This window comes from Esox lucius, chromosome 18 (assembly GCF_011004845.1).
Source record: "Esox lucius isolate fEsoLuc1 chromosome 18, fEsoLuc1.pri, whole genome shotgun sequence".
Taxonomy (NCBI): domain Eukaryota; kingdom Metazoa; phylum Chordata; class Actinopteri; order Esociformes; family Esocidae; genus Esox; species Esox lucius.
Window position 1 is genome coordinate 25,556,164 of NC_047586.1, and position 121,896 is coordinate 25,678,059.

Consider the following 121,896-nt stretch of genomic DNA (forward strand, 5'->3'; position numbering starts at 1 on the left):
CTTGAAAAAGCAGGTGCAAATAACTGTCATCTAACTCACCTAAGGTGCCTGCCCCATCATGCAGAATAATGGTTGTTTTCAGTCCAGATAAAGAAAGAAGGAATTAGCTGAAGAAATAAAGAGAGGTGACAAGGCAGAGAATGGAAAGAGAACCCCCTCAGTGAGCACGTCTCCTCTCATCCGTCTGATATCCAGCAACTAAGCCCCAAATTTTGGGGGTATTGTGAACTTGGCATAAAAGCACCTAATTTCACCAACAGACAGGACCGTAGAAGTGTTTTTGGCTATAGGTCCATTGTTGATAATTTTTTAATATTACCACCCCAGTAGGCCTTTCCATTCATAAAACATAATATTGCAATCAGTAGCCTACAGGGAACACCATCATATAAATTGTTTACATGGAAAGTTAAATGCTCATGGTTTTAATTGACTTATTATTGAGTTAGAGCCAGCATAAACACCTAGTACTTTGAATATGTAGTTTTGAAGGGTTTATCTCTTTTGTTGAAATTTTGAGCATTTGTGCTGTCTCTAAATTAATTATTTAAAATGTTTTAAATACTAAGCATACAACGTAACTTTAATTCCCTGCACTATATTTTTCATGTGGATATTTTCTGTACTCTGTGAAATTAGCACTGCAAACCTAGCATATTTCTAACAACTTATTATGTTTGCAGTCAGGATTTTTGTCTAAAACTAACAATACATAATTTGGCAAAATTTTTCTGTGCTTTTCTTTTAATGTAAAAAATACATAGCTTTTCTGTTCTTGTTTTCTCCTGACCTCCTACAAAATGTGAAACCAACAGAGGGATTTACTGTATGGACCTATTATTTATTGATATATGGTTATATGACTGTCCAATGTGGCTCCACCCAGCAGGTTGAAAATCAATGCCAGGAGGGTAATGGATGAAATTTGCAATGGCACTATAGCCAAAAGTACTTACTTAGAAATTCCCTAGCTGTGTGTGAAATGGAGTTCTGACTTAGCGGCTAAAACAAGAACAAACGCAATATCAGCAGAATACATTTATTTCACAGGGGTTGAAGAATTAAATGGCCAGGGAGATGGCTAGGAGGTCCAGTCTGAGTGATTTTCAAATGGTGGATATTATGCGCTGTTCGAAGACTGTTTAGGGTTTGATTCCCCAGTCATCTTACACATCAGTACGTCACTAATTATCAATCAATCACATTTATTTATAAAGCCCTTTTTAGATCAGCAGTTGTCACAAAGTGCTTTTACCCCAAGGAGCAAACAACAGTAGTGTTGAATTTCAGTGGCTAGGAAAAACTCGCTAAGAAGGCCGAAATTTAGGAAGAAACCTAGAGAGGAACCAGGCTCAGAGAGGTGACCAGTCCTCTTCTGGTTGTGCTGGGTGAACATATTAAGAGTATAAATTGGACTCAGCCCACATGCATTTATTAATTATTACAGAGTCTCCAGAAGAAAGTAAAAAAATTGAAAATGCATTCCTTAGATCTACAAGGACTTATAGTGGAGAAGGAGAACTGACCCTACTCCCCCAGCACAATAATATAGCAGCGTAAGACCATGGGGCTGAGGCAGGGGGGTCCAGTGACGCTGTGGCCCTATCCGGGGGAGGCCCCAGATAGGGCCCAAACGGCAGGAAGTCAATCCACCCACATTGCCAAGCATCAACCAAATGGACACCCACCAACCACAACCACCCCGAATAAGGGCCGAGTATTGCCAGCAGATTACAGCACAAGTGCGCAACAGAGAGACAACAACAAGCCAGTGACTCTGCCCCTGAATGGCATTGGAGGGAGGGCATCCCAGTGGCGAAAAGAGCCCACCGGGCAAGACAACAAGGGTGGACAATATCAACCCTTTCTGGTCACATTCACGCCCCTGGGCCAGACTACACTTAATCATAGACCATGCTGTAGAGATGAGTCTTTAGTAGACACAGTTTGCACTGAGTTTGCATTTCGAGAGAAAGCCCTGCCTCCGACTGTTTGTTTAGAAATTCTAGGTACAATTAAAAGGCCTGCATCTTGCAATCATAGGTTACGTGTAGGTATGTATGGCTGGATCATTTCAGCTTTTGATAGAAAAAGTTTCAGATTTTTGCAATGTTTTAAAGATGAAAATAAGTAACTCTTGAGACATATTTTATATGTTCACCAAAGGAGAGGTCAGGGTCAAGGGTAACGCCAAGGTTTCTTACAGTCTTTTGGGATACGAATATTCAGCCGTCGAGGTTCACAGTTGAGATCTGCTATCAAAGCTCTTTGTTTATTGGGTCCTAAAATGAGCATTTCTGTTTTTCTTGAATTTAAAAGCAAGACGTTCTCTGTCATCCAGTTCCTAATATCTGAAACGCATGCTTCCAATGTAGCTAATTTTGGGGCTTCTCCATGCTTCATTGAAATATATAACTGTGTGTCATCAGCATAACTGTCAAAATTGACATTGTGATTCCGGATTACATCACCCAGAGAGAGGCAGCCTATATAGTGAGAACAATAATGGACCCAGAACCGAGCCTTGAGGAACACCAAAACATACCTTTGATCTGTCAGATGATATGTCATCCACAAATATGGACTGATTTCTTTCAGATAAGTAAGATTTAAACCAGTCTAGAACATGTCCACGTAACCCAATATGGGTTTCAAGTCTCTAAGAGAAGGGAGTGATCAATAGTGTCAAAAGCAGCACTAAGATCAAGAAGCAACAGGACGGATGCAGAACCCTTGTCTGAGGCCATTAGAAGGTAATTTATTACCTTGACGAGTGCAGTCTCAGTTCTATGATGGGGTCTGAAATCGGACTGGAGCATTTCATAAATGTTATTTGTCTTCAGGAATGCATTCAGTTGTTGTGAAATAAATGTTTCTAAGATTTTTGAGAGGAACGGGAAGTTCGATACTGGCCTATAATTGTTTAATATGTCTGGATCCAGATAAGATTTTATTTTAGAAGAGGCTTAATTTTTGCTATTTTTATTGAGTTTGGTACACATCCAGAGAAAACGGAGCAATTTATTATGTTCAGCATTAGCTGACCTAACACCGGAAATAGCTCCTTAAGTATTTTGTTGGAATCGAGTCTAGCTGACGATTTGTGGATTTAGAACTCATTATAAAATTAGTGCATGTGGCGAGTGATAAGGGATCAAAAAATTCAAGTGTCCCCTTCCATCTTTGTGGTCACCAAGGAAACCCTGAGGGAACATATGATGGGATGTGTCACTCTAAACTCTTGACTGTCAAGACAGTGTAAGTATTTTAATAACGTCACTGATTACATTGCCAAAATATCATCAAGCATCATAACAGTAATTACACATTTGGAGGATTAGGATGTGTATTTTTTCCCAAAATACAATGAACTTGTCAAATGTATAAAACCCTGACTAAAACGTTATTGGAGGACTATTTATCTATGAAGCTAATAATATTAATTCAAAAAATAAGTGTGTCAAGACTCATGCAAGTAGCATGACCCCCCCACACCGCTCAGCCCAAAGGATTTGACAGTTTGCGTACCTGTGAACTGGGAAGGCGGTCCATCAAAACTGTCAGTCATGCATCCTGTGTTCTTTCATCATTCTTGAGCAGCAGGGTTGGGTGGGTTACTTTCTAAATGTAATCCATTACTGTTACAAGTTACCTGTCTACATTTGTAATCAGTAATGTAACTTTTTGATTACTCAAATTCCATAATGTAATCTGAATACTTTGCCAGGTCAATCACGGTGTGGATGGAAGACCACCAGATCAAGACCCTGTCATGGCCAGCCCAATCTCCAGACCGGAACCCCATTGAAAACCTCTGGAATTTGATCAAGAGGAAGATGGATGGTCACAAGTCATCAAACAAAGCCGAACTACATGAATTTTAGTGCCAGGAGTGGCATAAAGTCAGCCAACAGCAATGTGACAGACTGGTGGAGAGCATGCCAAGACGCATGAAAGCTGTAATTAAAAATCAGGTTTATTCCACTAAATTTTGATTTCTGAACTCTTCCTAAGTTAAAACATTTGTATATTGTTGTTGAAAAATGAATATGAATTTGTTTTCTTTGCATTATTTGAGGTCTGAAAACAATGCATATTTTTTTTTGGTTATTTTGACCAGTTGTTCTTTTCTACAAATAAATACTCTAAATTACAATATTTTTATTTGGAATTTGGGAGGAATGTTGTCAATAGCTTATAGAATAAAACAAAACTGTTAATTTTACTCAAACCCATAAGAAAACAAGAGAAACTGATAATTTTGCAGTGGTCTCTTAATTTTTTCCAGATCTGTATATCACGATACACATGTTACAAATACGTTTTATCCGCACGATCGTAACCTGTGATTATTAGGGCCATCAGCGATGGATTTTCACAACGCAAATGAAAGAAATAAACTGTGATCATACACCTGCACTATTAGCTTAAAGTCAATCTCGTCAGCAGCCAATGATCACCAATGGATACAATATTCTGAGATGCAAACAAAGCAAGCAGAATCACATGGCCTACCTGTATGGACGGAGATGAGGTAGTTGCGTCAAATACACATCATCATCCTTTGACTTCTCAACACACGTTTTCTCCTTAAATATTGTGATGAATTCCATTTAATGTTTTATCTTGAAGGTAGCCACATGTTACAGCTTTCTAACAAATCTTCAAAAATATTTCCGAGCAACTCTTCCTGGCTGTGTTGTTCGGTGCATTTGACAAATAAACCTTGAAACTTGAAATATATATAACGCGAGGTAGGCCTATCACCTATCATTGTTCTGAGAAATATGCATTGAGTAGATATAGCTAAATCACATTTAAATGGGTCAATTAATATTATCCTAGATACACTGTTTTTACCAATTAAACTAGCGCTTCATCAGTCAAAATGCACACAACAACTGAGGCACTTAATTGTTATTTTGGTTCAAATAACAATGTTTTTAAAACATTAAATAAAAAAAATCAAGCATGCAACATTATTTTGCCTACCAATTTTTCAATTGCAGTAATCCAAAAGTAATCATAATTTTTTTCAAAAGCATCTGTAATCCGATTACAATATTTTAGTTGGTAATGTAACAGATTACATTTACTGTTTTTTTGTGTTACTCCCCAACTCTGTTGAGCGGTCAGAAGAATTTCACTTGAGTCCATCTGTGGCAAATTCAGTTGACTGGACATGATTTAAAGGCACACACAAGTGTGGGACACAGGTCCCACACTTCACAGTGCATGTCAGAGCAAAAACTAAACAATGAAGTCTAAAAAGCTCTCTGTATAAATCTGAATTGTGAGGCATAGAAAGTTATAAAAAGAATGATATAGCATTGAACTTCAGCTTCAGATTCTCAACTAGTCTAAAGAAGGCCAGCTTTATTGCTTCTATCAGCTGGCCTTCAAAAATAATTATATTTTAGTGGACAAAAAATTTGCTTTTCTTTCAAAAACAAGGAAATTCATAAGAGGAAAAACCTAAGAGATTCCAGTTCATTTTCAATAAACAGTCACACATCTAAAAACGTTTTGGTCATTACAGGTTATTTTGAATAAAGTGATGGAAATTTTTCTTCAATAATAAATTAAATCCATAACACAACAAAATGTGATGAAAGTGAAGGGGTCTGAATATTTTCTGAAGGCACTGTATGCTTTTCTGTGCTGGAATAAAACATTGGCGGACCTAAACATTCTAAGAAATGTCTTCCACGACTGAGTAGAAAAGTATTTTGTGACCTCAAAATGTCTTGTGGCCAAGTCTCGTGCGACTCTCATTCACCTGATCTCCTGATCCCAATGAATACACCCAAAACACCACAACATCACATACCAAACACATGAATGCTTGTTTTCAAAGTAAAAATGTGTAAACTTTTTTCACTGAACAAGAACAGTCTGTTGAGATTGTATGATCAGTTATTTAATTATAGACCTACAGTATGGGAGATTTTGGACCAAAGTGTTAGACAGCGCCCTCCACCACCAAACATCAAATGGAAGAAAATATTTTGGAAGAATGGTGTTCCATCCTTCCAGTGAAGTTCCAGATAGTCCATGTAAAATCTATGCCAAACCACACTGAAGCTGTTCTGGTGGCTTGTAGTAGCCCAACACTTTACTAAGACACTGGCTTTTCTTAATTTTTCACACATCTGTATCTACTATTATCATTTTCCATATTACCTCTTGTTTGTGGTTTCTAACTTGATCGGGTTCATATTGTTCAATGGGCCAGTGTATTATTGAAAATGTATGGGCCAGTGTATTATTGAAATAGAGAACAGTTATGTATTTTACGGAACAACCCTTTAGATATAACCTTGAAGAAGCACTCGCATAAACCCTTCATTATAGTCCCATTCATAATTAACAGTGTATTTAACCTCCATGTATTTAATGCATCCATTCACAGGCATTGAACCAGTCCATAGGTATGGAGGTTTATCATGTCAGGAGAGCACATGGTTTGTTTGATTGTTTCAAGAATTGAGGACCAAAGTAGCAACTGAAGTATTGACTTTTCATCATTACTGACATTTTGTCGTAAACACTACCATTTGAAGTGATTTACAATAAAGTGGGGCTATTTTAACTTCTACTGAGTTGTTTCCTTCAAACTGGAATACTTATCTTAAACGACGTATACAGACATTACAGATGAATGGATTTTGAAATCAGATTCACTGCATGCTTATTTTTCACCTGAAATTTGAAAGGTATGGTGGGTTACTGAAATAAAGGCTTTTTTCCTTGTACTTTCAGATACAGTGAATTTCTAAAGTATTCAACCCCTTGACATTTTCCACATTTGTTACGTTACAGCTTTATTCTATAATTGGCTTAAGTAAATTTTTTCACACGTCAGTGTACACAATACTCCATAATGACCAGAAGATAACATTGTTTCAGAATGTTTTGTAAATGTATGTTAATTCCCATGTAATATCACATTCAGGGATGGAATTTCATGATTTTAAAGGCAAGGCCACTTGGCCTTTTTGAGGTACCTAATTTGCCAGGGAACTAAGCTAGGGTACTAAGGCCAATCTCTAACATCCAGCCATGGCTTATGCTGTGCCGGTCATTACGTTTCTATGTTCTGTGAGTTTTAGTTCTAGTTTGCCAGTTTCTATGTTCAGATTATTTCTCGTTAGTGTATTGCTTTCACCTGTGTCTCATTAACCCCTTGTTTGGTCACTATGTAAGTTCCTCCTACCCCAGTCTTTCTTGTTGGTTGTTGTTGCTGTCGCTGTTGATGTTCCTGTAGACAGTCCATGTTTGTGAGTGTGCTTATTAAAGTCAGTTTGTTTGAGACCTCAGCGCCTGTTTTATTTAAACTTGTTGCTGGCATCAAATTGAAAGTGGGCATGTATTTTTCAAGAAACATTTGATATGTTGTCTTTGTACTACTTTGTATTGAATATAGGGTTTAAATGATTTGCACATCATTGCATTCTGTTTTTATTAACATTTTACGCAGCGTCCCAACTAATTTGGAAATGGGGTTGTATGTAAAGAAAAACAGTCTGATTACTATTCTGATATTAAATACATTTTTTATTAATATTAAAATGAAAACTGTGGTTATTTCTATATGCAAATGCATTGTATAGATTTTTTTATAGTTATCCATTTAAGGACATTGGCTTCCTTCGTAAATCTATACTTCAAGGACAGATTAACAACTCTATTTGAAGCAAGTGTGGCTAATATTACATTTCTTGTGAACCCCGCAGCACCGGCCGTCTCTCCGCCTGCCCCAGCCTCGCCGCCAAACACGGGGCCGTTGCATCTTCCCTTGCCCAGGGATTTCAACGGGGCGGCGGACCGCTGCCAGGGATTCCTCTTGCAACAGGACATCGCGCTCCAGGCGATGCACCCTGCGCCGACCGAGGCCCAGAAGATCACCTCGCTCGTCTCCTGCCTGTCCGGAAAAGCCCTGGAGTGGGCCACCGCTGTCTGGAACACCGAGCAGCCCACCCAGGGCAGCTACGCCGATTTCACCCGCCGCTTCCGAGCCGTGTTTGACCATCCGCACGAAGGAAGAGAGGCGGGTGAACAGCTGTTCCACCTACGGCAGGGGACGAGATCGGCGCAGGAGTTCGCACTGGAGTTCCGGACCCTGGCAGCGGGATCGGGGTGGAACGAACGGGCTCTGATCGACCACTACAGTTGTAGCCTTCGCGAGGACATCCAGAAGGAGCTAGCTTGTCGAGACGTGTCCCTCTCCCTCGACCAGCTGGTTGACATGTCCATCCGTCTCGACAACCTGCTGGCTGCCCGAGGACGTCCCGGAAGAGGCCCGTCCGTTCCACCCTACCAACCCGACACCGCAGTCCCCATGGCATTGGGGGCGGCTGCACTGCCGGGCAGGTGTCGGGGAGGAGAGGTGCGGAGTGCCTCCAAGAGGAGACGAGGCCGTACAACCGCACCGCACCGCAGCTCCCTCCCCGAGTCGAGAGGCGACAGGCAGGGCCCTTCCACATCACCCCAGGTAGCACATGCCCATTCACCACTCACTTCTTCCCTCTCAATGTGCACTGTCCCAGTTACGTTCCCCGGCTTTCCGTTGCTTTCCCAGTGTAAGGCGCTGGTAGATTCAGGCGGAGCTGGGAATTTCATGGATATGTCCTTTGCTCTGCGTTCACGCATACCCCTTCAGGTCCTCACTACCCCCCTACCCGTGAGAGCTTTGGACAGCCGGCCACTAGGGTCGGGTTTGGTCACAAGTTGCACTGTTCCCCTCCTCATGATTACCGACAACCGACACAGCGAAACTATTTCGTTTCACGTAATCGACTCACCCACGTTCCCTGTCGTTTTGGGTTTCCCCTGGTTGTCCCTACATGACCCCGTCATCTCCTGGTCTAGTTGACGTCTGTCGGGGTGGTCGCGGAAGTGCCAGGGTAGGTGTTTGGGTGTTTCCGTTGGCTCGACCTCGGTGGAAAGTCCAGACAGTGCTCCCGCCGTGCCCATTCCCCCCGAATACAGGGACTTAGCTGCGGTCTTTTCCAAGGCTAGGGCCGCTGTGTTGCCACCACACCGGCCGGGGGATTGTGCGATAGACCTCGTTGACGGAGCCGCACTCCCGAAGGGTCACGTGTATCCACTGTCCCGCACCGAAACGGAAACCATGGGCGCGTACGTTACGGAAGCGTTGGAACAGGGCTACATTAGGCCCTCCAAGTCACAGGTCTCCTCGAGTTTCTTTTTTGTGAAAAAGAAGGACGGTGGTTTGTGCCCGTGCATCGATTACCGGGCGCTGAACAAGATCACCATTCCGTTCCGCTACCCTCTCCCTTTGATCTCTGCGGAGGTGGAGAGAATGCACAGGGCCCGCTTTTTCACTAAATTAGACCTCAGGAGTGCCTATAACCTGGTGCGTATCCGGGAAGGAGACGAGTGGAAAACAGCCTTTAGTACCACGTCCGGCCATTACGAGTATTTAGTGATGCCGTACGGGTTGATGAATGCTCCTTCAGTCTTTCAGTCCTTCGTCAACGACGTATTCTGGGACTTGTTTTGCGAAGGCGTGGTAGTGTATATTGATGACATCTTGATATTCACTGCCACCCGCGCCAAACATGTCTCGTTAGTGCGCAGAGTGCTGGCTCGACTGCTGGAGCATGACCTGTACGTTAAAGCAGAGAAGTGTCTGTTTTTCCAGTCGTCCGTGTCCTTCCTGGGTTATCGCTTTTCCAGCACAGGTGTGGCTATGGAGGAGCCTCACATTGACGCCGTGCGTAATTGGCCGACCCCAACCACAGTTAAGGACGTGCAACGTTTCTTAGGCTTCTGTAATTACTACAGGAGGTTGATCCGGGGCTTTAGCCAGGTCGCGGCTCCGATCACCTCCCTTCTGAAGGGGGGGGCGACCCGGTTGCGGTGGACCGTGGAGGCGGAGCGGGCGTTTGTGGAACTGAAACACCGTTTCACCACCGCTCCGGTCCTGGCCCATCCCGACCCGTCGCTCCAGTTCATCGTGGAGGTGGACGCGTCCGATTGTGGGCTCGGTGCCATCCTCTCCCAACGGACGGGGTGTCATAACACGCTCCGTCCCTGTGCCTTCTTCTCCCAGAAGCTCAGTGCGGCGGAGCGGAACTACGACATAGGTGATCGTGAGCTGCTGGCCGTGGTTCGAGCTCTGTCGGCGTGGAGGCACTGGTTAGAGGGGGCTAAACACCCTTTCCTCGTCTGGACTGACCACCGGAACCTGGAGTACATGCGGGCAGCGAGGAGGCTGACCCCTCGCCAGGCAAGGTGGGCTATGTTCTTCACCCGGTTTGTGTTTACTCTTACCTACAGGCCGGGGAGTAAGAACGTCGGGGCTGACGCGCTGTCCCGCCACCATGACACGGAGGAGAGGCCGGTGGATGATGCTCCCGTGCTCCCGGAGTCATGCATCGTGGCACCGGTGGTATGGGAACTGGACGCGGACATCGCTAGAGTGCAGCGCGACGAGCCCTCTCCGCCCACATGCCCTGAGGGCTGTACGTATGTGCCGGCGTCTGTCCGCGACCGCCTTATCTACTGGGCACATCTCCCTCCTCCGGTCATCCTGGCATCGGGCCAACGGTGCGCGCCCTGGCCGGTAAGTACTGGTGGCCCACTTTAGCCAAGGACGTGAGGGTATACGTCTCTTCCTGCTCGGTGTGCGCCCAGAGTAAGGCACCCCGGCACCTACCTGTGGGCAAGTTGCACCCCTTGCCCATTCCACAACGACCATGGTCCCACCTATCTGTTGATTTTTTGACTGATCTCCCCCCTTCCCATGGCCATACCACCATCCTGGTCGTTGTGGATCGGTTCTCAAAGTCCTGCCGCCTCTTGCCTCTGCCCGGCCTTCCTACTGCCCTGCAGACCGCGGAGGCCCTGTTTACACACGTCTTCTGGCACTATGGGGTGCCCGAGGACATCGTGTCTGACCGGGGTCCCCAGTTCACGTCCAGGGTGTGGAAAGCCTTCATGCAGCACCTGGGGTTCTCGGTCAGCCTGACCTCGGGCTACCATCCCCAGTCTAACGGGCAGGTGGGGCGGGTGAACCAGGAAGTGGGTAGGTTCCTCCGGTCCTACTGCCAGGACCGGCCGGGGGAGTGGGCAGAGTTTCTGCCGTGGGCGGAATATGCACTGAATTCTCTGCACCACTCCTCCACGGGCGTGTCGCCTTTCCAGTGCGTACTGGGTTACCAGCCGGTCCTGGCGCCCTGGACGCCGAGCCAGACCGATACCCCTGCGGTGGACGACTGGTTCCGGCAGGCAGCGGGCACATGGGAGGCAGTACAAGCCCGCCTCCGGCTCGCTGTCCGCCGTCAAAAAGTCTCTGCGGACCGCCACCGCGGGGAGGCCCCGATGTATCTACCGGGCGACCGGGTCTGGCTCTCGTCCAGGGACCTGCCCCTTCGCCTGCCCTGCCGGAAGCTGGCCCCGCGGTTTGTGGGGCCCTTTAAAGTCCTGAGGAGAGTCAACGAGGTAACATATCGGTTACGCCTTCCCCCCGACTACCGTATTAACCCCTCGTTCCATGTGTCTCTCCTCAGGCCGGTGGTGGCTGGTCCCCTTCAGGGGTGTGAGGTGCGGGAGGTTCCCCCCCCCCCTCTGGATATCGAGGAGGCCCCGGCGTACTCCGTCCGCTCCATCATCGACTCGAGGCGCCAGGCGGGGGGCCTCCAGTACCTCGTGGAGTGGGAGGGGTACGGCCCGGAGGAGCGGAGCTGGGTTCCGGTGAAGGACGTCCTGGCTCCCGTCCTTGTCCGCGACTTCCATCAGCGTCGGCCGGATCGCCCTGCTCCGCGTCCCCCGGGCCGGCCCCGAGGCTGGTGTCGTCGCGCGGCTAATGCCGCGCGTCAGAGGGGGGGTACTGTGACAACTGCGACCTCTGCTGGTTCACCTCCCCCTGCAGCGGGCGGGCCCCAGCGGTCGACGTCACCGGCCTTCTGACACCACCGTCTCATCATACATTTCACCTGTGTCCCGTTTAGTGCACGTGTTCCTCATCATCGCTGTTTCCCCCGGTATATATGTTCCCTCTGCTCCCCCTGTCTTTGTGTGTGATTGTCTCTACCGTCAAAGAGCTGTGCGACGCTTCGTTAAAACATATATTGTATATTTCTTGTGGATACCATTAAATATCCTTCCTCCACACCTTCTCCTGCTCCTCCTTGTTCATCTAAACCCCGAAGCCGTGACAGCTGATTAGTGACAACACACATTTAAGGTTGTTTATTATGTATTAGCATTATTTCCGAAAAATAAGGTTTATTGTCCTGAAATATTGAACAATTATGTATTTTACAGAACAACCCTTTAGATATAACCTTGAAGAAGCATTCGCATAAACCCTTCATTAGAGTCCCGTTCATTGATAACATTTCCAGTGGAACCATGCATCTGCTTACCCTTATCCAGTAGAGAAATAATCTCCTACATTGCCCACTGACTGCCTCCTTCAGGGAATGTATAGCACTCAATCACCCCATGGACAACATTTTATTGTATTTAAACATTAAATCAAAATGTATTTTATTATGAGTTCTTGTCACTGATCAACACAAGAAATGAATGTCAGTGAACAATAAAATTAGCAAATTGTTTGAAATTAACAAATATAAAACTATATATAAAAATAATAGATTTTATAAGTATGTGCTGTAATTGTGTTTAGAGGTTCCATAATTGGTGTGAGTCCACCTATGTAAAATAAAGGTGTTTCTCATGATTTCAGGTATAACATACCTGTTTCTGGGAAATCCCCAGACACTTGGGGTGGAGGGAGTAATAAACCTTCAAAGGCTTGTGTTTTTACCCCATCGTCCAATGATGACAAAAATATTATTAGACAACATTCACTGATGTAAACAATGGCTGAGATAGATTTTTCTTCAAAAAAGTTGCTATATAACACTACCATAGCTAGTAATGTTATGTACTAGTCTGTAGCCAACTACATATGCATTTATCAAACTTTTCCTTTCAAACATAAAGTGCGGTAATGTAAGAAAACAGCTTGAATTTGCCAGACATTCCAGGTCTATTAACGATCAGTAGTTGTCTATAAATATATGATATATATAACCATTTATTCTGGAACAATAAGATATGGTGAGGTGGCTGTGGATTATATTTACCTTTGTTCAGAATTTGCATAACAGTTTCAATTAGGGGACATGTGTTCTTGTCACAAATGTCAACAAAATCAATGAGCCTACTCCTGAAGATTATCAATAGCTACGCTAATTACTATCAAAACCTTACTAATTACTTTTTTAACAGAGAGTTATTTCTTCATCAATTAAACAGGTAAAATGTCTGGAGTTGATTCCAGGTGTGGCATTTGCATTTGAAAGCTGTTGCTGTGAACCCACAACATGCGGTCAAAGGAGCTCTCAGTGCAAGTGAAACAGGCCATCCTTAGGCTGCAAAAAGAAAATTCCGATATGGGGTTTTAGCAGGAACATTAGGAGAGTCCATGCGTTCCAGACTTCAAGCTGTCATTGCCTGCAAAGGATTCTCGACAAAGTACTAAAACTTATTTTATTTATGATTGTGTTAATTTGTGCAATTACTTTTGAGCCCCTGAAATAAGGGGACTGTGTATGAAAATGGTTGCAATTCCTAAACGTTTCATTTGTCCGCACTTCAATTGCATCTCGGTTTTTTCATTTAAAATCTACTGTGGGTTTGGCGTACAGAGCAAACATTATGAAAATTGTATCAATGTCCAAATATTTCCAGACCTAACTGTATCTCTGTAGATGAGGGCGGTGTTATGAAAGGTTTGAGAATAGATTTTTGGAATGTTCTTGTTCTATTTCATCATGCATTGATTATTTTGGGTTGTGTGTTTTACTTTGAGGAAATCTCTGAATATAGAGTATTTGGGTGTTTATTCCAATTTGTAAATGACTGACTAGTTTGGTAAGTGGACCCCAGACCGTTGAACAATAGAGATCAATAGGTTTATAAGTAAATAGAGTATTTCAAGTTAGACCCTCAATAGAATTTCAAGTTTTGTGTTATTTTTGATGGCACAGAAGACAGATTTAGTCTTGTCTTTTGGTTCATTCACAGCATTGTTGAAGTTAGTGGTGTTCATGTCTAAAGTAGGTTCGTAGGCTAAGTGTAATTATTTATATACTCTGCAATGCTGTGCAAGTAGAATTTATGTTTATGGTCTAGGCATCTGTCTGTTTTTTGGAAAACCATTGTTTTGGTCTTACTGAGATTCATAGCCAGGGCCCAAGCCTAACACAATTTGCACAAGTTAACGGTGCTGCGGTAGGTCCACCAGGAATCGGGGCCAAAGCATTAGATCACTCATTTTCTTGTGCCTTGGCCAATCCATTTATGTACAGTCTACTCCAGAATTATTTGCACCCTTAAGGAAAATAAGCTAAAATTAATTTATAAAAATCACACATGAAATGAGTGATATTTTGGGCTTAAACAAATGGGCATTATACTTTTATATTCAAACAGATTTCTGGAACAAAATGTTTTCCTTTAGTAACAGAAACATTTTAGTGAAAATACAGATTCCAAATATATTAGCACCCCAATTGTCAGCATTTGGTGGATCTGCCCCTGCCGAGAATGACACCACCTCTTTCTGTAGTGTGTAACGAATACGACTCAGAACCAGATGGAGTGAAGCCAGAGTCGTAACTTTAATCCACATGGCAATAGAACAGAGTACAGGTAGGCAGAGGACGGTAAACAGGCCCCAGAAGGCAGCAGAACAATCCAGAATCTGAGAGGGGTAAGCGGGAGGCAGGCGGGGATAGTTCAGGCGTCAGGTAATCCGATGGGCTACGGTACAGAATCAGAAGGCAGGCAACAAAGTCTGGATAGGCAGAACAGGTCAATGTAGTAATCAATCAAGAACAGGAAAAACAGGCCCAGTATGTCGCAGTGTCACAAACAATACCTCACAGGGAGAGAAGGAAACAGGCAGGCTTAAGTGATAATGGAAACAGGTGTCTAGAATTTGTGTGATTGGGACCGGGACGATGTGATGCGTTCGGGGTAAATGGGAAGTGGTGGTTGTACCGGTGACTGAGATCGGGTGGCAGGAGGAGAGACAAGAAGCAGGCTCACATAGTGTCTAACAAGGTTGGAGAACATTTGTGGAGGGTTTTTGGAACACTCTTCCATGCAGAACACTTCCAAATCATTGAGATTCTCTGGTTTTCGCTTCTGAACTGCCCTCTTTCTTTGAGACCACTGATTTTCTGTTGGGTCAATTCTGGAGACTGAGACTGGAGGCCATTGCAAAACCTTGATTTTGTGTTACTGCAACCATTTCTTTGTCGATTTTGATGTGTGCTTAGGGTCATTCTCTTCTTGGAAGGCCCAACCGCGGCCCTGTTTCAGCCTAAAGGGATTTTACCTGTGTGTTACCTCATTTATACCTCAATTTATTTGTTGTCTATGACCAGAAATGGAGTTCTTAGATACTAAAAGCAATATTAAGATTTTTTTCCCCCCTAAATACACATTCCTTTGGTTTTATTTTTTCTGTAGTATTTTTCAAGGGTGCCAATAATTTTGCCACATATTTTGTTTTCTATATCAATGCTTGAACCACTTTAACCTAGTGTTATATCTTGACAAGAGATATTGAATGAAATCACAGACTCTGAGATAAAGCTGTAACGTTTGTTAACTCTTCTTCCTCCATTAGCACACTCAATGTAATGACGTCATACCTGTAAATAACACCTAGCGTCAAACCGTGTGTCAGACCAAGATGTCCCCAAACTGACCAATGGCGAACATCCGGGGCGTAACTTAATATTCAGGAACCCCCATTTAAACTGACCAATGGCGAACATCAGTGGGCCTAACTTAATATTCAGTGGGCGTAACTTAATATTCAGGAACTCCCATATTAAGTAACGCCCCTGACTTGCGGTCTGCAGATTTACCTTTTTGGAAATGAGTCCTAGAGGAAAATTGCTTCACCACTCCGGTCAACTCTGTGGTATTCATTTCCACGCCATTTGGTTATTGTTTCCTAATAGTAGTCAACCATGACTTGTCGCCAGTTTGACACTTCAATAATGGAGTCAAAAATGTTTTAAACATCCAAATTAATTGTGTGGTTGTCTGAAACTCATCTCATCTCGTACATCAAGGATAGGTGCTGACCATATTCCTCATCCGGTGCGCAGTTCAATGCATTAAGGGCAAAGCCGTGTAAGAAGTCTGACCTGTCAATAGCTAAGGCTTGGTCCTTTTGGACTACATACATATCCATAAACTCCAAATTATGTTTGAAATTAATAGATTTTTTATGTAAATTCTTGTAAAACTGTCATTGTCCACCAATCCAATCTAATCCAAACAAACCAGCTGAAAATTGTGTCTTTAATGTATCACATCCATAATTCAGAATGCTCTATATAATAGCTCTGTAGTGGTATGTGTTGCTACTTTGGCTAATTAAACAGTCACCCAAGTAGACATTCACTTGTGAAAATAGGGTGGCTATCGGGTAGTTGATAACCCCAACACATGCCCCGTCATACATTTTTGTTCCATATGGTTTAGTGACTTTTACGCGTTGGTACAACAAAGTATTGCTTATGTCAACGCATTCTTCAACATTTCCTGCAACTCCGGAAGGGCTGCGTCTTATATTGCTAATAGGGTTGGTATTTCAATGCATACATTTTTCTCAATAGATGTCTGTGTGAAGGGGACTGTGAATAAATCCAACTCTGTTTTCATACATTTACCAGACATACGGTGTAGGAGAGCCATCTTAAAATATGTTCTTAATCAACCTTGCTGGCCCTGCGTAACTCAAAACCTGCATTTTTCAGATGTGTTTTTGCTATTGAGAACCCACGCTTCAACAAAGGTATTGAGTTACGCAGGGCCATACAGCAACATTTATCGGGATTGATCAACAAGAATATCAACAATACCACACTCTTTTTGCCATGGTCGATACGCTTACAAGCACCCTAAAGGAGATAGCATCAGTACTCATGTCCACTGTGAAATGTAATGAATTTGCGTGTTTCTTTACTGAACATTTTTTAAGTATTAGAAGGAGAGAAGAGATTTGAGGTTTCACTTGTTGATATATCTGTAATGTCTGTTCACAGTTCCATCTCTCAAACACATCACCAGGACCTCCAGATCCCAAGATCCCTATCACAATGAAACGCAGCACATCTCCCAGCTCCTAATCACTGAAATATTAAGCCCATTCAAGTTTGTGATAGCTTTCTAACATTCTTTGATCCTAGCATGCCTTCCATGTTTATGATTTAGCTTATCCTAGTCTGTACCTTTGCCTGAGACTTTTTGACATACGCACATGTATTTTGGATTTTGCCTGAGAGTTTAGATATAGCAAGTATAGTAATAACATGCATAACTATGTGGTGTATTGGAATTAGCACTCGGTGCTCTATTGAGTTGAACAAAACAAACCAAAAATTGAGAAGCGAAACATAGGACACAAATAGAGTTGTTATTGATAAATGTGGTTTGTCAGATGTTTTACAAAACAAATTGTTAGGAGTTAATATTATTGAATGTATGGACCATGTCCTAGTCTAGAAAAAGGGGGATGTGGTGTATTGGAATGAGCACTCGGTGCTCTGTTGAGTTAGACTGTTCATGACGCTTATGGGTAGATTGCGCATGCCTGTGGGTTGTTCTGGGTTTAGGTGGAGTAAACATAAACATAATAAAGAGTAGACGCCGCATCGACCGCTACTACCTACTGGCACTGACGAGCCGTGGGGCCGCCCTCTTGGACCGGTCAGCTGCTCCACTCAGTGTAATCTGGTTTGGCAGGTGAAATGAGCTGTCAGCGCATTTAATCAATCATACCTCAGTGACTACCTTACTGATTTTCATGTGTTTTTTTTTTGCCGCTAAGGTCATACATGTAGCTATGGTATACGACACATGGTTCGGCGTATTTTAACATTCATAGTGGGCTTAAGAGTAATAGAACATTGTGATATATGATATAAAGTGACCAGACATCCAAGACCAAAACTGGGAACATAATCCCCAAAATGGGAGAAAATCAGGGACATTTCCAGTTTGACTATCATTCTGATTGAAACACCTAATGTGTAAATAGTGGCAGTGAAGTCAGATATATTATTTACTCTCTCATTTCGCAGCCCCCCTCCCAACATACACACACACACACACACAGGTCCCAGTACTCTGTCTAAAATAGCAGGATGAAATGAAAAGTGACAGTTTTTATTTAAACTGCACATTTACTTTGTTGAAACTCCCTTGAAAAGTCTGCAAACTTAATTAATGTAGCAATTTTCAAAACACAGTTACAAAGTGCTTTACAGAAACCAGAGGGAAAGAGATAAGGGTTAAGACAATCACATAATGTAAAGATAACTACACTATACACTCGCAAACCCAGTGTAAGGCAAAGGAGACCAACATGTTGATTCCTGGAGACACACCATGAGGCTAGAGTTCATGAAACACAAACAAACAGAGGTATTTACAGACCCACCAACACTTACAGCAGTATTCATAATGTGACAGACAACTACTTCCAGGCAGTTTTAAGCCATTGCTTTCAGTTTGTGTTAATCTTGTCAGAATGATGACATATGACAAATATACTATGTGTCATGAGTAAGGTTAAAGTACAGATATAAAGTTTAGAATCAATTTTGGGAAGCCGGAATTTAGGATTAAAGTTTTGAATTGTCGTAGAACCACACACACAAACACGCTCTAAAACCCCTGAGAGAGGACAGTTTTGCAGAGCTTCTTCCTCGTGCTCCCTTTCTGCAGTTCAAGAGAGGTGAGTTTGGCAATGTGGTGCAGCCTTATTTTGAGAAACACAGACACAACCAGTGACAAGTAAGAATGATGGTTATCAATGCCAAACTGTCTCCTCAATGTGTTCCCCATGCAGAAAAACGTCTTCCGTTCCAATCTCCTCCCGGACAGTGTGTGACTGTCGACACCTTAGGAGCTTGCATTGGTGAAGCTTGGCGGATCACCCTCTCTGCAGCTCTCAGCACCTTATTAAAATAATTTTAAAAAATACATTATATTTCTATAGCGCTTGACAGTGCTCAAAGACACTTTATAAAACAGAGAAAATAAAAACAAAGCAACCTTAATATACAAATATAAAAATAATTTTAAAAAAACTAGATAAAAGCAAACCTTCACTGTGCCTTGTGATGGAATCACTAGGCCGCCGTTGTTTTTCAGGATTAGAAGGTGGTAGCTCTTGTCAAATGAAGATGGTACAGCATCTCTGACCAAGCTTGCACGGCACACATCACAGGACAGTTTTTTTTTTTTAGAATCTGCCAGACTACAAACCCTGCTATGTAGACCAGAGCATTTTCTACCAGTCCACCAAACCGAGTGGGGAAATAACTGTGGTCACACACAAGGGCCGAAATGTCGGCGAATGGAGATGGGTGCTTTTCAGCAGTGGACATCTCCACAGCAGACAGGGACACAGTGTTATCCTGGGCTGCAAACATTGCCTGTCTCACCAGGTGAGACACCACACCGAACCATCAGGCGGCGGAAGATGGCACGCCATTTCCAGGCTGATTAATTGTTATTCCAGCCGCCTTGTATGGAAAACAGGCACACAATACATACATTACTCACAAGACAAAGACATATTAGGTATATTTTCCAAATTAATTGTAATTAAAAGAACACCAACCCTACCTGACACTCTGATTGAATTAAATAGGCTCTGTGCACAAGCGTATGGACGAAGTTCCGCTTTAGCCAGATGTCGGCATATCAGTTTCCGGTTTACTTAAGGCGATCACTTGCGTCTGCCAAAATTTCAGTTTTTAGTAGATGTCTCCAAGACCTGCCTAAAATAAGCATTAGTGATGTCCTTTGAATTGTTGATGCCTGGTCCCCTGCTCCATCAAGCAAGTGGAACAAGGGATTCAAACTCTACATATGGAGTTATCGGCACAACTACGAGGGTAAGTAGTTTACTGTGGTGTAAGCTAATTAGCGATGGGTTCTTTTTTAGTGTAGTATTAGGCAGGACAATGGAATGCATAAAAATTCACCCTAGCCCCAAAAACGGCAAAAGAACGCTGGCTGAGCTGGAACACTAGCACGTCCCCATAGCAAGTGAATTGAAACGAACCTTCATTTAGCCTCTTCTAACCTAAATTAAGCTTAAAATTCCATAGTCTCAAAAAAAGCACCAAAACAGGTCTCCTCTTATTTTACTACTGTAACCTCATTTCACAACAAAACTGAAAAATAACAACAGGCATAGGAAGTAAACATCTTGTCCTATATGATATTAATTGTGCATGAACCTGCGTTACGTGGAAGTAAATAAGAAAAAAATAAAATAAATGTATTGCCTTTTCTGACTGTTTCTAGTCTAGTGTTTAAAGTCATTGAATGTCGCAAGCCATTTTAATCAAAGAGGACATTCTCCTGATTAAAATTATGCCCCACTTGTAGCTTGAAACTTAAGAGTCACGTACATTATATTTCATTTTTTTCCATACAACAGCATCACTCATCTTGTTGTGAGTTTAGGGGTTTACTAATGCGGATGAGTATTAGTAAGTAAACCGGAAACTGCAATGCAGACTTCTAGACAAAAGCGGAAGTTCATTACTACGCTGGTGCACAGAGCCTATAGGAGCTCCAAGTGATCTTGGCTGAACCTATAGGTGAGCACATACCGATGAACTTTGAGCAGTTCAGGAATCCTCAGCATTGTGTCGATAATGATAACAAATCCGCTGACCGACAAGTACCTGCAAAAGAAAAAAGTTGTATTACTCTGATCATGGCAAAAAAAGTCACCCCAAGAAAGCCCCATGTGATTTTGTTAATTCAAAGCAGTAAAGTGAATTTTCCATCACATCCATCAGTAATGTGTAATCACCCAGTTTTGAGTGTCTATCACAGGGGTGCAAACTCAGAGAATGAAAATGGTAAACAGCTACCAGGGCAGATAGATAATTAGTTTGCATCCATGTTTTTAGGAATGGGATAAGTTTCTTGTTTAACTTATACAGTATACTTGTAGACAAAGGAACATTAACTTGGAACAATGTAAATGCAGAATTGGGATAACTTGAAAACAAAATACCTACCATTTTGACACCTACATGTACATGAACCAAAGTTGATGAAATTGTGAATAAGCTTGTTTGCAAACCATTCTACTATCAGATGTTCTGTTTAAGTGGGGTGGGTATGAGACATGAGAGGTATCTTACTTTTGTTAGGGTGAATTACATGTAAATAATACGCAGTGTTGGGCAAGCTACTTGGAAATTGTAGTGAGCTAAGCAATTAGTTACTCTGCCATGAATAAAGCTTCACTACACAAAAGCTACTACCCAGTCAAATGTAGCAAGCTAAGTAAGACAAACACAGCAGTAGGGTAGTTCACTACATAGGAAGCTACTTTAAGTTGTGCTAATTTCACGTGACAAGAAGTGTAGCTTGTGTGGCCAAGCTACTTGGTAAATAAAGGGGTTACTACTACTGAAAGGTTTCTTGATTCTGGAAATAGTGAAGCTACTACTAAAATACTAAGTTACTAGCTAAGCTAGTACTGCCCAACAATGATATTTATTATAGTCTGTGCCACTTGTGTAAAATTAGTTGGCCAATGTTATACCAGTAATATTTGTTTTATTTCTACAATAGCATTCTTGTGTCAGTTGTAATCTAAGTCAGTGTTATGGAATATGGCTTATCAAGTCTCAGTTCATAGCTGGGTGAACACCCGCTGGTGCAGTAAATATAGCCTTGCTAGCTGGCTACAATTTCAGTACAGTAATATCAAACTTGCTCCTTCTCAACTCTGGTAATATTCTAGTCACAAAATACAATAATGTTAAATCTTACTTGTGAAAAGTAATCCCGAGTCCTGCTTTCAATGGTCTGCCGATTTGAGCAGGAATATGCTCTGGCATCGTTGCTTCTGCTGCTACGCAACTAGGAGTTTGACCGGTCCAAGATGGCGGCTGTATTTCTCGCGCCCAGCAGCCAATGCAGCGTCTACTCTTTATTATGTCTATGTGAGTAAAGAGCAAGACGTTATTCCATCAGCTTCGACTCTGTACCGTTATTAGTAGTCAATGTTATAACATGTTTTAAATGCACATCCACCCTCCACTCGGGTAACATTTCACTATAATAAGTAAAACACAACATGGTTTCAGAAAACAGAGTTACAGCATGAGCCAGGTGACCTAAAGTGTTCGATGAGGCAAGCTAGCTAACTAGTAGCAACATCACGCGCTGGCGGCCAGTAGCAGGAAGATGGAGCAGTTCAAGCCACCGTCGCCGCTGATACTCACCGGTAGCCTAGCAGAAAACAGCCGCAGATGGGAACCGCGTTTTTCGGCTGTACATGATCGCTGTGGGTGCCTGCATCAAAGATGATGATGTTAAACTCGCCATTCTGCTTCACAACATCGGCGAGGAGGCGTTGGAAGTGTACAACACACTCACCATTGGTCGGACTGATGAAGAGAATGAGACAATAGAAGACTTTCTCACTGCGTTCCGAGACTACTGTAGGCCACGTAAAATGTTTTTTGAGCAGCACCGTTTGTCACATTCAATGACGGAATGGACTTCGGTGGACAGATTCATCACTGAATTGCGACAGAAGAGCAAAGACTGAGTTTGGCCCATGTGAAAATGCTCAGAGACAAACAAGTATTTAACGTAACAAATTCTCATCTGAAAGAGAGAGACGTGAAAATGACCTATCGCTACACAGAGCCATGGAAATATGCAGAGCAACAGAGCTAGCCAATACACAGATACAGGCAATGCAGAACGTACCTGTGGTTCGTGACACTCCAGTGGAAGCTATAGGGAGAGCAGCAGGGCAGAGAAGAGCGGAACCTGGAACAAGAGTGGCCAGAAACCAACAATGGGACACTACCTAAGGTGTGGTAGGAGCCACGTCAGTGTCCAGCCTATGGAGCAGTGTGTCACAAATGTGGGAAAAGCAATAATTTTTCCAAGGTATGTCAGGCAGCCAGCGCCAGCAACAGCACTTATAGTACAAAGGCTGTGACCAACATATAGAGTGAAGTGGATTCCCTATACGTCGGCAATGTAGAGAGTGCTGAAGTGCGTGCAGTAGGGCAAAAGGAGGACCGTGCGTGGTATACAACAGCCAGCATCAGAGGTGTAGCAATAGAATTCAAGCTCAACAAGGGCACTGAAGCAAACGTGCCACTTCTGTCCATTGTCCAGCATATGCCAGGTCCCATTCAGCTACAGCCTACGTCAACAGTGTAAGTTACGTTTGGTGGTGCTCGTCTGATCCCTAACTGCTACACTGCAGTTTTGTGTATCGACTCAGTCAGACACGCCGATCTTGGGCAGAGCAGCATTTGAAACTCTGCAGCTGGTGAAGAGAATGGAGGCGCTCATCACAAAGCCTCCAGCCACCAGAGAAGAGTTGGTTGAGATGCATCCAGCAGTCTTCACAGGTCTGGGTCAGTTCCCAGTTGTCCATCACAAATGTTGATCCGACTGTTAAGCCCGTGGTCTATGGCTGCAGGACCATTCCGCTCTTGGTCATCAACAGATTAAGAGACACTCTACAAGACCTTGAGAAAAGAGACGCTGTGACAGCTGTCAGAGAACCAACAGAGTGGGTGAACTGTCTGGTCGTCACGGAGAAGAATGGTACACTGAGGGTGTGCTTGGATCCTCGTGACCTGAACAAGGCTGTAAAGCATCAACACTACTCCATTCCTACCCCAGAAGATGTGCGCACCAAATTGGCAGGCAAATCCATTTTCACCATCCTCAACGAGAAAGATGGATACTGGCAGATCAAGCTGGATGAGCCATCTTCAAAACTGTGCACATTCAGCACACCATGGGGCCAATTTTGTTTCCTTAGACTCCCATTTGGCATCAAGTCGGCAAGTGAGGTGTTCCAGCAGAAAAACTGAGACCTTCGGTGACATACACATCATCGCTGATGACATGATCATTGCTGCAGTGAACTACATGGGGCACATCACCCCAGAGGGACAGAGACCTGATGATGCAAAGGTGAGAGCAATCGACGACATACTACCCCCAGAGGACAAACAAGGCCTGCAACGACTGCTGGGAATGACAAAATATTTAGCACAGTACATCCTGAACAAAGCCTCTTTGACAGCACCTCTCAGACAGCTACTCAGTAAGGATGTTATATGGCAATGGAGCCCACATCAGAGTGTGACACTGAAGAGCCTGAAGGCCACCCTCACACAAGCACCTGTACTGAGGTTCTACAATCATAGAAGGCCACTTCACATCACATACACACCTGGCAAGCACATGCACATTGCCGACACACTGTCCCGTGCGACAGTGAGCGGAGAGGCATCAACCCCTGTGACGAAAAGGTTGTGTATGCCATGGAAGCCAAAGATGCGCTGAGCGTGGAGACAGTCAGCCGGCTGAAAGAGGCAACTGCAGCAGATAGTGTGCTCCACGGCGGGCTCGGGCGCCCAGTCCCCGCCGGGCCCTGGCGGCTGCGGCCCCTGGGCAGCGGGAGGAGCTGGCGGCTGCGGCCCCTGGGCAGCGGGAGGAGCTGGCGGCTGCGGCCCCTGGGCAGCGGGAGGAGCTGGCGGCTGCGGCCCCTGGGCAGCGGGAGGAGCTGGAAACACCCGGAGCCTTGGGGCTGGCACCGGATGTAAGCCAGGCGTTGGCCGCACCAAGTTGGCTGGGGACTCTTCCTCTGGCAGGTGAGAAACGGTACAGCAGTTCCCTAAAGTCCCACCAGTCATCACTCCGCCCAACCTCCGGGAAGGCCTCCGGGGATGGCAGCCGCGCCTCAGGTTCCTCCGACCGTCCACACAGCACCCCCAAAAAAATTATTGGGGCTGACTCATGGAAGGTTGAGTATATCGCCTCTGTCGACGTCTCCTCCGGGGTCGGCACTGAGCTGGCCAGGTTTGCAGCGGGGGACGGTAGGGGTTCTCCTCCTACTCTGTGTCGCTGTCAGGCCAACAAAGGAGTTCCCATACCGTCCATCTCTGCCGTGTCACTTGGAGGTGGTTCATTCTGTCACGGATCAGGTTGCAGTAGGACACAGGCGCAGATAAGAATAATCCATGTTCAAAAAGAAGACAAGACAAGACAAGACAAGACAAGACAAGACAAGACAAGACAAGACAAGACAAGACAAAAGCAGCAACCAGTGACATGGGCATCCAGTGAAAACACAAAACCAAAATGAACCACACAGGTGTGGCTGAACAGGGAACTTAAATAGGGTCCCCAATTGGAGGCAATGATCAACACCTGTCTCCAATTGGGGAGACCAAAAGGATCGGAGGTGGCTAGAGGTGCCACCTCCTGTCCTGACTATGCCCCCAGCCCAGCGCAGAGATGGCAAGGGGCATAGCCAGGACGTGACAAAGTTATTAATTTTAAAACATTTAATTGCACTATTAACGATATCAGAGCCATGCTTGTTTTTTCAAATATTCAAAATGTCATGGTTAACAAAAAACACTTTTCAGAAAGTTTATGTGGTTCACAAGTTAATTGACAATTGAGTGGCCAATTTGGGGGATTTTATTTCCACTAAAATGCTGTTCATTTACCGTTACATTTTTGTACTATTGATTGAGCCTTATGTGAGTCTTTTATTACTGCTGCCAGTTAGGTATATTAAATATAATGGATGATTCTCTTGAAATGATAACACATATTTTCTAATGTTTTGTTATGGCAAATGAAAGCCATCTTTTGTCTTTCAAAACATAAATAAAATCATAGCCCATTTCTAAATGTTTTATTTTATTTGAACTTTAACTAGGAGAAAGCCCATGGAGTTGGGTCTCAAAGCAAAACCAGTTGAGTCTACAGTACTGCTGCCAGGGGATTTACTATACAGCTCTGGAAAAAATTAAGAGACCACTGCAAAATTATCAGTTTCTCTGGTTTTACTCTTCATAGGTATGTAACTACTGACAACATTACTCCCAAATTCCAAATAAAAATATTGTAATTTAGAGTATTTATTTGTAGAAAAGAACAACTGGTCAAAATAACCAAAAAAAGATGCATTGTTTTCAGACCTCAATTTCATATTCATTTTTTCAACATTCAATATTTTAACTTAGGAAGAGTTCAGAAATCAGTATTTGGTGGAATAACCCTGATTTGTAATCACAGCTTTCATGCGTCTTGGCATGCTCTCCACCAGTCCGTCACATTGCTGTTGGGTGACTTTATGCCACTCCTGGCACAAAAACTCAAGTAGCTCGGCTTTGTTTGATGGCTTGTGACCATCCATCTTCCTCTTGATCAAATTCCAGAAGTTTTCAATGGGGTTCAGGTCTGGAGATTGGGCTGACCATGACAGGGTCTTGATCTGATGGTCCTCCATCCACACCTTGGTTGACCTGGCTGTGTGGCATGGAGCACTGTCCTGCTGGAAAAAGTCATTTTCACAGTTGAGGTACAGAGCAGAAGGAAAGAGGTGTTCTTCCAGGATAACCTTGTACTTGGCTTGATTCATGCGTCCTTCACAAAGACAAATCTGCCTGATTCCAGCCTTGCTGAAGCATCCCCAGATCATCACCGATCCTCCACCTAATTTCACAGTGGGTGCGAGACACTATGGCTTGTAGGCCCCTCCAGGTCTCCGTCTAACCATTAGACGACCAGGTGTTGGGCAAAGCTGAAAATTTGACTCGTCAAAGAAGATTACCTTTTCCTCTATGGTCCAATCCTTGAAGGGCTTTTTTTTTTAGCTTTGCACGACTTCATCCTTGCCCCTAGGAGCCTGTTTCATTTTTGCCCTCTGCCAGTCTGTAGCTTTGTTGTCCCCAATGTCTGTTGCTTGACCTTTTTCTTATGAACCGCTGGCTTTGAAATTTTCAGGATGGAAGCAACCTGATGCTCACTGTATCCCTCTGCCATTAAAGCCAGAATTGAACCCTCACCCTTTTCCTCACTCAAAGCTTTCCTTTTCAACTCTTTTGTCATGCTGAATAATTCAAATTACCTTTGAGGTACTACTAGTTTTTGCCATGTCCTATTTTATTGCAAGAAAATAGTGATGACCACAGCATCATCCTCGTTAAATTAGATTTGGTTCAGGTAATCACCTAATCAGTACCTCATTAAGTAGAATTAGGTGTGCCTGTGTTGGAATTTAACAGACACTGGAATGGAATGGCTGCCATACATGTAGAGATGATGATTTAAGAAATATTAGGAGTGGTCTCTTAATTTTTTCCAGAGCATGTATACCTATTGTAGGGACCTCTTTGAACCCTACCATTCACTATGTACAGGCCCAGAGTGCAACAAAACTGATCGTGTTGTGACCCATTTAAGTTGGTCATGTTATTATAGTTGTGCCTACAGGGGCATGTTAGAGAAGGCATGATGGGACTTCCAGCTTCCAGCACTCTATTACCTAGGGGGCAACCAGGAGATCCATCTCCATTATATATACACTAACTTAATTGATTTTGAGTACATTGAGCCTTTCATCTAACCATTACCCCCCTTTCCATCCCTCTGAACACTTGAAATGGATTGAGCCTCAATGAACCTCAGTGTTCCCTATCTTGACAATAACAGTGTAGCCTCCCAAAGCTTTAGCATGTACAGGTTGATAGGTTGACATGTGAGCCACGCCTGGGCCAAGGGGCTGACATTCTTAACACTGGTCGATGAATTTGTGCTTCATAATAGCTCAGAATGGAATGAGCTTAGAGCGGCAGCAGTTTGGAACAATTACAGCTTTACCCAACCCTCTGTAAAAAAAACTCAGTTGAGTCTTTAATGATGGTTATTATTTCATCTGTGGCATATAAATATTATATTTCTTGGTGGGGGACAATCCTCAGGTCTTGTGAATCATGTGTTTTCTTCAGCTTGTTGTTTGTAGCTCCTGTTCATTTGTGCTCTGCCTTAAATTTCAGTTTGTTCCCCATTCCAGAATATATGGTCACCAAGGATACAAGACCTCAGTGGTTCTCTGTTCTTCCTTTCTAACTCCACACAGGCTTCTGATAAAGAACCCCTAACAAAGATGTTGTTTTATCACACCACATGTCCAGCTATGTACGCTTAAAATGCAACATTGCAGTTACGCAACAGCTTGTATAGACATGACATTAGCCCTATCCAGAACACTTGCCTTAGCTGTATGTCTACATCCTCTGATTTAACCCTAACTGTATCTTCAACCCCTCCATACACATTTTCTAATTTTCCAGAACAATATGAAAAAACATGTTTGTTCGTATGTGCAGTGTAATGACTTGACTCCAGCCTCAAAGCCTCCTAGGAAATTAGCACTTCAGATATTGTAATAGAATTATGTTCTGTAAGGGTGTTACAACTGACACCTGTGACTCTTATGTAGAACATAAATACAAATTAGGCCTTTTGGTTGCTTTCTCAACCTCTGGCCAGGTATTTTGTGATGGGTTTTCACAGACCCACTGACTGGGACGTCACATTACTGACAAATACGGTACCACAATATTATGCAAATGCTACTCTGATATGTAAAGACCTGTTCATTTTGCCACAATTATTAAAACAAGTGTGGAAAGCATGGATAATTTACCCATAGGAACATCTGTGTTTAGTTTTCTTTTTTTCCAGAAGAATGTCAGCTCTTTGTTTGGCTCTCCATAGCTTAACTGTAGCTGTTATTTAATTGGTTTGATTTCCATATTTTTTCTGTCTTGCATTCCATTTACTGGCTTGCTGGTAATTTATGCAGCATTTTAATTAAATTAAGTTTAAAACCAGACCAATTATTTACTGGACCAAATACAATTGACCGCAATATGATTTATCATCACCTAAAAGTGTTCTAAGCCATACAAAAGCACAAAAGGTAGGTTTTGAAATGAATTGGAATAAAATTGTATCAATATTTATTGGAGACATTGTATGGTGAGACCAAATGTCTGTAAATCCCAATAAATCCAAGAAGTTCTTGTGACTTGCTCATGAACAAACACAGCCTCTTTTTCTCTCCTCTAAGACTTTTTACCGATTCTTTTAGTGATGATTTAATCTCTGCAGAATGAGGGCTAACATTTTCCAGCCCAAACAGCACATGACCTACTTATTGAAAACGACACTCACACTAAAGCAGTACCATGTGGAAAAAAGGTTTGAGAACCTGGGTTATTTCAAATTGTTGCAATTGACCTTTTAATGACCCTGTAATTAAAAAACGTTATATCCTCTGTTCAAGTACATCGACAGTTGGTCATTATACAAAACTTTTTTAGTGACTAGTATTTGTGAGCTTATGTGAAAAATAGTTATTTAATGTTACAAATATATATATATTTATAATGTGAAATAGAGTTCCATAATGTGAGGTCCACGTGTTGAAAATGACTTAGATCTGGACTCAATCAAGCCAGCCTGGCCTTTTGGCCCGCTTTTGTATAAAAGAATTGCAGTGCTTACACATCATCCAAACCTTGACTTTCACTTAAATGAATGAAATATATTAAGGAGGATATGACACAGACATATGAATCTCCTTGTGTGCCTTTCTACATTGTAGGGAAGGTTATTCAGCTAGCTAGTATTACAATTCTTCTGAATGTGAGGTTAAGATGAATGCGTAGTGCCAATGAATGTTGACATGATAGAAAGTGTGGTCTTTTTTAATCTCTTGGACCATACCAACATGCTGATTTCAGGGGTGTTACCTCATCCTTGCTGAGTGCCCAGCACCATTTGACTAAGCTGTTTATCCATCTCCTCTCTCCTCCCCTCCTCAGATGGGAAAGCACATAATTGGGCCCGGTGTCAGACTAAAGCAGATGTTGCCATAGACAATTGAACAAAATGTTGTTTAGTGCCAAGGAGAGTGGAAAGTCAACAAGTATTTCTTTGCTTTCCAACAGGAAACTGGAGAATTTCAGGATATATCCATTATAAGAGTGGCCATCTGGTGCATCTGAAATGGCTTTAGATTCACTAATTTACAAGTTTTAGTCCATAGTAGTGCATCATACATACATTGTAGGGAAAAGGTACCATTTTAAAAACTCCCTCTATCAATGTAAGTACACTGCTCTTCAAAAGTTAGGGATCACTTAGAAAAGTCCTAATTTTTGAATTTACATTTTATTGCATGACACAAGTTTTTGATCACCTACCAAACAGTAAGAATTCTGTTCCTCACAGACCTGTTATTTTTTCTTTAAGAAGCCTTCCTGTTCTCCACTCATTACCTGTATTAACTGCACCTGTTTGAACTCATTACCTGTATAAAAGACACCTGTCCACACACTCAATCAAACAGACTTCAACCTCTCCACAATGGCCAAGACCAGAGAGCTGTGTAAGGACATCAGGGATAAACTTGTAGACCTGCACAAGGCTAGGATGGGCTACAGGACAATTGGCAACCAGCTTGGTGAGAAGGCAACAACTGTTGGCGCAATTATTAGAAAATGGAAGAAGTTCAAGATGATGGTCAATCTCCCTCGGTCTGGGGCTCCATGCAAGATCTCACCTCGTGGGACATCAATGATCATGAGGAAGGTGAGGGATCAGCCCAGAACTACACGGCAGGACCTGGTCAATGACCTGAAGAGAGCTGAGACCGCAGTCCCATTAGTAACACACTACGCTGTCATGGATTAAAATCCTGCAGCGCAAGCAAGGTCCCCCTGCTCAAGCCAGCGCAAGTCCAGGCCCATCTGAAGTTTGCCACTGACCATCTGGATGGTCACTAAAAATAGTGGAAATTAAGCCTCTTCTAAAAAAAATCTAATCTGGATCCCGACATATTAAACAATCTTAGAAAAATGTGTTTCCCAACAACTGAATGCCTTCCTAAAGACAAATAACATTTATGAAATACTCCAGTCCGGTTTCAGATCCCATCATAGTATTTAGACTGCACTTGTGAAGGTAACAAATTACCTTCTAATGGCCTCAGACAAAGGTTCCGCATCCGTCCTGTTGCTTCTTGATCTTAGTGCTGCTTTTGACACTATTGATCACTCCCTTCTCTTAGAGAGACTGGAAACCCATATTGGGTTACGTGGACATGTTCTAGCATGGTTTAAATCTTATTTATCTGAAAGATATCAGTTTGTTAGTGTGGATGGCATATCCTCTGACAAGTCAAAGGTATGCTTTGGTGTTCCTCAAGGCTCGGTTCTGGGCCCATTATTGTTCTCACTCTATATGCTCCCTCTGGGCGATGTAATCTAAAATCACAATGTAAACTTTCACTGTTACGCTGATGACACACAGTTATATATTTCAATGAAGCATGGAGAAGCCCCTTAATTAGCTACTTTGGAAGCATGCGTTTCAGATATTAGGAAGTGGATGACAGAGAATTTCTTGCTCTTAAACTCAAGGAAAACAGAAATGCTCATTTTAGGACCCAAGAAACCAAGAGCATTGTTAGTAGATCTCACTGTGAACCTCAAAGGCTGCATGGTCGTATCCCAAAAAACGGTAAAAAACCTTGGCGTTACCCTTGACCCTGACCTCTCCTTTGAAGAACATATAAAATAAGTCTCAAGAGTTGCTTATTTTCATCTTCCAAACATTGCAAAAATTTGAAACTTTCTATCAAAACCTTGCAGAAAAAATGCAGAAAAAATAATCCATGCTTTCGTTACTTCTAGACTAGATTACTGCAATGCTCTTCTCTCTGATTATCCAGACAAATTAATAAATACAATTCAATTAGTGCTGCACATGGCTGCTAGAATCCTAACTAGAACAAAAAAATTTGAACACGTTACTCCTGTCCTAGCGTCCTTACACTGGCTGCCTGTTAGGGTTAGGGCTGATTTTAAGGTTTTACTCTTAACTTATAAATCAATACATGGACTTGCTCCTTACCTTGCTGAAATGATCCAGCCATACATACCTACACGTAACCTACGATCGCAAGATTCAGGCCTTTTAATTGTACCTAGAATTTCAAAACAAACAGCTGGCGGCAGGGCCTTTTCTCATAGAGCTCCACTACTGTGGAATGATCTGCCAATTAAGGTTAGAAATGCAAACTCAGTGCAAACTTTCAAGTGTCTACTAAAAACTCATCTCTACAGCACGGTTTAAAATTAGGTGTAGCCTGGCCCGGGGGCGTGAAGGTGACCAGTAGGCTTGAAACTGTCCACCCTTGCTGTCTTGCCAGGTGTGCTCTCGTCGCCACTGGGATGACCTCCCTCCAATGCCTTTCGGGGGAAGAGCCACTGTCTTGTTGTTGACTCTCTGTTGCACACTTGTGCAATTGGGCTGTACGCTGCTGGCAATACTCGGCCCTCATTCAGGGGGGTTGCGGTTGGTGGGTGTCCCTTTGGTTGATGCCTGGCAATGTGGGTGGATTGATTTCCTGCCTGTTGGGCCCTGTCCGGGGCCTCCCCGGGTAGGGCCACAGTGTCCCCCGGACCCCCCCGTCTCAGTTCCAAGGTGTTACGCTGCTATATTATTGTGCTGGGGGATATGAGGAATGCACTTCTAACTTTTCTCAGTCTCCTCCAGTTTTACATTTTAGGAGGAGATGAGGTCCTGGTCCACACCTGCGGAGTACCTGGTTTGGGGGGCCTGTTGCTGTCCCTGTCCTTGTCCATCTGGTCATACTTTGACTGGTCACCCCTCTGAGCCTGGGTCCTCTCTAGGTTTCTTCCTAAAATTCGGCCTTCTTAGGGAGTTTTTCCTAGCCACTGAAATCCAACACTAATGTAGTTTGCTCTTTGGGGTTTAAGGCCGGGTGTCTCTGTAAAGCACTTTGTGACAACTGCTGTTATAAAAAGGGCTTTATAAATACATTTGATTGATTGATTCTTTGGTGATGCTTTTCTGCAAAGGGGACAGGACGACTGCACCATATTGAGGGGAGGATGGATTGGGCCATGTATCATGACATCTTGGCCAACAACATCTTTCCCTCAGTAAGAGCATTGAATATGGCTCGTGGCTGGGTCTTCCAGCATGAAAACGACCCGAAACACACAGCCAGGGCAAGGAGTGGCTCCGTAAGAAGCATCTCAAGGTCCTGGAGTGGCCTAGCCAGTCTCCAGACCTTAACCCAATAGAAAATCTGTATTGCCCAGCGACAGCCCCGAAACCTGAAGGATCTGGAGAAGGTCTGTATGGAGGAGTGGGCCAAAATGCTGCAGTGTGTGCAAACCTGGTCAAGAACTACATGAAACGTATGATCTCTGTAATTGCAAACAAAGGTTTCTGTACCAAATATTAAGTTCTGCTTTTCTGATGTATCAAATACTTATGTCATGCAATAAAATGCTAATTAATTACTTAAAAATCATACAATGTGATTTTCTTGATTTTTGTTTTAGATTCCGTCACTCACAGTTGAAGATGATACAAATTACAGACTTCTACATGCTTTGTAAGTGGGAAAACCTGCAAAATCGACAGTGTATCAAATACTTGTTCTCCCCACTGTAAATTACTATTGTAGCTGGAAACATTTCTGCCATCATGCATCAGGTTTTATTGATGGTACTGAGGTGGAGCATGTGCCCAGCTTCAAATTCCTGTGTGTTGACATCTCTCCTGGACCATCTCCTGGACCCTCAACACCTCAACCCTGGTCAAAAAAGGTGCTGTAGCGCCTGTACTTTTTGAGGAGGCTGAAGAAGGTCTGCCTGTATTCCAAGATCCTTGTGAAATCCTACCGCTGCACAATCAAGAGCATTCTGACTAAATGCGCCAGAGTGTGGTTTCGTGGATGCTCCAACGGGTGATGCAGCGGGTGATGAAAACCACCAAGCACATCACTGGTGCCCAGCTCCCAGCCATCATAGACCTCCAGCACAAGTGGTTTCTGCATAGGGCGCACAGCATCATCAGGTACCCTTCACATCGTTTCCACAAACTGTTTGCCCTCCTCCCATCGGGCAGCCAGTACAGGTCTCTCCGTTCTTGCATTAGCAGGCTCAGGAACAGTTTCTTTCCAGCTACTGTAACCCTGTTGAACTCTATGACCCAACACTAACCATACCCACCCGCCCACCACTTACTACTGCCTCTCAGTGACCTTATTGCACTACTTTCTACCTTGGGAACCTCATTGCTCCTATCCCTGAATTTCAGTTGCACATTCTACCATGCACATTAAATCTAATCTAATCAAATCTAATGGATCATCTACATAGGCACACAGAGGCCCATTATCAGCATTTGTGAGAATACATGAGTCACCAGACAAAACTCAAAGTGCCATTGAACTACAACACACTTCACCTGCGCAAACCCAACTAATGAAAATTGTTCACTCAGTTCTACTCGTTCTGTCAAGTATAAACAAGAAACCAGGCAAGCCTAGTTCAACCGGCCCGCTTTTAGAAGGAATGAATGTTGTTGCCCTGGCTGGATTCGATCTGCAGTGTCCTATGTGACAGACTGTTTCTTTAACCACTACGCTATTTAAACTGCGGTTGTTATTGCATGTTATACGTGTAGAGATGTGGTCTGTTTACTTCCTGCATTGTCAAACCAATTAGTCAAAACTCCACGGTTATCGAAACTAGTTCCCTACATTACCTATTAACATCCAAACCAACAACAGGTATAATAGGATCGCAACACAATGACTCTGAAATGGTCGGTGCAGTTTGTCCATCGCATCATAAACGTAAACAGTTTTACTTTAGGCTTACTATAATGTAGCCACTGAAGCTTGTAACCAGCAACGTTTAACCATATCCAGAACAAGCCCTTATGCCTACTTTGTTTGGTCCATGGGGAGGATCAAACCCTGGTCAACTGCATGGCAGTCTGCGTCTCTGACTACTACCTTATTTTACAATGGGTAGTCAGTCAGGCAGGCAGGCAGACAGGCAGGCACTCAGTAAGAGACACTCGCTCTTCTTGGCCGGCTCTGCTTACACAGTCCGGCAAAAAGGGCTCACCAGGAAAAATGGAACAACAACGAGCAGAAAGAAGAAGAGGTAGGGGAAGACACAGGAGGAGGAAGGATTCAATGTGACCAAGAGGTGGTGCTGGGGAAGGAACTGAGGTCACCAAGCAAGGGTGGGAAAATTAGGGAAACGTCCTATGTGTGCTAGAGTCAGTCAGCAGGGGATTGTCCATCGTCATGTCACACTTGGCCCTCACTCATTCTGGTGTTCCTTCATGCAGTGTTTGACCTTTTTTCCCATCCCCAGAAAGACAACATAGGGCACCCATGATTACCAACCACCCCCAGATCCAAATTATTCTCCTTCTACTATATCACCCCTTCCCCTTTTTTCTCAGCTTGGCGATGGAAGGTGTATGATCGGAACCCTTATCTGTAAGTGAGTCTTCTCCAGGCAATGGAGGTGGCCTGCAGCGATATCACTGCAGAGGTATGCCAAGGATGGATCCATCATTCCAGGTGATTTTTCCCCCGCCGCTTGGCCAGGGGACACATCAGGTGTGATGAGGATGAAAACATGTGGCCAACTCAATATGACAGGCAGGACAATGCCTGAGGTTGCAGTGTTTTCTTTTCTATCCATTCATGTGTACTGTACAATACTGTAACTTTTTGCAGCTTGATGATACAAAATGTATATGTGTTAAATACATTAAAACCTTTGGGGTGGCCAAGATCAAACTTAATGTAAAATAAAGTTATTCACAGCATGGATTATTTTCGTTTTTCAGTTAAATTGTGCTTGATTCTGACACAGGATTATTTGATTTTGAGGGCTGTGTGTATAGTTTCTAGGACAGAATAAAACGTTTCCCTGTGGTTGTAAGGTTTTGGAGATGTGACTTTTTATAATGGGCTTTGTGATAACAGTTCAGGGATATTGGGGTATTATTCAGAGAATAGAGTGTATTCAGTTGGGAAAAACTGTAACTAACTGTACCGTGTGGAAATGGGGACTGTAGAAACATGAGCCATGGTCTTTTTGCACAGAAGATGGACACATACTAGTTGTGGGTGCTGTACCCTCGACACCTATAGTTGTGTTCATAAGTTTGCATAACCTGGCAGAAATTGTGACATTTTGGCATTGATTTTGAAAATATGAGTGATCATGCAATTTTTTTTACATTTTATTTAAGGATAGCGATCATATGAAACCATTTATTATCACATAGTTGTTTGGGTCTTTTTTCAATAATACCAATAACAGAAATCGCCCATATGGCCCTGTTTACATACCCTTCAATGTTAGGCCTTGTTATAGAGACACAAGGTGACACACACCGGTGAAAATGGCAATTAAAGCCCCACACCTAAATTGCAGTTAGTGTTTGTGTATAAATAGTCAATGAGTTTGTTAGCTCTCACGTGGATGCACTGAGCAGCGCTATGTTTGGAGAGGGGTCAACAAGGCCTATAGTGAACAGAATACCATCCCCACTGTGAAACATGGTGGCTCACTGATGTTTTGGGGTGTGTGAGCTTTAAAGGCATGGGGGAATCTTGTGAAAACTGATGGCAAGATGAATGCAGCATGTTATCATAAAATACTGGCAGACAATTTGCATTCTTCTGCACAAAAGCTGTGCATGGGACGCTCCTGGACTTTCCAGCATGACAACGACCCTAAGCACAAGGCCAAATTGACCCTCCAGTGGTTAAAGCAGAAAAAGGTGAAGGTTCTGGAGTAGCCATTGCAGTCTCCTGCCCTTAATATCATCGAGCCACTCTGGGTAGATCTCAAACGTGCGCTTCTTGCAAGACGACCAAAGACTTGCCAAGACGAATGGGCAGCTATGCCAACTGCAAGAATTCAGGGCCTCATAGACAACTATAACAAAAGACTGCACGCTGCCATTGATGCTAAAGGGGGAAATACACATTATTAAGAACAAAGGATATGCAGATTTGTTTTTATTTGTTGCCATGTTTTTTTTTATGATTGTGCCATTCTGCTATGACTTGCAGTTTAATGTGAATCCCATAAGAAAGTGTTTTTGCTGCTCACTCATGTTTTCTTTACAAATGGTACATATATTACCAATTCTCAAAGCGTATGCAAACTTTTGAGCACAACTGTATGTGTCAGCATGCTCTGGTGAACCAACAACTACAGATCTGTACCTCAGATATTCAGGGTTCACAGTGTTCCAGCAACCCGTCTCGTTTGGTAATCAGTAGTCATTTTAATTCCTTTTGTGTAATTTAACAGATTCTCAAGTAAATTGGAGTAGTGAGTGCATATGTTTATTTTTTTTGGAACCCTATGGGAATCAAACACCCACAACCCAATTGTTTGTCATCACCTGTTTAGCCCTAATCATTGTGGGCTTCTGACATGGCAGATTGTTCCTACATTTTATATAAGTTGACAGTTACACTAAAACTGTTATGCTTATTCAGTTTAATATATTCTGACCAAATACCTTTATTTTCTGCAACATTTGTGTATTTGTTTTTTATAGATCTGTTTGCTCTAAAACTGGCCTTTGCAGGATAAAACAAAATACTGTGGCAAGGCCGGGGGTGTGGGCTTCCACGTCACCAGCACAATAACACAAGCCGGCACTAGGAGTACAGTTGAACACAGTTGGAAAGTTTATTAAGGACAATTCACAGGGTAGGAGGGGAGTTTGCCACTACTTCACCGTCCACTGCTTCACGGTCCACACTCAGTTATCCTCGTCTTCTATCCACAGGTAGTCCAAAGGTAATCCACCAACAGGTCCTCATCCAAATCAGTTCGGTACACAGGGGGTTAGTCAGCCAGTCCAGGTCACACCAAGTAGTCACACAGTTCTATATTCTTCGATGGGGCGATGGTTGCTGTTCCCAAGCCTCTTTCGCCACGTCCAGCAGTCCTCTGGGTCGTCTCCCGTACAGGAGTTCAAAGGGAGAGAACCCTGTGGAAGCTTGGGGCACTTCCCGAATCGAAAACATCAGGTACGGTAGTAACTGGTCCCAATTCCTTCCGTCCGCCTCCATTACCTTTTTAAGCATCTGCTTCAGCGTTCTATTGAACCTCTCCACCAAACCGTCTGTCTGTGGGTGATACACTGAGGTATGCAACTGGGATATCTTCATTAGTTTGCATATATCCTTCATAATCCTGGACATGAATGGGGTCCCCTGGTCCGTTAATATTTCCTCAGGGATACCCACTCGGGAGAACAGCATGACCAACTCACGTGCAATTCCCTTGGTAGCCATGGTGCGCAGGGGAATGGCCTCCGGGTACCTGGTGGCATAATCCAGAACCACCAGGATATATTGGTGTCCTCGGTTGCTCTTGGGTAAGGGTCCCACTAAGTCCATGGCAATCCTGCTGAAAGGGACTGAGATGATAGGTAGGGGAACCAAGGGATTGCGAAAGTGTGGCTTTGGGGCCACCAGCTGACACTCCGGGCAACTGCAGCAGTACTCCTTCACTGCTCTCTTCACCCCCGGCCAGTGGAATCGGCTTTGGATCCGGTCTAGGGTCTTCCCTACCCCTAGATGAGCCCCAAGGAGGTGGGAGTGTGCCAACTGCAAGACATGTTGTACAAAGGGACGGGGCACCAATAACAATTCCACATATTCACCGTTCTTCTTCACCACCTGATACAACAATTTGTTCTTTATCGAGAAGTGGGGATAAGTGATACGACTTACCCCCTCCATGGGTTTTCCGTCCACCACAGTAACCTGCTGGAGTGCATGGGCCAGGTTGGGGTCCTCCAATTGGGCCGTACCAAACCGGCCCGCTAGGGAGGCAGGCTCTGGTGCCACCTCCCGGTCCATCGGAAAAATGTCGTTCAGACTCGCCTCCGCTTCCTCCTGACTTGCTTTGTCTACTTCACCCTCCGAGGGGGGTCCTGTTGACACCTGGGGGTCTACTTCCTGGAACCCACACATCCGGGCCTTCGCCTCCCCTGAGTCTGTCCCAGCGTTCAGACTTCTCTCCTGGTTTCCAGTGGTTCGGCCATCAGCCAGCTCTTGGCTAGTCTGATCAGATCATGCATTTGTGACCGGGGGGGTGCTGTGGCATCATATGTCCAATCATGGAATCTTTGTGCCCTACTAATCCGATTAAATCCGTAACGTTGCAGGATTTCTTTCTTCAGCACCTCGTAATTTGTCGCCTGGTCAGCAGTCAGGTCCTGATAGGTCCTCTGTGCAGAGCCTGACAGGAACGGGGCTAGCAGGCTGGCCCATTGTTCATGGGGCCATTCCTCCCTAGCTGCTGTCCTCTCAAAGGCTTGGAGGTAAGCCTCAATATCATCTTGTTCAGTCAATTTCACTATGAACAGACTCGGTTTGGGATGTGAGACAGCTGGGCCGGCAGCCACTCCGGCCTGGGCGGCTGTCAGCTGGCTCAGTTCAGCCCGCAGGAGAGCTGTCTGTTGACGCTGTTCCTCCACCAACTCTCGATGCATGGCCTGCTGTGCTAGGTTAGACTCCACCAACTGTTTTACCAGGGCTTCCATTATACTCTATGGCTCGGTTAAGTAGTGAGGCTAGTCGGCTTCTGCCCGCATCCTCCACCATATGTGGCAATCCCGGGGGTGTGGGCTTCCATGTCACCAGCACAATAACACAAGCCGGAACTAGGAGTACAGTTGAACACAGTTGGAAAGTTTATTAAGGACAATTCACAGGGTAGGAGGGGAGTTTGCCACTACTTCACCGTCCACACTCCGTTCTCCTCGTCTTCTATCCACAGGTAGTCCACAGGTAATCCACCAACAGGTCCTCATCCAAATCAGTTCGGTACACAGGGGGTTAGTCAGCCAGTCCAGGTCACACCAAGTAGTCACACAGTTCTATATTCTCGTCACTTCTCTCTACACGCTGTCCCACCTTCTTCTATCCTCTCTCTTTCCCTCTAAAACCAGCTGCTTCCCTTTTACCCTCCAATACCTAATTACCCAATTAATCCCAGCCTGTCTGTGTTGGAAGAGGAAGTCCATATAAGGCTCGGGGGTGGAGCCAACGAGCCGCAAGATACCTTCCTTCAATTAACACTCCCCTCACCTCTCAAGGATATCAAGGATATCAACCTGTCCAGTTAGGAATCATAAGCAACTGTGAATCAATGTCACCTGTTTTGGTGCAATTGAAAGTGACAACAGGTGCATTGGAGAGGAACAGCAAGAAAACCCCCAAAAAGGGAATGGTTTTGCAAGTGGTCACCACAGACACTTGCCCTCTCCTTATCCTTCCTGACTGATTCTTCTCTAGTTTTGCATTTTGCTAGTGTCCTTGTCACTACTGGTAGTACAAGGCGGTACCTGCAGCCCATTGAGGTTGCAGAGGTTGTCCAGCTCCTCCAGGATGTCACATCCATATGTGCCGTCACAATAAGGTTTGCTGTGTCTCCCAGTACGGTCTCAAAAGCATGGAGGAGATAACAGGAGATGGGCCATTACATGAGGAGAGCTGGAGACATCAACAAAATGACCTCCAGCAGGAAAATGGTGTGCATGTTTCTGACCAAACTGTCAGAAACATGTCAACTGTCATGAGGGTGTCAGTTGACAGTCGACGTCTTCTAGTGGGAACTGTGCTCAAAGCCCAGCACCCTGCACCTCGATTAGCATCCACCAGAGAACACCAGAATTGGGTCTGCCATTGGTGCTGATGACAGCAGGTTCACAATGAGCACTTGACAGACTTGAAAGAGTCTGGAGACGCAACATGGTCTCAGGACGCTACGTAGACTATTTTACAAAAATCCATGGCACCTGATTTTGTATGATATGTGACATTACCTGAGGTTACATTACAATGCGCCACCAAAACATATGATACATTACGGAATTATTAAAACGTAACATATCTTACGAGCGCTATTACAATGTATCAAATGTTCCGAGCGCTATTGAAAAGTAAAATAACATACGGACGCCAGACAAACGAATGATATTTACGAACGCTATGAAAACGTATAAATAATGACTTTTTTTTTGCAAAATGTCTGTTTTGAACCAGCACCATTGGGTTGAGAAGGCAGTCAACCAACCCATTGACCCACACTGGATATGCAGATTTAGAACAGCAACACCAAGATCGCTAGAATATCTTATAAAATCATTTTATTGTTACAGTTAGGTTAACGTTAGGCATCACAGCACTGGGGTTAAGGTTAGGGTTAAGGTTAGATATCAAAGCACTGGGGTTAAGGTTAGGGTTAAGGTTTGGGCTACAGTTCGGAAACAAAAAAAGTTTAGGTTAAGGTTTGGCTAGGTCTCACAGCTCTAGGGTTCTGGTTAGGGTTTGGGTTAAGGGTAGGTATGACAGCACTGGGGTTAAGGTTAGAGTTATGGTTTGGGTTACAAAGAAAATCACTTCAAACATATTTATTTTTTGACCCCACCAGTCGCCTTCACCAGACACAGGTTCCTCACTGGAGCAGTAGGTAGTGGAAGCTTGCTGGTTTGAAATATGGTTTTGTGTATTTGTTTTTCTGCATTCCGACTTTAACGTTATTTTATTGAACATAATATACCTTACAAAATCCCCTGGTTAAAATGTACGTAAAATAGTCTGTGTAATCCTTCTGAGACCAGGTTGGGAGACGCCATGGTGAATGTTATGCTTCCTGCAACATCATCCAGCATATGACCGGTTTGGCGTTGGGTCAGTGATGGTCTGGGGAGGCATAATTACACAGACCTCCACGTGCTTGCCAACAGTACCCTGACTGCTTTGAGGTACTGGGATGAAATCCTCAGACCCATCGTCTGAACTTACGCTGGTGCAGTGGGCCCTGGGTTCCTCCTGGTGCAGGACAAATCCCTGCCTCATGTGGACAGAGTGTATAGGCAGTTCCTGGATGATAAAGGCATTGATGCCACTGACTGGCCCTCAAGTTCCCCAGCCCTGAATCCAATTGAGAACCTCTGGGACATTATGGTGCATCCAACGCCACAGACTGTCCAGGAGCTTACTGATGCCCTGATCCAGGTCTGTGAGGAGATCCCCCAGGACACCATCTGTTGTCTTATCAGAAGCATGCCCAGATGTTGTCGGTAGTACATACAGGCACATGGGGGCCGTACACACTACTGAGTCACTTTATGAGTTGCCATGATGAAATTCACGCAAGTTGGAACAGCCTGTGATTTCCATGTTTTACTTTGATTTTGAATCCAGCCCTCAATCAGTTGGTGATTTTGGTTTCCATTGACCGCTGTTACGTCATTTTGTTCTCAACGAATTACAGCGTTTCCTTCATCGAGACCCCATGTGTGATTTAAGTGTTCCCTTATTTTCCCAGGGAAGACAAAACTCAATTAGTTCATCCAGTGTGTACCTGAAGTTCATTAGGGAGACCGAAGTCATGCACCTGGAAGCTCTTGAGGACCATTGGACGTAAGATAAACAGTTGCATTAACTATTCACTGGTGTCAAACTCATTCCATGGAGGGCAGAGTGTCGCTTCTGCATTGTACCAGGTTGATAATTAGGTTCACTTGTTAGGAACTCCACTAACCCAGTTTTCTAAGTCTTAATTGTACACCAATTAAAAAGAAGGAAAACATTTGGAAGCAAAGCTCTTTGTGGAATGAGATACACATGACAATGTGAAGATGAACTACAGTGGCTGTCACGGTACGGTGATGACCAGCGCCATTGTGCCATGCACTCCCAGTTCCCGTCACTCCATGAACTCACCCTGGAGTCATTTATTGTCTTGTCACTCATAATCATGCACACCAGGTTCCAATCATCCCATCAATACAGTGGGGCAAAAAAGTATTTAGTCAGCCACAAATTGTGCAAGTTCTTGTGGTAATTTGGCCCATTCCTCCATGCAGATCTCCTCTGGAGCAATGATGTTTTGGGGCTGTCGCTGGGCAACACAGACTTTCAACTCCCTAAAAGATTTTCTATGGGGTTGAGATCTGGTGACTGGCTAGGCCACTCCAGGACCTTGAAATGCTTCTTACGAAGCCACACCTTCTTTGCCCGGGCGGTGTGTTTGGGATCATTGTCATGCTGAAAGACCCAGCCATGTTTCATCTTCAATTCACATGCTGATGGAAGGAGGTTTTCACTCAAAATCTCACGATACTTGGCCCCATTCATTCTTTCCTTTACACGGATCAGTCGTCCTGGTCCCTTTGCAGAAAAACAGCCCCAAAGCATGATGTTTCCACCCCCATGCTTCACAGTAGGTACGGTGTTCTTTGGATGCAACTCAGCATTCTTTCTCCTCCAAACACAACGAGTTGAGCTTTTACCAGAAAGTTCTATTTTGGTTTTATCTGACCATATGACATTCTCCCAATCCTCTTCTGGACCATCCAAATGCTCTCTAGCAAACCTCAGATGGGCCTGGACATGTACTGGCTTAAGCAGGGGGACACGTCTGTAACTGCAGGATTTGAGTCCCTGGCGGCGTAGTGTGTTACTGATGGTAGCCTTTGTTACTTTGGTCCCAGCTCTCTGCAGGTCATTCACTAGGTCCCCCCGTGTGGTTCTGGGATTTTTGCTCACCGTTCTTGTGATCATTTTGACCCCACAGGATGAGATGTTGCGTGGCGCCCCGGATCGAGGGAGATTATCAGTGGTCTTGTATGTCTTCCATTTTCTTATAATTGCTCCCACAGTTGATTTCTTCACACCAAGCTGCTTACCTATTGCAGATTCAGTCTTCCCAGCCTGGTGCAGGTCTACAATTTTGTTTCTGGTGTCCTTTAACAGCTCTTTGGTCTTGGCCATAGTGGAGTTTGGAGTGTGACTGTTTGAGGTTGTGGTCAGGTGTCTTTTATACTGATAACAAGTTCAAACAGGTGACATTAATACAGGTAACGAGTGGAGGACAGAGGAGCCTCTTAAAGAAGAAGTTACAGGTCTGTGAGAGCCAGAAATCTTGCTTGTTTGTAGGTGACCAAATACTTATTTTACAGAGGAATTTACCAATAAATTCATAAAAAATGCTACAATGTGTTTTCTAGATTATTCTTTCTCATTTTGTCTCTCATAGTTGAAGTGTACCTATGATGAAAATTACAGGCCTCTCTCATCTTTTTAAGTGGGAGAACTTGCACAATTGGTGGCCCCACTGTATGTGTATAAATGTTTCTACTCTGCTCTCCCCAGTCATCGGTTATTGTTGCTTGTCACGTTATGTGTTGGTGAGTGTTTATTTCCGTGTTAGTTAGCCGTTACATGTTCCGTTGTTTATTAGCATTTTCCTTTCAGTTTTCATATATGCTGTTTGTTTGTTTTTGTATGTAAATAAATGCACATTCGAACGTACTCTTCCTGCGCCTGGTTCTCTCCACTCAACCACGGCATCTTTACATTGGCAGTGGAGATGGCGTGTCTTTTTTTAATGTCTTCATAAGTGTATTAGTTTATCAACACCATAAGAACATTAGACACTAGAAGCAAGACATGTCACTAAACTGGCTGAAGTGCTTTCTGTGTGTAAAATAAAGTGTTCTTTATATAATTAGAATTCCATTCTTTCCAACCCATATTTCACACTAGAGGTGGTATCCAAGAGGACCTATTGCAGATTGTACAAACCCATTTCCAAAAAAGTTTGGCCATTGTGTAAAATGCAAAGAAAAAACAGGATGCAATAGACAATAGTACAAAGATAACATATCAAAATTTGAAACTGAGAAATATTATTGTTTTGGGAAAAATATATCCCCATTTTGAATTTGATGCCAGCAATGTGGTTCAGAAAAGCTGGGACAGGGGCAACAAAAGACTGAAAAAGTTGTGTGTCTAAAATAAACTGTGTATTAAAAGATAGTTCCAGACAGGGTGGGTCTATCAGAAGTGAGGATGGGGAGGGGTTCATCACTCTGTGAAAGACTGCAGGCAAATAGTGCAATAATTTAAGAATAATGTTTCTCAATATAAAATTGCAAAGAGTTTGGTGATCTCATTATCTACTGTAGATAATATCATTAAAAGATGCAGAGAATCCGGAGAAATCTCTGTACACATGGGACACAGCCGAAAACCAACATTGGATGACCGTGAGCTTAGGGCCCTCAGACGGCACTGCAATAAAACCAGACATGATTCTGTAGTGGAAATCATTACATAGGCTCAGAAACACTTTGAAATATTTTTTTGGGACCATGAACGCCGAATCCACCAGGGCTAAAGAGAAGGACCACCCGGCTTGTTATCAGCGCACAGTTCAAAAGTGAGCATCTGTGATGGTATGGGGGTGCATTAGTGCACATTGCATGGGTGGCTTGCACATCTGTGAAGGCACCATTAATGCTGAATATAATATAACATATGTTGCCATCCAGACAACAACTTTTTGAAGGGAAGGCCTTGCTTATTTCAGCAAGACAATGCCAAACCACATCCTGCACATATTACAACAGCATGGCTCTGTAATAAAAGAGTCTGGGTGCTAAACTGGCCTGCATGCAGTTGAGACCTGTCACCCACTGAAAACATTTGGGGCATTTTGAAACAAAATATAAGACAAAAGAGACCACGAACTGTTGAGCAGCTGAAATCCAATAAGCAAGAATGATAAAACATTTCACTTTTTTAATACAGCAATTGGTTTCCTCAGTTCCCAAACACTTACACAGTATTGTAAAAAGAATAGGTCATGCAATACAGTGGTAAACATGCACCTGCCCCAACTTTTTTGAAAATGTTACTGGCATCCTATTAAAAATGAGCATGTCTTTTTCCAAAAACAATAACAGTTTCAATATTTCATATGTTGTCTTTGTATTATTTTCAATTAAATATAGGATTTAGATGTAGGATATAAAGGATTTGCACATCACTGCATTCTCTTTTTATTTATATATTACGCAGCGTCCCAACTTTTTTGGAAATGGGTTGTACTATAGGTTTGAAATATTTTAATAAATCTGTGGGAAATAAGAAAATAATTACTGCAGTTTGTACAGGAAATCTGAACCTATTGCTCACTGACAATTAGTGCCGCTAAGGCTTTCTTAAATTGGTTCGGAACTATTCTAAAAACAGATAAACAACAGCAAGCTAATGTGAACTGTCATCTGTGCGTACTGTGCTCACCTTGTTTATTTATTACTAAAATGATGTACAGATGGTTGATTAATTAATGAAAAAAACTACTTAAAGCGTCTCAGCAAGGTGTTGGGTCACAACAAGCCACCAGAACTGCTTCAATGCACATTGGCAAGGATTCTACCAGTGTCTGGAAATCTAGTGGAGGGATGGAACACAATCTTTCTGAAAGATACAGACTTAGAAAGTGGAACCGCCCCATTTCGCCATACATTTTCTTCCATAGACATTTAATAAAAGGACAGGTTATGGACATTTGCAATGATCAATCAGTCTGTAAAGGCAAAGCTATCAAGTGAATGATCACCTACAAAGCTTGGAAATCACTATTGCAAAATGTTGATATATTGGAAAATGGTATGTATTAAAGGGTGCAAGAGTGGGATAATTTTTTTTTACTTACTGCGTTCTGTAGTATCCAAACACCAACTAAATAAGTCACCTGGCCTATCTCCTTATAGAGCGTGCAAATAGATCTGGCGCGCAAACACTGAGGTCGGAAAGCTACTAGCTAGCATTACTTTGTTTAGTAACTAGCAGTGGATAATTTGACCCGGATCCTGCTGGAACAGGATGCAGTACCTCTCAGATTTTCCTCAGTTTGTTCCAGCACCTACTTTTCCAAGATTTGGTCTGCTGCACATTACCTGTCTTTTTCCATCACTGTGTTTGCTTTGCCCTGAAAAACATTCAATGAGAAGCAATCAGAATTCAAGTTGGAAATTCCTACAGCCTCTTGTAGCTCAGCACTGCCTAACAAGATTGTTAGGCATCCTCAAAACCACCGGACGAAATTAGCTGAATTCGCTACCACTTTAGTTTGCTCTGAAGATTATTAATAGCTAAGTCAGTGCCGCTAAGGCTTGGGTTTGGTGTAGTTTTTAGTTTTTTAGAAAAACGGAACTGAAGGTAAAACACAAATTTGTCAACACAGAGGCTGAAATACTTACAACAAATTGGCACTACATGGACATACAAATGGTTGCACCATCTTGACAAAGAGAATGTCTGCGTTACACAGTAATACAGTAAACCTTAATATTTAAAATCTTTACAGCTCAAAACAATGGTTCAGGAATCTCACTATCCAAGTCTATTTCCTCATTTGGGAATCCAAAATCCCCCATAGTTTTTCAATTGGGTTGAAATCTGGTGACTGCAAAGGCCACAGTATAGGATTCACATCACTTTCATACTCATCAAACCATTCAGTGGCCCCTTGTGCCCTATGGATGTGGTCATTGTCGTCCTGGAAATACCTAATAAAGAACTGTCTTTCAAAGTCACATACATTCTTTCCTCTTGCCATCTTGATTTAAAATTGAGGTCAACTGGCAACTCATCATTTTTATACATTCCACAGAACATGATAGTATGTTCATTTCTTAATTGTTTTATGAAGTACACCTGTATGGAAGAATCATTTATGTTCCTCCTCTCATTTATCTAGATTTTAATTAGTCAACTTTCTGTATGTACAATGTTATAATGCTAGCTAAAATGTACACTGTTAACACAAAAAATACCATACAATATTGTGTAGCTGGTTAAATAACTTTAGCTAGCTAGTTGAACATACCTATGAGACCTAGGTGCCCATTCAAGATAAGTATAACAATGTTGGATGCAGGATGCAGATGGCTAGCAACACAATGGCTAACTAAACGTATGTTTATATAACCTCTCTTGCCCGTTTCTTGATACGCTTATTACTGTCAGTCTCTTTGCACGCGTTGTATTTCTATGCATCTTCTGTAGTGGTTTGTTCTTTTCAATATGCACTGCTGAACATGAACAACAAATAAGCCACAAAACAATATCACGTCTAGTACTGTATTTTCCTGATACTCAAATAAGAGAGCTTCACAACAATGTTGCTCTCAAAACATCCGTCATCTGTTGCCATCTTAAAATCATCAAAATTTGATTAAACCTGACAGCACGTTCCACCTCCCTGGCAGCGGAAAAACAAACAAGAACCTACGAGGTTCATGCGAGTTCATGCTGGAACTAGTTCACGTGGCGGAAAAGAGGCATTAGAGACTCCCATCAGTCTCTTTCCCTTCACTCGACCTTTCCCTACATTTTGCTATCTAATTCAGTTGAACATTTAAGTGAATAAACACACTCTTATCCAGAGCGAACAGTAGGCCAGTGCAGGAAGCAAACCGACAACCCTGATGTTGGATGCGTCACGCTCTACCAACTGAGATGCACGGGATGCCATTGACCCTCGCTCTGTCTTTCTTACACACACATGCACACACTCAATTCCAGGAGTCTGTAAACTCCCCGGTAACATCTGTAGCACATGTGGTAGTCCCAAAGCACGTGCTTTTGCTCTTGAGATCTGACCAAAACACCCCCCTTCCATCTCTCCCTCTAGGCATAACTGCACTCTAAAACAGTATGGAGCCAATACAAATATTTTTGGCAAAGAGATGTGCATCACCAGTCAAACCCTGAATGTAAGAAGTAGCAGTTTTTGTCCCCAACGCTGTCTGGTAAAATATTCAAAATCTGACAGAAAATCATTAACAAGTTGACAAAATAGTTGTCCTATTAATCCCAAAACAATAATTGTTTTCATGGTTGCGCTGTGGAAAACATTACTTTCCCTAATAGAGAATTCTTCCTATTTATCCAGCCTATTAAATGGGGCCAAACGTTGTGACATGTCTGACAGTCTTACAGTCTAAACAATGTTAAACCCTACAGATAAGGAATGGCTGAGATTTCTTAGATAACACTTCACAGCATTCTTCTATTGTTAGATTCTGGCTTGGTCTGATGCCAACATGGTGAGAGAACTGTCTGCTTTTCCTACTGGTGAAGCCAGCGTGGTGATGGATTCTCTCAGTGATGGACGCCACAATGGAAAATAATATTGTCCATTATAAAGTAAAAGAAAGAAAACATTACATTTACGCTTGCAAGGCAACCAGCTGTGGTATAACTGCACATTTTCTCAACAAAAATTATACTGCTCACAAAAATTAAAGGAACACGTAGTCATCACAGTATAACACCAAGTCAATTAAAGTTCAGGGATAGCAATCTGTCCAGTTAGGAAGCATAAATGATTGTAAATCGATGTCACCTGTTTTGGTGCAAATAAAAGTGACTACAAGTGCACTGGAGAGGCAACAGCAAGACAACCCCAAAAAGAGAATGGTTTTGCAGGTGGTGGCCACAGTTGCTCTCTCCTTATTTTTCTTGAATGATTCTCCTCTAGTTTTGCATTTTGCTAGTGTCTTTGTCACTACTAGTAGCATGAGGCAGTACCTGCAGCCCATTCAGGTTGCACAGGTAGTCCAGGTCCTCCATGACGGCACATCCATAAGTGCCGTCGCAAGAAGGTTTGCTGCGTCTCCCAGTATAGTCTCAAGAGCATGGAGGAAATACCAGGAGACAGGCCGTTAGACGAGGAGTGCTGGACAGAGCCAAAGAAGGCCATCAATCCAGCAGGAGGCCTGGTATCTGTTCCTTTGTGCGAGGACAAACAGGAGGAGCACTGCCAGAGCCCTACAAAATGACCACCAGCGACCTAATGGTGTGCATTTCTCTTACTCCATGAAGGTGGCATTTGGGCGCAGCGTCCTCTAATGGGACATGTGCTCACAGACCAGCACCATGGAGCTTGATTGGCATTTGCCAGGGAACACCAGAACACCATGTCAGCCATTGGCACCCTGTTCTTCACAGATGAGAGCAGGTTCACACTGAGCACGTGACAGACGTGAAAAAGTCTGGAGATGCCGTGGTGAACATTATGCTGCCTGCAACATTATTTAGTATTTGGCGGTGAGTCAGGTCACAAAGATTCTCCAAGTATAGCCAATGGTACCCTGCTAGCCAGTGGTACCCTGACTGATTTTAGGTACCAGAATGAAATCCTCAGACCCATCGTCAGACCTTACACTGGTGCAGTGGGCCCTGGGTTGCAGGACAATGCCCAGCCTCATGCTGCCAGAGTGTGTAGTCAGTTCCTGGATGATGAAGGCATTGATGCCATTGACTGACCCTCAAGTTCCCCAGACCTGAATCAAATTGAGCACCTCCGGGACGTTATGTATCAGTGCATCCGATGCCGCATAAGTAGCACCATAGACTGTCCAGAAGCTCACTGATGCCCTGATCCAGGTCTGGAAGAGATCCCCAAGGACACCATATGCCGTCTCATCAGGAGCAGGTTTACTCAGATTTTCGGTGTGAGTATGAATTGAATCAAATTTTGATTTCCATTGGCCGCTGTTATGTCATTTTGTTCTCAATGAATAACGCAATGTACAGTAAAGATTTTGATCTTTTATTTAGTTAATCAAGACCCAATGTGTGTTTTCAGTGTTCCCTTAATTTTTTTGAGCAGTGTTCGGCAGATGCATGACAAAAAAGGACAACAATTTAATGTCTCCCAGTGAATATGGCGGACAATAATTCACACATGTATATTTAATAAAATGTTTGTGATTATCCATCTTTTAGTGCTGCTGTATTTTGTTTCACTGTTACCTGAGGGCACAAATAAGAGAAGAATGCAAATTATGAAAGCACTGGTCAACAAGAAAAATGCCTCTCATAGGATAACCTCTTATAAAGTTAGACATGCCAGACATTTGTAACGGAGGACAGACTACTCTGCTGTTAGGAACTATTGAATTCATCAATCAAACCCATGATGTGGAATAAAAACGATGAATGGACCTTTGAAAATGTGTGTCATTTCTATGTAGCAAATAAAAACAAGGGGAAATCTTTGCCCTATTTCACTCTCCTATCACCAGTGCCTGTGCTTTCTATAAATGAGGTCTCTTTTTTATTTAAGTCTTTAAATCTCTATCTTCACACATCACACATCACATCATCTTCTGCTTATCCGGGGCCGGGTCGCGGGGGCAGCAGTCTAAGCAGAGATGCCCAGACATCCCTCTTCCTAGACATTTCCTCCAGCTCTTCCGGGGGGACACCGAGGCATTCCCAGGCCAGCCGGGAGACATAGTCCCTCCAGCGTGTCCTAGGTCTTCCCTGGGGTCTCCTCCCGGTGGGATGGGACCGGAACACCTTCCCAGGAAGGCGTTCCGGAGGCATCTGAAACAGATGCCCAAGCCACCTCAGCTGACCCCTCTCGATGTGGAGGAGCAGCGGCTCTACTCTGAGCTCCTCCCGGGTGACCGAGCTTCTCACCCTATCTCTAAGGGATCACCCAGCCACCCTGCGGAGAAAGCTCATTTCGGCCTCCTGTATCTGGGATCTTGTCCTTTCGGTCATGACCCAAAGCTCATGACCATAGGTGAGAGTAGGAACGTAGATTGACCGGTAAATCGAGAGCTTCGCCTTGCGGCTCAGCTCTTTCTTCACCACGACAGACCGATACATCGACCGCATTACTGCAGAAGCTGCACCGATCCGTCTGTCAATCTCTATCTTGTAAAGCCAAAAGGACAAAACAAGTTGATACAAGTGAGATACAACCAGATAGACTTCATATAAATAAGTAATTACTTTTTAATAGGATTCTTTTGTATTTTCGAGAGTCAGTGTGGAAACCAAATGGTGTAGACAATTTTCGTGAAGTAAATTCAGTATCCAGATAACTACACCTTGCTTGAACATGGGTTTGTTCAATAGAACACAGCATTACAGCAAATTAAAACGTTCAACCGCAAATATATAAAATCTTTCCACAATGTTCCTTTTTTCCAAAGAACATTTCCTCCCCTTCAGCAAACTCCTCAACACATTAATATATTACAGATCACTCGGCTGTTATCGTATGAAAGTTACACTGTGAAAGCTTTGTCTCCCTTTATACATCCAAACCTGTCCTTCACTAGAAGCTCTTGGACCCTGTCGATATTGCTGGAATGTCTGACTAATAGATGCTCTCTCCCCCTCTCTCTCGCTGGCCAGGTTTATTGTCATACAAGGTTGTGCAAGGAGTGCACTCGTCACCTTCTCTCTACTAGACTTACTGCAAGATCTTTCTCTCCCTCTCATTCTCCCCCTCCATTTAATTACTTCCCATGGTTGCAGTTTTAACAATTTTCATCTGATATTGTCGACATATGTCTTCTCATGTAATACATTATTATTATTTGCTCAGGTTTTGAAAGTTCAAAAGGTTTTGAAAGTTCAAAAGGTTTAGAAAGTTCAAAAGGTTTAGAAAGTTCAAAAGGTTTGAAAGTTCAAAAGGTTTGGAAAGTTCAAAAGGTTTTGAAAGTTTTACACATGGAAACACGTGTTATATGTGACATTGAATGTGGTCATTCAGAAAACCCTCAACAGAAACAAAATCATTTCGGAGGTCCTTGGTTTCTGTAGCACCTTTATTCAATGTCCAACCATTCCTGAGCAAATATTTAGCATTTTTATTAACTGTCTGTATACATGATACAGAAACAATTTATTTTAAGGAGTTTTGTAAATACCAGAGTATGCATGTTCAAGAAAACTATTGGCACATATAGTAGTTTCATACTAGTGAACTAAACGGCTTGATTGATAATTTACACAAATTCTTAGCTCCCATTGATACCATTCATTACTCTTTAAAACATTTTGGGCTAGGATTCATTCAAACCCACCAATATTTATGCAGTCTTTATTTACAACACTCATCCTACGCCCACACACTGCTAATTCCCAAAAATATTATCTGGTAGTAGTTTTAGGCTTTTATACAGTAAGATAGACTGCTATGTGTTTACATTTGACCATGCTAAAAAGTGATACTGCAATGCCGGTTTGATTGAATTGTTCCCTTGGTCTGGGATGTCCCATTTCATTAGTGACATCATGATCACACTTCATGAGATAAATAATCCCAGGGGCTGACTATGGAATAGTGGGAAATATTTGGGAATAGTCTGGAACAAACAAGGATACTTTCCGATCTGGCAGTCAAAAGTTAAACTAAGCAATAGCAATACATGCTTTTTCCCCCACATATACAAACAGCTTTTATAAAAGTGCATGGTAATGAATACATGAAAAATATTATTGTAATTTAAAGTATTATATTCTTTTAGACCTAAGGCAGTATGAGTTTTTAAGTTTTGTTTTGTTGTCTTCCTGCTGTGGGTAGCAACAGTTCATCTCAATGGGGCTGGGTCAATGAGAGCATGGGAGAGGCTGCAGCAGGATGGAGTTTGGTTGTCCTTGACGACAACATTTCCTTGACTCCCAGTGTTACCACTTGCCAGGGATAGGAACCCCACATTCGTACCATCCTACAAAGAGATGTGGCGTACGCCGGCCGATAGGGCCAAAGCTGACTGGCTCTTGCCTGTAAGAGCGATAGTAACCTGTACGGGGAACAGGACAATGTGTTATAATTCAAACATTGTTGTAAATGCCCAATGTACAGTGGATAAGAGCTGTTCTTATGAACGAGGCAAAGCCGAGTGCCTGGATATAGCCTTTAGCTGTGGTAATTTGGCCATATCCCACAAACCCCTGAGGTGCCTTATTGTATACATGCATATAATATATTTATGAATGTAATATAAATGGGTTACCAATGCTAAGAGAAAACAGTAGGAAGTGTGTTTTTGTCCTACATATGGTATATACTTTCATATACCATGGCTTTCAGACAGTCAGCATTCAAACATTCAAACCACATGGTTTATAGCGTATTAGGAATTCATGTAACACATTTGGAATGTTCTGTTTGAGGATTTTTGTATTTGGTCTAGAACACTGAGGATATTGAGGTTGTATTATACTGTAAAGAAAATAATTCTATTGGTGAGGGATACATTCTGGGAGTTACACTTTCTAGTAATTTGTTTTACCTTGTGCTGTAGGCAGAAACGTTGAGAGGTTGGGGGATCCTGTCCTCCCATCTAGGTAAGAGTCTACAAATTGGCAATGGTCCTCACCATTACCGAATGAGTCTGCTATACTGTAGAAAATGTCTGGAGGGATAGAGAAAGCTGTCAATTTATAATAGATGACCCTGTCAAACAATATTCCATTACGTCATGAGAAAGAGCCTGGTTGGCTGCGTTATATTGTAAAAACAATATAACACATAGGTTAGTAGTGTAGGAGAGATAAAGAGTGACAAAGAGTGTGTTTTAGGGTGTTTTCACACCTGTTCACTTTCAGATTATTTTTTTTTACTCTGGTTTTCTGTAGATGTCTGCTACTGTTTTTCTGTATATTTTTGGTGTTGGATTTGCTTGAGGATCCCTTTGTCAAAAAATTCCCCATGTTCAATACTCAGTATTAAACACAGTTTTCAGTGCCTTACTACCTATTTTAGTGGCATAACATAAAAGAAAAATGGAGCATTCTTTTTTTTATTTACCCACGTGTCACATAGGTCTTTTTGCAGTATAGTTGGGTCAGTGTGTCCAAGAGTTCCAATCCATTTTGCGACATACTGAAAGTGCTTTAAGGTCCATCAGAGGGCAGTGTAAATAGATGTTGGACAGGGCTGCCTCGACTAATCGTGCTTTAGCCTGCAAACTCAACTTCAGTTGTCTGCCAGGGAATGTGACCCCTCTCCAGCACGTGACACATTTATCTACCTTCATCTTCCGAACCTGCTCTAGTGTTATAAGGCAAAACAATTATTGCGAATTATACAGCATGAAAATTGTGAAGGAATAACATTTTAATAACAAGTCCCCCCTCCCTGTCTCCCTCTCAAAACCCACCAAACGAGAAAGCCAGATTTGACTTCCTACTGACACTCCTTCCAACATGTCTTGGAAAGCAGTCAAGGAGTTAGAATCACACAGCCGAGATCCCTTGTGTGTGTGTTTGTGTGTGTGTGTGTGGGTGTGTGTGCTTATTTGTGCCAGTTCGAGTGGCCTAAGGGAAGCAGAGTGAGACATGATTTCAGCAGCAGGTGGCCACTAGTCTATAAAACAACGAGACAACAGACTGACTAGACAGCCAATTCAAAAATGGAGCTTGGAACATGCCTAGTTATCTTCCAAGTTTATTATTTAGCTAGCAGTAACATAAATGTTGTTGTCAGGCACGTTTCCACAACTGTTTAAAATATTACAGTAATGGTAGAAGTCACAAATTACTTCCTTGCTGTGCATATTGGTCCCATGTTCCTAAGTTGATAGAGCATGGGGCCGACAACACCAGACAATTAGGTTCAATTTCTAGGTGGGGCCACTATGATTTCTTTGGGGTGAAATCTATGAACTCATTAAGTTGCTCTGGGTAAGACCATCTGCTAAATGACTAAAAGATTCTCCTGATAAACATAGGTCTAAGTACGCCATCTAGCTTGAAGTAGCCTACATTGTTAATTTCTTCCCTTATTCATTCTGTTAACAAATAAATACATAAACACATAAAAAATGTGGTTAACATTGCAATCATTTCTATGTGCAGGCCCCTGACGAGAGAAACATGACACCCTGGTGAAGAAATACAGCTCCATCCCATGACCGTGGTTTCATTCCAGGTCAAACACTGTGGTAGTGAAATGAGTGAGTGAGAAGTTAACAGCAGTACCTTTCAGCCCATCTCCCATGAAGATCTTGTATCTTAACGAATTGCACAGGACCACGCCCACGAACTTCCTGTACCAGGTCCTCTTGACAAACTGGCTGCCTTTACATGCACTGTGCTGGGGATTGTACCGGAAGGAGAATGGGATCCAGATAGGCTCTCCATCTGGAAGGGAGGAGGCGGTGAACAGGAGAGAGTACTGTTTAGCTCATATGGTAAGAGTGAGCTTAACAAGGCCAACGTCAAGGCTGTCACTCCCACTGGGTCACATATACAGTTACTGGAAATATTTGGATGCTGACACAATTTTAATAATTTTGGCTCTGTACACCACTACAATGGATTTGAAATGAAACAACTGAGATGACTTTCAGCTTTCATTCAAGGGGTTAAACATTAATATCATATGAAACGTTTAGGAATCCAAACACTTTCATACACAGTCTCCTTATTTCAGTGGCTCAAATAACACTATCATAAATATAATTCTTTGCAAGCAATCCATGCTTGAAGTCTGGAACGCATGGACATCACCAAACAGGAGGGTTTCCTCCTTTGTGATGCTTTGCCAGGCCTTTACTGTAGCTGTCTTCAGATGTTTGTTCGTGGGTCTTTCTGCCTTAAGTTTTGTCTTCAGCAAGTGACATGCACGAGATCAGGTGACTGACGTGGCCAAAAATGTCTCTGCCTTAAAAAACTACTGGATTGCATTCGCAGTATGTTTTTGGACATTGTCAATCTGTAAAGTGAAGCATCGTCCATGGACGTCCGGGCATTTTTGTATTGCAGAGCTCACCAGTGCATTCTTTGTTTCTCAGAATGTACCAAACTGTTGATTTGGCCACTCGTAAGTGTCCTGCTATCTCTCTGATGGATAATTTTTTGCAGCCTAAGGATGGCCAGTTTCACTTGCTTTGAGAGCTCCTTTGATCGCATGTTGTGGGTTCTAAGCAAAAACTGCGAATGCCACACCTGGAATCAACTCCAGACCTTTTACCTCGTTAATTGAAGAAGAAATAACAAAGGAATAGCCCACACCTGTCCATGAAACAGCTTTTGAGTCAATAGTCCAATTACTTTTGGTCCCTTGAAAAAGAGGGGACTACATATTAAAGAGCTGTAATTCCTAAACCCTTCCTCCAATTTGGATTTGACTTAAGGGTAAGAACAAATTGTCAAAATTTCGACAATGATGGCATTTATTGACAAGTTAATACATTTTTCGAAAGTAGCAAAAAGTTCTGTACTGCCGATTGACTCACTTGGCGGCTGTAAGGACGGCCAAGTACAGGAAACTGTCATGAAAGCATACCTGTGCATCCCTGCAACATCTGTACAGGCTGAAAAGGTTTTCTCGGCTGAGGGACTGATAGACAACAAACTACGTAAGCCTAATTGTCTAGTCCCGGAGCATGTGGACATGCTAATTTTTCAAACAAGAATAAATTATCATAATAATATGGACATTGCCTAATGATTCTTTACATTTTTGTTAAGATCTTGCATCTATGGATGCGCTAGCCAGATTTTGTTTGGTTTTTGTTAATTTAATTTATATAACTTATTCCTTTAAAGCTTCCTTCCAAGGATATTTTTTATTCAATGGAACTGGAATGCATCAGTAGGTTTTTGATTTAATTCAGACTGTCACGCAACTCTGTTAGTTTATATATTAAGTGTAGTTTCATTTGGAAAGTATAGTATTATGGGACTGTATATAAAAATAGCTGGCTAGATGGTCTAATACATGTTGCATGTTGTTGTTATGGCCAGAAAACATTGACACAAAGACGTTAGCTAATGTAAGGCAATTCATACATATCTCTGCACTAATTCATGGGAAACAATGCATGTTTTTTTAACAACGTTTATAGTTAATTTGCAACTGTGGAAAAGCTTGTAACAATCATTTGAAATAAATCCCTTGTTATAAAATACTAATGACTTGACAGGCCTATGCATTAGGTTATTTAACTTCTGTTATGGCATTTCTGAATCTGAGTAAAAGTATATCTAGCCTAATTGTTTAAATTAAAACATTAATGAGGTTGTTAACCACATTTTTTAATAAAACGTTGAATTTATTGCATAACATATTACAATTTACATACTTTTTTTTCATTTAGTACCTCTCTTTTTGGCACGAGTGGATGGGATCGACTATTCGACGACAAAAGCTGAAGAATTATAGATAGTGAAATTATTTGTCATGCCTATCCCTACTGTGAATATCCTCAAAGTAAAGCTGAGAGACTGCACTTTAAGCCCATAGTCATTATTTAACTGTAACTTGAATATATTTTGGTAAACAGGCAAAATAACAAAACTTGCGTCAGTGTCCAAATATTTCTGTATCCTAACTGTATCTCAAAGACGCATTAACTCTCTTTTAGGTCAATTTGGATACAAGTGTGGTGCTAAAATAGCACATTTAAACTGTGGAGGTGAATGGTTAAGCTCTCAGATTGTCTTTAATGGCAGTCACTCTGGAAATAGCAGAGTGCCTGGCCATGTTACACAAAGAGAGCCTGACATTAATACGGCCACTCAACCTGTCAGTTCTCACAAAACCTCATCAGGACTAACTGCAATCAACTCAACCCATTTACTGCCAATTCATGCTATGCCAAAGTCCCTCAATTCAGCTACTAAGTTAATCACCACCATTCATTGTGGTTTGATAGCACCCAAGGGAGGTGAAGGGGTTAGGAATTCCCATTAGCTAACCTCACGATCGCCAATCTTCGAAATACCTGCCTGATTCTCTAAATTAAAAACAATAAATGTAAAGTCAAGCTCAGGTGTCTGCAGCCTTTTGTACAGTATGTCTATAAACAGCTCACTTCAACTGTAAATTTGGGTTTCCTCAAATGTGCTGAAACTGAATGTGTAAAGGCGCACATTTTTTGTCACTAATTAATAAACAATATCGATGGAACTCACCAGGGGGCCGTTCAATTAGAAGAGGGTCGTCTGAAAAAGAGAAAACATTCGTTGACAATTCTGGTGTTGGATACAGATCTAGAATCCTCATTTAATTATCCTGTTGATAGTGTATTTGAGGTTCAAACAGGTTTAAAAATGTATTAATATACAAAATTATTATTATTCATAGTCACTTTTGCTGTTATTTGTTATTATTTTCCATGGAAAGTGATTTCTTACATTTTCTGATTTATGGATATATAATCTTTACTTCAACACTATTGCCAAATAAAGGTTACCTAATTTACCAATAAAAGCAATTAAAAACAATTACGGCTAGCTTCAATAGCTGGTGTTCGCTCCTTTGGCTGAAATAACTTTACGTAACCATTCCTGTCTATCACATTCCTACATTGACTGGGATAGAGTTATGCCCATTCTTCAGAGTACTATGTCAACTGTGTCATGTTTGAGGGCATTCTTGCATGCACGGCCCTCATCAAGTCCCCCACAGCATTTCGATAGGATTGAGATCTGGGCTTTTACTTGGACATTCCATTACACTCAATTTTCTTTTTGAGTAATTCTGTTGTAGCATTGCTTGTATGTTTGGGTCATTCTCCTGTTGTAAGATCCATGTTTGATTTTTGACAACATGTTTTCACACAGTCTTCAAAATTCTCTAGCACAATATGGAATTCATAGTTTACACAATTATGGCAAGTTGACCAGACCCTGAGTCAGCAAAGCAGCCCCAAACCATAATGCCCAGGTGTTGTTTGGCAAACGTCAGTTGTGTCTGTACTTTACTATAGTTCATATAAAAAGTGTTATATTCAGAGACCACTGCACCTTATTCTTGCCTTTGCAAAAAAGTTAAAAAGGAAGGTTTTGAGTGAGGGACAGAAGGGTTCAAATTAAGAGACCACTGCAAATTGAACGCTTCTGTTCCTCACTCAAAACATTCCTTTTCAACTTTTTTGGAAAGGAAAGAAAAAGGCGCAGTGGTCTCTTAATTCTTTCCGGAGCTGTATATATATACACTCACCTAAAGGATTATTAGGAACACCATACTAATACTGTGTTTGACCCCCTTTCGCCTTCAGAACTGCTTTAATTCTACGTGGCATTGATTCAACAAGGTGCTGAAAGCATTCTTTAGAAATGTTGGCCCATATTGATAGGATACCATCTTGCAGTTGATGGAGATTTGTGGGATGCACATCCAGGGCACGAAGCTCCTGTTCCACCACATCCCAAAGATGCTCTATTGGGTTGAGATCTGGTGACTGTGGGGGCCATTTCAGTACAGTGAACTCATTGTCATGTTCAAGAAACCAATTTGAAATGATTCGAGCTTTGCGACATGGTGCATTATCCTGCTGGAAGTAGCCATCAGAGGATGGGTACATGATCAATCAATCAATCAAAATTTATTTATAAAGCGCTTTTTACAACAGCAGTTGTCACAAAGTGCTTTACAGAGACACCCGGCCTTAAACCCCAAGGAGCAAACAACAGTAGTGTTGAATTTCAGTGGCTAGGAAAAACTCCCTAAGAAGGTCGAATTTTAGGAAGAAACCTAGAGAGGACCCAGGCTCAGAGGGGTGACCAGTCCTCTTCTGGCTGTGCCGGGTGAGATATTAAGAGTCCAATTGGAATAATAAATAAATTTCTCTTGGCTAAATCCAGAGTATATTTGATTTTAGACTAGGTCAGAAGTATGACCAGGTGGACAAGGACAGGAACAGCAACGGTCCCCCCAAACCAGGTAATCCGCAGGTGTGGACCAGGACCTCATCTCCTTCTAAAATTTAAAATTGGAGGAAACTGAGAAAAGTTAGTAGTACATCCCTCATGTCCCCCAGCACAATAATATAGCAGCGTAACACCTTGGAAACTGAGACGGGGGGGTCCGGTGACACTGTGGCCCTACCCGGGGGAGGCCCCGGACAGGGCCCCACAGGCAGGAAATCAATCCAACCACATTGCCAGGCATCAACCAAAGGGACACCCACCAACCGCAACCCCCCTGAATGAGGGCCGAGTATTGCTAGTAGCGTACAGCCCAACTGCACAAGTGCGCAATAGAGAATCAACAACAAGCCAGTGACTCTTCCCCCGAAGGGCATTGGAGGGAGGGCATCCCAGTGGCGACGAGAGCCCACCTGGCAAGACAGCAAGGGTGGACAGTATCAAGCCTACTGGTCACCTTCACGCCCCCGGGCCAGGCTACACCTAATTATAAACCGTGCTGTAGAGATGAGTTTTTAGTAGACACTTGAAAGTTTGCACTGAGTTTGCATTTCTAACCTTAATTGGCAGATCATTCCACAGGAGTGGAGCTCTATGAGAAAAGGCCCTGCCGCCAATTGTTTGTTTAGAAATTCTAGGTACAATTAAAAGGCCTGCGTCTTGCGATCTAAGGTTACGTGTAGGTATATATGGCTGGATCATTTCAGCAAGGTAAGTAGGAGCAAGTCCATGTATTGATTTATAGGTTAAGAGTAAAACCTTAAATCAGCCCTAACCCTAACAGGCAGCCAATGTAAGGATGCCAGGACAGGAGTAATGTGTTCAAATTTTTTTGTTCTAGTTAGGATTCTAGCAGCTGTGTGCAGCACTAATTGAAGTTTATTTATTAATTTGTCTGGATAACCAGAGATAAGAGCATTGCAGTAATCTAATCTAGAAGTAACGAAAGCATGGATTAATTTTTCTGCATCAGTTTTTGATAGGAAGTTTCTAATTTTTGCGATGTTTCGAAGATGAAAATAAGCAACTCTTGAGACATATTTTATATGTTCTTCAAAGGAGAGGTCAGGGTCAAGGGTAACGCCAAGGTTTTTTACAGTTTTTTGGGATACGACCATGCAGCCGTCGAGGTTCACAGTGAGATCTGCTAACAACGCTATTTGTTTTTTGGGTCCTAAAAGGAGCATTTCTGTTTTATTTGAGTTTAAGAGCAAGAAATTCTCTGTCATCCACTTCCTAATATCTGAAACGCATGCTTCCAAAATAGCTAATTTAGGGGCTTCTCCATGCTTCATTGAAATATATAACTGTGTGTCATCAGCGTAACAGTGAAAGTTTACATTGTGATTTCGGATTACATCGCCCAGAGGGAGCATGTATAGTGAGAAAAGTAATGGGCCCAGAACTGAGCCTTGAGGAACTCCAAAGCATACCTTTGACTTGTCAGAGGATATGCCATCCACACTAACGAACTGATATCTTTCAGATAAATAAGATTTAAACCAGGCTAGAACATGTCCACGTAGCCCAATATTGGTTTCCAGTCTCTCTAAGAGAAGGGAGTGATCAATAGTGTCAAAAGCAGCACTAAGATCAAGAAGCAACAGGACGGATGCGGAACCTTTGTCTGAGGCCATTAGAAGGTCATTTGTTACCTTCACGAGTGCAGTCTCAGTACTATGATGGGATCTAAAACCAGACTGGAATATTTCATAAATGTTTTTTGTCTTTAGGAAGGCATTCAGTTGTTGGGAAACACATTTTTCTAAGATTTTTGAGAGGAACGGGAGGTTCGATATTGGCCTATAATTGTTTAATATGTCGGGATCTAGATTAGATTTTTTAGAAGAGGCTTAATTTCCGCAATTTTTAGTGAGTTTGGTACGCATCCGGAGGAAAGGGAGCAATTTATTATGTTCAGCATTGGCTGACCTAGCACAGGAAATAACTCCTTAAGTAATTTTGTAGGAATCGGGTCTAGCTGAGAGTTTGTGGGTTTAGAACTCATTACAAATTTTGTAAATGTGTCGAGCGATACGGTATCAAAAAACTCAAGTGTCCCATTGACACCTGATCAGGGAGGCTCCGGAAATTTTCCGGACAACCGAGATTTTTAGGACCATAACTATTTAAGGATTCAGTTATTTGTTTTCTAATGGTGACGATCTTTTCATCAAAGTAGTTCATGTATTCATTACAACTAAAAGTGAAGACCCACTTCACTTGCTAAGCTTTGCTTTTTTGTTAACTTTGCAACTGTATCAAAGAGAAATTTTGGATTGTTTTTGTTCGCCTCAATCAGGTTGGAGAAATAAGCTGATCGAGCAGACGTGAGTGATTTTCGGTATTGTACTGTACTGTCTATCCAGGCTAGTCTAAATACTTCCAACTTGGTGGAGCGCCACTTTCGCTCCAATTTTCTGGAGGCTTGCTTAAGTGCTCTAGTATTGTCGGTGTACCAAGGAGCAAGTTTCTTGTTGCGTATTTCTTTAGTTTTTAGTGGTGCAACTATGTCTAATGTATTTCGCAGTATTGAGTTTAGATCCTCAATTTGATCGTTTACAGATTTATTTACTCTGTCATTTAAGAGCGAACTAGTAAGAATATCAAGGAATTTATTTGTAATCCGAGAATTTATAGTACGGCTTTTGAAACTCATTGTTTGGGGGGCAAGTGAATTTCTTGTTTTAACGGTAAATGTAATAAGACAGTGATCCGATAATCCAGGATTTTGGGGGTAAATTATTAGATCTACAATATCTATTTCTCGTGACAGGACTAAATCTAAGGTATGATTGTGGCAATGTGTTGGACCTGAGACATGTAGAGGATCATGGGGGTTTTCCATATGGATATTGAAATCGCCAAAAATTAGAATACTATCTGCCATGACTACAAGGTTAGACAAGAATTCTGGAAACTCATTGAGGAACAATGTGTATGGCCCGGGGGGCCTATAAATAGTAGCTATGTAAAATGAATTATCGGCCTGGTTAACTTTCATGAGTAAAACTTCGAAAGAATGAAACTCTGTGATATGTTTGAGAGTAAGTTTATATTTACTGTCATAAATATTAGCGACACCCCCTCCTAATCGGGATGCACGAGGGATATGATCACTAGTATAGCCAGGAGGAGAGGCCTCATTTAAGGCAGTGAATTCTTTAGGCTTTAGCCACGTTTCACATAAACCAATAGCATCTAGTTTATGATCAGAGATTAATTCATTTACCGCAACTGCCTTTGGAGCAAGAGATCTAATATTTAGGAGTCCCATTTTGAGATGCGAAGTGATACAATTATTTTTATTTTTGACCGAGGTGGAGGAAGGCTTTATCTTAATAAGGTTGTTTTTGTTAGCACTACCTTGTTTAACTTTTCTCAGCCTGGAACGAGTCACAGTGGCAATTGGTAAAGCTGTACTAACTACTCTGGCTATGCTATTGACAGACTCCACTATGCTAGCAGGCTGGCTAACAGCCTGCAGCCTGACCTGCACCCTATCTCATGTTAAAGCTATAGGAGTGAGACTCCTGTCAATGTTCCTAGACAAAAGAAGAGCACCACTCCAGCTAGGATGGAGTCCGTCGCTCCTCAGCAGATCAGGCCTGGCCCTATTTCTGGGAGAGTCCCAAAAAGAAGGCCAGTTATCTACAAACTCTACCTCCTGCGACGGGCAGAACTCCGTTTTCAGCCAGCGATTGAGTTGCGCAAGTCTGCTGTAGAGCTCGTCACCACCCCTAGCTGGGAGGGGGCCAGAGACAATTACTCGATGCCGACACATCTTTCTATCTAATTTACACGCTGATGCTATGTTCTGCTTCGTAACCTCTGACTGTTTCATCCTAACATCGTTGGTGCCAACGTGGATAACAATATCTCTGTACTCTCTATACTTGCCAGTTTTAGACTTCGCTAGCACCAACCCCAGATTTGCGGCTACGTCGGTGGCTCTGCCCCCGGTAAACAATGTACGATCGCCGGCTGATTCTTTAGTCTAATACTGCGTGTGATGGAATCGCCAATGACTAAAGTTTTCAGTTTTTCAAGTCCACCGGTAGAACATGCCTGCCGACCATTCCCCTCCGAAGACGGCTCGGGTCTTGACTCCGACTCCAGTGGGGAAAACCTGTTCAAAGTCTCAGTTGGTTTAGCAACGATTCAGGTTTAACTGGTCGACGGCATTTCTTCCCAGTGACCAAGAGAAAGTTATTGCCCGGCTGCAGGAGCTGTGCCGGGGGGCTAACAAAACTATCGTTTCTACCTGGTGGCACTGACGCAGATTTTTCTATTTCTACACTAGCATAATCCTTGCCTGGCATTTGCGTCAGAAGCCGAGCCTCTAACTCTGCTATCTTTAACTTAAGACGAACATTCTCCTCCGTGTTGTTGCTACAACAATTACAGTGAAAAGGCATTGTAATGATACTTAGCCTCGGGTGTTCAGGGGTGAGTAGTTCTGTTAATTATGTCCAAAAAGAGTCCTGGTGTAGAAAAGTTGGGTAAGAGGTCAACAGATAAATATTGCGTTGGTAAAACTCTAAAATAGAATTTTGACCAATTAGTTTATATCGAGTAAATTCGAAAAAGTTTGGCAGGTAGCCAGGTAGGTAACAGCAGGCAGGGTACAGCACGTCAACAATCCCACAATGCAGTTCGTCTCAGGAAAAAGCCACAACTACATGGTGGTCATAAAGGGATGGACATGGTCAGAAACAATGCTCAGGTAGGCCGTGGCATTTAAACGATGCCCAATTGGCACTAAGGGGCCTAAAGTGTGCCAAGAAAACATCCCCCACACCATTACACCACCACCACCAGCCTGCACAGTGGTAACAAGGCATGATGGATCCATGCTCTCATTCTGTTTACGCCAAATTCTGACTCTACTATCTAAATGTCTCAACAGAAATCGAGACTCATCAGACCAGGCAACATTCTTCCAGTCTTCAACTGTCCAATTTTGGTGAGCTCGTGCAAATTGTAGCCATACCATACCATCTTCTTCCGCTTATCTGGGGCCGGGTCGCGGGGGCAGCAGTCTAAGCAGGGATGCCCAGACTTCCCTCTCCCCAGACACTTCCTCTAGCTTTTCCGGGGGGACACAGAGGCATTCCCAGGCCAGCCGGGAGACATAGTCCCTCCAGCGTGTCCTAGGTCTTCCCCGGGGTCTCCTCCCGGTGGGACGGGACCGGAACACCTTCCCAGGAAGGCGTTCTGGAGGCATCCGAAAAAGATGCCCAAGCCACCTCAGCTGACCCCTCTCGATGTGGAGGAGCAGCGGCTCTACTCTGAGCTCCTCCCGGGTGACCGAGCTTCTCACCCTATCTCTAAGGGATCGCCCGGCCACCCTGCGGAGAAAGCTCATTTCGGCCGCCTGTATCCGGGATCTTGTCCTTTCGGTCATGACCCAAAGCTCATGACCATAGGTGAGAGTAGGAACGTAGATTGACTGGTAAATCGAGAGCTTCGCCTTGCGGCTCAGCTCTTTCTTCACCACGACAGACCGATACATCGACTGCATTACTGCAGAAGCTGCACCGATCCGTCTGTCAATCTCCCGTTCCATCCTTCCCTCACTCGTGAACAAGACCCCTAGATACTTAAACTCATCCACTTGAGGCAGGCACTCTCCACCAACCTGAAGTGGGCAAGCCACCCTTTTCCGACTGAGGACCATGGCCTCGGATTTGGAGGTACTGATTTTCATCCCCACCGCTTCACACTCGGCTGCAAACCGTCCCAGTGCATGCTGAAGGTCCTGGTTAGAAGGGGCCAACACGACAACATCATCTGCAAAGAGCAGAGACGAAATTGTGTGTTCCCCAAACCTGACACCCTCCGGCCCCTGGCTGCGCCTAGAAATTCTGTCCATAAAAATTACGAACAGAACCGGTGACAAAGGGCAGCCCTGCCGGAGTCCAACATGCACTGGGAACAAGTCTGACTTACTGCCGGCAATGCGGACCAAGCTCCAGCTTCGGTTGTACAGGGACCTGACAGCCCTTAGCAAAGGACCCAGGACCCCATATTCCCCAAGCACCCTCCACAAGATGCCGCGAGGGACACAGTCGAAAGCCTTCTCCAAATCCACAAAACACATGTGGATTGGTTGGGCAAACTCCCATGAACCTTCCAACACCCCGTAGAGGGTATAGAGCTGGTCCAGTGTTCCACGGCCCGGACGAAAACCACACTGTTCCTCCTGAATCCGAGGTTCTACTATCGGCCTTATTCTCCTCTCCAGAACCCTGGCATAGACTTTCCCGGGGAGGCTGAGAAGTGTGATCCCCCTATAGTTGGAACACACCCTCCGGTCCCCCTTCTTAAAAAGAGGGACCACCACCCCGGTCTGCCATCCCAGAGGCACTGTCCCCGACCGCCACGCGATGTTGCACAGGCGTGTCAACCAAGACAGCCCCACAACATCCAGAGACTTGAGGTACTCAGGGCGGATCTCATCCACCCCCGGTCCCTTGCCACCGAGGAGTTTCTTGACCACCTCAGTGACTTCAGCCCGGGTGATGGACGAGTCCACCTCTGAGCCCTCATCCTCTGCTTCCTCAATGGAAGAAGTGACAGCGGGATTGAGGAGATCCTCGAAGTACTCCTTCCACCGCCCGACGACATCCTCAGTTGAGGTCAACAGCTGCCCACCTCTACTGTAAACAGCGTTGGTAGGGCACTGTTCCCTCTCCTGAGGCGCCGGATGGTTTGCCAGAATCTCTTCGAGGCCAGCTGATAGTCCTTCTCCATGGCCTCACCGAACTCCTCCCAGGCCCGAGTTTTTGCCTCCACAACCACCCGGGCTGCAGCCCGCTTGGCCTGTCGGTACCCGTCAGCTGCGTCAGGAGTCCCACAAGCCAACCAGGCCTGATAGGACTCCTTCTTCAGCTTGACGGCATCCCTTACTTCCGGTGTCCACCACCGGGTTCGGGGATTGCCGCCTCGACAGGCACCGGAGACCTTACGGCCACAGCTCCGAGCGGCCGCTTCGACAATGGCGGTGGAGAACATGGTCCACTCAGACTCAATATCTCCAGCCTCCCTCGGGATCCAGTCGAAGCTCTGCCGGAGGTGGGAGTTAAAGATCTCTCTGACAGGAGACTCGGCCAGACGTTCCCAGCAGACCCTTACAGTACACTTGGGCCTGCCGAGTCTGTCCAGCTTCCTCCCCCGCCATCGGATCCAACTCACCACCAGGTGGTGATCAGTTGACAGCTCCGCCCCTCTCTTCACCCGAGTGTCCAAGACATACGACCGCAGGTCAGATGAGACGACAACAAAGTCGATCATCGACCTGCGGCCTAGGGTGTCCTGGTGCCACGTGCACTGATGGACACCCTTATGCTTGAACATGGTGTTCGTTATGGACAAACTGTGACTAGCACAGAAGTCCAATAACTGAACACCACTCGGGTTCAGATCAGGGGGGCCGTTCCTCCCAATCACGCCCCTCCAGGTGTCACTGTCGTTGCCCACGTGGGCGTTGAAGTCCCCCAGTAGAACAATAGAGTCAAACAACAGTGAGAGACCTATACCCGACCCGTAGGCGCAGGGAAACGACCCTCTCGTTCACCGGGGTAAACTCCAACACATGGCGGCAGAGCTGGGGAGCTATAAGCAAACCCACACCAGCCCGCCGCCTCTCACCATGGGCAACTCCAGAGTGGTGAAGAGTCCATCCTCTCTCAAGGAGTGTGGTTCCAGAGCCCAAGCCGTGCGTAGAGGTGATCCCGACTACCTCTAATCGGAACCTCTCAACCTCACGCACTAACTCAGGCTCCTTCCCCGCCAGCGAGGTGACATTCCACGTCCCTAGAGCTAGTTTCCGTGTCCAGAGATCAGGTTGTCTAGGCCCCTGCCTTCGACCGCCACCCGATCCTCTTCGCACCGGCCCCTTATGGTCCCTCCTGTGGGTGGTGAGCCCACGGGAGGGCGGCCCCACGTCGCCCGTTCGGGCTGAGCCCGGCCGGGCCCCATGGGGGAAGGCCCGGCCACCAGGCGCTCGCATACGAGCCCCAACCCCGGGCCTGGCTCCAGGGTGGGGCCCCGGCTGCGCCATACCGGGCGACGTCACGGTGCTCATAATTTTATTCATCATTAAGGGGGGTTTGAACCGCTCTTAGTCTGACCCGTCGCCTAAGACCTGTTTGCCTTGGGAGACCCTACCAGGGGCATATAGCCCCAGACAACATAGCTCCTAGGGTCACTTGGGTACACAAACCCCTCCACCACGTTAAGGTGGCAGTTCCACGTTAAGGAGCCTCTTTTCCTATTTGTAGTGGAGATGAGTTGTACCCGGTGGGGTCCTCTGCTGTTGTAGCCCATCCGCCTCAAGGTTGTGCGTGTTGTGGCTTCACAAATGCTTTGCTGCATACCTCGGTTGTAACGAGTGGTTATTTCAGTCAAAGTTGCTCTTTTATCAGCTTGAATCAGTCGGCCCATTCTCCTCTGACCTCTAGCATCAACAAGGCATTTTCGCCCACAGGACTGCCGCATACTGGATGTTTTTCCCTTATCACACCATTCTTTGTAAACCCTAGAAATGGTTGTGCGTGAAGATCCCAGAAATACTCAGACCGGCCCGTCTGGCACCAACAACCATGCCACGCTCAAAATTGCTTCAATCACCTTTCTTTCCCATTCTGACATTCAGTTTGGAGTTCAGGAGATTGTCTTGACCAGGGCCACACCCCTAAATGCATTGAAGCAACTTCCATGTGATTGGTTGATTAGATAATTGTATTAATGAGAAATTGTACAGGTGTTCCTAATAATCCTTTAGGTGAGTGTATATAAACTGTGATATTAAATCCTAAGGAGAGGATTGAAGACTAAGGTAGTACATAAATTACATATTATACCAAAAACAAAAACCAGTTTTAACTAATGAGAACCATTTACAATACTACTGTCTGAAAATATACAAAAACTTTACAATGCATCCTTAAGATCCTACAGCGGTAGGCGTTGCTTTAGTGAAGACCTAATCAAAATCTGCTAAGCATAACCATTTGTGGACACAAAGTGAAACTGATCCTAGGTCAGTGTTGGACAATCTCACCTACCACTTATACAAACCTGATTCAGTGACATAGGTGAGTGTGTCGCTGAGCGGTCCAAGGCCAAACACATTCTTTGCCTGGACTTTGAAGTAGTACCTGAGGTCAAAGAAACCCAGAAAAAAACGGTGCATGTGAAAGAGATATCCATAAATAGTTATTTAGCCAGATTTGTTGCCACGTGGAAGGTGTTTTGACCTTAATCAATAGAGCAGATGGCTGCACTCAACTCCTGCCCCATCAGAGAGGAGAGGTTCTTTTTTAAGAAAAAAATTTGTTATTATGAATCTAAAGTGAGCAGAGTGCTGCAAAATGTGGCAACGGTTGAAATGTGATAAGGGGGGAGAGGAAGAAGTTGAGAGGAAGAATGCTAGGTAGCTTGAAAGGGGGAATGAAGGAGAGAAATGGAGGGGGGGGTCCTTTCAGCAGCAATTTCACACTGAGTTTTTTTTGACGACATGATGTCCATCTTGGCAGACATGAGGTCTGAGCTCACTTCATTTTAGTCTCAGTGTGTTTTAAATACATTCTGGAAAGGGAAGGAATTATTCAATCCCTCTGAATCAAAACAACACTGAGACAAGGTTTGGAGGGTTTGCAATCTTTTCCATACCGTGGGTAAATGTGTGTGTGTGTGTGTGTACACGAGAATGTGTTCTCGCTCTGCTGTAGGGTTACGAACAGTAACTTCACGGTCCGCTAATTTCCACCTAAACCCTCTAACGATGTAAAGTCTGCCAGCCTGGATCCAATCACTTGGGCCTCTTGGAAACTCTGAGCAAAATATCATAAAGGAAAAGTAATAAGAGGGCAAAGGAAAGGAAAGGGAGTGAAAAAATACAGTGAAAAAAATGAAAAACACTGTTTTTCAGATCTAGATGTAACATAAGGATGCATTCTGTGAAAAATGCATATAACACAATCTTTCTTGAAACCTCTCACTTTGGGTAGGTGGTGTAAAGCAAGTGGTTTTGATTACATGGGGCACATATCAGTACATAGATGAGATACAGTAGTAGATCATTTTCAGGGGCCTGTTTTGGCTCAACAGCACCACTTCTTCAACCAGTGACTAATCATTGTAAAATGCAGTTCTCTGATGTAAAATAAAATGTCACACATATAAGATTGCTTCCTGAGATTTGGTTGTTTAGCTAGCAGAATTCTTGGGCTTGTTGTTCAGCCGATGTAAGATTGGTGTGTAGTCTGTGTGTGTGTGTCTACAGAAGCAGATTCTTAATTTGATCACCCTGAGGAGCAAGCAACACATATATTGAAACACATATATTCCCCCTATAGGGGAGAACGGGGTGATTTGAGCCTGTGGGGTTAGTTGAGCCTCCCCTTTTTCTAGGCCAGCATAGACAAAATTGGTCATGTGACCAATGATCTTTGAAGAGTCATCCACTTTATTCACCCTATGATGGAGAGAGGCACATGGAATGAGTGGTAAACACATTTAAGTTAAAAAACCAATAGATTTTTTTATGTTCAAGGAGTCAATATTCTTGTGTCTAAACAAGTAAAAAAAAAATCTCCCACGTGTTAGAGCTTTAGAAAGTTACAACATGAGGCTATACTGTTAGCATGACTTTAGCTCTAAACTGATGGATGATACAAGTTTGTTGAAATGGTTGGGATGGGGTAATTTGAGCCAAAAGGGTTGGTGTAATTTGAGCCAATGACCTCCCGTACCATCAACCCATACCATGAGTCCTGATTCCTGACCCAGCCTGAACCATTAAACAGACTCATGAATCTTAAAACACTTGTCCATAAGTGATGCTACTGGTTCTCCTGCCCATTTGGGGTATGTGTCTCCAGGAAACATACTTCCCTCCCCTAAAGCCACAGCAATTAAACCTAGAATGAAAAGGAAGAAAGTAAAAACAAAAATCTTGACCAACGCATCAGAAAAGCTAGTGCTGGAAATGCACACAATGACAGAGAAAATAAAAAGACTGAAAAAGAGAAGAAAAAGGCCCTGAAAGGGTGAAAATAAACCAAGAAGAAAACACATATCTACAGTAGCTCAGAGGAAAGTAACATAAATATTTTGCTTAATGACACCACTGACTATGACAGTTCAGAAGATGACTTGAATGATGATGGGGACAATAATCTGTCTGCATTAGACTATATGAGGTGAAAATGTAAATTTTTACTTCAACATAATCAATGTCACAATTTATCCCTATATGGCTCAACTTATCCTCTCCCTAGGCTCAACTTACCCCTCATTGGGGGCAAGTTGAGCCAAGAGATCACTTTGTTTTGAAAACTATTTTAGATCCGAAGTGATAATTCCCAGGGGTGCACCATATCATGAAATATATGTACATATTGAAGTTGGAGACATTACTGTCATGCCTTCACTTTAAAGCCGACTCAAGTAAAAACTGGCTCAATTCACCCCGCTCTCCCCTATGGCTACTGGACTTACTTTTAAAAACATGGATATTTCAGTTGTTTTTTATTCATTTCTTTCACAAGGGTGCAAACTGCACATAGTAACAGCAATAAATGATACAAATTAGTTTGAGAAAGGTTGTCGCGTCATTCAAGGATCACACCTCTGAAACTTGGTAGCTTGATGTAAAATGGCACGCTATGACTTTCTCATCAAATAATTTTCATAACATCAATATTCAAATGACAGATTTATTGTTTTACATTGGGTTATTTCGGGAAATGAACTAAATGTAATGATCCTAAAGATGGTTCCACAACACTAGGTTACATCACTGAATAGATTTCCTGTGTACAGCAATGGCTATAAAGAATGCTCATAATAACAAAAATGGGGTAAACATTTTTCCATATGAAAAGGGAACATGAAAACAATTCCTATCTGAAAGTGATAATACTGTGTAAAGCATGGCGCAAGCTCAGTATACCTCTATATTACAAATGTAGCAAATTAAAAACATTAGTGTTTATGTGTGCACTGACCATTGATCAGCACTTATCAAGTGTGTGGAGTTGTCGTACGACACCTGACCGTGTGTGTGTGTGTGTCAGATACAAATCGTACTCATCTGTTTAGGCCGACATGTGTCTGTTGGGGCATGGCTAATGCTTGGGTCTCAATTGTTCACTCAGGTCTGGCTACCAGACGTAAAGGAAATGTCTGTACATCCCATGAACCTATCTTCCTGACCAAGCGTAATTTTGGGTACTGTGTGTAGCAGAGCGGGTGCCATAGAGGGAAAGCTTTACAGATTTTTGGAAAAGCTAACTAACCACCTGCCAGACACCTTGTTTCCCTTAGGTACGTTGTTCTGTTTTCGTTGGATTCTCACATTTTAAGATACACACACGAATCATATCACCCAGAGCTGTGTGAGTGCATGAGTGTTTGTCTGCCCGTTACCCAGCCACAAGCCATGGCTGGTCAGGTTTCCCGCTCATGATGTTTCAACACATGCTCTGCATTAACTGTTGTCCGATGTATAACAGAGCATATCTCTCTCTCTCTCGTTGTTGCATGTGAAAATTAATCTCACGTGTAATGGTAGCTAATCCTGGTTACAGAGTTATGGAGTGTTTAAGGTTGAGGATGAGTGGTTTAAGGAGGGGAATGTATGTTTGAAGTTTGAAGGTTAGTGGTTTAAGATGGAAGGTGTGGTTTATGGTTGTAGAACAGTCTTTTTCTACTAAACTAAATAAAATTGAAGAACAGAGGGAAATGAGAGAAAGAGGAGATACTAAGTGAGAGATTGTGATAGTTGATTTGGACTCAGTGAAGTCACCTAAGAACCTAATAGCAACCTACATTTTGTTACCTCCATATCATTCACATTACACAGACCAATGTGCTCCATTTGACCCAAAAACTGTTTTTAGTTGGCTGTGTCTAATTCTGAAATTACATTATTTTGAAATTACACAACCTTTCTATTAAATTTGAGGAACAGTTACTTTAAGTAGTAACAACGGACCCTTGGGTTTGCATATAAAAAGATGTTTCTGCATGCTTGTTATAGCACATGGTTTCTGAAACACCTACATCACAATGAAGCTTTGTTTTTCATATCTGTGAGTGTGAGCGTGTGTGTGCTTGTGCTTGTGATGTCTACTGCAACTACATTCTACTCTGTTCCACTATGTCTGCTGTTATTACATTCCTGTGTGTTTTATAGCCAGCCACTTGGACATTTCACACACACAAATCTACACCGCGTTTCTCACCTGGAGTTGGGTTTGAGGTTTTCAACAGCCAGGTGTGTGCCGCTGGATGTGCTAGAGGACCACCGGTTGTTAAGCACATCATCGTAGGAGGCGCTGTGAACCATGTAGCCTGTATGGGTCACACACATGGATAGGTTCAAGTGGGAAAGTTCTCCAGAGGTTACAGATTAGAAATGAAAAAAATAAAGCATTTTTACATTTGAGAAAAAAAAGAAAGAGGTGCCCATGTAAGATTTGATGGTTAGCAAAAAGTAAAAGTGGCCTGACTGGAAAGATTTGCTTTTCAGTGGTTTTAGACTTCAAACAACCCAATACATTGTAGATCAGCCAACCATAACCCATACAGAGCCAGCCTTTTGTTTTGCCTCTCATCTCTCACACATGGAAGGTAATCCTCCATAAATCCCTAGGGTGAGTCCTAAGGTCAGACAAAGCTCAGATCATGCCACTCTGCCAGGGAGTGTCCCACCTCCTGCCAAGATGTGTTCCTTTTCAATGTTTATAGGCCTAATATTTCTCTTGGAGACATGCCAACACAGCTGGCTCGAGGAGGAGAAGAGGATGAGGACTAATACAAAAGAGATAATTGTGTGCTTTCTTCTTACTTTTTTAATACATATCTCTTGGCATTTGTAATGCTTTATTTGATAGAGGCAGTGAGGAAAGTTAGAGGACACTTTTCACTAATAGAGTAGTGGGCCAGAGTTTCATTCCTACTGCAGCATACAATGGATATAAAAAGTCTACACACCCCTGTTAAAATGCCAGGTTTTTGTGATGTAAAAGAATGAGACAAAGATAAATCATGTCAGAACTTTTTTCACTTTTAATGTGACCTATAAAGTGAACAATTCAATTGAAAAACAAACTGAAATCTTTGATGGTGAAAAACGAAAAATAAAAACCTTTACAATAACCTGGTTGCAGAAGTGTGCACACCCTCTTTTAACTGGGGATATGGCTGTGTTCAGAATTAACCAATCACATTCAAACTCATGTTAAATAGAAGTCATTACACACCTGCCATAATTTAAAGTGACTCTGATTAATCAAAAATAAAGTTCAGCTGTTGAATTTTCCTTTCTGAGTTGCTTCTCAGAGCAAAAGCTATGGTGTGCAGAGAGCTTCCAAAGCATCAGAGGGATCTCATTGTTGAAAGATATCAGTCAGGAGAAGGGTACCAAAGAATTTCCAAAGCATTTGATATACCATGGAATACAGTGAAGAAAGTAATCATGAAGTGGAGAAAATATGGCACAACAGAGACATTACCAAGAACTGGACGTCCCTCATAAATTGATGAAAAGACGAGAAGAAAACTGGTCAGGGAGGCTTCCAAGAGGCCTACAGCAACATTACCGGAACTGCAGGAATTTCTGGCAAGTACTGGCTGTGTAGTACATGTGACAACAATCTCCTGTACTCTTCATATTAATGGGCTATGGGGTAGGGTGGCAAGACGGTAGCCTTTTCTTACAAAGAAAAACATCCAAGCCCGGCTTAAGTTTGAAAAACAAACATCAAGTCTCCCAAAAGCATATGGGGAAATGTGTTATAGTCTGATGAAAGGTTGAACTTTTTGGCCATGATTCCAAAAGGTATGTTTGGCGCAAAAACAACACTGCACATCGCCCAAAGAACACCATACCCACAGTGAAGCATGGTGGTGGCAGCATCATGCTTTGGGGCTGTTTTTTTTCAACTGGAACCCGGGCCTTAGTCAGGGTGGAGGGAATTATGAACAGTTCCAAATACCAGGCAATTTTGGCAAAAACCTTCAGGCGTCCATTGGAAAGCTGAAGATAAAGAGGAAGTTCACCTTTCAGCATGACAACGACCCAAAGCACACATCCAAATCCACAAAAGCATGGCTTCATCAGAAGAAGATTAACCTTTTGGAATGGCCCAGCCAGAGCTCAGACCTGAATCCATTCATTCATTCATTCATTCATCTTCTTCCGCTTCATCCGGGGCCGGGTCGCGGGGGCAGCAGTCTAAGCAGAGATGCCCAGACATCCCTCTCCCCAGACACTTCCTCCAGCTCTTCCGGGGGGACACCGAGGCGTTCCCAGGCCAGCCGGGAGACATAGTCCCTCCAGCGTGTCCTAGGTCTTCCCCGGGGTCTCCTCCCGGTGGGACGGGACCGGAACACCCTCCCAGGAAGGCGTTCCGGAGGCATCCGAAACAGATGCCAAAGCCACCTCAGCTGACCCCTCTCGATGTGGAGGAGCAGCGGCTCTACTCCGAGCTCCTCCCGGGTGACCGAGCATCTCTAAGGGATTGCCCAGCCACCCTACGGAGAAAGCTCATTTCGGCCGCCTGAATCCGGGATCTTGTCCTTTCGGTCATGACCCAAAGCTCATGACCATAGGTGAGAGTAGGAACGTAGATTGACCGGTAAATCGAGAGCTTCGCCTTACGGCTTAGCTCTTTCTTCAACACGACAGACTGATACATCGACCGCATTACTGCAGAAGCTGCACCGATCAGTCTGTCAATCTCCCGTTCCATCCTTCCCTCACTCGTGAACAAGACCCCTAGATACTTAACCATCCATGGTCGACGTCCGCGATATCGCGGACAGTGCTCATTTGCATAAATATTAGATTTATCGAAAAATTGATTTGCCATAATCGTCCGATTCCAATGGTATATTATTTGTAGCCACTTTCCTGAAGCGTTCCGTGTATAATTGGGGTTGTCCGTGTATAATATGGGTTGTATAGTTGTATAGTTTGGGTTGCTATGAGAACCTTTCACCAGGCAATGACATTGCCAATGCATCTTAGAAAGGCTCATTTGTACACTACTATGAATATTACAAGCGTGTACATCACTATATAAGATGTTTTGAACCATAATACATCGTTTGTATTATATATAAGATATAAAAAATAATATTTAGTCAAAATAGTATGGGGATGTTCTTGAGTTTTTGGGAAGAAGTTGGTAATTTTTCTGAGTTTATAAAATATATAAGTCCAAACGTAACTAGCAATCTAGTGCTGCCACCTGCTGGCCGTTTTGTGTCATTAAACTAAAGGAACCGTTATATTGGGTTATTATCTTTCATGTTATAGTGTTTCATTTCTAGGTTGAAGAACCACATTTTTGGGGGTGCCTATATTTTTTACCTTCTATTATATAATTATTTCATTATTTTCAACCCAATTACAGTGTAATTTGGTAGTAAAGGCATGAAAGTATGAGGAAATACCATTGACACAAAATCTCATAATGCTTTCAAAAAAAAATCTTAATGCTGAATGGCAGAAATGTTTTCAGAATTTTTTTTTTTGCCTTTCAAACAGATGAGTTTTATAAATAGTGACCCAGAAGTCTGTTTTTATGTGTTTTTATTGTAGCCAGAGGGGTTGCTATTACCAGGATACATCATAATAGGTTGTATCTGTTACAGAAATGAATCTAGGACCCAAAATGTCCCAGTAGTGAAATCCGGCCGAAAGCCCCATAGGCTACCAAGGGTTAAACTCCTCCACTTGAGGCAAGCGCTCTTCACCAACCTGAAGTGGGCAAGCCACCCTTTTCCGACTGAATCCATTTGAACATATGTGGGGTGATCTGAAGAGGGCTGTGTACAGGTGATGTCCTTGCAATCTGGCAGATTTGGAGAGCTTTTGCAAAGAAGAGTGGGCAAATATTGCCACGTCAAGACGTGCCATGCTAATAGACTACTACCCAAAAAGACTGAGTGCTGTAATAAAATAAGTATTAGTATTAGTTTAAGGGTGTGCACACTTATGCAACCAGGTTATTGTGAGTTTTTTTTCCCCCTCAAAGATTTCAGTTTGTTTTTCAATTGAATTGTTCATGTTTATAGGCCACATTAAAGGGGGAAATGTTCTGACATGATTTATCTTTGTCTCATTCTTTTACATCACAAGAACCTGGCCTTTTCAACAGGGGTGTGTACACTTCCATATACATCCACTGTATATGTGAACTGTTGGCAGCGGCCCCTGAATCTACTGGCCATTCTCTTTCACGTTTTCTCTCTCACTGTATTTGGTAAACCAGAAGTGGGAAACCTGAAGTGCTGTTGCAACCTGTCACTTTTTCTTTCTCTTCTTCCTTTCTCCCTCCTTGTTTGTCACCCCTGCCGATGCTGTTTTTCATTCCTCAGTCCTCTGTTCATGTTTCTGACAAATTATGAAAGACAAGAGCATCTGTAGAAGATGCTAACAAATAATCTAGTGATCATGCTTGAGAGAAAATTACAAACAACATGAATGAGAGCCACACATGTAACACATCTGGAAAACTACATGAGAAAAAGAGAGATAGATAGGAAATAAAGTGAGAGGGGAATGTGGAGAGATGGAGGGAAAGGGGATACAGAGGAAATTACACAAAACAACATCAATTAACTGTAGGAACAGGAGGGTTAAGGATATGTGCCACAAGTTACAGCATCTGGAAAACCACCATTGGACAGTGCAAGTGATGTTGGGCTGGAAGACATGGAGTAATGAAGGGAGCAAGAAAGAGAAAGGGAGGAATGGATGCAGAGAAAGAAAACTACAGAGACTTTGGGAGCAAGATACTAGGAAAGAGAGATGGAAAGAAAGATTGCTGAGGGTCTGCGATAGTAAAGCATCTATCTGTTTTAGAAATCAGAAATTGGCCCAGTCCACAACAAGACTAGATGCTTCTGTTGTACCGCCAAAGGCAATACACAGCATCTCTGGGGCTGTCTGAACCCCTGCCTCTGACCTGAATACTGTCCACAAGTAAATCTCACAACACAACAGATTTCTGTCTCTCTCTAGATAAGAATCACTCTGTTGTTGAACCCATGGCCTGGGCTGCGTTGGAGTTAAGTATTTACACAAGTCAGAATTATATTAATGATGTGTAAAACACTGGGGTCTGGCAAAATCAGCATTGAGTTATTCTGTCTGCTGACCTATTACAATTGTTCATTTTTATACAGTACCCAGAATCTTTTTGTGAGGTTATTTCATAATAAGAATAAAAGGTACTTCATAAATAGTTCAATGCAAGACATTTCGTCAAAGCACATCAAGCAAACAATAAAAATAAAAATACATAATAATTCAAATATTTTCAAACTGCGCACCAATGTGTATTTGCACGATTATGTTTCAACATAATCCTCGTAAAATGGACTGTGTAGAGCATGTTACGTCTACAGTAATATGTGACCAATCCTGCTAGTCACACTATGGGATATTGCAATCCACTTACCAGACACCATGTCGTCCTTCAGTGGGATGGCCCAATCCAGAATGACGAATGAGTGACAGCCTTCCATGGCGACCACAGTAATGTTGTGGGGCTTGTTCTTGGGCGGTTGTTTCTGATTGCTGGTCAGGCTGTCTTTACTCATCAGGCTTTCCAGGATGTCCACTTGTAGGTATTCCAGAGCCTCGGTCAGCGAGCATGGAGCACCTGGGTCCTTCTTGATGAAGTTCACATATGGAGCTGGAGGGAGGGAAACCAGCGATGGGAGGTGTGGTTATTTAAAAATGTTTAATATTGATGTTTATATAACCTAAGCTATACCAAGAATAGCTTAGGTTTTTGTTGGACTTTTCCCCAAACACTCAAATTATTAGAAGGCAATCTTGTAACATCTGCTGGTAGACAGTAAACGGGAGTATTTAAATATATGCTACTTCTTTGGAGTCCCTTCAATATATCAGAATAAGTGATTTTTTGTAGTAACACTGCAACCAAAAATGTCATTAGGACTGTCCGCAATGTCATGTCTTGACGTCTTTAGGACGTCCTGTTTTTGCTGGGTAACAGGTCATGAGAGACATCTAGTCTCATCCCTACTGTCTGTCTGTCTTTCATTCTTTCTGTCTGTTGGAACTAGAGCCAGCTGGATCCACAGCTGTGGTCAGAATTCCCAGTCTGACTGGGCTGCCGATGGGAATGAGAAATTGGCTAGACTTGAGACAGACAACTGTAGTGTAGTCCCATGCCGACAGGTCTCTGTCCTCATTGGCTTCTATGGCTTAGTTAAGATCAGCATTAAAGTGGGACTGACATGCAAATGGAAAGTTTCAGCGTTCATGGTAAATGCACGTTGGCTCAGTTGGACATTACTCTGAGACTGAACTAAACTGCTCTAAGAGAGATTGTTTGTGCGACTGAATTATCCATATTTTCAGCCATTGTTTTTGAACACAGTAAAGTTGAGAGCATTTTACCATGATACAATACTGTTTTACTTATAGGCACAAATCTAACAGGAATACATTCTTCACATTCACTGGTGTGCCTGTGCCTGTATGTTATTACGCACATCTTTTCCCACCTGGTATCTTTTTTGTAGATCTTAAAATATGTCTTCAATAATCTATCTAAATCTGCCTTTAGATCTACATTCAGAGGAAGCAGATGTAGCTAATGCTGCTGCTAACTTATAGTACACTCCCCTTTCAACACTCTACTGACATACATCATAAGCTCTGTACAAACCTTCAGATAACTGTGGAAAAGGCTTATGCCATTGTTTAAATGGTTTGAAGCTTTTAATCTGGGCAGTAACTATTTATTTGCTCATAACAATACAACATAACATTGAAATAAAAAATACAATAATGCAATGAAAGTTACAAAGATAATAGATATCTTCTGAGATGGCTAGAGGTAATGTAAAAAAAAAAATTAAGAAACTGGGCAAGTTGAAGACAGAAAACAAGTTGAAAGCAGCGAACTGCATCTAAAGAACTGTACTTAAAACTCACTCACTTGAGGGACAGAAGGAAATCCAGTGATGTGCTTGCTCAACATCAGGCAGAGTCATCTAATAATAACTATAATAATAATTTATTTAACATCTACAGACCTTTTTATTGCAGAAAGAATCTCAAAGTGCTTGAAAAATCTAAACAAAATAATAAAAATGACTATGATTGAGTAGGTCTAGACTACAATATTCTGGGTTTTCAGTTGTTAAAGCTTCCAAACGATAGAAGGACAGTCAAGAGGGAACCACAAGGCTTGAGTATGTGGACGACAAGGGAGATGAGTAAGTATTCATTACGCAGGCTTTTTAAGGTGTCTCACTGGTGCCTTGCCATCCCTGCTGACTGTGACTAACTGAGATTGTCTCTTCACCATGCCATGTGGAGTAGTCAATGCATAGGGTCAAAAACCATGGAAACAAACCAAAAATCGGAATAATCACTAGCAACCGTCAAAAAGCTTTTTGTTTTTGCCACAAAATATGGAGGGAAAACAAACACATCATCCACAAACACATAATCAATACAAATTTGGCAATAAAAAAAAGTAAAAAGGAGATAAAAATATAAATTTAGCAAAAATGACCAAATGTCCAAAAGCTCTCTTCCTTGGATGGCCATTCTGACTGATTGGCAATACCCTATCTTTCAACAGAATAATGACCCCCAAACACTTTGCGATTAAGATGGAATTCTGCAGATGGAACACTCATAATATTAGATTGGCCACCTGAGAGCACTGACCTCAACATAATTGAAGCTGTGTGGGATATCTTGGACAGGGAAAAGAACAAAAAGCAGCCAAAAGTCAAAGCAAGAGTTACGGCAAATCCTGCAAAAACCTTGAAAGAACTTACCACAGGACTACTTAAAAGAATTACAGTCTACCAAAGCTAATTCCTCAAATTTTCCATTCTAAGGTAGGCTCCACAAAATACAGACTGTTTTTTTTTTTTTTTACTTTTCATTGTATTCTTGTTTCTTTGTGTTTACTTCGATGTTATACAATGTTTCTTCAAACAAATAAACACTTACTGTTTAGACAAATGGCTCTAAGCAATTTTCTCAGGTGGTCTGAGACTTGCACAGCATTGTATGTGTATGTCTGTACCCAGGAACCCAATGCACATTTGGCTGCTGCTAAATGTTTGTAAGTTTGTTCATACAGTTACCTATTCTGCATTCTCAGCTCTTTGAGTGGCTTGACCAACCCTTTGATAAACAGGTCTACCTGAGTCTAAGACAGACAGAGAAAAAGAGAGAGACAGAATGAGAGATTGAGAGAAATAAACCTTTGTGCAGAGGTATGGTAGATGTCAGAAAGCTGGCTGCTGTGTTGAACTGGATACATTAAACTAATAAATATGAGAGAGGATGTCTGACCCTCAAGGGACCTCTTTTCACTGCTTACATCAGCAAGTTCTAGATTATTTCTCTGTTATTGTGATTCTTTTTTGATTCCGTCTTTTTGTTTAATGGACATGATGAGCTTCAGATGAGTTTGCCATGCCCTCGCCAACCTCTGGGCACATGGTCGTCCCAAAATGTCATGACCTGGATTGGAGGCCAGTGATGGTCAAACATCATGCTTGCAATAACATTGTTCTAAAAAGTCTATTCTGCAGATTTTCATCCAAATCTGTCAGCACATAGGCCTATGGCATTCAGTATACATACCTCTGTTGCAAGCATCATGAACCAACCAAACCACTGGAACGGAGTTCCAATTGGTGGTGCTGGCTAACCAGTAGCCCTGCTTCAGTCCTATGATCTTGATACATTCCACATCTGAGGTCTGACAAAATTCAAGCTTACACAGCTGTTACTGGGACATGTCGATTAGGGTACTGTCCAACCTTGCGATGCCAGCACAGTTAATTGAGAAATTGAACTGTCGCTCTCTAACTCAGCAAGAACTTAGGCCACGCATAATCGTTAGAACCACCAACAACAGCCTCTCTTAGCAGAGGCAGGAGAAGGAAAGGAGAGCGTGATTGAGGTGATGTTTTTATTCCTGTTCGGTGTGATTTATTTTTCAGTCTGTTATTCCACCTTGAATAGTGGATATGGATGGAACACACAGAAACAATGGTGGAGGCCAAAGCTAACATATTAAAGTGGCAAATAGACAGCAGGACCCTTAAGAACACTTGCTGGCCTCGGCTGAAACCACAGCTTCCTGTATATCCGTGATCACCCGTGGCCATGACGCGTCAGGACAGTTTGCTCACATCCATGTACTCAAGACCCTGGCTCTTAAAACACATGTGAGATTTAAAAGCACTGTAAAAGCCTGAAGTGTGACCATTTTGTCCTGGCAAATTTGTTGTCTCCAAATCTCAGATTGTCACATACTGACACTTAACATACAGACCTGCTCCAAATGATTATCTACACCGAGACATTCACAGAGGTTTGTTGGATTGGCTAGGACCTAGTCTGAGCCTTTTACTCAGCCCAGGACAAACTCTAACTCATTTCCAATAATCAACAAATCAAACTTTTCAATCTAGACAAGGGGTCACATTTAATCAGCTTTGTTAATGTTGGGATGTAACAAAACCCTGCAAGCAATGGGACCACGATTAAACTTTGTTGGAGAGAGTCACAGAGGGGTCAAAAGAGAGTGAGGTAATTTTAGGTTATCCATAAGTTACAGCATCCCTAATAATGCAATCTGCCAGACCAAATGCAACAATTGAACACCCTCACCTAACAGGGATTTTCTTGGCCCAGGCGTAATCATGTAAATATACAAGTTAGTCAAACTTTGGATTTATGATGTGCGACTGAATAGGCCAAGATAGAGAGCCAGAGTTAATTTCTCTCCTGTGAAATGAAAACAGAACGGCAACCAAAATGGTCATCATTATTCATGGGTTTGAGAAAAACGTGGTGGAATGACGCACACTCACACATGCAGCAACTTAGAATGCGAGCACGCTCCTGATCAAACACTACAACACTTATGACTCAAATGGATGTCTGAATAAGCACTGTTCCTAAGAGTGAAAAAACAGGCACCTCAAGGGACCGCACAGAAACAAGTGTAATGTCATTACTGAGGACACTGCTGAAATAAAAGTTGTTCAGTCAATTATAAAAAGTATCATTCCTGAAGAGGTTAAGCTTATTTTAAATACTGATCCATCAAACTACACTGTAGATAATGATATTAAACCAGACCTGAGTGATGACAAGTTTAAGCTCAACGCCATGAAGTCTACATCTCAGAATGACATGGTTAAGCGCTTTAACAGTGGCACTGAAATAGCTGCATTGGTATGTTTTGTTAGTTTATTGTGCGCGCGCACACACACAAATGTACATTGGCGCACATTGATGCTCACTTGCACAGTTAATACATCACTTTCTTCTTAGGCATAAGGCATACCTGTAAAGCGTTTCTTCCCGGTGAGGTCAAACTCATTGGAAGGGCTGTTGTTGAAGGACCTGGCCTCTGGTTCAGGAGTTGGGGGGGCAGTTGTGGTGGTGGTTGGGGTTGTGGTCATGGGGGGCAGGGTGGAGGACGTTGTAGAGGGCAGGGTGGTCTGCCACACCAACTCATCTAAAAAATAGCAAATGTGAAGAAGGCATGAACGGCACAAACTAAATCCAAACATCATTGGATTTAATCAAAATCCGTGACAGTTTTTGCTATGTGGCACTAGACATTGGAATTGCTGTGTAATAAGCAGACAAAGTCATGAAATTAGTGGGGTCTCACTCGAAATTACCCTGTCATTTTTGTTCATTTGGTATTCCACCTTCTTCTTGTGTAATGTTTTGCTGCACATATTTTTCCATTCCTGGGGCAGTGTCTTTTGAACATGATGCACTTTTTGCTGTTGATTACTGCAATGTTCATTGTTCTGAGCCTAAAAAAGGATTACGTCAATGTAATCAATTAGTTACTTCCAGCAGCACCAGTAAATCTGGCCTATGGAGTGCCAACGAATCTCTGCATGACATGTGCTTCCCACAAAGCTTTGAGCAAAAAACATGATGTATTGCGATGCAATTTGTTCTACATGCTCTTCCTATAGCAAGATAATAGGACTTTCTGCAAACACAGGATGTTTTCTTATGGCACTTGAGCTACTGTATAACCTCCCAGCACATGCACACCTAAAAAACATTGCCATAGTTCGCCTATTCACTGAAACCATGCGTTAACAGTATACCATAACATGCCATGATATAACTTCTAGTCATCACATGCCGCAACATCACAGAACAGAACACTGGAGCAGAGCGAGCCAGGACATTTTCTTTGAGTTAGTAATGTAGTTCACTGTAGAGGTTGAGTCGAGTTGGCTGGGTAAAAAAAAAACAAAAAACAGCCAATGATGGAAAGAGCACATACCCTAAACCCAACTCAATCAAATACACAGCTGACCGCATGGACAAAGTAAAGACTTCAGGCAGGGAAACATGCAACAGAGAGGAAAGTAAACAAACGGTTGACCCGATTTAATAAACATAGAAACAAACAACGTAGGCAGGCAGTCAGGCAGGCCCGGCCCAGTGGCCAACGATACGTAGCTATTACCAACCAGTCCCTTCCTTAACAATTAAAGCATCAGACACCATGGCAACTATACAAATTCCAGAGGATTACGTTTTAGGAGAAGTGGGACAGTCTAAATCATGACCACAAACCACTATTATATGTATTTATAGTGAACCGCCCTAAAAACTTTTTTACTATTTCTTCCTCACCTAAACCCAAAACCTAATTCTAACCCCAATTGTAACCTTAAACCTCACTCCTGTGCCAAAAACCATTAATACCCTTCATAATTATAAATGCAAATGTAACATTAAACCTCACTCCTATGCCAAAAACCATTAATACTCTTCATAATTATAACTGCAAATGTAACATTAAACCTCACTCCTATGCCAAAAACCATTAATACTCTCTGTAATTATAACTGCAAATGTAACATTAAACCTCACTCCTATGCCAAAAACCATTAATACTCTTCATAATTATAAATGCAAATGTAACATTAAACCTCACTCCTATGCCAAAAACCATTAATACTCTTCATAATTATAACTGCAAATGTGACATTAAACCTCACTCCTATGCCAAAAACCATTAATACTCTCCGTAATTATAACTGCAAATGTAACATTAAACCTCACTCCTATGCCAAAAACCATTAATACTCTTCATAATTATAACTGCAAATGTAACATTAAACTTCACCACTTAGCCAAAAAAGGTCTTCCTTGTCTTACTATTCTAGCAGGTATTTTTCCTAGTCATAGATAATGCAAAACAAAGACACCCACAAGGCACAGACAAATAGAAAAAAAATATAGCTACAGTAAAGTGCTTAAAGATGAAGGGGGCAAAAAAGTGGTGCAAATGCCTTGTTGTACTACTCAACACAACTGAGGGGCTATTACCTTTTACATTCAAAATGGAGAATTAGATTGAGAAACATGTTACATGTGTCTGGCTGTCTCTGAGTGTTTGTTTGAATTACCCCTATGGAACACTTAGGCTGTGCCACTTAAGTGTGAGTGAGTGTTTGTTTTTCGATTGTGATGGTCAGGAAAATAAGGATGTAATGAAGCTGACAGGGAGTGGGTTAGGGTATTTACCCAGCTACAGCTCACTCCTAACCAGACTTAGCCCCAAATGTGGCTTGCCCTGATGTAGTGCTTTTCAGATCTGAGTTCAAATATAACTCAAAATCTGTTAAAACACGTCATCTGTGCATGGCTTAATAGCAAAAATAGAATTTGTAATCTTGCAAAACCCATGTTTGCCAGGCCAATTCCAGGCAGTAGTAGGTAAAGGCTTATATTTCTAACTAGTATTTTAACCATGATGTGTTTCCAGTGCTGTATGAAGACACAGCGCTCGACTGTCCCTAGCCAGATCGTATTCTGTCGCAACAGACATGATCTATTTACTGTATAATGTTATGGAGTTGGCAAATAATTCTCTGACTAACTGATGTCACCCTCCATTCTGATCCACAGATTTTAGCCTGCATAGAATGTAAATATCCCTTTTGGCTAGTTTCTCCACTGAAAGAGATTTTTAGGCCAGTAAGGTTTAAAGCTAGGTTCGGGAAACTGGCCCTAGCGGATGTGGAGTATTTGCAGAGTTATTCACTCTTTTGCTAGACTCATCTTGTTGATTTACTAACTGCACAGAAAAAAAACATTTATTGAAGTTATCAGTGGCCTAGACTAAATAATTGAACATTCAAACTACTTTGGTTGGAGACAAGCTATTCTCATTTGTGTAATTGACCCCATCTGTGGTAAGTTGCGGATGCCTAAGGGAAAAAAGCCATTATAATAAAATAATCATTACATTCTTTTTCAAGAAAACTTTCCATTCTTTTTCAATTATATATATTTTTTTAATCTGCATCATTAAATCAAAAATTGCAAATGTAGTAATATATTTCTCTACTTACATTACTATCATTGTTACTACTTCTGCAAATAGTACACTACTACAGCTATTGCTACTACTACACAACCCCAACACTATTATTACAAATACTAGCCTGATTGTCCATGAAGAATTATGAAACTTACTTTCAGGATAACAGTCCATGACACCATTAGCATCCATTATTGGGAAACCCCTATCATCCCTCATCATAAACGTTTCAGGAGGACAGGTCGGGAAAACCATGGTTGTACTCTCTTCTGTGGTCATTTCAGTGGTGGTCGGAAGCGTGGTTGGTTCAGGTGTGGTCGTAGTAGGGGGTATGGTTGTAGTTGGAGGTGTGGTTGTAGTTCTGGGTTTAGGCCGGTCCAGGCCAATGACAGGTTTGCCACCCAGGGTCAGGAACTTGTCTTTGGGGTTGACCACCGGTTGGCTCTCCCGACCATGACCAAACAAAGTCTGACCATCCTGGTTTACCAAGGGGCTTCCCTGGTGGTCTGTAGTGGGAGGACAAGCAATCAACAACCTGTGCTAACAAAACAGTAATGCTTTGGGCTCCAAGTGGGATAAATAAATTAGAGAGTAACAACATGGCATGCAGTGGGTTAGCAACCCACATTACAAAGACCATAGAAATGCACTCTTAGAAAACAGTGTTCAGTAAGGAATGAGCTTATAGCATCTCACCAAAGATAGTGCGTCCATCCTCTCCCAAAACCACCCTTCTTGGTCGGCCCTGAGAGTCCTGCAGAATTCTGCCATTCTCGTTCATTAGGAACCCCCTATCCAAGTCCACCACCTGGAGAAAGCACATTCACACCACATGTTCATAACATATTGTAAAAAGAAGATTATTTTTGCAGGACAAAACATATTATGAAATGGATCATTTAATACAGCTGGTTGACATGGATAAGTATAAAAAAACATATTTTATCGTTTGATCATCTATGACGTAGTGCTAAGTCGACAAAATAAAACACAAACGTAGGCAGTGGTTTAATATTCTTAATAAAACACTGAAGATGAAATGGCTTCACAGTAAATGTATCGCTACACCGAAAAACCTACCCATGTGGCTCCATCAGGCCCAGTGATGTGTCTTTGCCCATTAGCTTTGGTGTTGTCATTAGATGTTCTGGAGTCTTTTTCACTGGTTGCTGTGAGGTTAGGTCGGCCATTTTTACCATCTCCGTAGCTGGGCTTGAGGCCTCCACTGGGGGTTCTACCCTTGAAGGGATCTAACCGGCTGGGGTTGCGCGTCCTCATCCCCGAGCCTCCAGCGCTAACACTAGCACCAGTGCTGATCCCACGGTCTGGCTGAGACAGACTAGAGGATGAGGAAGATGTTGTGTCTGGGTTATTGGAACTTAACTGTGTGTTCTGTGCTGGTTGTGCTCTAAGAGGGAACCTAGAACCCGCCTGCCTGTTAGTGAGCAGTGGGGACCGCAGCCTTCCATTAGAACCTATAATAGGACGGCGGGGGAACGTAGAACCAGGTACATAACCAGGCCTGCTTCTACCAGGCGCAGGATCCCTGTCCACGCTATCGCTGACCCCACTGCTGGGGGCTGAGGTAGTCTTAGTGGTGGTAGTAGTTTTGGGGGCAGGAGTTGGGTCTGGGACTTTCTTACTCTCAATCTCCTTACTTCCTTCGTAGGAATAGTCCTCCTCATGGTCAATACCGCTGTCCTTCTTGGCGCTGTGACCTGGTTCACTGGAGTCTGTACCACCACTAGAGGTGATGGGTTTCCTTAATCCTCCTAGAACATCACTCCTGCTGGGCAGAGTGGATTTAAGCGATCCAGCCCCCACGCCGTTCTTTAACGGGTGAAGGGTGGAGGGTGTTATTGAATCCTCACTGGTTTCCTGAACTGCTGAAATCCTCGAAGCTCCAGAGGATTCTGCGGCCCTTGACGCAGCCGTTCTGGACAGGCCTCCTCTCAGGATAGGTCTCCCAGCACCAACGGAGGATGAGGAGGCAGTCCTGCTCCAGGGAACCTTCCCGTCTGCCCGGGGAGAAGAGACCCTGCTACTGCTCCTTGTATCAAACCTGCTCTGGTGACGGTTCACAAAGGGGTTAGTCCTGGAGGGAGGTGGTGCCGGGGTCTCATTGTTCTCCTCCTCTGTCATGTCTTCCTCTGAGAAATGTGTTGTGGAAATGACTGGGGGACTGGAAGTGGGTTCTTCTTCTTTGGCTGTCTCTGTGAGTTTGGGGTTGTGGTCCCTGTTAGTGTGTGACATCTCCGGGGTCTTTCCCTCAGTTGGTAGAGTGGACTGGGAAGTTGAACCTGACCCAGGTTTGCGTATTCCAGTCAGAATTTGGATGTTTGGACTCCCTCGAGGTTGGATCCCTGGTGTCCTCCTACCATAACCATATCCACGGCCCGGCAGAATGGACCCTTTACTCGTAGATGGGGCCTCAGTCTGAGGTTTTTGAACATGCTGATCTGGAGTGGGACTAAAGAGTTTGGTCTCCATGACACTGGGCTGATTGTAGGTGTTTTTGCCCGTGGGGTAGTTGGTGACCGTGTCGTCCTTCCTGATGGCAGCAGACTCCTGGCCATGGGATGGGCTGGAGGATGAAGAGGATGCGGTACTTTTCTCCTTTTCTGCATCCTGTGTCTTCGTCTGGGACACTGAACCAGAGATGGATGGGATCCGAGTGAATTGTCGTCTGCCAGAATTGACGCGTCTGCCTGAGAGAGGTTTACGGAGAGAATAAGAGGGCTTTGACGAGGACAATGAGCCCTCTGATGAGGAAATGTCTGTTTTGAGGCTGGGGTTGGAAGTCACATCTACAGGCAAAACTTTCCCTCTGCCATGGTCTCTGTCCTTCTCCTCAGGTGTTGGAGAAACAACATATTTTTTCTCCTCCACAGCCTCGTTAGTGAGCTTCTCCTCATTCCTTTCTGCTGGAGTGGGTTCTGTTGTTTTGTCCTCATTCTTTTGAGCCTTTCTTTCTGTCTCTCTCCCTTTGCCTCTGGGTGAAGAAGTACCGCCACCTAGTCGCTGATTTGTCACCCCGTTCCGGACTGAGCCTCTTACATCAGAGAAGATGCTGTGATAGGAGCGCGTCTGGGAGAGGGGTCGTGTCCTTCTGACCACAGGGAGCACGGATGTAGTGTGACTGGTTGTGGTCGGCACCTCGGTCACGTCTTCTGTTTGGAGGTTGATGTCATCATCATGGTTACTATCCTGTTTGGAGGTCTTGGAAGGGTTGTGGCTGGTTCTGTGGTCTCTTTGGGGCTTGAGGTGAGGAGCTGGCGAGGAGACCACACTGCTGGCTGGCAATTAAGATTAAGTGTTGGTTAAGCGGTAAAAAAAAAAACTGAAGACATGGGAAATGTAACTCATGTCAAAAATTTAACACATGTTAAAAGAGCCCACAAATGCGCACAGACACACACACAGTAAATATGTTTACCTGTGCCTCCAGGCATGGCCACGCTGAAGGCTTTGGTCTGAGGGCCCTGACCCCTCCTGTTGGTGGCCCGGATCTTGAAGATGTAGCGGTCCCCAGGCTTGAGGCCGTCTACGATGGCTGAAGTAATGCTGCCACGATATGTCACCGTCTTCATCCCGAAGGGTTTCATAGCAGGAGCGTATGACATTATGTACTCTGAAGGGAGGAGGGCATGGGTCAGTACACGCAAGCAATGAAATACTATTAATGCAGTCATTTATTTGAGTCGAAACAACGATTTACAATGTAGTTCAGAAGTGGGGAATTCCTTATCTGCCTAGGTGGGAGTTTGATTCAGCAGCTGATCAGCTGATTGATGGATACAGATTCATAACTTGACTGTTCATGTTCTGACCTCGTATCCTCCCGTTGGGTTCCTCAGGGGGATCCCAGGTCGCTGTGACGGCGGTTCCCTTCCCTCTCAGCGGTTTCACATCAAAGTTCTCTGGTGGACCAGAGGGAGCTGAGCAACACAAAGAGATTTTTTTTTTTTTTAAAAGACAAAACAGAAGCAATGAGAAAATAAAAAAGGAAAGCGACTACCCTTTTTTGTCCTGCCAAAGAAAATGGCTCACTATACGTTTCCAGAGAATAAACCCCAAAGATCCTAGGAGGAAATTTAGATTAGATCTCTTTGCAGCAGCCTGCCAGGCCGCAAATGCTGACATCTCACTGAACTCTTAGTCACTTAGTTACAAGTGGCAATGACACAATATGAGTGCTATACTCATGAGCCAAAGATAACGTATCATTCCAGTATCTAGGACCAAAAAGCGAGGAAGATAGTGATAGATGTTGACTGTGCTGAGTTATGACACAAAGCATTGGGATGGAAACCACAAACTGCCAGCGACTATTATGAAAGAGCAATCTAAGAGAACAATCCGAATTAAACGGAAACGTCAAAGCTGATTATGATTTTACCCCAAACCTTTAATTTATATGATGCCGTGTGACTTATGTGGCTCAAAGGAAAATAAATGAACATACAAAAAAATAAAGAAAACTCAATTACTTGCGTCATAATTAATTTAAAGGGGGGAAATTACATATTTTTATACATGTAGTGTCATGACATGTCAACCTACCAGATTCGGGAGTCCTCTGGAAAACAGACACGCTCCACTTGCCATGGTTTTCTCCCTGGGAGATTCGGACAGAGAACTCATACATGCCGTCAGCTGACAAAGTGTCGATCAGCAGTCTTCTCTGGGTGGTGTCCTTGTACTCCCATCGAGCAGACTCACCCTTCTCCCTGTACTTTACTGTGTAGTATCTGGAGAGTGTAAGACAGTATATTCACTCCCACACAAAAATACACACTTGTATAAAGACGTGTACACGTGTGAGAGTACTCACCTGGCACCTCCTGGCTGGACCTTGTCCATCTCGATGGCTGGATCCACCCAGCTGATAAGGACAGATTGAGGGGACATGACCCTCACACCGATATCTTTAGCCTCGTATTCCTCGGGTTCTGCTTGGCAGACACAATACACAACATGGTCTACAGGGCTGCAGGTCTGGGCACAGTCGCCTTCGCAACTAAATGCATTTGGTATTCAGGTGGAAAGACTCCCACTTTTTGATGTTAATAAGTCCATCTTAACTCTGCTTTCACATTTAGTGGATCAGTTGCAAAATACAGTAGAAAACCTTCCAGACCTTTCGATTTCTTTTTGTTTTGTCAGGATTAGAAAATAAAAAACGCTCATCATTTATGCCCGCTATGAGCACAAGCGACCAAAAACAATGAAAGTGGCATTACAAGGAGTATAGAAATGTGGTCTGTATTTACACGATGTGTGGAAAACTTGTAAAAAGTTTGCCGTGTGGCTCGAGCAATGTCTGAAGAGGACTTCCTCTACGCTAGATGCAATGATGTGGTACCTGGGGGAGATTTTTTAGTCAGTGCGGCCCGGTTGCTTGATGCCCTCCGCTCTGTGGCTCTCTGTGCCTGCAGTGATACCACATAGACGGACTCAGACGCTACAAACAGAGAGACATACCAGACACACAAGCCAGCGTTTACACACTACAGATGGACACACTGAACAACCGTTCATGCTGTTCACTCAAGAACTTAGGAAGCAAACCCAACACAAGTGAGATACAGGTAGTCTTACCTAGCTTGGGGTTGCGTCTGTTCCTCTGGTCTGCCTGTGGCTGAGTGTGGTGGTACTGGTGGGACCTCTGGTCCAGCAGGGGTGTCCCTGCTCTGGCCCTCTCTGGCTGACGAGGACCAGAGGATGACTGGGGAGGTCTCCGGATTCGCTGCCCTCTGGGGGAGGTGAGACCTGAGGGGCGCAGAGCCCCATTAACCCTGGCTCCTGTCCTTATAAGAGGGTCATGCCTAGGCCGGGTGTCTGGTGTAAGAGAGGGTCGAGCTGGAAGACAGAGAGAAAAACAGCTCCAGTTTAACATGGTTCATCTGACCCTGTTAGGGTAACTTTCTGTAGATCAGGTTCACATGCTGGGGTGACTGTGGGGGCCAGTTCAGGACTAGACCTTGAGAAAGTCTGCCATTGCTTCTATGAGGTTCTCATATGCTTATTATGTTGCAACATTTGAAATATCCAGATATAGCCAAACCAGCAGGATGATCCGTACTGAGCTAAATATAGGAGAAGCTGATTTCAAGGACCCAGGAAATCCAGTTACGAAGTGAAAGTGTCAGTATGGTAAGTGTCAGTGCAAACACAATACAAAGGGACACCCAGGTACAAGCTTTCAAGGGTAAAATTCTACGAGATGAGGTAAATGCCAACACCAAACACCAAACCATACAACTGTGTGATCTCACTCTCCATACCTGACATTTTTCAATGGGTTAACATTTGCGAGGGTGCTGGACCAAGATGGGACATCAGTAGGAGTCAACAAATTATCAGCCTGGCCAATAATTGGATCAGATTATCATATTTTTTACAATAATCGAAATTGTTCTTTTGTTTCATATAACTGCCAATAAAACTAAATGAGCTTCTCTGGCAGCCACATCTCTCTGAAAGGTTTCTGCTTGTATTGCACAATGTCCCGCACGCGGAATTAACAGATTGGTTATACATCACAAGTAAATAGCCGATCAACAATGTATGTCATATTTGCGATCATTACCCTCATAATGATCTTTTTCTACGATGACAATACCCAGGTGACAATAATTGACTTTTTCATCAAGTGAAAAGATGAGAGAATTGTGGAAACCCCTCCTCTTTTACTGCCCAAGGGGTAGTGATCTATTCTATTTGACCTCAAAAAGCATGCCCAGATGCGTACTTCGAAAATACACCAGAAATAGTTGCAATATAACCATAAACAGTTTTTGTCTACCTTGAACAAATCCTAATGCACAATTTGTTTTGTGCTATTTTATTTCATGGCAGGTGACGATAACTGACTTTTTCGTCAAGTGAAAAGATGAGAATCGTGGAAACCCCTATTCTTTTATCGCACAAGGGCTTGGGATCAACTGTATATTACCCGATGAAAGCATGCACGGATGCATACTTCGAAAATTCACAAGAATGAGTCAGAATATATTTTTTTTAATTTATCCTGAATAATTCCTTATGCATAATTTGGTTAAACGGCCTCGAGGCTCGAACACCGGTCTCCTGCATGAAAGTCTGTGTCTTTAACCACTACGCTATATAACAAGAGGTAGTCAGTCGGTCACTCAGTAAGAGACATTCACGCTTCTTGGCCGGCTCCGCTTACGCAGCCCAGCAAAAACAGATTTTGGAATGCGCTTTCTCTGAACCTGGTTTAATAACACAAACATGATAGATTATCCACATCTGATAGGCTAAAGTCTCTGCCTAATGCTCTTTGTTGAGATAGCTAACGCTAAAGTTTGAGTTTATTTATGCATTTTGTGTAACAATGTCAGTGCAAATGCAACTAGATACAGTGTGGAGAACAAGTATTTGATACACTGCAGATTTTACAGGTTTTCCCACTAACAAAGCATGTAGAAGTCTGTAATTTGTATCATATGTACTCTTCAACTGTGAGTGACGGAATTTAAAACAAAAAACTGAAAATCACTTTGTATGGTTTTCAAGTAATTAATTTGCATGACATAAGTATTTGATACATCAGAAAAGCAGAACTTAATATTTGGTACAGAAACCATTGTTTGCAATTACAGAGATCATATGTTTCTTGTAGTTCTTGACCAGGTTTGCACACACTGCAGCAGGGATTTTGGCCCACTCCGTACAGACCTTCTCCAGATCTTTCAGGTTTCGGGGCTGTCGCTGGGCAATATGGACTTTCAACTCCCTCCAAAGATTTTCTATTGGGTTCAGGTCTGGAGACTGGCTCCAGGACCTTGAGATGCTTCTTACGGAGCCACTCCTTAATTGCCCTGGCTGTGTGTTTCGGGTCGTTGTCATGCTGGAAGACCCAGCCACGACCCATCTTCAATGCTCTTACTGAGGGAAGGATGTTGTTGGCAAAGATATTGTGATACATGGCCCCTTCCATCCTCCCCTCAATATGGTGCAGTCGTCCCGTCCCCTTTGCAGAAAAGCATCCCCAAAGAATGATGTTTCCACCTCCATGCTTCACGATTGAGATGGTGTTCTTGGGGACATGCACTGTCTTGAGCAGGGGGACCTTGCGTGCGCTGCAGGATTTTAATCCATGACGGCGTAGTGTGTTACTAATGGTTTTCTTTGAGACGGTGGTCACAGCTCTCTTCAGGTTATTGACCAGGCCCTGCCGTGTAGTTCTGGGCTGATCCCTCACCTACCTCATGATCATTGATGCCCCACGAGGTGAGATCTTAAATGGAGTCCCAGACCAAGGGAGATTGACTGTCAACTTCAACTTCTTCCATTTCCTAATAATTGCACCAGCAGTTGTTGTTGCCTTCACACCAAGCTGCTTGCCTATTGTCATGTAGACCATCCCAGCCTTGTGCAGGTCTACAATTTTATCCCTGATGTCCTTACACAGCTCTCTGGTCTTGGCCATTGTGGAGAGGTTGGAGTCTGTTTCATTGAGTGTGTGGACATGTGTCTTTTATACAGGTCATGTCACCTTCTTCCGCTTATCCGGGGCCGGGTCGCGGGGGCAGCAGTCTAAGCAGGGATGCCCAGACTTCCCTCTCCCCAGACACTTCCTCTAGCTCTTCCGGGGGGACACCGAGGCGTTCCCAGGCCAGCCGGGAGACATAGTCCCTCCAGCGAGTCCTAGGTCTTCCCCGGGGTCTCCTCCCGGTGGGACGGGACCGGAACACCTTCCCAGGAAGGCGTTCCGGAGGCATCCGAAAAAGATGCCCAAGCCACCTCAGCTGACCCCTCTCGATGTGGAGGAGCAGCGGCTCTACTCTGAGCTCCTCCCGGGTGACCGAGCTTCTCACCCTATCTCTAAGGGATCGCCCGGCCACCCTGCGGAGAAAGCTCATTTCGGCCGCCTGTATCCGGGATCTTGTCCTTTCGGTAATGACCCAAAGCTCATGACCATAGGTGAGAGTAGGAACGTAGATTGACTGGTTTTATACAGGTAACAAGTTTAAACAGATGCAGTTAATAAAGGTAATGAGTGGAAAACAGGTGGGCTTCTTAAATAAAAAACTAACAGGTCTGTGAGAGATAGAATTCTTACTGGTTGGTAGGTGGAATAAAATGCAATGTGATTTTCTGGATTTATTTTTTTACAGACTCTCACAGTTGAAGTGTACCTATGATAAAAAATTACAGACCTCTACATGCTTTTTTAAGTAGGAAAACCTGCAAAACTGGCAGTGTATATAACAGAATACTCGCCGGTATTTTTAAAAATGTTTTTACATGATGGTAACTAGGTTGAGCAAGAGTAATGTAAACTTCACCTAGGTTGTGAGGAAATTCTGTTGCCAATCATTTGCACTTTACTATACTGGCTACCTAGCAAACTACATGAACGTGAGTGTTACACCAGTAGCTAACATTGAGTCTTGAATTAATGAGCTAACATTATATGAATGCAATAGTTAGTGTAACTTCAGTTTATTTGTTTACCGTTAATTTAGTCAGCTGACTAGCAAAAAACCTGCCATTACGTTATATTGCATGCTACTTATTATGCCAAGGCTAGTCATACTCTAAGCATGACCCAATGACCGAAATAATTAGGTAATTGGCCTCCTTGATCACTAATAATCGGAATCAGCCCTTAAGAAACCATATAGGTCGACCCCTACATCAGAGCATGCACTTAATGTGTGGGTAAGACTAACTGGCAAGTGTCTTTAATGACCTTTTCAATCTGCCCCAGTCCATAATACCAAATAGCTTCCATAGACCATGTAGGCCAAGGCAACATGTATACATTAATACCGTCCATTAGCGTAGAATGCTTTGAAAGGCTGGTCATGACACAGTGTAGAACAGTGGACCCAGATGCAGACACAAAGGAAGACAGATAGACGAAAAGGGCAACAGGGAGAACACTGGAAAAAGGACTGCTGGAAACAACTGTACTGGACAAGACGATCTGGAAACTACCAGAACAGAGAACAGAGGTTAAATACACAGAGGGCAAATGGGGAACCGGGAACACCTGGAGGGGGTGGATACATGACAACTGGTGAAACACATCAGAGCGTGACAGCTAATGGTTCAGAACAATGCCATCATTGGACCCACTCCAATTACAAAACATTCACAGACAACGCAATCTCTATTGCACTCCATACTGCGCTCTCCCACCTGGATGAAAGGAATACCAATAGGAGTACCTATAGTCAGAATGATGTTTAATGACTACAGAGTCAACACTATAATACCATAACCTAGTCTAGGACTTCAAAATCAAGCTCAATGGAATATCTCAAAAAATATATCTCAAAAAAGTTTTGTCCTTGAGTTGGTGAAACCCTTGATGCTCACTGTGTTTTCTGGGTATTTTTCCTGTTTCTACCTTTCATTTTCATATTAATGTTTAAAACGTTCTGTTATTTACTTAAATATATATCTTGGTATGTAAGCATTTCATTGCTAGCTGACCCCTGTTGGTACATGACAAATTACATCGCATACAAAATGTCACGGTGGACACCGTGACTAAGACCCAGGACTACACAGTCTTCCTATATCATCTGTATCCACTTCCTCTTTTCTTAGATCCTGGTTTAAACCCATGATGTTTGACTCCAGCCTGGACTGTTGTCACAGATAGACAGTTGAGGTCCTCCTCTCCCTGGCTTCGCTGGCGTGCCGAAGGATAGTGCTGACATGATTATGAAAAACATTTGCTACCTTCTCCTCCCCACTCCTCGCACTCTCTCATAATAACTGTCAGATGTGAATTTACTCGAAATACAGCCCTGATAAGTCAGAAATTATAATATTATAAGGTTAAACAGGGTTAGTCTGTGGACTGGGGAGAGGAGGGGTGACAATTTGAATGCACAACCAACATTTGTAAATTGTAAGTTGTGCATTCTACTATTATCTCAAAAGTATGTTTCAGCCTACTGATTTTCAGAAAATATGTAAATTGATCCAGGTTACTTAGTTGCATATCCATGTCCAATTCCAATGGCTGAGAGTTGAAAAATAAAGAGAAGAAAATGATAGGTGATGGGATCTAGTTTTCAACAAAATTTCCTGCAGGACAGAACCAGTTTGTGCGAGACAGTTTGATGCAAGGATCTCTCTCTGATTCTCTGTTTCTTGTCCTAGGACTGCCTGCCTTAGCCTCAGGTTGCCAGACCTTGGGCAACGACAATGGTAGCTTTACTTACACATTCAGACATTTTGAAAGAATTGAGGCAAACAGCTCTCACAACAAATCAAGTTTGGATAGGCGGGCACGAAAATGTGTGCAGATTTTTTTGCTCATGCAAAATCATGCACTAGCGGAAAGGAAGGGGCGTCAACTTCCTCTGGATTTTTAATTTCCAATAACAAACCCTGTGTGTGAAATTGGATAGAAGCCACCTGGCTTGAGAGACTATGTCTGTACTTTTCTCTTTTCCCCTTCCCAGACTATGGCAGACAGCATAACTCAGTGGAGCACTGTTTCGCTTGCCTCTGCAGAACATTGACTGACCAATGCAGGTATAGAGCCTGCTGAGGTACCTCTTCTCTGTATGATTCTGCCTTCTTCCCCTCTTCCTTGTCACTGATGTCCATGCTCTATTCATTTCCTGGTGCCACCACAACTACCCCCCAACCTTTTCCCCCCATGAGTCTGTCTGTCTTTGACCCAAACTGTACCCAACATTACTGATACTTTTTTGTCAAATCTCTGCCTCTGTGTATTGTCTGCGCAGATGTCCCTCCTTTTTTTTCCATCAGCTGACTTTCCTTTCCTTTCTTTCTGCTTTTTTTCCCCAACCCCCATCTTTTTCTCTCTCCCAGTCCTTCTCTTTGGAAAGTGGTCCTGTGAACAATTGTTTAGCTTGGGCTGCAGTCGGCCAACCTCTGAAGAATCGACTGAACAATCCTCCTCCTTCTATATATTACGAGTCTTAACTGGATGCCTGGGGACTCGAGGTGCTATGGATCGGGCCAGAGGTTGGGTTAGACAGACTCACCCCAAGGGACTAGTCATACCGTGAGGAATAATAACTTTAATGGGCATGGCAGAAAAAATTAACTCTGTGATGACCGCTGCAATGTTGCTTTCCCTTTGTAATGGGACTTATTATTATTATTATTTTATTCTCACACCATTTTTGTCCCTTCCCAGTTTTTCATGATTTTCAGTTTGGAAAAAGGGCTGTGACTTGTTGCAATAACTCCACACCAGATGCGGCAGAGTTGGTTCCAGATAGATAGATACCAGATAGAACTAGAAGCCAGTGTACTCTATGTTACCTAGAGAGGTGTTGGCTGGTGCCCCACCCACCACTGCGAAGCCATCCAGTTTGACCCATTCACCACCTGTGAAACAAGTGAACATCCATAAATAAACTACACAATAGACTTAGAAGACATATATACTGTAGACTTCTCGACTGGTCACACTAATACAAGGGAGCATTCGATTAAGAATGTAAACTGTGATGTTGTTGCTACAGACATTTCAATCAAGTCAATAATCCTGCCAACCCCATTGGTTTCTCGACACCTCTCTTAGCCTCCCACTTATCTTGCTCTTGCTCTTTTGCCCTCCCCTGTCTTCCTTTTCAGACATTATGTGCATCGTCCTATAACAGAGTGCTAGGTCTGGCCAGACACACTTACGTTGAAGGAACCACATGGTGTTATTTATGACGACTGATGTTGCTTGCATTCTGTGGGAAGGGATTGATCTTAAAGAAGCACATCGGCACAGACACACACAATGTCTGCTGTGATTTACAGTGTTGGATAAACTGCTGAGATCATCTCAAGACACAGACAGACAGACAGCCACAGACAGACAGACACACAGACAGAGACAGACAGATGGACACAGACATATGGACACAGACCGACAGACAGACAGACAGCCACATATAGACAGACACAGATAGAAAGACAGACAGACAGACAGACACATACAGATAGTGAGAGTGACACAGAGAGACAGAGAGCATGCGGTGAGCAACCGCAACATTTACAAGAGGGGTACATGTAGTCAGATGCGCTCGCGCAAACACACTACTCCGCACCAACCGGCACTGACACACCCATACAAACACACTTCTCTCTCAGACACACACACACACACACACACAGAAAGAGGAGAGTCAGTGACCACAACACAGGGGTTTGGGTTATTGGACTGAGTCTGGGTTTGGAAGTGGAAAACAAGGGTTGGCCGCACGCTTGGGCTGCTGATGAAGTATAGCTCTGTGATGCCAAGCTCAGAGGGAAATGGAATAATGGCAAAAGCAGGCTGGATGGATTTCATACTGCAACCACCACTGCTGCCTTTCTATATAAAACATCAGGCTTTGAGTTTTGAGATTAAGAATAACCAGAGGAATCCGTAAAACCTTAAAAATAATAGCCCTGTAAAAATCAAAAATAACTTCAGTCTGATAAAGAGCTCAGATTTTAATTGGGCTTTGTTGTGACTGTATAAAATCTTTGCTAGCCCATAGTGCACAAATTTAATGTTGAATTGAATCTTCCACCTTCCAGTGGAACACATTCTACATGCACACGCACGCATGCACACACCTCACCTCCTGGCGTCTCTGCTCTGTACACAGGTTTGCTCATCCCTTCCTTGTTCTCCGCACTCATCTTGACAAAGTGCAGAACTCCAGGCTCTGAAACACACTCCGTAGTTTAGGCCAGTGGTTCTCAAATTACTGTCTGGAGATTCCGAGCTATTTCTACCTTCTATTCTAATGGCGTTCCGGGTCTAAACCTGGTCTAAACCAGTTCCTGATTAGGGGGCTAGAAGGAAAACTGGAAAACATTTTGGGTACAATGCCCGGGGTTGAGAACCACTGATTTAGGCCAAACCTCTCCTTCTCTTTCTTCCTCATATCTTTTTTTCAAATGTGCTTTGTCTCTTTCTCTGTTGCTCTCTCCTTATCTCTTTTCTCTATCTCTTCCGTCTCTGCCACCTGTTGTCCTGTCACCCTCACACCATTCCTTCTTACTCTTCCAGTCTCCCTTCTTTTCTCTATTTGGGTCTTTACCTCTCCCACTCTTTCGTCCTCACATGCTCCATTTCTTACCTACATCCTCCAGTACCTCGGAGCGTCTGTCCTTGTCCACCTTGAGGAAGCGCAATGTTTTCATGGACTTTCCGTAGCCAATTGTGTAGCTGTCTACTGGCCGGCCATCCAGCTCATTGGGAGGGTCCCAGCTCACCCTCAGGCCCTTGTCCACCGACGCCAGCTGAACATTCTGTGGCTGCAGAGGCTTGTCAGCTAAACACAGAAACAAACAGAAATTAAAGAATTATACAATAGTAAATTCAAATATTCAAAAGGAGTAAATCAATAAAATAGAAACCAGATAAGAAAGGGTGATATAATCAGGGGTTCTTTTCTTTGTTGACTGCATTTATTCCAAACAAAACAGACAGGTAAAATAAAAAAACATTTTACATCTCTTTGTGAATCATTCCTATTGATTGTGTGGAAAATGCATGTGCTACTGCGATAACAACCTAAAATGTTTCTATTATAACATTACAGACAGTAAATCCAATAAAGTCTTTACATCCCTGCAAACCTCCCAGTCTAACCCATGTGAACCAAAGTGTGCGAGGATGCAGCTGGTAAATCTTAACAATGATTCACGATTGACAGCGCTCCAGTTGTGAGGCTCACATAGAAAAGAAAATCAGAACTAAATTCATCATCATCCCTAACAATGCCAGTGAGATGGCTATTCTTCACATGGAAAACACAACTTCAACTAATTCATATCTTCTGTTACTCCAACAGCCATTTATTACATCTACTTGAATGGATAGGCCGGAGCCATGGTTACAGTAAATATCTATCTGGTAAATATGATGATGAACAAAGTTCTGTATGGAGTGCTGGACTGTCTAAAGAAATCTGTTGATTCTGAGCAGAACCTCTCTAACAGCCTAAAGTCATTAGGACGTCCCTGGAACATCAAGAAGTTGTGTCATCTTTCCTCAGGCATCCTAAGGACGTCCCAAGTTTGCGGAGTACAGGGGGCTTCATCGTTCACCGCCTGCTTCAGTAGCTTACAGGTGTTTGTCCAATTAGAATAATCCTGGTTGTTTCATGTCCCCAAACATGTTGCTGGAGCCATATACTGCTGTCAGCTCTTTATGAGACTATTATATTGTCCCGGCCTTTCTCTAGTTTTATTGTGTGCTGAAAGGCCATCTCTCATCACTTTGTGTGTTACTATATGACACAACTATTTTTGGGGCTGAGCCCGGGAACACAGAACCTAATCATTCACACGCACAGCAACCAGAGACTGCATGTATGCGTGGGTTAGTGGGTGTGTGTGGGCGTACTCTAGACAACGTCTCAAAACAGAAACATAACACTCTTCCTCTTCATTATTCTTCCTGAATTCAGACTTAAGAGTGTGTCTAACCCTGAATCTCATCAACCACCTGAGATGCACAGTGAAGACAGTGAGGCGCATCAAACATTGGACCTTCTGTTTTCAATAAGAGGTGGCATTACGTATAGGAAGAGATTGCTTGCCTACTAAGACATTGATTTGTGTCTTGGCCTGCTTGTAAATGTGTGATCTAAGGGCAAGGCAGGAGTCCTGATTGAATAAAGACCCTTTAAAAAGCAACACAAGAAAGACCGCTGTCCAAGAATAAACCATTTATGGAGGGAGCGAGTAAACAGTGAGACTAACATCAAAATCTAGATAGCCTGGCTGAAGTTCAAGAGCTCTCAGTGTACTTGTGGTATGTGGTATTGTGATTTATAGCTTCATACTAATTTTGGCTGTCCATTTTCTCCCAAAATAATCCTGTTTCTGTATGTCTGTGCATGAGTATGTGTGTGAGGGCGGCTGGATTATTAAAGACAATGTAATAATGTTTCAGTGTACAATGACAAAATGCAATGTGAACTGAGTTCTGGGTTTTTGGGAAAATGTGTGTTTGTATGTGTGCAGCAAGCAACATGTGCAAACGAAAGTCTTAAGTGGCACCTGCAGGTCCGATTTCAATTCCTACCAACCTACGTCCCCACAACACATAGTTTTGCTATGCCTTTGTGGACCCCAAACAACTTTGTGGACTCTAAAGCTAAGAGTCCACTTGTGAGAAAACTTATGTGAACCATGATGAATTACCTGCACACTAGTGCTGTGCCAGAGGCGTCACTAGGATCACAATACATTCAGGGCCACGCTAGCAACGTCTACATTGTCATAATGCGTGATCGGAATTACAGATGAATAGATCAGGTGCTATTATAATTGTTTTGGTCTATTTGAGATCCGGGGCTATTCATAAAAGGGCTAACGACACCAATGGTGGCAACACAACGATTTAACGCAAAATCATGACTCTTTTTCACAATATTGTATCGATATTCTGATCTCTAGAATCAATGTTTATTTATTATGCTGTCGACAGCAGTCTTTTAAATGAGCCTACTGTAGCGGTCGCAACGGGCGTGTTTCTTTAACAATAACAGTTGTGTATAAACAGTGGGGCAAAAAAGTATTTAGTCAGCCACCAATTGTGCAAGTTCTCCCACTTAAAAAGATGAGAGAGGCCTGTAATTTTCATCATAGGTACACTTCAACTATGAGGAAAAAATAATCCAGAAAATAACATTGTAGGATTTTTAATGAATTTATTGGTAAATTCCTCAGTAAAATAAGTATTTGGTCACCTACAAACAAGCAAGATTTCTGGCTCTCACAGACCTGTAACTTCTTCTTTAAGAGGCTCCTCTGTCCTCCACTCGTTACCTGTGTTAATGGCACCTGTTTGATCTTGTTATCAGTACAAAAGACACCTGTCCACAAACTCAAACAGTCACACTCCAAACTCCTCTATGGCCAAGACCAAAGAGCTGTCAAAGGACACCAGAAACAAAATTGTAGACCTGCACCAGGCTGGGAAGACTGAATCTGCAATAGGTAAGCAGCTTGGTGTGATGAAATCAACTGTGGGAGCAATAATAAAGAAAATGGAAGACATACAAAGACCACTGATAATCTCCCTCGATCCGGGGCTCCACGCAAGATCTCAACCCGTGGGGTCAAAATTATCACAAGAACAGTGAGCAAAAATCCCAGAACCACACGGGGGGACCTAGTGAATGACCTGCTGAGAGCTGGGACCAAAGTAACAAAGGCTACCATCAGTAACGCACTACGCCGCCAGGGACTCAAATCCTGCAGTGCCAGATGTGTCCCCCTGCTTAAGCCAGTACATGTCCAGGCCCGTCTGAGGTTTGCTAGAGAGCATTTGGATGGTCCAGAAGAGGATTGGGAGAATGTCATATGGTCAGAGGAGAAAGAATGCTGAGTACATCCAAAGAACACCATACCTACTGTGAAGCATGGGGGTGGAAACATCATGCTTTGGGGCTGTTTTTCTGCAAAGGGACCAGGACAACTGATCCGTGTAAAGAATGAATGGGGCCATGTATCGTGAGATCTTGAGTGAGAAGTAAGAAGCATTTATAGGTCCTGGAGTGGCCTAGCCAGTCACCAGATCTCATAGACAATCTTTGGAGGGAGTTGAAAGTCTGTGTTGCCCAGCGACAGCCCCAAAACATCACTGCTCCAGAGGAGATCTGCATGGAAGAATGGGCCAAAATACCAGCAACAGTGTGTGAAAACCTTGTGAAGACTTACAGAAAACGTTTGACCTCTGTCATTGCCAACAAAAAGTATATAAAGTATTGAGATACATTAATTACATAATTTACAAATAAATTCATTAAAATGTATTGTTACTGTATTCCTATGTATGTCGTCATTAATAAGAAACCAAAAAAGAGTATTCTGTCAATGTACTTTTTTTTGTTTTAATTTCTTTACTCAAAACGCTAGCGCCAAAGCAGACAACTTTTTATGTTAGAGGAGATTGTTTCTACGGAAGCCCAAGAAGTAAAAAAATTAAGTTGGGCCCAGAGACTAAGTTTATCTTGTTTGAACGACTTAGTAAATAACAATTAAGTAGTAAAAAATGTAAAAAACTTACATTTTGAAAGATTTCTTTTTTTATTACTAGTAATAGTTCTTTTTCTAAGTAGTTCAAACGACATAGCATCTCGTTTGAACAACTTAGAAAAATAATTAAGTAGTAAAAAAAATTAAAATAACATGCATTTTGATTAATTCGTTTTTCTTTTTAACAATTTTCTTTTTTGCTAAGTCGTTCAGACGAGATACTAAATATGTGAATATAAATGTAAAGTGTCCCTTGCTTCCCAACTCCCAATTCCCAATGCTCATACAACTACAGGGCAGTATGAAATATAATGGTGTAAGGATCACTGGAGAACATTCTATCGACACCCGACAACGTTCACTATCTTACGGAAACTTTTAACGAGTGTATTCGTTTCAACACATCAATGAAAATGTACACACTAAACAGAATAAATAAACTGAACACTAGAACCACCAAAATGGCAGTATATTATACAGTGGGGAGAACAAGTATTTGATACAGTGCCGATTTTGCAGGTTTTCCTACTTACAAAGCATGTAGTGTTCTGTAATTTTTATCATAGGTACACTTCAACTATGAGAGACGGAATCTAAAAGAAAAATCCAGAAAATCACATTGTATGATTTTTAAATATATAATTTGCATTTTATTGCATGACATAAGTATTTGATCACCTACCAACCAGTAAGAATTCCGGCTCTCACAGACCTATTCGTTTTTCTTTGAGAAGCCCTCCTGTTCTCCACTCATTACCTGTATTAACTACACCTGTTTGCACTCCTTACCTGTATAAAAGAAACCTGTCCACACACTCAATTAAACAGACTCCAACCTCGCCACAATGGCCAAGACCAGAGAGCTGTGTAAGGACATCAGGGATAAAATTGTGGACCTGTACAAGGCTGGGATGGGCTACAGGAAAATAGGCAAGCAGCTTAGTGCGAAGGCAACAACTGTTGGCACAATAATTAGAAAATGGAAGAAGTTCAAGATGACGGTCAATCTCCCTCGGTCTGGGGCTCCATGCAAGATCTCACCTCGTGGGGCATCAATGATCATGAGGAAGGATCAGCCCAGAACTACACGGCAGGACCTGATCAATGACCTGAAGAGAGCTGGGACCGTAGTCTCAAAGAAAACCATTAGTAACACACTACGCCATAATGGATTAAAATCTTGCAGCGCACGCAAGGTCCCCCTGCTCAAGCCAGCGCATGTCCAGGCCCGTCTGAAGTTTGCCAATGACCATCTGGATGATCCAGAGGAGGAATGGGAGAAGTTCATGTGGTTTGATGAGACAAAAATAGAGCTTTCTGGTCTAAACTCCACTCGCCGTGTTTGGAAGAAGAAGAAGGATGAGTACAACCCCAATAACACAATCCCAACCGTCCTTTTCTGCAAAGGGGATAGGACGACTGCACCATATTGAGAGGAGGATGGATGGGGCCATGAATCGCGAGATGGGGCCTCCCCCGGGTAGGGCCACAGTGTCACTGGACCCCCCCGTCTCAGTTCCAAGGTGTTACGCTGCTATATTATTGTGCTGGGGGATATGAGGGATGTACTACTAACTTTTCTCAGTTTCCTCCAGTTTTAAATTTTAGAAAGAGATGAGGTCCTGGTCCACACTTGCGGATTACCTGGTTTGGGGGGCCCGTTGCTGTCCCTGTCCTGTCCACCTGGTCATACTTCTGACCTAGTCTAAAATCAAATAGACTCTGGATTTAGCCCAGAGAAATGTATATATTATTCCAATTGGACTCTTAATATCTCACCCGGCACAGCCAGAAGAGGACTGGTCACCCCTCTGAGCCTGGGTCCTCTCTAGGTTTCTTCCAAAAATTCGACCTTAGGGAGTTTTTCCTAGCCACTGAAATTCAACACTACTGTTGTTTGCTCCTTGGGGTTTAAGGCCGGGTGTCTCTGTAAAGCACTTTGTGACAACTGCTGTTGTAAAAAGGGCTTTATAAATAAATTTGATTGATTGATTGATCTTGGCCCACAACCTCCTTCCCTCAGTAAGAGCATTGAAGATGGGTCATGGCTGGGTCTTCCAGCAGGACAACAACCCAAAATACACAGCCAGGGCAACTAAGGAGTGGCTCCGTAAGAAGCATCTCAAGGTCCTGGAATGGCCTAGCCAGTCTCCAGACCTGAACCCAATAGAAAATCTTTGGAGGGAGCTGAAAGTCCGTATTGCCCAGCGACAGCCCCAAAACCTGAAGAATCTGGAGAAGGTCTGTATGGAGAAATGGGCCAAAATCCCTGCTGCAGTGTGTGCCAACCAGGTCAAGAACTACAGGAAATGTATGATATCAAGTATTTGCAAACAAAGGTTTCTGTACTAAATATTAAGTTCTGCTTTTTTGATGTATCAAATACTTATGTCATGCAATAAAATGCAAATTAATTACTTAAAATCATACAATGTGATTTTCTGGATTTTTGTTTTAGATTCCGTCACTCACAGTTGAAGAGTACCTACGATAAAAATGACAGACCTCTACATGCTTAGTAAGTGGGAAAACCTGCAAAATAGGCAGTGTATCAAATACTTGTTCTCCCCACTGTGTGTCTGTGTATATATATATATGTATTCATTCCTGATTAGTGTGAATTATCCTACAAAACAACCAAATGGCCATTACAAACCTATTTCTATATGGATTTGTGTTAGGTTAGTACAGTGGTTATTAATCAGCATAGACCAGCCTATTATCTCTGAATGAGCTGGTAATGATGGATGAGCTACTATGACTACAAACATACGAAAAAATATATGCATAGACTGCACACACTGCAACTCCAATTGTTATACATAATGGCTCCGGGTAAAATAATCGTCCTATTTGAGTAATGTTCAGTAATGTTCATGTTTGTCCGGGTGTTTACGTATTAGCCCCGGATCTTTGATCAAGGTCCAAAAAATATTTGTTTTAGAGAGGGGTGACATGATGCAGTAGGCATATTTTAAGGACAACAGCGGACTAGAGCTCAGTTTATATAAGCGCGGCGGTACGTTCGTTTTGAATAGCGGAGGGTTGTTAGGCTGTAAATAAGTAAACTAGCTGCTATTGGTCACAACTAGTGAGCAATGTTTTCTCTTTTTACAATGCAAGAAGTTCAGCTTAAGCACTTAAACAAGACTACAGCTTGTATTCGTTGTAATGTTGCCTGGATTGAATATTTATTGGACAATCCTGTTTTGTATTACTTACAATGTTTTCTCATTTGAGCAAAATGTCATGGCACACATGATGCGTCCTCACCTTGCCAACATGCTACTATTCAGCCAATTGAACACTGTCTTTAGATTTGCCTTGTGCTTACTTTATTATGATCACATTAGCTGTACAGACCTAATTTGACTGCTGGCTCAATCTCATCGCAAAATGTCGTTTTATACTGCGTAGATATTCATTCTTTCTACTGATTGTTAATTAATTGGAGAAAACAAGTTATATTATTCCAAATTACATTAATGTGTTGTCAAATTAAAGAATATGTGCTCTTTAAAACCAAGTTAACTTGTAATTGTAATTTCTTTTTTGTGTTATGTCTGTTTGTTTGAAATGTGTGAGAACATATTATTTAGAGAATTTTCTGTAATCAACAGCAGCTTTCTAGAATTCTATTGGGGTCTAAAGGGTTACATTATTTCAAATTGAGTGGTTATTTCTTTTATTAGGGGTTACTCATGGGGATTAGCTAAAGATGATCCTTTCAAGTATATAGCCAGAGTTGGGGAGTAACCATAGGTGAACTCAAGGGCGTAGATTTGGTTTGAACATTGGGGGGGTTTAAAGTTGTGAGCTGCCTGTTTTTTTTTTTCATGTGTATTGTTATTGGATCATCTTTCTTTCTTTCTTTCTTTCTATATGCTTTAACTGATTACAAAATCAACACCTGCTCCTCCTCTCCCTCTGCTGACTTGTCTACCCTGCTATATTTACCTTGAATCTGTTATAAAAACATGTTAAGAGATTATACATCTCATAACGTTATGAAATTTGTGAATAATCATTCATAATCATAAAATTCTAACATAGTATAAAAATAAAGAAATTAAGGCGAGACACTACAGGTGAATAGGGGGGGAAAATAACTAATAGATATCATCATGAAACTTCCCCTCTTGATTACTGACATTAAGACAAATATTTTTTGTATTACAAGTTTTTAGAAAATATATGTTTAAATATGCTAATTGGGTATTATTTCATTAAATATGTGCAAATGTGCATACATTTCCAGAAGAGAAATCTGAACATTGGATAAAGCCAGATTCAAAATTCTTGTTTCATTTTGTTGACATATTACAGTCAAAGGTTTTTACAGAGGGAATTTTGGATCTCTTTTTATCACTCCATTAATTAGAAAAAACAGCCATAAAAAATCTATTTTCGCCCCTCTTTTAGGTACAAAATGTTGTATAAATCAGAATGTGAATGATATATAAACAAACCCCTCTGTAAAAACCTTGAGAATAAGGATAGGAATACACATGGAAAATTTGGTGAATGTAAGTGCTGCTGAAGTGGAGATTTCTGGCTCAGAGTATGAGAAAAAACCCATTTTGAGAAAACAGCCTTTAAAGATTTGTATTGTAAAAATGCATACTTTTTTGTGGAAAAAACTATTTACAAACATAATATCTTATAAAATCATTAGCAATCAACAATACAAACCATCTAAAAAAAACTTCAACACTTATAACACAGCATTTATAGCCTTTAACTGAACAGAATAGCGAAAAGAAAATGCGTCTGAACGAATCACGGTGTCAGAAATTGACATCAGCCAATGAGATCCGCTTTTAGAGTAAAATGCCCAATTTTAATTTGACGATTGCTTGCTGATAAAAAAGGAAATTAGCATATTTAGACCCGACAGCACTCACCATGAGAGAGAGACCTTTCCAGTGATATATGATATGACAGGGTACAAACAGTGATCGCGCGGAGCAGCAAGTTGATTTAGAACGACAACTTTTGATGAATTTAGGCGAAATCAAGAGACTCAAATAGACTAGAAATGTAGTAAAATAAAGACCTAATGTGTATTTTTGACTTTTTTTACACCACAAGTCTGAAAGAAGTCATGTTATTGAAGACAAATAGCCCCCATAGAGCCCCAAATCTCAACATTGACCAGTGAAAAAAACGATTTTTTTGCCTGCCGTGTCTCGACTTAAGTACAGAAACCGCCAGTAAATCGTTCATTCATCCAATTCGTTAAAAAGTCAGATTAATTTAGGAAGAAAACAAACACCGATGTGAATACTTTTGTCATTGATAATTACAGACACTATTGAAAAATGAACTAGCAAAACAGACGGCTGATTTGGTAACTTGTTATACTGATAAGTGAGCTATAAGTTAAATACATTGAAATGGAGATTAGCTAGCTAAAATATATCTGGTTTCACTGGTGTGTACTTAGCTATTACACAATATTCTCATACCTCATTCTCAGTACATGGTTGTTGTTTTTTTACATCCCTCTCTGACCAGCAGTTAAATAAAGTCCGCTGTGCAGCGCTTCTCTTCATTTTTGAACGTTACCCGTCGTCGTGACTCGTGTGCTCTCCACTCGCGTTGTTTTGGAAAAAGTGCGCCTTGGGCGTTACCAATCGGTTCAATGGAGGGGAGTATTATTATTATTTTTTTTTCTATTTGATTATGACAAACTCATATTTGAGTAGGAACAATTATTGTTACAAAATATATGAATTCTTCATACTTTTCATTTGATCTACTGTAATTCTCATGTCGAAATATTGGGGGGGTTGTAACTGATGGATTTAAATATTGAGGGGGTTACCTCCCCCCACCCCCCCCATAAACTACGCCCCTGGGTGAACTGATCCGCGAACTGCCACAACATAAAAGGTCTAGCCAAGTTCAAAATCCATCAGCTTTTATTTGAGATAAAGAGGGAAAGAAAGTGCTGAAGACAATGTTTGAATACACACCCGATGTGGCTAAAGTAATCTTTTTCAAAGTGACAAAATTACTTGTTTGTGATTTGAGTCAATATTGTTTAATTTAATGTATTCTTTGATTTAAAATGCTGAGAAAATGCTTGAGTGCAATTTCTCTGCATTTTAAATAAGTTCTATGTAGTCTGCTCTTTTCACTGTTTGCAATACTTTGTTACACTTACAATTATATAAAATAAAGAGGTTTTCTTTAAATGTGTATGTCCAAAATTCACTGAGAATTCAGTAGACTAGCCCTCAGCACCTTATCTTGCCATGGCACATGAAAAACCTCATCAGGTCATTGCAGACTCAAACAGCAGCCCGAGAGGCTCTCCCTGCATCAGCCAAAGTGCCTCCCTCTGTGACCTGTCTTCTCCACTCCCTGGCTGTGCCTAGCCATTGTTCAAAAGAGTCTTTGAAATTAGGTGATATATACTTTGTTGCAGGTGTGTTGGCAGCATCAAGGCCAGATAGTTGTGCAGTGCAGCACAGGCCTTCACAACCTGTACATTTGTCTGGTAGGAATTCTAATGGTCTGCCTAGAATTCTCCACCTTGCGACCATCATACCAAATTAGTTATCAATCACACATCTGGCCCGTGAATGTTGATAGCTGTAGATCCTCTTGCTTTTGTTCAGATTGGCACCTGGTAAAGCAGAAAATACATTGACATTTTAAATACCAAATCCCCACTGACTAACTGCATTTTGTTGTACTGTACTCGTACTGTTCAATGACAAAATTGAATCTATTGTCGGTGAACAAGTACAGTACAAAGAAATGCAGTTTGCATCTACCCAGAAGAGCAAATAGAGGGCAAACTATTCACAAGTATTAAGTATATGTATGTACGACTGGTATGTAAAGATGTGCAATTAATGCAAATGCACTACATATGGCAATTCTAAATGTGCAATGGAAGCAAATAGAAGGCAGAACATTTATGAGTATTAAGTATATAACCATTGCCCTATTATAAATCTAATATTATCTGCTTTTGATTTAACAAAATTATCTGCAGAATATCAATTAAACAATTGCTTACTTTGAAAGGGCTTCATCAGGTTTACATACAATGGAAAAGCAGCATCTCCAACGATGAGGATGTGGACTCCTATCCCAGGAAGGTTTGCAGGTGGAGGGATACTGTCCCCTAAAGCAAGATTGCGTGAAGTGGGTGGCTTGATGTGTAATAAGGGGTTTCAAGCGATGCAGAAGATTGTTGAAACGATTAGCCGACAAGCTAAAATATTTTAAACACGCTCTTCATCTGCTGAACAAGCACACTGTAAAGCGTCTTCTCTCTTTCCTTATTCACTTAATTTTACTAGTTCTCTCAAACGCGCCATTCCAGGAACCGTCTTCCCCGATCTAGCTATTTAGCTACCTATTACATTGTTTACAAACTATAAAGTTACTTCTTCTGTGAAGCTTTCCTGATATACAAGCGAACAAACCAACATTTTGCGTGACATCGCCGCATAGTGCTAAGAAGTGTAATGGCCATCTACACAACAAGGCCGCACAACTATAAATGCTGAGCATGTCTGCGAACAGATGCACATGACATTAACAACGCAGACCCGCAGAAGCATGAATCAGGCTTTACAAGTAATCCGTTACGTTACCAACAAAAATATTGTAATCGCATTACAGATACTTGATTACTTTTGGATTACTTCAGTTGAAATAATGTGCGAAATGATGATGAAACGTTGTATGTTTCAGTTTATTATTTAATGTTATAAAAACATCGTTATTTGAACCAAAATATGAATTGCGGGCCTCAATTGTTTGTGTGATCATCATATGCACAAAGGTGGACACGCAAAACCAGTTCAGTGACGGAAGAAGGGCTAGTTTAAATGTCTCTGGTTTTGGTTGGTTGGATGGCTGGTAAAAAGAGTTTGTCTTCGTTATCTACTCAACGCAAAATTCTCAGAACAGTGATAAGCAATAGGCCTACCAGGGGTTATATCTTTTTCAAGATTCAATGTTTATTTGACACATGCACCGAAAAATACAGCCAGGACAGAATAACTTTTACAGGAATTGTTGAATAGATTAGGCAACTATTTGTTAGATAGCTGTAACATTGCGCTGCCTTCAAGATATATGGAATTTACCACAACATTTGAGGAGAAAAGGTGTGTCGGGAAGCACTCCACAAAGGATGATTATTTGCATTTGACACAGCCACATCAACTCCCTCCATACAGGTAGGCCATGTGATTCTGCTTGCTTTGCATCCAGTGTTGCCAACTCCTCAGTAAGGAAAGTTGCCATTGGCTGTCCTAAAAGTCGCTAGAAGTCGCTAAATAACGTCATCGCCTAATTTGCATAATTTCCCATCAGCATCATGAATGGATATATTTTTTCATTTTTAACATACAGAACTCTCGTTGGGGAAAAGAATGAACAAGAAATAATCACCTGAGCAAAAAAACTAAGAACAAATCAAAAATGTTGGCGCTATTTCAGTCAAAATCAAAAGGCTAGAAAAAAACTAAACATTTAGAGCGACACACAAGGGGAGATATCATCATGGTCATGGATTAAGAGAACTGCACCAACTGCACGTGATGGATGCTGCCTGTAGGAGAGGAATAATGTCGTAGGAGAGACAAAAAGTGTGTAAAAACACCCTAAGTATGTTTAGAACTACAAAGTAACTTTCTTCTGTTGATTTAAAAAAAATTTAAACCAACCCTCCTCCTTTATCCGGGCTTGGGACCGGCAAAAGTTACCCAAAAGAGACACTCATTAATTTTCAGTCTGGACGCGGAGGAGTTAACATCTCCTGCACTGACTGCAGCTCGGAGGAACTGCTGTGTGAGGAATGGACCACCTGTGAGTGCTTTCAGATGGTGGAGGGGCCCACGGCAGCACCCGCTGCTCGTTGAGAAGAGTAAGAACAAGTCCACACCACCACAAAAAGTCACAAGATTTGTCGCTTTTCTGAAAAAAAGTCGCTAAGGGGGTCTGAAAAGTCGCTACATCTAGCGACAAAGTCGCTAAGTTGGCAACACTGTTTGCATCTCTGAAAATTGTGTTCATTGGTTATCATTGGCTGCTGACATCATTTACTTTAAGCTTAGAGTGCAGGTTTATAATCACATTTTATTTCTTTCATTTAAGTTTTGAAAATCCGTCACTGGTGGCCACAATAATCACAGGTTACGTTTGCATGGGTAAATCTTATTTCTATGCCGATGCTCACAATTGCAAACATGCATTCGCCTGCTGCGGATCAACTGCAACATTTTGACAATGTTGGTTGTGGAGCAAATCGTCAGATTACTGCAGATTTAGTTTATGACCGAAAAGCTAAGGATATCTTAATTTTTGTATACAACAATGTCAATACCCTTTTTGAGTAATTGCCATTTATTTTTCAACAATGTTTTGAAGAAATTGAAAACATAAATAAAAAACATAACAGAACAGGCTTAAGCATCAGATTTTGGGTTATGTTCAGATAAAAGTCAGATTCTGGAAGATCAAGGTCTTCTAATTGGAATGACGAAATATCTGACAGACCTTTAGAGTGTAATGTAGAGATGTAGCCCAAAAATATCAATGGTTCAGAAACCCATTTCCAAAGCCAAAGCTACACAACCCATAAGGTAAAATGTGAATTCCGTTTTTGGCCAGCTATGTAAACTCAAACATTGATTGATCCCGCAAAAGGTGTTCAGTTGGTTATAGGCTATGCCTATTCCTATTTGTTTTCCAATGCCTCTTAATATGAAAGTAATCTAAAAGTAATTCAAAGTAATCAGATTACGTTACTGAGTTTGAGTTATAAAAAAGTTACGTTCCTAATTACAAATGTGGACAGGTAACTTGTAACTGTAATGGATTACATTTAAAAAGTAACCTACCCAACCCTGTATATAGCCTAATAATATTATTTGAGGTTTTCTTTAGCACTTCAGTAAGTATTGTGATTCAGTTGTGATATTGTGATGAGTCGTGATGTATTGAATCGTAACATGTGTATCGTGATATACAGCTCTGGAAAAAATTAAGAGACCACTGCATAATTATCAGTTTCTCTGGTTTTACTAATCATATGTAAGTGTTTCAGTAAAATGAACAGTTCTGGTTTATTCTATAAACTACTGACAACATTACTCCTAAATTCCAAATAAACATATTGTCATTTAGAGTATTTATTTGTAGAATAGAACAACTGGTCAAAATAACCAAAAAAAGATGCACTGTTTTCAGACCTCAAATAATGCAAAGAAAGCAAATTCATATTCATTTTTCAACGACAAAATACTAATGTTTTAACTTAGGAAGAGTTCAGAAATCAATATTTGGTGGAATAAACCTGATTTTTAATCACAGCTTTCATGCATCTTGGCATGGTCTCCACCAGTCTGTCACATTGCTGTTGGGTGACTTTTGCCACTCCTGGAACAAAAATTACAGTAGCTCAGCTTTGTTTGATGGCTTGTGACCATCCATCTTCCTCTTTCAAATTCCAGAGCTTTTCAATGGAGTTCCGGTCTGGAGATTGGGCTGGCCATGACAGGGTCTTGATCTGGTGGTCCTCCATCCACACCTTGATTGGCTTGACTGTGTGGCATGGAGCATTGTCCTGCTGGAAAAAAACAATTCTTAGAGTTGGGGAACATTGTCAGAGCAGAAGGAAGCAGTTGTTCTTCAAGGAGAACCTTGTACTTGGCCTGATTCATGCGTCCTTCACAAAGACAAATCTGCCCTATTCCAGCCTTGCTGAAGCATCCCCAGATCATCACTGATCCTCCACCAAATTTCACAATGGTGCAAGACACTATGGCTTGTAGGCCTCTCCAGGTTTCCATCTAACCATTAGACGATCAAGTGTTGGGTAATGCAAAACATTTGTCTTTTGCAAACTTCAGCCTGGCTCTTCTTTGCTTCTCATAGATGAAGGGCTTTTTTCTAGCTTTGCACGACTTCAGCCCTGCCTCTACGAGCCTTCACCCCAGCTGCTGTTTGCCATTCTTTTTGTAGGTCACTTGATGTCATCCTATGGTTGTTGAGTGACATTTGAATGAGTTGACGGTCATCTCGGTCAGTGGACAGTCGTTTTCACCCTCTGCCAGACTGTAGCTTTGTTGTCCCCAATGTCTGTTGCTTGACCTTGTTCTTATGAAACGCTGTCTTTGAAATTTTCAGGATGAAAGCAACCTCACGTTCACTGTATCCCTCTGCCAGTAAAGCCAGAATTTAACCCTTCTTTTCCTCATGCTGAATAGTTGTTCTTTTATTCAAATTACCTTTGAGGTACTACTTGCACTGTTTTTGCCACCCAGCTGGTCCTATTGCAAGAGGACAGTGATGACCATGGCTGTGGTTTTTATACTTTTCCTCGTTAAAATAGATTTGGTTCAGGTAATCACCTAATCAGTACTTCATTAAGTAAAATGAGGTGTGCCTGTGTTGGAATTTAACAGACACTGGAATGGAATGGCTGCAATACATGCGGAGATGCTGATTTAAGTAAAAATTGGAATGGCCTCTTAATTTTTTCCAGAGCTGTATATCGTCTCGCAAGATACTTGCCAATACCTACCCCTACTGCATACCTGCATAAATGGCTCCTAAAATACAGTCTGAGCTTCAAGTCAGAATAGATAAAAACAGTATGCTATAACAACCAATAACAAAAATGAAGACTTAAATGTTACCATTAAAAACATGAATAGCATAGGAAAAAGTATGTGAATGTCTAGGTTATTGACTTTTTCCAAAGTGGGAAATTGACATCAGGTGTTCCATTCATTAAAATTATATTCAGGTGTTGGATAGATTCATGCCAAACCCCCAAACGTTTGGTTACCAACAAAGTATGCCCCCTGAACAAATATTTGTTTCTTTTGAAATATATACAGATTGTACACAGATTGTGTACAAATCCCAAGGAGTGGGAGTCCAACAAAGATCACAGCAAGGTAGGGCTGCACAATATATCATTTCAGCATTGACATTGCGATGTACGCATCCGCAATAGTCACATCGCAGAACGTGTGATTTAGTAAGGTAAACATATATCAGTCTACAATATATATTTTTTTTCAAATGGAAAACTAGCATTATATCTGTCTAATATAACGTAATTTACTCCGATGTATGGGTTATTGGATACACAGTTAATTATAATAATAATAATTATTATTTTAAACACGGAGTTCGTTACTGCATGTGGTTGACATGCAGGCTCTGCTTGTGCGTGACGAAATGAGCAAGGAACAGGCCAAATATGCCAAAATTGATAATTTGGTTGCAAAAAGAAATGCATCGTCAATTATTTGGAAATATTTTGGCTACAGACAGGATGATGTTGACCAAAAACAGGTACTTTGTCGATAGTGCCTTGCAATTGCCACAACGAGGCAACACGAGCAATTTGTATGATAATTTAAGGCGGCACCCCAAATCTTCGTATGACGAGTGCAAAGCATCTCAATGCCATCCAAAGCAAAAACACCACACAAGAAAGGTTCCAAACCACAGAGAAAAATCACAGGTTCAATAACATTTCACGTCGCCAAAGAAATGGTACCAATTAACACAGTTACCAAAGAGAGTTTTAAAAACATGATTTGTTTGCTTGACAAGCGGTATGTAATGCCATCATGCAACTATTATTCTCAAATTGCCATCCCAGAGCTGTCCGAGAAAGACAAGTTGAAACAGAGCTGTCACAAGTGGAATATTATACAGCAACAACAGACTTGGGGTCCAGTCCAGTTCTGGAACAACCCAGAAGTTTTTTTAAGGCAAAGAAATGGAATTGAGCATGAATTTCATTTGCTGAAGACAAAACTTAAGGTAGAACGACCCATGAACAACAAACATGACAAAGGAGGAAACCCAGCGTTTGATGATGACCATGCGTTCCAGACTTCAAGTAGCCTGCAAACATTTTATTTATGATTGTGTTTATTTGTCCAATTATGTTTGAGCCCCTGAAATAAGGGGACTGTGTATGAAAATGGTTGCAATTCCTAAATGTTCCATATAATATTTTTGTTCAACCCCTTGAATTAAAGCTGAAAGTCTGCAGTTCAACTGCATCTTGGTTGTTTAATTTCAAATCAACTGTGGTGGCGTACAGAGCCATAATTATGAGAATTTTTCGATATCCAAATATTTCAGATTCATGACCTCAGGTAAAATGGGCCAAAAAGTAGATCCGTCTGAAAGGCATTTTACAATTTATGACTTTTCAGTGTCAGTTAAATCTCTTTTTTGGCCCATTTTACCTGAGGTCATGAATCTGCCTAATAATTATGCACACCTTGATATAAGGTGTTATTCTCTGTTGCCACACCCTCCTTCATTACACAAATACATATCACCTGAAAATGATTCAATCCAATGAGAAATCAAGTTTATATGGTTTTGAGTTGGAAAATGTGCATAGAAATAATAATACAATCAGAGTACTCACTTACCCCTATAATTGTACACGCAGAGTATACACAGATCCGGATACAATTAAGAGAGTGGGGAACAGAAGGGTTAAAATTAAGAGACCACTGCAAATTGAACAGTTCTGTTCCTCACTCAAAACGTTCCTTTTCAACTTTTGGACCAACTTTTGGTCTCTTGTTTTTTTCTGGAGCTGTATGTTCTAACACAGGGGAGGTATGGGATATACTTTCTGAATTGCCGAATATGGATTGTTACCAGACTAGAAGTTAGTTGGATTTTTGGGTCACCAAGTCTCCAAAACTACAATGAGGCACTGCATCCAGTACCTAATTTGGAATTATTGCCAGAAGGCATTTGGATTATTGCCTCAAGGCATTTGGAATTATTGCCAGAAGAAAGCCTCTACTTTCATCAAGACAAATGGAAGCACCTGCGGTTTGCTATACTTCATTAGAACTTTTTCTGAAACAGGGTTCAATAATCAGATACGCACAATAATATTTTTTGCTTTGGAAGCTGTTTTGCTTCCTATTATGGCCCTGAACCTGGTTAGAATACATGGAATTGATTTTAGACCAACATCTGTCTGCCTCTGCAAGGAATCAATCCATTGCAGACCCCAGACCTAAACCACATCAAACACCTGTGGGATGAGCTGAAGGAGCTGTGGGACCTTATCAAACATAGAGGAGATGACCCAGTGCTGTTATCTTGGCAGTGCGATGGAATAACAAAGTAATAAACACGGGGGAACTAATCATGCGATAAAATGTTTTGGTTACAGTTATTTTTTGGTTGAAAAGGTTCAAACAAAAACAGTTTGAACCCTAACTCTAACCACATTTACAGCCAGAGAACCTTTGTGGAACTGATTTTTAAGTGTACACTAGCCCTTCCTAATTTCGCCAAACATAGCCACACCCAGAGTTAACTTCATGACGTAACACCTGCCAGGGTAGATCTGACAGGCACCTGAGTGACTTCGGAGAGAGCAAGTGTCAGCCCCTATGTCAAAACGTTCAACACACTGGAAAATATTAGACACCTGCTTTCTCTCCATGTCTGTCAGTCTGTCAAAAATATATGTTTCTCTCTACCTGAATTTTCTAAGTTACAGTTTAAGCCCAAAGCTCAATTTCAGATCTGCCACTCAAGTGGTCTTTGCAAATTCCTCTTGGTGAGACACAGGGAGAATAAAATTCCTGTTGCTTGCGAAGACATGACTCTCTTTTCCCCCTTCTACCTCTCTTTAACCATTGACCTTGTTTCTACTGTGTTCAGGAACTCCTATTTAACAGATTTCCTAGGCTGTTAACCACAATGCTACTCTGTTATCATTTCAGGCTTTTGTGCTTTCACTAACTAAGTGATTAATAAAATTCACTTGTGTGTGGAAGTGTGGAAAAGTAGAGAAGGAAAAGAGGAAGGATGAGCAATGGACTAGAAAAATAACAAAACCACAACAAACAGCTGCAATGTTTATAGACTCTGAATGCATTGTATTACCTCACTCATTGAGCATGCATGAGAGAGTGAGAGAGAGAAAGAAAGATTGATAGAGGAGATGAGGTGAGAAAGAGTAAGGGATAGGATAGGGCTTTTGTAATATGGCTGCTAAATCCGCTCATCAGGGATTAAAGCCGCTACTCTTTTCCAAAACTCCAGCCTTTACTATTTTTTCACTCAGGCTTTTTTTATATGTGAGTAGCAATAGGTTCTTACAGTGTGTGAGCGTGGCTCCAAATCGATTTAACAAACCCTGCGCTCTAGGAATGTCTTGAACATCTGTACAGTCTGTAGATTGCAATCTCTGTATGTTTGTTAAAGGTGCCCTCTCTATTTTACACTTCATAGCACTAACATGGAATTGATATTGGTGGTGAGACCCAAATGAAGCATTGTAACCTGCCTTTGACCCTCAACCTGCCCAGAGGGAACTTCCTGTCTGGCAGATCAAAATGCAGGATCATCTGTCTGCTAAATCACTTGGCTTCAAATTGTCTCGCATAGTTTTAGCATATCTTCCACTTGCCTTTCAGACTGAATGGCCCTTATACTGACTACAGTTATGGTTAAGGGATTAGTTAAAGGGAAGTTGGTCACAATAGATTATGTGCCTCTGTCCACCAAAATGTTTATCATGTTACTTAGTGAACATTGCTACACAACTACCTGTAATGTGTTGATCTATTCTGCTATCCTCAGGATATTGGGAGCTTGAGCAACACATATGTGACATTTTAAGCCCAGCCATGGCAAGGAGCTATTTTCATTGGGACACACTTTGATGCACAGGAGTTGGTCTTCACAGCACATGCAACAAGACGTTATGAGTGGTAGCTACTATCTACTGACACTGATACAACCTGAGTGAGACTGACAGAAACTTTGTGAGAAAGTCACCCTCCCCCTTTCGCAAAGCATCAGTTGAAAGCCGGGCTATGATAGAAAGGCTACCGGTGCCAAGTTAGATCACACTTTTGGCACTGTAATGTCCTGTTAGAAATCAAAGCAATTTTTCCTTAATATTTTTGGTAGAGTGATAGATTGGTTGTAATCATGAGGCTTAGACTCTAATATTTGTCATGTTATTTAATTAATTGTGCAGCACCCCTACTTCGTGGTCCACGTCCACCTATGAGGTCAGATCCTATTCCATTACTGGCTCAGTAGGCAAAATCACATTTTCCTTCCAGACCAAAAACTGTTTCATTGTCAAAATCATGTTATATTGGTAACTAAACTTCGATTCATATGTCATTCACCCCATCTGCAAACTGTTAAGATTCTTTATTATGAAAAGGTTTCCCCAAAATAATATATTTCCCAAATGTTTGGCATAGATTTATATTTACGTCTCCCTCGTCTCTCAATTCATTGTTAGCATAACGTTTGAAAACACATCGCCAAAGCAATATTTTAAATAATAACGGTTATTAACAACTATTAGCACATGAGAATTAACAGGTGATGATCTGATTAGGTAAAACTGTCAACCTCTCGCTCTCCTTCAAATAGACACAGGCACGCGCGCACACCCATGCACACACACACGCACACACACAATAACGATAGCATGAGTTTTCATCGAAGTAGTCCAGAAGAAATGAAATATCACGAATACGGTCAATTCGGCTTAAGCTCATTATGAAGCAAGTTGTTTTTCAATGTAATAAAACAAACACACAATAACGATTGTTGTTTGGACAGTGGATGTTATATTAAATGGGTGAACAAATAATGCATTGATTATTGAGAAGACAAAATCCCAGGTCCATCCACCCCATAATAAATTAAGTACTGTACCTCTATAAAGTGAAAAGAATATTGAAACCATGCACCATTTCTGAACAAAAAAAAACTTAAGATTGTATTTTACCTGTCAATCCGGGATTTGATGCACAGAAAATAGCAAGCACCAAGAGAGTCCGTGCAGCGGTGGATGCCATAGTGAGTATAGTGCGCTAGTCCTGCTGTGGGGCGCAACAGACTGAGCGACGAAGAGAGGGCTGCTTGGGCTGGGAGCGGTGGGACAGATAGACCGTTGGTGATCGGTTTCCACTACGTCTGACTCCCTCTTCTGGGAAAGAGCGGGATAGGCCGACACCTATGGAGCCAAATGGGCTCCCCGCACAACCTATTCTGCATTCTCTTTAAACTACTCCTGCATTTTAGATTGTTCCGCCCCGTTATTAAAATAATGGTACTGTTTCATTCAAGGTGTTTACAAGAGTTGCCTAAAATTAACAATGTTAATCGTATTTGCAAGATGATTTGCCAGGCTCCAGCTAGCAAGTTGGAGAAATGTATCGACATACATAAACGATAACGAAGGTACTCATTTCATGAAATGAAATCCAGTGAAGCAGGTTCGGGGACAGCAGAATAGTCAGGATCCAGACTAATAATGTGTCTCAAATCGCATACTACATACTA

General features: G+C 42.5%; 1 protein-coding gene across 5 annotated transcripts; it reads right to left on the reverse strand.

The window, feature by feature from the left end:
• Window positions 1-52,153: 52,153 nt before the first annotated feature.
• fndc1 (fibronectin type III domain containing 1) lies at window positions 52,154-121,434 on the reverse strand. 5 transcript variants are annotated; one of them, XM_013138452.3, is made up of 21 exons: window positions 121,340-121,434; window positions 100,626-100,820; window positions 100,122-100,208; window positions 98,824-98,889; window positions 92,134-92,394; window positions 91,898-91,996; window positions 91,367-91,484; window positions 91,096-91,283; window positions 90,363-90,470; window positions 89,969-90,163; window positions 87,613-89,828; window positions 87,229-87,340; window positions 86,688-87,038; window positions 83,509-83,682; window positions 78,604-78,840; window positions 73,375-73,483; window positions 69,203-69,282; window positions 58,382-58,411; window positions 55,442-55,603; window positions 53,752-53,874; window positions 52,154-53,259 (listed from the first exon to the last, which is right to left on the reverse strand). In XM_013138452.3, exons 1-21 carry the CDS (start codon window positions 121,407-121,409, stop codon window positions 53,144-53,146), a joined length of 5,097 nt encoding a protein of 1,698 aa, XP_012993906.2. In that variant the 5' UTR covers window positions 121,410-121,434; the 3' UTR covers window positions 52,154-53,143. The 5 variants fall into 5 exon arrangements, with proteins under 5 accessions (XP_012993906.2, XP_028970541.2, XP_012993907.2 ...); XM_029114708.2 differs by lacking the exon at window positions 121,340-121,434 and adding an exon at window positions 110,007-110,085; XM_013138453.3 differs by lacking the exon at window positions 100,122-100,208.
• Between the last annotated feature and the right edge of the window lie 462 nt (window positions 121,435-121,896).

Excerpts from the sequence above, each read along its gene's own strand:
- fndc1 (XM_013138452.3), bottom strand. The coding sequence starts at position 121,409 with ATGGCATCCACCGCTGCACGGACTCTCTTGGTGCTTGCTATTTTCTGT. Across the intron at positions 89,829-89,968 it reads GGCCATGCCTGGAGGCACAG|CCAGCAGTGTGGTCTCCTCG; the intron begins GTAAACATATTT and ends CTTAATTGCCAG. Across the intron at positions 69,283-73,374 it reads AACCTCAAACCCAACTCCAG|GTACTACTTCAAAGTCCAGG; the intron begins GTGAGAAACGCG and ends CTTTGACCTCAG.